The 144,179-nt window shown below is 40.2% G+C and overlaps 10 protein-coding genes across 11 annotated transcripts in view; 5 read left to right on the top strand and 5 right to left on the bottom strand.

The window, feature by feature from the left end:
* LOC119654385 (Golgi pH regulator) overlaps positions 1–10,311 on the bottom strand; it is an 11,905-nt gene extending 1,594 nt beyond the window's left edge. The window contains exons 1-5 of the mRNA XM_038059753.1: positions 10,129–10,311; positions 9,783–10,053; positions 458–582; positions 297–397; positions 41–219 (exon numbers count right to left, since the gene is read on the bottom strand). Of these exons, the coding sequence (XP_037915681.1) occupies positions 41–219; positions 297–397; positions 458–582; positions 9,783–10,053; positions 10,129–10,170 (718 nt within the window). The 5' untranslated portion in view covers positions 10,171–10,311. The remainder of the gene's footprint in view (positions 1–40; positions 220–296; positions 398–457; positions 583–9,782; positions 10,054–10,128) is intronic.
* A 13,781-nt stretch (positions 10,312–24,092) lies between these two features.
* Positions 24,093–25,537, top strand: LOC119654904 (protein OSCP1). The gene is made up of 2 exons (XM_038060532.1): positions 24,093–24,419; positions 24,484–25,537. The coding sequence occupies exons 1-2, from the start codon at positions 24,311–24,313 to the stop codon at positions 25,296–25,298; spliced, it is 924 nt and encodes a 307-aa protein (XP_037916460.1). The 5' UTR covers positions 24,093–24,310; the 3' UTR covers positions 25,299–25,537.
* A 10,749-nt stretch (positions 25,538–36,286) lies between these two features.
* LOC119655664 (enoyl-[acyl-carrier-protein] reductase, mitochondrial) lies at positions 36,287–37,642 on the bottom strand. The gene is made up of 2 exons (XM_038061650.1): positions 37,311–37,642; positions 36,287–37,249 (listed from the first exon to the last, which is right to left on the bottom strand). The coding sequence occupies exons 1-2, from the start codon at positions 37,522–37,524 to the stop codon at positions 36,390–36,392; spliced, it is 1,074 nt and encodes a 357-aa protein (XP_037917578.1). The 5' UTR covers positions 37,525–37,642; the 3' UTR covers positions 36,287–36,389.
* Positions 37,643–38,143: 501 nt separating this feature from the next.
* Positions 38,144–44,909, top strand: LOC119654997 (probable enoyl-CoA hydratase, mitochondrial). The gene is made up of 3 exons (XM_038060664.1): positions 38,144–38,367; positions 43,954–44,675; positions 44,743–44,909. Exons 1-3 carry the CDS (start codon positions 38,283–38,285, stop codon positions 44,806–44,808), a joined length of 873 nt encoding a protein of 290 aa, XP_037916592.1. The 5' UTR covers positions 38,144–38,282; the 3' UTR covers positions 44,809–44,909.
* Positions 44,910–53,012: 8,103 nt separating this feature from the next.
* On the top strand, positions 53,013–81,868 carry LOC119653755 (synaptogyrin). 2 transcript variants are annotated; one of them, XM_038058686.1, is made up of 5 exons: positions 53,013–53,481; positions 63,349–63,580; positions 63,649–63,788; positions 63,846–64,008; positions 76,543–81,868. In XM_038058686.1, the coding sequence occupies exons 1-5, from the start codon at positions 53,380–53,382 to the stop codon at positions 76,572–76,574; spliced, it is 669 nt and encodes a 222-aa protein (XP_037914614.1). In that variant the 5' UTR covers positions 53,013–53,379; the 3' UTR covers positions 76,575–81,868. The 2 variants fall into 2 exon arrangements, with proteins under 2 accessions (XP_037914614.1, XP_037914613.1); XM_038058685.1 differs by lacking the exon at positions 53,013–53,481 and adding an exon at positions 56,405–56,821.
* Positions 81,869–97,044: 15,176 nt separating this feature from the next.
* LOC119653995 (coiled-coil domain-containing protein 63) lies at positions 97,045–107,017 on the top strand. Its single transcript, XM_038059156.1, has 9 exons — positions 97,045–97,168; positions 97,232–97,393; positions 97,551–97,655; positions 97,766–97,956; positions 98,030–98,204; positions 105,998–106,180; positions 106,237–106,387; positions 106,513–106,687; positions 106,804–107,017. Exons 1-9 carry the CDS (start codon positions 97,106–97,108, stop codon positions 107,015–107,017), a joined length of 1,419 nt encoding a protein of 472 aa, XP_037915084.1. The 5' UTR covers positions 97,045–97,105.
* Positions 107,018–114,847: 7,830 nt separating this feature from the next.
* Positions 114,848–115,252, bottom strand: LOC119653994. Its single transcript, XM_038059154.1, has one exon. The coding sequence runs from the start codon at positions 115,250–115,252 to the stop codon at positions 114,848–114,850; it is 405 nt and encodes a 134-aa protein (XP_037915082.1).
* A 610-nt stretch (positions 115,253–115,862) lies between these two features.
* Positions 115,863–116,234, bottom strand: LOC119653993 (collagen alpha-1(II) chain-like). The gene has a single exon (XM_038059153.1). It carries the CDS (start codon positions 116,232–116,234, stop codon positions 115,863–115,865), a length of 372 nt encoding a protein of 123 aa, XP_037915081.1.
* Positions 116,235–120,523: 4,289 nt separating this feature from the next.
* On the top strand, positions 120,524–121,723 carry LOC119653992. Its single transcript, XM_038059152.1, has one exon. The coding sequence runs from the start codon at positions 120,524–120,526 to the stop codon at positions 121,721–121,723; it is 1,200 nt and encodes a 399-aa protein (XP_037915080.1).
* Positions 121,724–131,019: 9,296 nt separating this feature from the next.
* On the bottom strand, positions 131,020–131,658 carry LOC119653990. Its single transcript, XM_038059151.1, has 3 exons — positions 131,418–131,658; positions 131,110–131,353; positions 131,020–131,044 (listed from the first exon to the last, which is right to left on the bottom strand). Exons 1-3 carry the CDS (start codon positions 131,656–131,658, stop codon positions 131,020–131,022), a joined length of 510 nt encoding a protein of 169 aa, XP_037915079.1.
* Positions 131,659–144,179: the final 12,521 nt, after the last annotated feature.

Here is a 144,179-nt window from a genome sequence, read left to right as displayed (position 1 = left end):
TTGTCGGCTGCAAATAGCGTAATTTTAGGCAAATACATACTTTCTGTTCCAATTGTTCTCTGAGTCACTGAATTTAATATGGCCCATAACCCTGCTTTCGACGTACTTGGCTTTGACTTTTTCATTTCTATGGCGATTCGTTTCTTTTTAACAATTATCATATCCATATTAAGCATTAGCCGCCTTTCCAAATTCACAATATCCGCTTGTGAAACAGGTCTGTGCAGAATTGTCGAAAATGTTATATTGGTAAGGATTCGCTTTTCAGGAAGAAAATTTAGAAAATTATAACTTACCGAATGAAATATGACATACTTGTGTAAGGATAATTTACAGCACCAAATCCGGAAAGCAAAGCCATAACAGTAACACCGATAACACCAATTCGGGAGACAGCCTGAAATTTGAGGGAATGGTTCAAATTTCTTTTCTAGTTTTTTTCCAATAAATCTATTGCCTGTTCGATGGTGAAGATCCCATGTTCAACACTAAGAAGTGGAAATGGTTCTCCGATCCTCCACAAACCATATAGATATAAGAACCAAATGAAAGTAGTTAAAGCATTCACCCATTTATCTGGAACTGGTAAAACTATGTGTTAATGTAATGCTGATAACGATGAATTTTAGATTATTCTTAGTGGCATTTTTCTTTATTGCATCTCTTACTCAAAGTAGAGTCTAACAAGAAGTATTTAAATTTTAAAACGAAAAACCAGACATGTTCCTGCCTAATATTTCAGATAAATTCGTTATTTGCATTATTTGATTTACAAAAAAACTCTAGGATTGTGCAGGAAGTTTCTAGCTAAGAGATAAAGGTGAGAATCCAAACTTTGTAACTGTTTATATAAGAACAACTAATATCTAATATACTGGTAGCAAAATGCATGAACAGTGATTTCGAAAATGATTGATAATGGTCACTGAGCAGTTAACATTATTAGGAGCTTTGAAAAAATGAAGTTTACTTCCGAATTAAGAAGCCATTACATCTTACGAAGCACTTCTGTGGCAACAGACCTGCTTTGGTCAAGCAATCGTCGTCTCCATCCTTGCGTAATTTCCATAAGGGATGTTTCAATCTTTAGAAAGGAGGAGATTTTCCAATGCCATAATTTCAGTCATACATCTTCGATAAGGAAGTGATACTTGCTATAGGTTAGATAGACCTGAGTTCCAAAGCATCTCTAGTCTCATTTCGAGAAGTGAATGAGATTATATTTAATTCCCCTATGGCTATTCAAATTCACGTGCTTAAGGTAGGCAACATCTATTCAGTGAATTCTTCTTTTCCACTATCTTTGTTGGCAATGGCAGTAACTTGCCCAGAACTGAGCGATTTAAATATCTCGGGTCAATACTATTAGCCAATGGAGAACTACGTTACGGTCTTCAATAGGGAAACACAAAACCTTTTATACCCGAAGCGTCAAGCTTCCGGTTTCCCGATTTGTTCTATTTTTCTCTGGGAAAGTAATGGTTTCTTGTTTGGAGTACAGTAGAATTCCGATAATTCATATCGTGAAGGAACTGAGGATTTGATACGAAATATCGGGATTGCCAATTATCGGGAGTGTAAAATAAGGGAAATGAATTATCCGGATTCCACTGTATAAGCCCTATATCCTTCTCTGTGAGGAAAATTTCGAACGGTTTGAGGATGAACCAGTTGCCAGTTCGACATCGACTTAGCTTTCGTTCAACTGTGGGATATCTACATATGGGTGAGCATTGGATTGCTATCAAAAATGTTTTTTATCGGGTGCTACACAAGTCGTCGTCTACGTCTCGAGGGAGCGTCATACGATTTAGCTGGCTGCGAAATTCCGAAAAGTTCAGCGTAGTGTACATCGTGGCAGGAGAGAATTTTGTATAACGCTGCTCAGGGAAGGGAAAAACTGAAGAAGTGGAAAGAACACTTCACCGCGGTTCTTAACCGTTCATATCTGGTGAGGTTCCTCCTCCTGTGGATGAAATGACTGGTCACCGTGGCATGCGGATACGGACTGTTCCTCCAAGGAGAAGCAAAGTAATTTCGGCCATCAATGCACTTAGACGGAGTAAAATCGTTGAGTTTGACGGTTTCCCCGTAGAATTATTTATCGTTGTATCTGCCGTTTCTACAGATATGTTACTTTTACTCGTACGGAAATCCTAAGAATCCGAGACCTTTTCCAGGGAGTGGAAGACGGAGATGATCGTTAAGATTCCAAATAAGGAATTCGTTTTGAGTGTGACAATTGGAGGGGTATTTGCCTGTTCCTTGCCGTTGAAAAGATAATGGCTAAAATAGTGCCGGAATGCAATCAATGAAAATCTCAAGGGCTTGGTGAGTAAAGAGCAGGCTGGTTTCCGCTTCGGATCCTCCTGCATTGAAACATTGACCAACCCTACGGATCATTTTGGAACATCGCTCGGAGTTTTGGATTTTCACTGCCTTACCATCTTTATCAATTTTGAGAAAGCTTTCGATGGGGCATTACGAAGAAACTAAAAGCTATTATTATATTATCTGTCGCAAAATGTCACGTGCTGTACCGAAGTAAAATCTCAGAGAATTTTGGAAATGCAGTTATCTCAACACACAAGATCAACGAAAAACTTGGTCGGCGCATAGGCCTGCTACTCGTTCGCGATGTGATCGGTGAACGAAAGTGGCTGTGGATAGGTCACAGATTAAGGAGGGGCGATAATTGCATTGTGGGCTACGCTATGCAGTGGAATCCGTTCTCCCAAGATGGCCGACGAATGAGTCGCCCCAGGGGCACTTCGCGCAAAACTGTAGAGGAGGAGTGCGGGCGCCTCGGGAAGTCGTGGGTGAGATGATGCGGATTTCAGCTGACCTTGAACGATGGCACGTAGGTAGGATGTTAAGACTTGTAAAATTTAGATATTCCTGGGTAACGTTATATGCGATGTTGTGGGGAGTTCTTGGCGGATTCTCCCACAAATCTACCACCTGCCACCACCACCAACGTCCTTTAAGCTTTTAATTAGGTAAGATCATCCAAGCCTAAATGGTTGGCACTTAGGGATAGTATTAGGTAAAATCATGCATCTGCTGAGATTGTGACAACTCGGATATAATAATCGTTGGCGCAATAATCCAATTAGATTATGGCCTTGTGTTTTAGAGTACTTCATTCAAGACCGTAACGGTACACCGCAGGATTATAGTACCCTAAATTTGACAGGATACTATTATTAACTTTTTTTAGCAGATATTAGAACAGGATGTATTTTGAGGCCCAGATTTGATATATATGCGTTACTATGATACTTTCATGTTGAATAGGTTCTGAGAACGAGACTTGTTTCACTTTTTGGGGCACATAATCTGAGCACTCACTCCCCTATGTTTCACTTAATATCCGAAAGAAGATCAGTTTCGGAAAGTACTATCGAGCCCTTTCACACCTCATATGACCATATTTTGTGAAAAAAAATATTACACCCCTTCCGTCTGTATAAGGAGCCCCCCTTCAAACCCAACGGAAAATAGCGCCACTCATCGCAATGTAAAAGGACACACAGACCACATGTTCTCATCAAATTTCATAATAATCGGTTGAGCCATTTCGGAGCAAATCGGGTGTGACAGACAGACGGACAGTCAGACATTGAATCGGTTTTAATAAGGTTTTATTTCACGCGAGGCATAGCAAACTGATGTTTTTTCCAAGAAGTGCAAAATAAGACTTCGAAATATTGATTACAATAATTAAAGAATTTTATGAACAAAGATATTAGCGCGAAATAATTCTCAATGACAATGATTGATTGGCATAGAATATAGAACAATACAGGGGATAATTTTAATATTCTCTACTACTTCTCGGTTTCTGATTCGCTCAATTTAGCAAAACGCCCTCCTCATAGCTGTGAAAATGAGTGAACTGCTGATGATTTCTTTTTCCCTAAATGAATTCCATCGGGTTTGACATAAAGTGAAGCAGAAATTGTGTTAAATTTACGTTTGCCATATTCTCTAATATACTGGAAACGGAGTTAATCTCCACGAAAGTAAAATTAAAACTGATTTTCGAGGCAACGCATGGAGAATAACGATTGTGGTTTTATTGACGATGATGACCTCGATATTATGCTATATAATTTAAGGCAAGCCCTAACTAACGTAGTATTCGAAAGTTGCCCATAATTATGCTCATCATTGTTACATGTGATCCGAAAGCTGACATAATGAGGTAAATTTGTCAAGTTTGCAAGTTTGTGACACAACCATGTAAAGACTGCAGGAACTGCACCGGGAAGGTCCATAGGGAAACGATCAAAGCCAACGGCTGCATTGCAAAAACTATTTAATTTTTGTTTGATTGAGCAGTCCGTATCCCTATACTGTAGTATGTGTCTTGTCTTATTAACCAAAAGAGGTCGAACTTCGCTCGATGTCAAATGATTCCGATTCGTCAAATGTTCTTTCCACCTCTTCGGCTGCTCATTATTGTGGATACGGTTACAACGTTCTAGATTCTACTCAATCAGCTGGTAGAGTACAAACTGCATTATGTAGAAACCAAAGTGATATCATCTAAAAGTATCAAATAAGGTTGAAAACGGTATAAAATACGATTTTGTCACTGGCTTTCTAATAGTGAGAGATGCTAAAAGCACTGTTATTGATTTTAGCGCTATAAATGGGCACGATTACATATAAAACGTTTTCTGCAAGATTTCGGTTCAGGTTAAGGAGGATCAGAATTGTGCAGAGGTATGCACCAACAGAGACTTTCGATAAAGTGAATGGATGATGATCTGTTATGATACTAAGTGATAATAATAATAATAATCGTTGGCGCAACAATGTAATTGGCCCCGGGTCTTGAAGCATGTTAGAGCCCTTCATTCACGACCGTGGTTTGACTCAGATACTCACAGCTGAGTCGACTGGTACGCGACATCCAATCATGATACAAATCCCTCTCCCAACAGTGAGATTTAAACCGTTGCTTTCGCTGCGATAGCTTGCTGAATATATTGATGTTTGGTTATGTATGATGATGATGAAAAAATGATATCGCACTTTAAGGTGATGTCACTTTTTTGATATTACATACTTCATATATTCATCTTTACTTTCTAAATAGGCAGATTCATTAGCCGCAACGCACTGGGGCCCGCTACGGTGGCGATTTCGTGAGTGAAGAGAAGAAATGATCCTACTTTCCATTACAAATGTTGACTAGTTATGAAATCAAACTAAGAACAAAAAAAGCGGCCTCTGCGACCATTGGGTTACTAACTCTGATGAGCGACTCATCAACAATACGATAAAGCGAACACCTGGGGTGATGAGGAAGATCTATATCGACTTCTTAAAAGCCGACACCACCGCAAACATTATATCCAATACTTCTGTTGCGTTAACGACAAGAACTATATTTTGCTTACAGATCGAAGTGCCGCGATGGACAGATGGCGGGAACACCTTGATGAGATTTTAACGGAAGAATTTGTTCATTCTTCAGTTCCAAAAATATGAAATGACCATCTCATCCGGTTGCTGCCTTATACCATGAAGATTTTTGAACGCATTCTTCACAAAAGTATTCGAAACATACGTCATCGCACGCGGTTACTCATGGAGAAATTCCGTTGAAAAGCATCGACCTCTCTACATTGCATTTTTTGATCTAGAGAAGAGGTTTGATCGTTCGACCTGTCGTCCTCTCTGATTCAGAAAGCTTGCTGACTATATAAAGTCTACCGGGAAGTTCGGTTCGTTTTTATTATAAAACAAAATAATAAATTTTTCACACAACTGTAGCCTTGTAGGAAGAACTTCACGATGCGACTCTAGAAGAATGCAATTTGGCAGTGCCGGGAGAGGAGGTAGAAAAATAAATCCTTTTAGAAAGTAAAATTCTTTAGAAGAAAAGGTTGCGCGTTGGTCGACTTCGACGAGGAATCCATCGCACTCGTCGTCGACGTGCGAGTGCTCCTACGTCCGGCTCAAGGACCAGCTCATCAAGTGCCTGTCGGTGAGGGAAATGCATAAGCTGAATCACTTGCTGACAGATTTTACACTTGGCGACCGGATACCCAACCAGCTGCTTCCGGAAAGAAAGCAGTTGGGTGGGGACTGAGATTGTTTTTTCAATATCGGAAGGAAAATGAAAAATCAATGAGGACTAATCATCTCACATAATCATTAATAAATTAATATGTATAAGAATTTTTGCTGAATTATAACGAATTCTTACCAGTGTGGTGGCATTTTATATATTCCATTTTTAAAAAAACGTCTTAACCCTGGAGGCAGAAAAATGGACGAGTTTTTGCCTGACATTCTTTTTATTTTTGAATTGTTTGTCCAGTGAAAAAATTTATAAGGGCAGAAACAATGGTAGAGGCATAGCAGCCCGTAATGTATTGGATCTCGAATACCTAACTATATACACAACATTCTCTTATTCAAGCTCAAGTTAAGTTTAGTGGTGCGCGGGCCTGGCTTTTCGGTCTGACAATACACCGTTTTCGTAGGTGCAAACAGAGATTTGCATGTGATGACCATATCATAAGTTACCAGATATGGGCAATTGTGGTGAATTGAGCTTTTCTACAATCTCGGATATTGTTAGAAATGGATTTTCCTCTAACAGGGTGTTGAAAATATCGTCGCCAATCAGAAAAAGCCACCCAAAGCGTGAAGGTCGAAATTTTCTACTTCAAATTTCCGGAAAGATCTTTTACATGTTGTCACAAAATTTACCTTAACCAAACATTTTCCACTAATTTCTACATGTGTCCGTAGCAGTATGTAGAATCGGCCGCAACGGATAAATGGCGAGAATACTTCGAACAAATTTCAACTGAAGAATTTGTTCATCTTCTACTTCCGCAATAATTGCTGACACTTGGACCAGTTCCACCTGTCAGCGCAATTGGTGCTCAGAGGTGGCGGCGAGGAAGATGGGGCGGCAACCCTATCGGCCAAACCAAAACCAAGTGGTCGAGGAGAACCTCCATGTGGTGGCACCGGGATACGCTGTAATTACTTTGGCTTGCCGGCCGTGATTCAGTAGGCGAATGCTCCAAAGACCTAATTAGGGCGATCAGACCCGAGTCTGCACGGGGACTCATCTGAAGTGATAAATTGGTCACGAAACCTTACCAGAGGTATACTGGTACCATGGGAACCGGGAAAGCCCCTGGACTCACATACTTCGGGTGAACTCCTGTTGTATGTGGGGACAGCTCGGTTATTTGCGGTTGGCCCCCCTAGTGGGAGTTTCATGGTGGTTGTGGTTGTGCTCAAGCGAGAAGAGACCTTCGGGCCTCGACGTGGTGTTGCGTATCAACACGGGTGCCGTACTCCATAGTTCGGTAGAGATTTAGGTAATTCTTGCATCCACCAGTATGAATGCTAAGCCATGCACTTGGTATAGACTGGTACCGTTGTGACTTGTCTCAGCGGGGCTCTGATTGTGGTCACAAAATCAATCCGTGTCTGAAGAGGACCGTAGGATTAAGTCTCACGACAGGTGCCTACGTAAAACACTATGGGCTTCACTGTCAGCGCAATTGAAATCGAAGAGGCAATAAAACGAATGAAATCGGGAAAAGCCACAGGACCTGACGACATCGCATCTGAGCTCTGGAAAGCGAAGAGCTGGGACCCAACACTGTGGCTCAGTGAATTCTTTAATCGGGTTATTCAGGAAGGAAGAACACCATCTGACTGGCAAGAAACTACTACTGTTCCAATATGGAAAAAAAAAAGATAGTCCAGCAGAATGTTCAAATTACCGTCCGATCCGGTTACTTTCACATACCATGGAGATTTTTGAACGCATTCTTGACAACCGTATTGGCGAAATCGTTGAAATAACCGTGAATCAAGCCGGATTTATCAAAAACTGCGGAACTACTGACGCAATACACGCTGCGCGTTTACTCATGGAGAAACACCATCAAAAGCATCGCCCTCTTTACATTGCATTTATGGATCTAGAGAAAGCGCTTGACCGTGTGCCACACGAACTCATCTGGTATGCTTTACGGCAACACTTAATGCCAGACGAACTCGTGCGTTGGGTACAATTGCTCTACCACGATCCGAAAAGTAAAGTTCGAAGTATGGCGGCGATATCTAAAACGCTTAGTGTCTCTGTTGGTGTTCATCAAGGAAGCGCCCTCTCACCACTCCTCTTTCATCTTGTTATGGACACCGTCACACGGGATATCCAACGTCTTGCGCCCTACACACTGCTTTGATGATGTTTTCCTAGCATCTGACAACAAAAATGATCTCGAGCAACTTGTCCGAAAATGGAATGATCGCCTCATGCAACACGGTCTCAGATTGAATTTAAACAAAACTGAATTTTTAACAATGAAACAGGCACGATCACTGTCAGCGGCAGTGATCTGCCCAGAACTGAACGATTTAAATACCTCGGGTCTACGCTAACAGCCAATGGAGAACTGCGTTATGAAATTGCTGCACGCATTAAAGCAACCTGGATGAAGTGGCGTGCCACAAGTGTTCTTTGTGATCGACGTATCAACGAACATCTTAAATCTAAAATTTACTGCAATGTCGTCCGTCCAGTCGCTCTCTATGGTTCTGAGTGCTGGCCAACTATAAGAGACAATGAACGACGTCTTGCGGTAATGGAGACGAAGATGTTACGTTGGACTAGTGGCATGACAAGTTTTTATCACATCCAAAATGAGGATATTCGCGATCGTTATGGGGTTGCACCGATCGTGGAAAAGTTGCGAGAGAGGCGTCTTCGATTGTCTGGTCATGTCATTCGTGCTAACGAGAATTCACTTGCCACGATTGGTCTGAATATCGAAGTGTATGGTAAACGACCAAAAGGCAGGCCGAAACAACGGTGGCTTGATACGCTGGATGGGGATTTAAAAGTCTCAAGATTGCACCCAGATCAGCCATTCGATAGAGCCAAATGGCGAAACCGATTACGACGAGCCGACCCCGCTTGTGAATGGGAAAAAGGCTGAAGAATTCATAGGATTGCCTACCGTGGAAGCTACAAAAATCATGGGATGACAATATCGATGTAGGCAGCAAATCGGTGCCTAATTTTTCAAACTGGAAGACACAGTTCCAAGGTCCAGGTGGATGAAAGTTAGTTAGATAGTAACGCCATCGAGTTAGAACAGATCGTACTAAAGTTTATAATAACTACTGAAATCATTAGCGAAATTGGACAAAATCGATTCTTACACGTAACTCTCAATACTCGTACAAATTGCGTACGGTACTTCCGTGCATCCGTATCATTAGATTGTGTAGCGTACTTATAGAAACCTGTTCAATAAATCAATAACTAGCACGTCAGAAAAAAGAGAAATAAGAAAATAAAAATGTTTGGAAGAAAAAATAATCCGAAAAATCTACGGACGAGGGCGTGAAATATAAGACGTTGGCGTTATTGACGGACTAAGGGTAAATCGACTGAGATAGATTGGTTAGATCGAACACAAAGGAGACAATGATCTCCTAAAGACATTTTAGTAAACTATCGAGGGAAATTAGCTTTCTAGAAGACTTAGGCTGTGTGATTTTCAACGATGATTCAAGAGACCTGAAGAGGTGCAAAAAGTGAATTAGAAGGTGACCGGCTTTCTCGAAAACCATCTTTTAGCGGGCCCTTAATCCGCTCGCACAGTCATACTATATATTTGAAATATTTTACAATACATGGATGACGACATGGTCACTGTTTTGTTGAGTGTTTCTACCTTTATAAAATCTTTTCTTATATGTTCCACTTACTTATACCTACTTACCAAATGTAATAAAACTGACGCACCAATAGGCGATATATATAGGAATGACGACAATGACCATTAGCAACAGTAGGGTCAACTCCAGTCGCCAGTAGAAATATCGCGATTTCGACTCCATTACTCCCATTATTTCGAATATAATAAGCTCAAACATCGTGAGAGATAGAGCAAATGTTGTTGAAAAGATAAGTTGTACGGATACATGGCGAATTTCATAGTTTTTAAAAAGATGCTTCACGAAAAATATAACTCCTCCGGCGAAAAAGCAAACCTGGGAATAATCAAAAATATCCTCAGACGTGGAAGTAACAGAAGAAATTGTCACTTCACTGAATTTGGAACTCACTTGGGAAATGAAAATTATAAACGTGTCAGTCCAAAAACTCATCGTATGTGCTCACTGTTTTTCATCTGGCAAAAGTTCTTAACACATTCGATCCTAATTGTCAAGTGAAAACAAAAATATAAACAAAAACGTTAATGCAAATGCACGAATGCCGGGGTAAGTAACTTTGAATGATGACATGTGTCAAATGGTTATGGTGGCGCGTTTTAGTATTACGAGAAACTTGACCAAGGCATTGAATGTACAAATATTGGAGTTTTTAACGGATTTTTGCTTTCTATTTGGTCGAAACCTGCTGCTGAGAATATTGAGAACCGAATGAAAGAATTAATCATTGGGAATATACAAAAAAGAAATGAATTATATCTAAGTTTAAGTCGACTTGGGCCTGCCCAATTTCTGTCAGAAGGTTAGGGTAGGCTTCATATGTAGCCTGGAAAGGATGACTATTTAAACCAACAGAACTTCAGACAAATTGGCTTCATATTATTTTCGCTGAAATGTGTTGAGAAGCTGATTGAGTCTTGCATTCGCAAGAATGCGTTTTGCATGTATATGCTGAATGAAAATCGACATGCTTACCAATATGAGAAGTCCTGTGACTTTGCTTTCCATTTTTTGCACACAATCCTGAAAGGTGAATACACAATGGTGGTGTTCATGAATATTGGAGAGGCTTAACTGTGTGCCCTTCCAAAAACTTTATGACGATTTCAGAGAGCAAGGCGGTAATGTTACTTTAGCTTAGTAGATCTACGTTTTGTTAACGGTATGGTTCTCTACCCTACGAAAGAAGCAACGAAAAGCTGCCCCAAAGAGGTATGGTATCTCTACTTTTGTAGTGTGTACTGACCGACTTACTGCTGTGTGAACTGCAACAACTAGCATTCACACTCTAGTATATGCTGACTGTGTATCAAAACTTCGGAACAGTGTATGGAAATATTCAACGCGCTGTCGATTTGAATGGCAATCGGTGCCTCAAACACGAGCTGAGTTCCGTTTGGAGTTCACGACACTCGCGAGCCTTGTGAAGCGTACCGTTAAGGTTTGTGACAAACCGCAAATCCTCTGAGTGGGGTGTCCGGTTTACCAATATGAACCGCAAGCAGTACTTGATAGTTCTGCTTACAGCATGTATTGGGAACGGCAAGTTCTAACTGATCACCATATTTCGTACAACAAGCCTGACATACTGTTAGTTGACAAGATGGGTCGCTTCACGTATATTATTGATATTGCTATCCCCCATAATAGCAACCTTAACTGTAAATACGTGGAGAAGAAGGTGAACAATGAGCCACTGGCTCGGGAAAACAAAGAAATTTGGCGTCTCGAGCGGGTGGTTGTAGCTCCTATAATATTGTCTGCTATTGTACCTAAATCCCTCACGGCTTCCCTTGATGTTCTGGGATTGTCATACAGTCTGGTTCAAACCATGCAGAAGTACACCATTCTGCATACTTCTTGAAGTTCACGACGGATTCTCGCATTGACCTACCACCGACCACTACCACCAGTGCCCCTTTACAATTTAAGTAGGTAGGATGGTCCGAGCCTAAATGCTTGGCACTTATTGCTATTATTAAGTAAAATTCGGAATCTGCAGAGATTGTGACTACTCGGAAATAATAATCGTTGGCGTAGCAATCCATTGGATTAGGGCCTTGTGTTAGAGCACTTTATTCAAGACCATGACGGTACACTACAGGATTACAGGACCCTGCAGTGATCTTGTCTTTAGAAATTATATATAAAATTTAAGAAAATCGAAAAAAAAATTATATTTTATTGCTTTGAATTACATGAGGAATCAACTGGCATCCCGTTTATTTTGAAATACTCTTTAAATCATTGATACATATAATTTCTTAGGGTGTAGCAAGAAGGTTACATACCAGAGATACGTGTCCCGACGCATTGCTTGAATTTGTATCGAGAAAGAAAAGCATCGTACATATTTGACGTCCTTCAATCACTTGTGCGTGAAAAGTTCTGCGCACCGTATTAATGGCATTTTTGCCGTGCATGTGATGAGAAAGCATACACAAGAAAACCATCTAGGTGCCATACACACCAATCATATATGCGATGCGCCAGTTAGCTACCTCGTACTTAACCCGTAAATACGTAATCACATTCCGTGCCGTAGAGAACCGCGATTTGCTCCTCCTGTATGCAGTCTTTTTGGGGTGCAGTAAATTCATCGGAAATAGAAAACTTCGACTTACTATAACTTCTTAAATAATAGTAAGATCTTCGAACTACTCAGTAATATATTCTATACGATTATTTACACTATACCAATTTTTGTACTTCTGGGATGAATCCAAGGGTTCCATCCATTATTAACTTTATTTCAAAATTTCTTGATTGAGTTAGTTCTCAGAATGTGTCATTTTCCACAAAACCGGTAAAAAGGAGGAAGCTGAAAGATCCTTGCTTTGCATTGTGGACGGGAAGAGCCCTTGATGTTTCCAAAGAAATGAAATATCCGATAGTTATTTAGGTAAGAAGTTTTTTTATAACAAATCTGTAGAGGTAAAAATGAAGCGCCCTCTCACAACTTTTAACTGAGGCATCATGTGGTAACATACATACGTTGCTATCATTAACTTGATGTATGCATATGCATCCATCAAGTTTGATTTCTACTCTTTTTGGTGGGCTTATCGTAAATTGTTGGCTATATAAATAATGTGGTGAGCTTGGTACGTTCTAGACTTGTGCCTGTCTTTGAAGGACACCCTGAAAGCAGTACAATGTGGAAACGTTTAGGCTCCTGTTAACAAAAAACAGGTAGAGGCAATGGAATAATTATAGACGCAATTCAAGAATAGGGTTAACGGGATCATCCCGTGTGAAGGCCGTTTTTTGCCTTTTTTTGAAAAATTATTTTGGAGGACTGGATATAGGTAGAAACGTGATTTTTTCACCATATGTTTATTGATATCTCTAGTATATGTGATAAATTCAGCTTGATATCGTAGCTAGTTGTCGAAATACGTGTCAATTTATGCAACCATCTCCAAAAAAAGGTGTCTTCCTGCTGCCACGCTGGAGGGCGCTGTGTTCATCTGAGGAAAAAAAATTAAACGGCATTTTAATGTGGACAATATTCCACGGTCCGCAAACTAGGATAATTAGAAAATATTAAAAGGTAAATTTTTGGGGGGTTTTTAAACTTAATTTTTTGGATGGTGTTTTTTTACGGCTTTTTTTATGAATAAAAAAACGACCCGTCCGATTGCAATTATCCTAGTTTGCGGATAGTAGAAATATGTATTAAAGAAGTCGTGAAAATTTCAAAGAATTTGGCTGGATAGATTTTGAGCTATGGTGGCAGCCGATTTTCAAGATGCAGTTTCGAGAAAAACGCATTTGAAAATTTAAATGTGGTTATCAACAGTAAAATTTTAACTTACCATTAATCTGCTATACCTGGTCCATAGAGAGTACGTTCCGTTTCTTCAAAAAAGTCTTGTAAGGCCGATTGTTGCTCTCTGGTTTCAATTCTGACTCTTTTAGCGAGGTCAGCCGATCGTCGTTCGGACCGCCAAATTCGCGCTTCATTACGGCGGTTGGTATAAGCCTGAAATATGTGACCAACTTGACATCCTATTGTCACTAGGATTTTGAGAATGCCATTGAATCCTTCATTGAAAGTAATTACAGCCAGAAAAGTGGCTATTTCTACGACCATCGCCCCAAAATGAAGGTGCTCAGAAGCGAAAGTCCAGATCAATGCATTTAACGACTTATTGTTATCCTGGGTCTCTGCTCCTAAACATCTGTTCAACAGATCATCTCGTGACAAATCTTCGTAGATTGGTTTGATGACTGTTTGAACTTCTTCAGTCAAAGGTGCCTTCTCGTGATGGAAACTATCCAGTTCTCCTTTAGCTTCCGCTTTGCGCCATTTGCACCAACTGTCCTTGCCTGCTGGGCAATTTTGATGCTGAGTATTTTCGTCTGTAGAACATTTATGGAAGAAAGTTGCCCAAATTTCTTGCTTTATTCCTTCTATTGAATTTGCGTGTCGACGAATAGATAGCCCAAAAAATGTAGTGAGGTCGTTAATAATCTTATCAGTAAGTTTTCCAGCCCCTTTTCCACCAATGCCTTTGTGATTCTTCTTTGCATTTCTAAGTCGCGTTCCCATTCTTTTCTCGACATGTCCTAAGCATTCCTTTGCAGAAATACCGGAGAAAACTCTAGCAAAATCCAATATAGAATATACAAAACTTGCCGCAATTGGAACATCCATGTTCATGCTTGCTTAAAGTTTCTTTGCTGATGTTGATGCGAAGTCGTTTTTCTTCTCTGATAAGTATAGATTCCCATGAAATACTAGAGATCTCCCTTTGTACGATCCATTTAAAAAATCATTGAACACACAAACAGCACAATACTTACAACAAAATATAACTCAGTATAGCTTGAAAGCCTTTCAGTGCTCACTCTAGACTGGATTATCCTTTTTATTCCAAACAGCAAATAAGTTTAGACAATTGATTGGTTTTCCATCTTTTTATATTTATACCTGTGTTCGAATTTATAAGGATCAGGTAAAAAACTAACAGGTAAAAAAAAGATTGCAAACTCCTTACTTGTTTAACCCTGTAATATCTGAACGATTCGGAATATCGGAAAATAACTTTGCCCACATATTCTCCACTATATATCCACTATATCACACACACACTCCACTATATATAGATACAACAATTTTTCAAACCCGACACATGGGATGACCCCCTTAAAATAACAACCAATGAAATGCTTAGAGTACAGGCCTACGAAAGGACTGACTTGATCAAGAATGAATATCAAACGAACAAACGAAAATGTGTAAAGCATATTCAGCACCTGTTTACTTCTAACTTAGGGATCATTTCTGAAATCACTCCCGGAAAACGTTAGGTTTAACCTTAGTTTCGACGATCGGGATGACCGGCAGTCACTTGAGGAAGATTGTTTGATTTTCTTTCTTGCGCATTTGATTTGCGAAGAACCGAAGCGCTCTTTTCGATATTTCAATGTTGCAGTGCTCACAACTAACCTGTCCGTTACCGTGCTGAAAAAATAGCTAAAAATTCAAAATATTCCTCCATATATTTCCGAACATTTAGATATATGTTCATATTGAAGATATAAATATGCCCTGCTCATCCTAAACAAACAAACATTGCCTAATACAGCATACTGATGCATACATATATATCTAAATTGATCACACGCACCTGAATATTTCCAGCTGGACCGGACACTACTTTGTTAACATATTCATACTGTGACTGTCTCGAGTAATTGATACTGATATATAAATAACTAAAAAAGACCAAAAAAGGAGAACTAAAATGTTCCCATATGCCACGCCGTTGATATGAGTTCACTTATATGATGATGACGTCATAAACATCTTAGACTGCAATAAATTCACGTCAAATACAAAGTATAGTTTTAATAGATGGATTATCTTGGAAACTTTCCAGGTTTATGTCTGAGGTATTATGCCTCATACTATAGTCTATATTACTACACTTTAGGAGGATAAACTTAAAGGGAGGGGGATTCTAGTCAATTTCCCAAAAACATAGTAGCATACTATTATTAACTTAATTTAAGCAGGAGTATGGAGAGTATTTTGAGCCCTGAACATTTTACAGGGGCAGTTTCGTGATTTTGTTCAGATTTTTCTGTTGGGTAGTTTTTGAGAATGGGTCCATTAAAGAAATTATTACTTTATAGCCCCTCTACCCACTGAAAGTACTGTAGATGTAGATTTTAATAAAGTTTTGTTATACACAAAACCTTGAAAAGGTTAATTAATTTGAAATAAAATACGCATATATAACCGTAGGTTTAGTGCTTCTCAAACACCTCTTAACTTTCTTTCTTGAGTTGTGCAAATTTCCAGAATGGCTTTCCAGAAAATTAACAAATTCCCCTTAAACTCCGATCGAATAATTGATAAGTGAAGAGGCATCTTCGAAGCAATTCCTTCTGTATAAGATGTCGAGAAAATCGTTCATTTGTACAAACCACAGTAAGACTAATATTTCTTCGATTGTTTCGCATACTAGACCTGTCCCTACTAATATCACATGATGAACCTTGAAACAGCTCATATTTAGCCTTTGTCTCGCCAATTATTTCGATATTTCAATCCACTTCTTCAGTAAACACTTCCTGATATGAACTTTCTAGACTTTGTTTTGAATACCGAATTAATATTTTTGGGGTTGGGATTTATGGAAATAATTGCATGATAGCATCATTTTATATACTATTTATTTACACAATATTTTTTTCCACAATAATGTAGGGAAAAGTTTTTCGTGATGTTTATGGTTCCTTTTTATCCTCGCTGGCATCTGCAGCTTCACCCTGTTCACCTGCATCACCTTCATCTTCTCCCTCAACTACTTCTTCAGCGTTTTCGTCTCCTTCGGCTTCTTCCAATTCTCCATCATCATAATATTCTTCTTCACCTTCAGCTGGTGTATCATCTTTTGGTTTTTCTGGTTCCTGTGGCGTTTCCGCTGCAACAACGACGAAGATGAATGCTAACCCGAAGAGAACCAACGCTAATTTCATTTTGGCTGTTGATAATGGTATGCTTCCAAAATATGAATTAAAATTTTCACTGAACCAGGTCACCTTTTATACGCTGTTATACTCGTACAATGAGGGAAATGACTAACTCAGCTAACACTTAGTAGATATCCACCTGTTCAAATATGTACATTCAATTTGGGAATTGGCTTCATTATGTTATAACAAATGTTCAGTCGCGCATTTTTAAGCATAATATTGGCTTTATTTGAAAGTAGAAACGAGGTGAAATTGATATTCGCGTGTCCAACTTCTAGACTTTCGGATGTGCTTATGTTATTCAGCTGGTCGTGCACCACGTATGTGGAAAATTCTATATTTGGATCATGGTTCCATTCTCTTATTTCATTGAAATAGTTTTTAGTTTAGATTTCAATGTTACCGTCGCAAATCATTTGCCAAAATTACTTAACTTCATATAGGAGCGGAGGGATAATAACATCCCTAACTATTTCTCAATCCAATGTCAAACTGAACTTTGAAAGCCATGATTTCTGACACACCTGACCAGTCTGGCCCCAGTAACTGATTGTTCTTTGATAATGTCGATAGGCGTATAAAGGCTTTCCACATTTTTTAGGGTTACAATTCCCCGTTCGTCGCACATCATACAGCTTTTTGTCCCTTTGTACCCTTGTTATATTATTGCGACAAATTGCAGTATGAATTCTCTTTCGAATCTACCTTTCAAGGCATTGCATAGTTCATTGAACAGAACCAATAATTGTTGACATATAAAGAAGCGTGTTTGCATGTGAATCTGAATTTTAAGGTGGAATACCGTGAATATCGTCCACTCCCATATAATTTTATCCTTGGTAATTGATGATCTAAAGACGAAGGGTTCACTTTTTTATCATTGATATATAAGGTTGCCATAAGCCCCTATTTGGGATACAGTGATTTAATCATATCTACGCGCCATCGTGGCAGATTATTCACAATGCTGCTTTAAGGCCATTCATTCGCCGGCCATCCTAGGATAGTCGATTTCATTAAATCGTATAGGCAGTATGAACTTGCCGCTTTTTCTTCCTCTTCTGATCTGCAAGTCCGTATTCCGGCAAAATTCTTCATTTGTTACTCTCACCAGGACAACACCTAGTAACTTTGAGTTAATGAACTGCCATATCACCCATTAAGGGTGAAAATTCACAGAGTACCATCGAGAATTATGATGAAGTGCTCCTTCCGTCTTTCCAGCTATTATTGATCATTGATAAAAAGTCTACCGTTATGATCACTAGCAAGCTCTTTCGTGACGTGATATATGGTGGCGAAATCGTTGCTATTTGCGTCAACTTCAGCGATGGGAGTATTACTGTTGTCCTGCGGTAGGCTATGCCATGTTCATCGATCCGCTTCTACGTTTCCTCAGTTAGCCAGGTCTTGCAATGTCCTTTTCCGAAATGGCCGGAAACTTCACCCCCGGCATCGTTAAAAACAATTTTGATGGTGGCCCATTGCTCATCACTATTCTCGGGAAATGACCGGCGAAGCACTCAAACGAAAGTAAGCGAAAAATAGATGGTCCTTTTTCCGCCAATGTCAATATCCCGTTTGTTACGCATTTTTAGAAGACAACTCCTAAATTTATTGGTGATCGCGATGTTCGAACGGTGTGCCTCCCATGTCAAGACAGTGAAAATTAAATAAATTTGTAAATTTATTTATTTTACCGTTGTTATTATGGTCACCAACACGATCCCTTCCCATCACATACTTGAACAAAGAGTTGTCAGATATCGCATTACGACTACAATGTCATACAATATTTAGGAAACTTCTCCTGAACTGTATGCAGTTGCTTATAAAAAGCATTCTTCTTCTCTATCCCGGATCGTTGGGGAGTGCTGTCCCTACGCACTCGAGGAGAGAGGCAGTTTTATAGTGATTGTGAGCATATCGCGTACAGAGCTCCTGCACAGCTCGGGCCTGGGACCGATTAGTTGCAGCTGAGGTGTTAGATAGGTCTCGCATCCGCTAGTATGAATGTAAGTCAGGGTGGGCTCTAATTGTCGTCAACAAAACAATTCGTGTTTGAAGAGGACAACGCCTTGGATAGGGACTTGACTATCGAAAACGGATTATGATTGGTTTCTGGAATGGGTGTACGTCCCTTGACAATAGTGCCGAAGGTTCCCAGAATGCTCGCTTTCTCTAACTCTGGTGAAACATTGTGGGCCTAAGCGTAGTAAGATGGTGGGACTCTAGAGGGTACTGCTCTCTTTTTAGTCACACTTGCGGTAATGTGTGCGTATTCTGGAAAACCAAGTGCGCCAAATTCGAATCTAGTATCGGATTGTTTCTGATGCCTACAGTGAGGCATGCTTTATTGATCTGGGAACAGATTTCTGGCATGAACATCACATATAGTGGTGAAAGATGTTTTCTACCAGCTATTATCCGCAGTTTGGGGGAGGTGACATTATCATCTTGATGGGTGGTATGAATATCTATATGGTCTCTGACATCTTCTTGCTCGAACATGTGATGGGGAAACCTAGTCTTGGTGACCCTAACGATAATGATGGGAAGTTTGTAGATTTCTGCAGTTTCTACCCCCTCGTCATTGTTAGTACATTGTTCGAGCACAGAGCTTGCCATAAGATCAGTTGGGTTTCAACTGATCGACATCGTACAACCAATCAGATTGACCACTTTGCCATGAACAGTAAATTTGAGAGTTGTTTTCTGGATATGCGTAACGAGAGAGGCATTGACATTGGCCGCGAAAGGGATCACCATCTTATGGTCACTTGTGTGTTGCACGTGCCACTTCTCATAGCGTTGGAGAGCTGCATGCCCCCAGCTCAAGATCAACCGGTTGTATAATCCAGTTGTTGCTCGACAGTGGTAGAGCTATTTTGCCCATCGGACGGCAGATCATCATCATCATTAACGGCGCAACAACCGGCATTCGGTCTAGGCCTGCCTTAATAAGGAACTCCAGACATCCCAGTTTTGCGCCGAAGTCTACCAATTCGATATCCCTAAAAGCTGTCTGGCGTCCTGACCTACGCCATCGCTCCATCTCAGGCAGGGTCTACCTCGTCTTCTTTTTCTACCATAGATATTGCCCTTATAGACTTTCCGGGGTGAATCATCCTCACCCATACGGATTAAGTGACCCACCCACCGTAACCTATTGAGTCGGATTTTATCCACAACCTGACGGTCTTGGAACAGTTTTTGTGAGCTGAAATAGGCTCTGTTGGCTGACAACAACCGTGCGCGGATTTCATCATCGTAGCTGTTATCGGTTGTGATTTTCGACCCTAGATAGGAGTGGTGCAACTGATGTTCATATTCCAACAGTTTTTCCATCCCTTACCGCAGAGAGAAAATCTGATCTGTTGCTGATTTGCTTGAAGGGAAGCCTCTTTGGTATGGGCCAATGATGTTCCGAGCGTATGGGGCTATCCAGCCTAGCAAGATAGCGGAGAATATCTTATAGATGGTACTCAGCAACATGATACCTCTATAAATGCTGCACTTGTGATATCTCCCTTTTTATATATGTGACAGATAATGCCTCTTTGCCAGTCGCCAGGCATTGATTCGCTGCCCCACACCTTGAACGCAAGTTGATGAACCACTTGGTGTAATTGGTCGCTTCCATATTTAACCAATTCGGCTGTAATTCCATCGGCTCCTGGCGACTTATGATTTTTAAGCCGATGAATTGCGCCGACTATTTCTTCTATTCTTGGTGGTGGCAGTATTTGTCCGTCAACCCATCGCTCCAATATGCCCATTCTGTCGGAAATCAGATTTCCCTCTTTATCTCGGCACGATGAACATCGAGGTGTGTAAGGCTTCATCCTACTGACTTGTTGGTAAAACTTGCGCGCCTGGTGCGGTTGCTCCCTGTACTTTTCTAGTTCACAGACTTGTTGGTTCTCCCAAGTTTTCTTTTGTTCCGTCTTTGAAGTCGCTTCTCTGCTCGCCGGAATTCGTGATAAGTCTCCGCGCATGACCGCGTTCCTTGAGAATGCAACATTACTCGGTATGCAGCATTCTTCCGTTCCGTTGCTAGCTTACATTCATTGTCAAACCAGCCGTTCCGACTATTTTTGCGGCTGGAGCTAAGTATGTTTGTGGCCGTATTTATGATAACACTCTTCAGGTGATTGTGAAGATCATTTGTTGATGCTTCATTTCCAGGATCTCTGTTGACTGCGGTTATTGCGGCATCCATTTCCCTCTTATAGGTGTTGCGGAGGGCTGTATTGTGGATGGCTTCATTGTTAACTCTCACATGATTGTCAGAGGGGATTCTGGGTGGTGTTGTTGTTCGAGCTCGGAGCACCATGCCAACGTGATAGTGATCTGAGTCTATATTTACCCCCCTATATGTTCTGTCATTCATCAAGCCTGAGAAGTGGCGGCGTTCAATCAACGCGTAGCCAATTTAGTTGAAAGTGGTCCCGTCTGGAGAGGCCCACATTTGTTTGTGAACTAACGTGACGCCTGAATACCGGCTTTGACCCTATTTGGCTGTTAAATCCCCAAGTATGATTTTGATATCATATTTGGGACAGGCGTCGAGTGTTCGTTCTACTGCCTCGTAGAAGGTATCCTTTTCCGACCCTGCAGTCTCCTCTGTAGGGGGGTGAACGTTAATGGGGCTTATATTTCTAAATTTGCCTCACAAGCGCAGAGTGCATAGCCGTTCGCTTATGTTTTCAAAGCCGATAACAGCAGGTTTCATTTTTAGCTGAATAAGAAACCTACTCCGAGCACATGGTTTACTGGATGGCCGCTATAATATATGGTGTAGCGCCTCTTCTCCAGGAATCCGGTTCCTGTCGAACGCATCTCCTGCAATGCTGTTACATCAGCCCTATATTGGAACAGGGTATCGACTAGCTCCTTGACAGCTCCATTTCTTTACACGGAGCGCACGTTCCACGAGAAAATGCGGAAATCGTTATTCCGTTGTCGTTGCCGGCTCCTTTTGTGGCTCCATAACCACTTGTTTTCCGTGTAGGGTTGTCAGCCCTAAACAACCCTCAAGCTGGAGGACCATTTGGTACTATTTATCCCGTTTTTAGGCGCGGGAGACTCGCCTTCTGTTACATATATATTTATCGGACGGCAGGAACACTGCGTAACACGTCGTCTTACTGACTGCGGAATCGTGAAAGCAGATCGATGAATGGAAGGGATTGAAGACTCTCTTGACCGCTGCGTGTGATGGTGGGTGTGACGTGCTCGAATTCAGATACCGTGCGAACTCCCGGAAAGTTCAACCTAGTGTGCGCCGTAACAAAAGGGAATTTGTTATTGCGCTGGTCAGTGAAACGGAAGATGCTGCAAAACACAATGATTTCCAAAATTATTCTACATCACGAAAGAACTTGCATGTGGTCGCAAATCTTTCAATGGTCCTGTGAAGGACGAGTAACCAAACAGGTGGAAGGAACACTTTCCACAGTTCTTAACCGCAACAAACGGATACAGACCATTTCTCTAAATAGAAGTGCAATTATCTTGGTTATCCATACGTCTAAACGGATTAAAGCCGCTGGACTTTGGCTATTCTCTGCTACTTTTACAATTTCTTCAGAGCTGCCACCTCCACATATATAGAAATATTGAAAATCCGAAATTTTTCCCATGGTGTGAAAGATGGGGACGACCGTCAAGATTCCGAAAAAGGGCTACGGTCTTGGGTGCCACGATTTGGGGTGTGTTTGCGTGCCATTTTGAAACATGGCGCGGAGTTCACATCTCCGCTTGATTTGCTCTTTGTGCTTTTCACACTGATGACATCAGTCCTCATTCAACGAGTCGTGAACCTTTTCCAAATTTCTCTAGATTCGGATAGAGAAGCAAGTAGAACCGGACTAAAGATAAACTCCACTAAAACCAAGCTTCTCAATCTGACGGATCATGCTATTTATCTTATCTGGATTAACGACGATATTACCAAACCTGATGCGCGCTAGATGCGCCTTTGTTCCAGATGCACATATCGCAACATCTACAGCGGGTTGAAATTGTACCTTTACTGTTACTCAAAAGCTCTAAGGACGCAACACTTGTCTACGACGTATCATCCAGGTGGTCTGATGAAATTTAAAACGAAAAACTTCGTTGGCACCCAGGCCAATTACTCGTAGGCATGTTGATGAGAAAGAGGAAGTGGTAAAGAATAGGCCATACATGAAGAAGTGAATCCCCCTAGGAACAAATGGGGCAGAATAGTTGGGGAGGAGTTCAACTTCGCCAAGAAGTCTCGGGAGAGGCTGGAACTCATTTCACACATACACTATGCGGTATTAAGGGCAACCATGTTTATCTTCTAACTATAATTACCTTTTTTTGTTTATACTTGGCTTTACTCTAACAGATTATATATGACTAACTTTACTTAGGCACTTTTTGCCTCTAATTGCAAGCACTCAATTACTGTTCCTGTGTGCCTGCTATCCTCTAATTAATCATGAAGCATATTTCGTTTGTCGACGTCAAATACTGGATATTGGCGCAATATCTTAAAACTTTCCCAAGCATCTAGGGTATTTTTCCTTCTTACACGTAAGTTTGGAAAAGTATGTAAGTTTGGGAAAACATATTACACACAGACGGGAAAGGTGATACCGTCCACTACAGTCGTCGTCTATATGTAAAAGAATCCATTCACGCTTCCTATTCGATATTGGCTCTCTTTATTGTAATGCCGGCTCCACACGTTTGGCATTTGCCGCATACTGCAAACCTCTACATACGTTCGGCGGACGAAATATCACCATCCATATGTTTGTAAGTGCTTTAGTGTTTTCTGGGCAGGCAAGTTAATCCCCTTTGATTTGTCTAAAAAACCGAAACTCGATCGGATTGGCGGCAAACACTTGCAAACTTACATAAACTAAGCGAAACATTCTACATGTTTGAATTTGCGACGGCTTGTCGAGGTTTGGCAAACTTGAGAATCCGACAGGGATAGCATGCAATAAATATGTAACTAGGTAACAGCTGACAATCAGTGATTTGTAAGTAGAACTATTTAATTTTAACTGACTTTTGAATATATATTATATATCTACATACATATGTCCATACATACAAATGTTTGTGCACCCCAACAATTTCGTAGTAAAATTGTAGTTGAATTTATTACTTTCCGCATGTTTATGCTTTCTCAGTCAATCAAAAGACCCATTAACTGTTGTGCATAGACAATACGCCTACTTACCCTTTTTTATTCTACCAATATTTGTTCGTGATAAATTACAATGCTTCCTTTCTGTCTTCGATTAGACAACGTTCCATTGCCCTGTCTCCTCTTGAGGTAATTGCGCTCTAGCAACCCTAGTAATAATACCTGGCAAGCTTTATAGAGTGGAACATATGGTTGGTGCGTGTCTTTCTTTAGCGAGTTCCTCGTTATGTTAATTTATTAATGCGGCACTATGCAAGGAAAATCAATAAAACGAAACAAGTATCCTTTTTTATATCCATGACTGCAATCGATTTCGGTCATACGCTCAGAAAGAGAGTTTCACTTGGTGAATATAATGTGAAAGTGATGAAGTGAACGGGATCGTTTGGCATAATGTCCGATATAAACGTTTTTATAGTAGTTAATTTGGGATGTGAAATGCTGTATGTCATTGACCAGCGGCTTAGAGCTCAAGGGATAACGTTGGATAAGTCGGTTCAAGGTAAATGCACTAGTTTCTCAGGAGAGAATCCGAGTTGAATAAAAGTGTTCATGCTTTGTTTCAGTGCTCCGGGATATTACGGGAATCCTGCTGGATCCCAACTTCATTGAACGGCTCATCATAGGTAGCAAGCAGAAAGCTGTTCTAACGGAAGAGCACTGCAAGTTTATTCTGAATGATTTCGCCTGTTGCTCCCTGATGCGCTTGGATGAATCATCGATGTCAAAACTCTGGGACTTAATCACTATGATATTCAAATGGCAGCTGGAAATGGTGCGAACCCCAGAAAAGCTGTTGGAGATAACATTCAGGCATTTGGATGGTGTCGGCCAATTACACCCTAGTGCGAAGAAAACAATGCTTATTGACTGCACCAAAAATACAATTGGTAATTTCTGGAGCAGCCATGACGCAACGAAGCAAGAAGAGATGTTTGCCTCCATTAAATGTTGGTTTCAACCGCTTAATACAAAGATATCTGTTTTGATTCGCTTAGGGTTCCAAAATATGGATGGAACTCTAACGATCGATACGAGTTCAGACCGGTACGCACAATTCATTAATAATATTGGAGAGAATGTTTACATAAAAAATGAAACTTCTCGCAAAAATGCAAATGATCACTTTAAAGGATTGGCTGAGCAATTACATATTGCACCAAATAATGATAGTAGAATTTCGCCGTTTACAAAGAATTTACTTTTTGGGGATGCTGGCAAAGCCGATCCTGCAGCTGAGGAAAATGTGGGAAGTACGGAATTCGTACAATTAAAAACGGTACATAAAGCGACTAGTTCATGGGAAAGTCTCCTTAATGGAAAAATGGCGCCGACAGAGAAGAAGAACCTGCAGGCTTTACTTAATATGAAACTATCGTAATATTTGATGATATGAAACTATCGTAATATTTTACGTACCATGTCCTATGTGCCTCGAGTGCTCACTTCTAAGATGCAGAAAATGTTAACCAAAATCATCGCTGTAAGGTTTTTAGATTAAGGGGGTCATCCCGTGTGAAGGTCGTTTTTTTTGCCTTTTTTGGAAAAATTATTTTGGAGGACTGGATTTCACCATATGTTTATTGATATCTCTAGTATATGTAATAAATTTTTCAGCCTGATATCGTAGCTAGTTTTTGGAATACGTGTCAATTTATGCACCCATCTCCAAAAAAAGGTGTTTTTCTGCTGCCACGCTGGAGGGCGCTGTGTTTATCTGAGGAACAAAAACTAAACGGCATTTTAATGTGGACAATATTCCACGGTCCGCAAACTAGGATAATTAGAAAATATTAAAAGGTAAATTTTTGGTGGGCTTTTAAACTTAATTTTTTGAATTTTGGTGTTTTTTTACGGCTTTTTTTATGAATAAAAAAAAAACGACCCGTCCGATTGCAATTATCCTAGTTTGCGGACCGTAGAAATATGTATTAAAGAAGTTGTGAAAAATTCAAAGAATTTGGTTGGATAGATTTTGAGCTATGGTGGCAGCCGATTTTCAAGATGCAGTTTCGAGAAAAACGCATTTGAAAATTTAAATGTGATTATCAACAGTAAAATTTTAACTCACCATTAATCTGCTATACCTGGTCCATAGAGGGCACCCTTCGTTTCTTCAAAAAAGTCTTGTAAGGCCGATTGATGCTCTCTGGTTTCAAATCTGGCTCTTTTAGCGAGGTCAGTCGATCGTCGTTCGGACCGCCAAATTCGCGCTTCATTACGGCGGTCGACATAAACCTGACATATGTGACCAACTTGACATCCCATTGTCACTAGGATTTTGAGAATGCCATTGAATTCTTCATTGAAAATAATTACAGCCAGAAAAGTGGCTATTTCTACCACCTTGGCCCCAGAATGAAGGTGTTTAAGAGCGGAAGTCCAGATCAATGCATTTAACAACTCATTGTTATTCTGGGTCTCTCTTCCTAAATATCTGTTCAAGGGATCATCTCGTGGCAAATCTTCGTAGATTGGTTTGATGGCTGTTTGAACTTCTTCAGTCAAAGGTGCCTTCTCGTGGTGGAAACTATCCAGTTCTCCTTTAGTTTCTGCTTTGCGCCATTTGCACCAACTGTCCTCGCCTGCTGGACAATTTCGATGTTGGGGATTTTCGTCTGTAGAACATTTATGGAAGAAAGTTGCCCAAATTTCTTGCTTTATTCCTTCTATCGAATTTGCGTGTCGACGAATAGCTAGCCCAAAAAATGTAATGAGGTCGTTAATAACCTTATCAGTAAGTTTTCCAGCCCCTTTTCCACCAATGCCTTTGTGATTCTTCTTTGCATTTCTAAGCTGCGTTCCCATTCTTTTCTCGACATGTCCTACGCATTCCTTTTTTACTACCACGTATATTTTATTATTTGTAGAAATTTACAGAAATACCGGAGAAAACTCCAGCAAAATCCAACAAACAATATACAAAACTTGTCGCAATTGGAACATCCATGTTCATGCTTGCTTAAAGTTTCTTTGCTGATGTTGATACGAAGTCCTTTTTCTTCTCTGATAAGTATCGATTCCCATGAAATACTCGTTTTTTAGTGCGAGCATGACGTTAAACGTTAAAGCGATCTCCCTCCGTACGATCCATTTAAAAAAATCACTGAACACACAAACAGCACAATACTTACAACAAAATATAACTGAGTATAGTTTGAAAGCCTTTCAGTGCTCACTCTAGACTGGATTATCCTTTTTATTCCAAACAGCAAATAAGTTTAGACAATTGATTGGTTTTCCATCTTTTTATATTTATACCTGGGTTCGAATTTATAAGGCTCAGGTAAAAGACTAACAGGTAAAAAAAAGATTCGATGCTCTTTCTCATCGAGTACTCTAGCCGCGGCTGCAAACTCCTTACCTATTTAACACTGTAATTTCTGAACGACTCGGAATATCGGAAAATCCCTTTTCCCACATATTCTCCACTATATATATAATAGATACAATTCATGCCAAAAAAAAAATCGATTTCTCCAACCCGACACACGGGATGACCCCCTTAACAAATATTGAGTAAAAAGAAAAGTGGAATGAAAGTAGATATTTATGATATATGTGTGTAATAAAAGTGCTCAAACTAATATTGTGAAGAATTTCATTTGAAATATGAAAGTGCATATCACTACAATTGAGTACACGTTTCTGAGAGTACCAATAATATGACTTCCCTTTCCAGGAAAAAGTTTTTTTTTCGGTGCAGTTTGTCCAGAAACTTGAAACGAAATAATCGATCGATATTCAGGTATATAATAACAATAATCATTAATAAGTTAAGCCGCTCTAGAGTAATTTATGGTGCATATGTAGTGCGACCACCACGTCTACGCGCCATTGTTGCTGGTTCGGCGAAATGTTCTTTAGCTCCTCTTTGCAGATCTTCACGAGAAGCCTACAGTCTCTCAGTACCGCTCTTTGCCATATGTTTCTAGGATGACCATTTTGGGATTGCGTGAAATAGCCAGCAATGTAATTGTCGCTCTTTCTTAAAATGTGATCAGTCCACTGCCACTTCCGTCCTCTAATTGGCACATTTACTAGTTACTGGCCCATACACTAATTTAGATTATCGTTCGAGAATTCGTTAGATAAAAGTACACACATGACATGGTCGAAACAGGTGTTGTTGTTAAAGTATCTTTCTTTCCAGATTTTAGAAAAAAATGCGAAGTTAATGCAATGAGTGTCACCGTCGGCAGAAACTACGCTAGTAGATAGACAGTTTTGATGTTTTGCCCGTTAATGTAGACGCAGTGGAATGACCCAACAGACTGAGAACCTTGCCTAATTGCCTCGCTTTCAAAACCCAGAGCCATTTATCCAAGGTCCATGACTTGGCGAGACAGCAAACAGATGTTATTATGCAGTCAATTCATGATTCACTGAAATCCTACACTTTCCCCGAACAAGGCAGGATGGAGAACGTCACTGATATTACGAAGAAATAATATCGGCGACAGAGTTTAATCTCCAACTCCTCTTTTCTGAAATTTTACCTCGATGCAGAATGTAATATTTTGCGTGATTAGATGTCTCCATATGTAGAGCATTCCCTGTCGATCAGGTTGTGGAGATATCCTTTAATGTGTTCCAGAATAATTTTAGCTACAATTTCCGTGTCCAGGTGTTGCTCTCAAAACGGGTACCTTTTTGGAATCTTGACGATTATCCCTTTCTTCCACACAGTGGGAGAGTCCAATGCATGCCACACTTCAGCGCATTGATGGACGAGATGATTTCACTTTTCCTTAGAGAAGTAGCGTGTATCCGCATATCTTGGCAAGAACTACAGACAATAATTTTTTGATGGAAATCAATAATAACAGCATTGCGGGACAGCATACAAAACTTAGATCCCCGCTCTACTTGCTCTCTCCATTGTTTTCGATACCGCGTTAATAAGTAGTAAGTAAGTAGTGGAGTAGTCTTCGAAGGAAAGTGGCGTTATTTTTAATGGTTCTCATATATGTTATACAGGTCATCGTCCTGATCATTTATATATACGTATCCATATATAGCAAAATCCCATGATCTTTCTTTCTGCCCAATCGTACCGAGAGACTTGCGTCACAGTGATGATGTGTTTTAGTGTAACATACATATATATGTATGTAAAGTCAGGCTCTTAAATCAAGGGTCTTTAGTGATTTATGTAAATCACTAAAGACCCCTTTCGTTCTTCAATCCGCTTCCGCAATTCCGCATTCAGCCAGCTCTTATGATGCCTCTTCAGGTTGTTACATCAAGGTTTGGATATTCAAATTTGACCACGGAAGGGAAATTTATCGGCTACCCTGCTCCGATTTGTCGCGTAACATGCCGGAGGAATTTTTTCTTAACAGGGGGAAAAAAGAACGGGAATGAGGAATGGTGTTCGTGGGGTGTGGAATTAACCATTAATTGTTTCAAATTTTCAACCGCTCGAAGATAGTAATGCTGTACTTATAATTGCCCCCAAATGTCATCACATTTCGGTCTGCAGTTTTTTTCACCAAACACCATGATTTTTTTATTTCTAGGAGTTTCTCAAAGCTTCAGATAATTTTGCGAAAGTATGGCAGCGGTTAGATGAAAAAGAGATGCTCATAAGCACTTCAAAGTAACTTAATTTAATCCTCAATCGACAACACAAGGAAAATTTACAAAATAATGCATAAATTCTAGGGAAGACGCATCATTATCGTAAACAATATAATTATTTTCGTCACTTATAAGCAAATTAGAGACAATTTAAAGATTCAGGAGAGAAAGTAACGAAGGAAATTTGCACCAAAAAGAGTAGATTTTATAGACTTATATCTAAACGAAAGAATATTCAAGCGTAATCAATTTGTATACATATAGTTAAAAAGGCCCGCGGACCCTCTTCCCACCCAACCGGACCAAAGAACAACCAACCGGACAAGAACAGGATGGGCTGAAGGCAAAATTCAAAGGCCCGCATCACAGCGATGATGCGTTTCAACGCGAAGTGTGGGCGAAAATGTATTCCTACATCCCGATTGTCGCAAACACTTCAAGCAATGACGCGGTGGTTCTATACTACAGAGACATAGATCTTAAATGGAAGGCAGCACGAATCAAAACTGAAGCCCACTAGGTCAGACTGTTACCGGACAGGACTCTGCGGACATTAGCACAGGTTGCAAAAATAGCACCCGCTTTTGCATCTCCATGTATAGTCCAGCCCTAAGATCGAGCGTTTTCAGTGCTTTATGTAAATTCTGCGGGACTAACCCCTTCGCGGAAATTACCACTGGGGCTAGTTCGATCTTTTGTAGTCTCCAAGTCTGCTTCATATCGTCCGCCAAGGGGCCGTAGTTCCGGATTTTTTCTTGCTGTTTCTCAACAGTGTTCCGGTCCGACGGTACGGCTACATGGATTATGAAGCACGCTCATTCTTCCTTGAGAAGCAGAACTAGATCGAGTCTTTTGTGATTAACATTGTGGTCGGTGGTAATAGTGTGGTCCCACAGTAGTTTGACTCGATCATTTTCCAAGATTCTCTGCGGAGTATACTTGTAGTAAGGATGGTAAGTTACCACTAAGTTATACTTCAACGCAAGGTTTTGATGGAGAATCTTGCAGACGGAGTTATGACGATTGGTGTACTCGGTACTGCTCAACATCCTACACGCAGATGTTATGTGCTGGATGGTCTCCTCTTCACAGTTGCATTACTTACATCTGGAGTTGGGGATTGAGGAGTCGTGGAGAATGTACCGTTTATAATTTTTCGTAGGGAGCGAAGCATACTGAATTGAAGTTAGGAATGCTTCGGTCTCATAAAATAGTACATCGTTAGTCAAACATTTGTTGGAGGCTTCGATGCCTGGCAACAACAAATTTTTTATATGACCTCCGTGAATGGGTTTCTCTTTCCACATCTTCTGTTGGGCTGAAGTAGCATTTTGACATGGGATCCCATTCTCTGCTTCTCAGGTTCAAAGGAGATAACTTATTATCTCTAATGATGAAGAGAATGCACTTGATTGTAGTGCAATGTTTTTAAATCAAGCACCCCTATGCAAGTTGTTGTTTGCAAGACCTACCCTTAGCCGTCTATTGACAGATTCTAGATCCGTATTTCTCCACTGTATCACACCGAAAGTATATGTTGATTGCCATGATTTTATTTTACTCGAACAGCTCAGTTTTAAGGACAAGATCCAGACGCCGTTAAAATTTCCTCAGCAATTTAGATTTCATTATTACCACAGCAGGTATTGTTGCTTGCAATACGCCGAGGTATTTGTAGACGTCGTCCGAATCCATACCCTCAATTTGGGTATTATTGTGGGTGTATCCTTCGTTGTCCGTGTGTTTTCCCCGAACAATTGTTTTCATGCGACACTTCTCTAAACCCAACTACATGCCGACATTCCTACTGAACTGAATGGTGATGTCTAGCAAGGAGCGAAGTTGGTTTTCGTCTTTGGCATACAATTTGATGTCGTCAATATACATTAAATGACTTAATGTACATTTCGACAGTATGCCATGTTTGACTTGGAACCTGTATTTGCTTTCATGCAGAAGAAGGGATAACGGATTCAAAGCTAAACAAAACCACAGCGGGCTTAGAGAGTCGCTTTGGAAGATGCCACGCCTGATTGGTATCTCTCCTGACGTTTGCGATACCGATACCGATAACCGATAACTTCGTCCTCCAATTCTTCATTACTATTCTCAGGAGAAGAATCACATTCGGGTTGATTTTGTACAAGCATAACAATTGTAGTAACCACGAATGTGATATGGAGTCAAAGGCTGATCTATAATCGATGTAGGCTGTCGAGATATTTCGTTTTTGGTGGACAGCCAATTCGTCGACATTATTAAGGGCAAGAGGCACCCTATTTCTTGGGGATGAGGAAAGGTACTCCCTTGGTGAAAAATTTTGGATCGGCAATCATCTGATTAAAATGATTTGTCAGTATCCTGTGAGTGCTCTTGAACCGCTTCAGCCAGAAATTGTGAATCTTGTCAACTCCTGGCGCCTTCCAATTGCCTGCCTTTTCAAGGACTGCTTCTACTTGGATTTCAGTTACGTCAGCCATGGTCATTTCGCTTCTAAATTGTAACGGCTGGATTCGCTCCAAACACTTCTCCAGAAGTCTTCTGCCTGATCCAGATCGAAATTACTTTCCCTACCTGAGTTAGTGAGATTTTTATAGAATTCCCGTTGGTTTTGGAAGAACAAGGTGTTGTCTGTCCTTCGCTGAAAGCTTTTTTGATACCTGCGATTTCCAAGGATGTTCGTATCGCATCTGTGCACTCTCGGTGATGGATTTCCAAGAAGTGCTTGTGTGACACGACCAATCTCCTTTCTCAACTTTTCAACTGATTTGTTGAGTTGAAATACCCAGAATGGTAAAGTCCTCCTGCGCATACCTCTGTTATTCGCTCTAAGATGTCGATTATGAAGGCGAATAACCGTGGCAGCTGCAACGTAGATCAGGCTGTGAACCCCTGCAACAGTAATCTCGCTAGCCAAACGATCAGCCAAAATTCTATCAACGGCAGCAATGATTTTAGTAGTTGTTGAAGTAAACTTTAGTTTTGGGATCTTTGACCTAGCGAGTGGGAGAATCTCAGCATATTCTGTGAATGCGACTTGAAATGCGGTCAAAGCCTCATTATAAATTGGGTTGACATCCCCAGTTACTAAGCTTCTCCTGACTACTGGGTTCATGGAATACTTTACAGATGGAGTACTTGTGTTGCTCGTTTTGACTAGTCCGGTAATTTGATGACTGCAGACCGAGCTCAAGTGAAATCTCTTGAAAAATTTGTTGCCTAGCTGGTAGGGCAACACGGTTGTTATTCAGTATCACCCGATACTGGCTGATGACGTTCTCTTCCGGAACATGACTTAGCTCCGGAAATTGGGTTATGAACCCGTCATATAGTCGGTGTCTGTACCCTGATGGATTCCGTTCCCAATCCATGGTTGACGGCATAACCGCCAAAACATCGAAGGGCGAAGAGCAGCTCTGGTGTTGTTGAGTGACTCTTAACTGTGTTGGGAACTGTCTTCGTGTCCCTGGGGTCCCATTAAAATTGTTAGAAATGTCCCTAATTTTGTTTTCACGAGTATTGGGGAGGCAGTCAATCCTGCAACAGAGCCCTAATATTGCAATGCCCTATGGTTACCTCGAAAAGTAGAGAAGGTATTTGGAGGGGAGCCGCTGAAATACAGTGTAACGGCACTGCAATTCATCCAATAGGCGCATAGATTTCACCCCGGATTACGGATTTGTTAAAGAAGTTTACTCCACCTGAAAGGGAAGAATAAGTAAGGGAGGACGGACACAAATGGAACCGTTTTGCCCGTCCGCGGCTACTTATTTACAAGATTAACTTGCGATATTCGTAGCTGACTCGGCAAACCATGCCATTATCCGCAACCCATGACATGCGCGACCAGCAGCTCTGCGTTTGCTACTCAGGCGAAGAAAAAAAAACTCAGCGCCGAGAATTTAGAAATGCTCCTTATAAAACAACAAAAAAAAATATTGTATTAGACTAAAAATTATTTGTAGGGTTTATTATTATATTGCAAGTAGAGGGAAGAAAATCAAGATATAAGATTCTAAGTTAGAGTAAAAAATGTGAAAGTGAAGTAAATGGGAGAAGCAGAGTAGCACATAATTTTGCAACATTTTTTTTCTCCCCCTTTATTAAGTTTCTCTTCTCTATTAAGTTTTAGTTTGTAATTTTATTGCGTAGAAAATAAGAAGATTGGGTTTTCCAGAAAAAAAAAACTGATATAGTCTCTCTGTACTACTATTTTTAGATTATATTTGTACTATCATGAATGTTTTGTTCTAGACACCTCTTAGCCCCCTCCCCATTAAGTTTGAAGCAGGAGAGGGTGGACGTTTAGGTTGAGGTGGGCTGCCCCAGGGGCACTATCATCTGCGACCGCCCTTAAGTTCACCCTAGAAATTTTGCAACAATGTAGGCTACAGTATGGAGCATGATCCTGCCAAATTTGGTGAAAATCGCACTATTACTAACAAAGTTATACTAGGTCAAAACTGTCGCTCCTCTGCAAATTCAAGACTATGAATGTCAATATCACTCGAAAGTGGCTATTTTCACATAATATATGCATATTTTACGTGCTACATGCTAATGGGACAAATGCACACTCAAATCTCTTTATAAAAGAAATACACAAAACCTTTCATACCTGAAGCGTCTAGCTTCCGGTTTCCCGACTTGTTTACTATTGAGTCACGTGATAAAATCTCTGTGACCTCATTTCGCCGAACTGCTAACATTCGGGTTAGCTCCAGCACGTCCCGTCCGGTTCCACATATATCTCGCGGAGTCGGTGTTCACGACTGGCAAACCTGTTAGGGCAGTTTGGTTGGTTGGCGGCCTTGGTGATAGGGACGTGTCTGATGACCTGTGTAGCACACGAGAAAAGAGCATTTTTTATGACAGCCCAGTGCTCAACGATATTTTCAGACGCATTAGTCAGTATATCTCCGGTCTGGTCAACAAGATAGCTCTTTCATTGTCGAGGGACAGCTGGGTCATACAAGTGGTCGATCTTGAAGTTAGAGGGTCGCAGCTTCCCAACCCTGCGAGAAGTGGCGGATGCAACGCGCAAACGAATGTAAGCGAGCACCAGGTGATGATCCTTTTGGAGGCCGATATCAGCGCCTCTCTTGTTATTCATATCTAGGAGACAGTTCCTAAATCTATTGATGATCGCGAAGCGGGCGATCTGATTGGTCGCACGGTGTCGGTGAATTGAAACCCAATTGACCTTATGGCAAACTCTATGCTCGAGCATTGTGTCACTAAAGACAAGGCAGTGGAAGTTGTAGAAATCCACGAACCTCCTACCATTATCGTTGCGGTCGCCAAGAGAGGTGTTGTAAGATTCCACCTTGGCATTTATCACGATCACAATGCCACCTTTAGAAAGCTTCCCTTGAACCATAGAAAGCATTCTTATTCACTATATCGGAAGTCTTCGTTGGCGCGTAGCATTGTACAATTGTGACGTTCCTTGATCTGGGCCGAAATCTTGCAGTTAGAAATCAGTCAGAAATCTGTCTGTGGCTTTGCGGTACCCGTCAGAAGGAACCCGACACCGGATTAACGTCTGCTACCACCTGGCTTTCTAGAGTACAAAGGGATTGCCATTAGTGTGGCAAGAGGGGAAGAGTACTCTCCATTGGAATTCCCGCTCAAGTGGGTATTCTGTTGACCCTGGCTCTCGTTATCGAGGAGGGTGCTTGATTTAACCCCACGAGTGGTGGAGAACCAGTTAGCACTGCAACAAAGCCTAAAAGTTGCAATATCCCACGATTACCTCCAAAGGTAAGCAAGAAATTTTAAGGAAAGCTGCTGAAATACAGTGTAATGTCACTTCAATTTATCGCATATGCGCGTCGATTCCTTCACCCCGGATTACGGATTTTTTTAGGGAGGTTTGTTCTTCCAGAAAAGAAGAGAAGGTAGAGGAACGCAAACACAAATGAAAAAGTTATGCTTGTCGGTGGCTGATTATTTAAAAAATTAATTAATGTTATTATCCGCAACCTACTTTATATAATTTTTCACAGAAATCAGACTACCGTTGCTAATCTTTGAAGTACCAGAAGTGCGACAGACAAATATAAATAACATGAAAAAGTAGAAAACTCCTCTTCCACTCTAAAGTTTAGATTGAGTATTGTCTTCTTCTTCGACTTATTCCTAGAGGGTCATGCACTTGCCTAGTGCTTGGATTGCACGTTATACTCACAGACCCACAACTCGTTTTCAATATTAATACCTTTGATCAATGTGTAATCGAGTTTAACATTGGAAATCGTGTAGTTGTAGTTCCATTTTCAAAATTGCAAAAAATGAAAAACACACAGTGACAAATGCAATCAAGGCGGTCTTACTGTCCCAACTATTAAACTGTGAAATAAGAACATGAATCTGATCAATGTTAGTGCTGCGTAGAGTTAATTCCATCCACGTTGACGGGAAACGGCCCAAAGATCGGCCAAGCATCTCGACTCCATGCTGATCAGTTACACGACGGAGAAATATGGCTACCGAACGAGACAGAGCTTAAAGAAGTTCGCAGGTGTATGGAGCATTTAGGACAATCGGTGGATTCAAACAATCGCAAGTGAAGCAAATACTGTCTATAATCCTTAAGATCCATTAGGTGAGGTATCAATTCTGCAACCTAATCGTGACTTATCTTTTCAGAGATTTTTTGCGAACATTCATAGAATGAAATCGATGTTGTTAAAAGTTGAAAATAGATTGTATTTTGTAGAGCTTCTTGTTGTAGCTCACTGTGGCTGTCTTTAAAAAAGACTGCAGAAAAAAAACGAATCCCTATTCGCATTGTCAAACATTTATTCACCAAATAACACCAACATAGACTACGAATAACAAGTTCAGGGTAATATCGACAATTGAGAGAAGATCTTGAACCTTATGCTCAAGATTTGCTAAAGTCTAAAATATATTTTTTTCCTGTGAATCCTTTAAAATTTAGAGCGCTATCCAGAGCATCCTTATAATTTTCTATGGGAACTAGTTCGTGGATGGGGGCTTTCAATTTCCCTTCCGAAATCAAGTTGAAAAGATCTTTAAACATGGTTGCACGTTCCTCGGTATTAAAGTTTTCCTTCGTCCACCTTGTCATCCAAAAACCTTTGAACGATATATCCTTGAAAATGAGAGCGGCTGTCGACGCTGTAACGGGTTCACGCGACATACCACCGTAAGTCACAAGGGTGCCCTTCGAATCGATATGCCTGGTAAGCTCTGTGGCACTTTTACCGCCCACACAATTCAAAGCTAGCTTTGGCTTTTTTAGACGATCTTTGAAAATCGTGCTTGTACGTATCTCCTCTTCCGTCAATATAGCAGTCGCTCCAAGGCAACATAGGTGCTTGCGTAAATCTTCGATGTCAGCACGATCGCGGACAATGCCAACGGAGTTGATATTCATTGCCTTACACAATTGGTGAACCGCTTGACCAACAGCGCTGTTTGCTCCGTTTTGAATGACGGTATCGCCTTCTGCCAGTGGAACGAAGTCTTTCAGCATTCGATACGCCGTGCATGGGTTCACCGTAATTGTGGCAGCTTCAACGATCCCCACATTACCCGGGATTTTAAGAATGTTTTCTTCAGTGAATTTTGCATACGAAGCCCATGTTCCTAAACCTGTGGCAACAGGTATAATTATGTCACCTTTTTTCACCTTGGTGACTTTTGGCCCCACACTGATGACTTCGCCAGCTCCTTCATTGCCTCCCACTGCAGGGAATTTGGGTTTGACTGGATACTTTCCTGTGGAGAGTAAATAATTTATGTAAGTCGGTATTATTGGGAGGGCGAAATTGGACAGTACCTTGGATTGTATTTATATCCGCCGGATTTATTGGAGACACTAGTATTTTCACTAAAACTTCATTGTTTACTGGATCCGATACTTCTTCCTTGCACAATTTTACTACATCCACGGGTTCCCCATATTTATCGTATTTTAACTTCGATGCCACTACCGACATGTGTCTAGCTTTATTTGTCAAGTTGCCAATACATTTTATGGATTGGCTTAGCATTGTCCCAGGATTCCTCAACAATAAACTGGAAAGTAAAACTAAATCTGATAAAGCCGTAACGGGCAACAGGCGCTCTCAATAAGAGATGCACTCCGAAACGACAGATAACAGCTGACAAATTTTTTGCCGGCTGCTTGTAGCCGCGTAGCATTAGGCGTTCGCGGAGCCCATGACGAGGTACGCGGTGAACACCGTTCCATGCGCACTTCCAATTGGAATGAGGGCATCGCAAGCGTTTAACCGCCATGGCAATTAATTGCAGCAGGAACTTTGAAATTGGGATTCCTTGAAATTGCAATCGCTTCAGCATAGCCTCGGACAATCAGCATTTATATTCTACTAACAAGGGGTCTGTCAAATTGGCAGTAACAATCACGATAACCCACCAGCGGATACGGGTTGTCGCGAGCTAATTGCGGTCGTAACGCGAAAAGGTACACGGCTCTAGTCACTTAGAGGGAAATTCACGTCCAAATAAATAAGGTGGTTCTTGTCGTTGCTAAGCACGAACCGAAGTATTTTCTCGGATATCTATGATAACATTGCTAGTCTTCTCGAAATGATCGTTCGGAGAGAGGAGAGAGAATTTAATTAATTCTTGATGAGATTGACAATATTAATTTAAACGCGTGTGGCGTGTTAGATGATCGTGTCTGGATTCCGCCGCTCTCAGCAGTAGATTGTGGATACACCTCGCAGTCAGTTCTTAGATTTGTTCCGGTGTCAGCGCCTGCTCGGTGATTCTCTATAACGCAGAAATGGCAAATATTGTTAAAACCATCCTTGGACGTAGCCAAGTTCTACTTCACAACCCACAATTCAGTAGCAGATATTACTGCGCAGGTAAGGAAAAACAATGAAATATTTGATCAGGTGGAAAATGACATTTCTCGAGTTATTTGGAAATGGTTTTTGATTTGAACGCATCTGTTCTAATTGGGAGAAAGGCTGAACTTTGCACACTGCATTGCAATTATAGTGGGAATGGTCAATATTTTCGGGTAGATGTCGAACATTTTATCCTAAAGTAGAGACACTAGAACGCAGACCCGGGGGGTGTGGATTGTATCCAAATTTCAAGGTCAGCACGCGTAGTGGTTGGCTATCGGAGGCCAGATAAGCTTGTACAAGTGAGCGTGTTCCTCTGGCGGGCAGGTCTGAGATGGTTACATAACTTGAAATATTTTGGGCCAAATTGAAAAACAAGCGAATTTCGAGGTTCCTTTATGCGAGGCAGGGAAAACAATAGTCGAGGTTTATAGCCGTGTTATTGTTACATTTTTTGGGCTCACATTGATCTGGCGTTTTAATCGGAAAAAAGGAGGTTAAGGAGCTGGAGAAGAAGTATATTATCATTACATTCTCAACACTCAATGCTGTAACGCAGCACAATTTGCATTCTGTGTAGAAGGCTGATTTGGTCGGGTTGAATACCTTCTCTTAACCAGTATGTACTTTGTCCCGATTACGCAAGTTGAGATATCTGCGTTCCAGAAAAATGTTCATGTGCACATATGTAAATCGCTCTCTTAAATCACAAGACATAAATCTGGCTTGGTAAAGAAGACAAAGTACCAAGTGTGTGAGGCTCTTTCTATTCCTCATTCCAAGTGGACTTCATCCCTCTTCTTATTAGGGAAAATTCACTCCGTTTTCCTATTACGTTATACGTTGCCATTTTGATATTTAAACCAACGATAAGGCATGATTGCTTCTTCGATAAGACTTGAAAAAGTGACGGAGATCAGTTTTGCGTACCACCAAATATATATATAGGAAAATCTTACCACGGAACACTTTCAATTTAATGTTCTTGTGGAGGTAACTGTAGTTTCCCATTTTAGATAAGCGTGATGACCGAGTCGATTGGTCGTTGACGCCTCGAACTTGCGCCTCAGGTTCTTGAATCCTGATCGTGTCATAACTATGCATTTTCGTGTGCCTTGACGCGTTTGCAGTAATCACTGGCATAGCACTAAGTATGATAATCACGGAGGCGAAAAGACGGTCGGGATATCATATCCTTGACAAAGCAATGAACAGATTTTAAGATTTCTCATGCCTCAAGGCGTGTGGAAATTATGCAGTGAATGGCATGATTTTATATGTTCATGTATAAAAGTCAGGTGTAATTTTTCCCCCGAACACAGCTATATAGGAAATCAAATGAAAAATACCAAAAAACTCGCAACTTAATACCGGGTCCGCACGATTGGCACTTGCCGCAAATTCCAAACTGACTTTATTTTGGGGAATCGAACATCATCATCCACATGCTTGCAGGCAGAATGAAAAACGCATCCTTAGATATTACCTCAACCGAAATATCCAAAAAGAATCGCAATGATACCCCGATGTGAAGTTTTATGCCCTTCATTTCATATCGTTTCGGCCATTGGAGACGCATTTCTCGCGAGTTTTCAACGATTGTTGCGACTTCATGTCTATCGCGGATGTCCTTATTTCCGATGGTCGGACGCCACTGGTCCAACACAACATTTTTGTCTTCATCTTCAGCAGGCGACAGGGCGGACGGTTTTATGCAAACTTCAGGTTTGCCTTGTTCGTTTGTAAGTCGATCACAAAGAACGCCAATTGTGGAACACCACTTTATCCAAGTTGCGGTGATATGTGAAACTTCAAAGCGCACTTCACCATTGGCTGATGGTATTGATCCGAAATATTTAAATTGCATAGTTCTTGGCTGGTAGCTGCCACGGACAGTAATGGTATCTTCTTTATTGGGATCGATCTACAAAAATTTTGTATTACTCAAATCCAGTCTTCGACCAAATAAGAACACAGAGGATGGTGAGAGCTGTAGATCCAGAAGTGCAATATAGAGAGGACGATGCTTCTAACGGTGTTTTTTTCATGCGTATTATGTATTGCGTCAACAGTTTCCCTGATCTTGACTTTATATTGTTATATGGACAGCAACCAGATCGGACGGTAATTTCAACATTTTGCTAAATTGCGTTTCTTTTTCCATATGGTCGTGCTTTCCTGCCAGACAGATGGTGTTCTAGTGTCCAGCCCTCCTCAATAACGTGTTGAAGAACCCACTGAGCCATAGTTGATTTGCGATTTACAGTTCCGATACCAAATGCACCAAAATGCCACAATTGTTGAGTAAACCATGTTCTGACAAGGACAAGGTCGTCCGTGTTTGCCAAGTCGCCACACTCATTTTGTACTCCTAAACCTTTTCCCCCATGGCACCTGTTGCCGCCTGCTTTTTAGCCCACATGGCCATTAACATCGCCCACAATATGGCCATCAGTAGGCATGTTATATGGATTTACATCAAGTAGTTGCATTAAGGCGTATTTCTCGGCATTCGATCGACAGTGGTACGTATGCGGTGAAGAAATGAACTGTGCGGTCAACTGATATAATAGTGAGGTTTGTCAGCCGGTCATCAAATCGTTCGACTTCTTTAATGGCATTGCGCCTCTGAGATGGCAATGCTACATCATTGAAGTAAAGTACAAATATCAATCCGCTTCTTCCGAAAAAAATTAATCTTTTCAATGTTGGTGAAACCATATTTTTTTATTCTTCAAAAGGTCCATTTGTCCTCTTTATCAGTCAATCTTAGAATAACTGATTTACTGTCCAGCGTGCCCTACAAATCACCTAATCTTATATGCTAACAAGTTGTTAGCACTGATGAAGGGAACCAGTGGTTCCCGAAATATTGGTATTTACAAAAATAAATAACCACACCAACGAAAAAGAAACAACAAGTTTTTTATTATTTCAGATAATTAATCGTTGGAAACACCGCATAATTTCACTCAGACACCTAATCTTAACTATTTACTACTACCTGTTAATCCAAACAGCTAACTATTGGTATTACTTAAGTTGCCACCTTAGTCTATTTTGTTCGATAACCTGATTTGCTTCTGGTAAGTGCACGTTGAGCTTGGTTGCTATATATCTTCTGGTTTGGCCTATGTATGATTTGTACAAGGTATCTGATAAATTCCGCGTTTTTCATTCTCTTCTTTGAATATGACTTGCTGATAGGTACTTCTTTATTGGTCCTGCTTGCGGGATTGTTTCGCCCCATTTTTTTTTGTGTAAAACAAAACTTTATTAAAATCGGTTGACTGTCTGTCTATCTGTGACACCTTTTATCTTAGAAAAGGTTACTCATATTGGTAGGAAATTTGATAGAAAGGTGGGAACTATAAATCCCACTGCGAGCAGTGGGTTGAGTTTATGGGGAGTCCTCATATATGCCAAAGGGGGTAAATTTTTTTTTCCACCGAGTATAGTTATGTGATTAGTAATGATTAGTATTTTTCGAAGCCGAGATTAGTTTTGCCATTGGTTGCAAAGGGGAAGAGTGTGGGGGTCCGAAAATGATCAGCTACTTGAAGAACCCGTTATCAGAAACTACCCAACCCAAATATCTGAAAAGAAATGTGGTGGTCCATGCACATAGTATCTAGGCTTCCAAATATTCTCCATACCGATACCGGTTTAAATGAAGTTAATAATAGTATGTTACCATATTTATTATATTTTCTAAAAATTGATTGGGGATAGGTTATATGGAGCATGACACTACCAATTTTGGTGGAAATCGTATCATTACTAACAGAGTTATAATAAGTTAAAATTGTCACTTTTGTGCAAATTTTTTACATTCTGGGACTTTGAATATTAGCATCATACTAAAGTGAATGGTCTGACAATACTAAATGCATAAACATTACGTGCTAGGTGTAAATGGGCAAATACCCACTTAAATATGCTTTTATTGAAAATACAGAAAACCTTTCATACTTGAAGCGCTTAGCTTTCCCGATTTAATATCAATTATTTGCAACTTTTGCCTTCCACTGTCTTCTTTCTGAAACCGTGCTTTTCCACAGCTTCAAAAAGGTGGCGTCCTTCGTTGTGCGAACATGGTTTGGATGTGGAAATTGATTTTAGGAATATCGAATTTGACATATATCAGTTTGCAGTTGAAAAGGAGCAGACGGATTAAGGCACTGGCATTCCTCTGAAATTTTGGTGTTGAATCGTTACGGCTAAATAAATAAAATGAAAAGCACGCAACTTATATTTAAACCATATTAGCAACATCTATGCCTTTTGCGGTCTACTATATATCGATAGAATTTTTCCAAAATATTTGGCGAATGCTGAACGCTCGGTACATCACCAGCGACACATCCAGTTTTTACATGTATGTTTCGTAAGAGAGTCGAAGATATCGTTTTCACGCCAGACTCCATTTGCTTGTAATTTGAATGGCATACGTTGAATTGTAGTTAAAGCTGCTATGGCCTGAAGCAAAAGTTGAATGACATCAGTAAGTGCGACTTTGGGATATGCGCTACTCGCTGGGAATTTCATATTCAAAACTGTTAAAATGTTTGCATTTCGATGAAGTTAGTATCTGTTAGAATGATATATGAACAGAATATTCTGGCCTAAGTCAACTTTAGACGAAGAATTATGTAGACACACGAACCAAATATTCCTGGATCAGTTCAATTACATAACGAAAGTGTTATATTAAGAAAGAACTACTCCAATGCTGATTATACTATGCAATGGAAACCACTATCCTAGGAATGTGCATGGGTTGCCGTAGGGTTATATTGAGCAGAGCAGGGGAGACAAAAGTGCAAAGTGATAAGAGTTAATGGTAAGCATGCTATTTATAATTTTTCGTACTTTCTACGGTTCCAGTAAATTGCTGCCGCCTGACAATAGAGTTTTTTTATTGATGGTCCGACGTTGATAGCAGTTTCTAATCAGTTTGAAATTTTTGGAACCACTCTTCGGTAAATTTTAGAATTTTTTAAAAATAAAAAATCACATGGTGTACGCTCATCGGTCTTTTAGATTTCATCAAATATTCCTTGTAAATGTTTTTCTAACATCTTTCTGTTTCTATTTTCAAAAACTGGAATTTCTATTCACTTGTTGTTATTCAAATACTTCGGGATTCACTTTGGCTTTAAACTACTAAAGGAATCAGCTGACAAAACCTTTTCCATATGCCACTATTTTCTCTCTCTGTTTCTGAGCCTTTTGAGCTTCGTACGAAATATTCTGTGACTTTTGATGCAAGTCAATGTAAATCTTTCTTTAAAATAACTTTTGTGTGAGTTTTGATCAAATGATTTTTAAAACACTGCCTAAAACTTGGGGGGCTTCCTCAAATTCCTTATAATTTGCGTATGGATTGCAGAGCAGCTGACTATATCGACATGACCATTGTATCGTATCGCAATATTTTTTCTGAGGTCAAACACAGAAACACTCATTACTTGAAGAACATCAGTATACTCAATGTTTATAGGATTCGAGTGGAACAACTTTCATTAGGTCATCAGAGATTCATATCAAATAGATTACGAACCTAATTTGTAATCAAGAACCTTTCTCCATTTTTTATAGCTAACAAGTCTTACGAATTCATCAAAGCTGAACTTACTGGAGCTAACAAAAAGGTCGCACTTATCACTTTGAACCGTCCTAAGGCCTTGAATGCTCTTTGCAATGGTTTAATGAGTGAATTGAGTAACGCCTTGGATGAAATCGAGGCGAACAAAAATGTAGCTGTTGTTGTCATTACTGGCAGTGAAAAAGCCTTCGCAGCTGGTGCTGATATCAAGGAAATGAAAGACAACACCTTCGCACAGTGCTTTGCCGGAAACTTTTTGAATAACTGGAATCGAGTAGCACGCATGCAAAAGCCAGTAATCGCTGCGGTCAATGGATATGCTCTTGGTGGCGGTTGTGAGTTAGCCATGATGTGTGATATTATTTATGCCGGTGATAAGGCGAAATTCGGTCAACCTGAGGTAACAATTGGAACAACTCCTGGAGCTGGTGGCTCGCAACGCACACCACGTGCATTGGGCAAGTCCAAGGCCATGGAAATGTGCCTTACCGGCAATATGATTGATGCCCAAGAAGCAGAGAAAGCTGGATTAGTTAGTAAAGTTATCCCGGCTGACAAATTGGTTGAAGAAGCGGTTAAACTAGGTGATAAAATTGCTAGCCATTCACAACTGATTGTTCAAATGATTAAGGAACAAGTGAACACCGCTTATGAGACACCATTGAATGAAGGTTTGAAATTTGAGCGAAGAGGATTCCATGCATCATTTGGAACGGTGAGTTATTCGTTATGTTTGAGGGATAATATGTTTTATTAACGTAATTTTTCATTTGTGTTTACAGAAAGATCAAAAGGAGGGTATGAACGCTTTCACCGAAAAACGTGCTCCAAAATTCATTGATGAATAAGTCATTTTATTTTGCGAATGCTGCGTTGAAGTCAGAACCAGATGTTGCATTTATTTTTATATCTCTATAAATATTGCCATTAATACACTTTTATAAATACATTAATGTATTTTTCATTCATATTCGAATTGGATATATTCGGTCCCCTCCTTGAGCACCGATGTTGGATATTGTTGTGGCTTGGGTATAGAATCCAGATACATATGTTTGTGTGACTATGGATAAATTATCCTTTATAAATATTCGCAAATATGTGCACATTTTATTGAGTTGTAAACTGGTCATCCCTACGTTGCGTTAAATATGGGTCTATTCAGCAGCGTTGCGTCATTTGAAGCAAGGGAAACATTGCTTACTTTACTCAATATGTTGCCTGCGGGCGCCGTATATGCCACGGCGCACATACGACCTTTTTTTGTATATGTATGGTGGTACATTGAAAACTTCATTTCGTTGTCGCGAATTCGTAAATTGCATGCAGCCAATGCGATGAAATACACCCCTGGGGAGGTGTTTTCAAATTTGCCTCCGGAGCGGAGTTGGTTGCCGATGAATCGTGTGGTGTATTGGTCCGATCCAATGAACAATGAATCCTTAAGTTTGCAATATGATTCGTAGGTGATTTGTGGTGATTTGAATAGTAGTTTTTTGCATATTGAAAATTTGCAACTGGATGCATGTGATTTCAAATTAAAAGTAGTGTTGAAAAGAAGTTTTGAGTAATTTTCAAATTGAAAGTGGTGAAAGGTTGTCCAATGCCGGTATGAAATATCAAAATGGAAAAAAGTGTTGCGTTCATCATTTTTCCAGTAAATTGTATAATGTTGTGTATTGACTTACCGGCTGTGATTTCAAAACAAATTCTTGTGTGGGCCATGTCTTCTATTTTCTACTGAAAATAACGATAGGCGAACAGTTAGATTGGGCGATGTAAATAATTTTCGTAGAGCTTTTGAACATTGGAGATCGGCATTAGCCAAATTCGGTAATGGCCCAAAAATCGAAAATTGGATTGGTACTTATTATTCATCAAGTATAAAGCATTGTTACATAGTACATATTTATTTAATGCTATGTTTTTGGGTCATAAATAATTTTACTAGAAACCAGTTACCGTACTAAAACTATTTTGTTTATTTGTGAATTTATTTTTCACATGTAAATATACATGGCTTTGATGTGGTAACATGGAGGCCAAAACGCTGCACGTCCTCGTTCGTTGTCCCTAGGTGCACAAAGTAACTAAGCGGTTTGACCTCTCAAAATGATTTTAAAAACTGAGCTCTATAAATTAAAGATATATTGCATTCCTTCATTCTGAACAGACGCCAAGCCACTGGAACCTGAGATGTGAATTACACTCTCAACTAAAAAGGGATTACATTTAGTTTCGTTGTATCCGATTTTTAAATTGTCGGCGCATAATTATTTTATGATATGCTGCAATTTCTGAAGTTTTCTTGCTTGTTTGTTCGAGAATTTACATATTGAAACATTAAAAGAACGTGCCCACTGGGTGCGACACTACACTTTTTTTAAGCCCCCTTTGTAACGACGGATTTTTTTACCCGCATTGTCAACGACAGAGAGGCAGCGATAAAGTATTGCTTGGTTTATTTGCCAGAAATACATATTAATAACACTCTATGTTTCGCTTGACCCAGGCAAATGGCTGTATTTTTGTTGGACAAATGCCACTTTTTCTCAGAGAACAAGCAGCTAAATGCCTTAGGTAGCATATATTTATGCGCATCTTGGTTTGTTGCAAACATATTTTTATAAATGTATACGTACCGTAACTTCGGAAACGCTTGCTGAACCAATACCAGTAGGGCTACTACCAAATCTTCTTAATAAAAAAATGCAGACGGAGAAGGATGAAGGTGAGTCTCCCTTACGTAAAAAGGGACAAATTGTACCAACTGATCCTCCAGTAAAGGCTTGCCGATGGGGGGGAGGGGGGAATTTGACCTCTGCCATACATGATAAAACGTCGGCAAATACGTTATTTTATAGAGACAAGTATTGAATATCGATGGGGTACTGGCTACTGTTGCTTGCAAAAGTGTCAACGACTGCCAGGCTTGGTTCACTTTTTATTGAAAGGCAGCACTTACGGTCAAGTCTTCGGGCCAGACGATAAGCGTTAAGAATCGATTGATGGTGGGCGGGCCCGGGCAAGACACGGCGGGAAGCTGGAAATCGCTTGTACATTGACTGGGTCTTTTTGGATATCTTCAGGGATTACCAGGTGCCCAAGGAATCTTAACTGCAGTCATAACAATTTGCATTTCTCAACATTGAGCACTAGACTGGGCTCAAGGAGACACTCTTAGTCAGACTCAGAGGAGGACGCGACCATAACATCATCCAAATACATATACGAAACAAAAGAGAAGGTTTCGTAGCAGAAAATGGATCGATCTCTGAATGGTTTGCGGCGCATTACGCACTCCGAATATCATCATAGTCACATGAAGAGCACTTATATATACACAAGGCTCGGATTGGTATCGTTTGTGAGTTTAACCGGTTTAATGTCTGATAATTTCATATTAAATTTTCCTGTGACCAAACTATTGATTACAGGTACTCTGACTTTGTCCGACCTTCAAACCCAACTGCGTGCCGATATACTTGCTGAACTCGATGGCAAGGCCCACCAAAGAGTGAAGTTGGTTTTCTTTGGCCTACAATGTCGTCAATATAAATGATTGAATGTAAATTCCGACAATGCGGCATGTTTGACGTGGACTCCGTATTTGCTGTCATACAAAAGACAGGATAACGGATTCGCCGGGTGGGTTAATTTTTTTACTATTTAGTCACGTAACAAAATCTGTGTCCTCATTTTGCGGAACTGCTAACATTTGGGTTAGCTCCAGCACGTGCCGTTCGGTTCCACATATATCTCGCGGAGTCGGTGTTCACGACTGGCAAACCTGTTAGGGCAGTTTGGTTGGTTGACGGCCTTGGTGATCGGGACGTGGCCGACGACCTGTGCAGCCCAGTGCTCAACGATATTTTCATGCGCGTTACTCAGTGTATCTGCGGTCTGGTCAACAAGATAGATCTTTCACTGTCGAGTGACAGCTGGGTCATACAAGTAGTCGATGTTGAACTAGGGGGCCGCATCTCCGCGATTTTGCGGGAAGTGGCCGGCGCAACTTACAAGCGAAATAAGCACCATCAGATGGTGAGGCTGATGTCAGCGCATCTTTTGTTACGCACATCCAGAAAGCAACTGCTTAATCTACTGCTGATCATGAAATGGTCGATCTGATTGCTCATACGGCGTCGGTTAATTGAAACCCAACTGGTCTTACGTCAGGCTCCGTGTTTCAACAATGTGATACCAATGAAGAGGCGGTGGAAGTTGCAGAAATCCACGAACCTCTCATCATTACCGTGTTTCCCCATTACATGTCCGAGCAAGCTGTTGTCAGATTCCAACTTGGCATTCAGACCACCCATCACGATCACAATGTCACTTTTAGGAAGCTTCTCCAGAACCGCGTTTAGTTCTTCGTAGAAAGCATCTTTTTCTCCACTATATAGGAAGTCTCCGTTGGTGCGTAGCATTGTACAATTGTGATGCTCCTTTACTTGGACGGAAATGTGGCAGTTAGAAGCTACGCATTAGGGTGGCAAAACGTAGGGGAGTACTATCCAGAGCCCCATCAACTTACTTCGCTTAGATCTAGAATGCCCAGTTTATATAACTGGAATACCCGCTCAAATTGGAGAAAGCGAGCATCCCCAGGACCACCGCTACCTTTGTCGAGGAGAGTAGGCACAATTCAGATACCAATCATAGTCTATTTTCGATATCAGTCCGTATCCGAGGCGTTGCTGACTTTTCAGTAGCAATAAAGTTTCAAAATTTGCACGTTGCTAGCCCACAAATTTCTTTCCCTTTAGTCGCCTATTACGACAACCAGGGAATGCTTTGAGTGTATTCTTAAGCCCTAACTCACAGGACATCACGGAGTGACATATGATGGTGCAAAATGTCATGTGGTTCACCGAAGTAAAATCTCGGCGACGTTTCTCATGCTGCCTTGTCCGGAGAATGTGGAGGAGTTTAATGGAAAATGGCATTTTTTCTCGAACACCTCGACTATACTGATGACATCTGCTTGCTCTCTCACCGAGTCATAGACCTTGGCAAAATGGCTCTAAATAGAGTTGGACTAAAGGTAAACAACAACAAAACCAAGGTTCTCGACTGCACTCTCCCTATCTGCATTAAGGGCCAAAACTACGAAAGCGTCGACCAATTTTTACATCTAGGGAGCATGGTTTCTGCCGACGGTGACACTGAACTGGATGTTGCTCGACGCATTAACAGTGCTAGATCCGCTTTCGCTGCCCTTGTGGAAATGCAGATCGGGGATACTGAACACGTTCTGTTGAATCTTTGATATGAGGTCCGCTTTCTTCTTGTGGTGGAAAAGGATTGCGATTATTTTGAACAAGAGTCGCGGGCATGTGACTTGGGGTGATTTTTGTCTACGAATCTTGTTCATTACAACCTTGTAAGCAGCGCCCCACGGGTTCATATTTATTTCAAGGCATAACTGTTTGTAGCAATTCCTCTTACTTTCCCGTATAGCCTTCTTAAAGTTACTTCGAAGATTGCGGTATTCTTTCTCCGACTGCTTATTTTCTATTTTCGCTCTGGTCCTTTGGCAAAGCCTCCTCACTCGCAGACACGATGCTCTCAATAACGCGATTTCTCGGTTCTACCAGTAGTTTGGTTTCTTACTGTCATGGAACTTGCGTCTGGCATTGTAGAGTCGCAGGCCTCAGTTATCCGTTGACATAACTGGCTCACTTTTTCCAGCGCCGCTCCCTCCGTGTCGTAACCTCCTTCTAAAGTCGCCAGGAATGTCTCTTCCTCGAAAGCTCCAGTGGGTCACCCAGCTATTTTAGTTTTTTCGCTTTTGGTGCTTACTTGAGTGTCGCCTCCCCCGTTCTTGATGTCGAGAAAGATGGCCTAATGGTCACTGTGGGTATAATGCTCACTCACCCGCCAGTCCATCCGTCTCGCCAACAAGGTGTTGAGGTAGGTTAGATCGACGATTGAGCCTAGTTTTCTGCCTCGGGAGGTGGGCACGCATCCAACGTTGAGGAGACAATGTCAAGCTCCGCGAAGGTTTCAAGCAAGATTTGGTCTCTGATGTTCGTCACTCAACTTCCCCCGTATAAAGCCCACGCGTTGAAATCACCGGCAATGATTTTGGGGCTGTGGTCACTAGCGGCCAGCATCAAGCTGTTTATCATCTCCTCATATTGGGCTAATATTGCACTAGCAGCTGTAGATATGGAAGCCGCTGACTTTCGCCCGTACAAAGCCTGCTCCCGGGAATGCCATTGTTTCTTGAATGGCTCGCCGTCTACACCCACGTAGCATTAACGTAATTTTGGTACGGTTCACATATTACCGCCAACTCCACATTCGACTCTCGTATGGTTTGAGAGAGCAAGTCTTGAGCTGCCTGGCAACGGTTGAGGTTGATTTGCATCAACCTCATTTAGCCTTACGATTCAGCTCCCTCCTATATGCCGGGCACCTGCCACAACCTGCAATGTGCCGGTCCTCTACTTCCGTTCTCCTTTACACAACATGCATCGTGGATCTCCAGTACAAGTTTGGTAAGGTGGCCCTCTTCACCACACTTCCTGCACCTTTTCTACCTATCGTACTCGCTAGTACATGCTGCTGCAAAGTGACCGAAATCGAGGCATCTGAAGTATCTGTTCAGAGATATTTGTTCCCTAAGTCGACACACGACCCAACCTATTCTTACCTTGCCCGCGGTAATCAGTTTAATACCTGATTCCACCGGCAAGCTAATAATAGCGGTCTGTGTACCTCAACATCTTCATCCTTTTGATGGCACTGTCTTCTAGGTTGCTAAGGTTGAATTATTCCCTTAGTGCAGCACAGATATCGTCTGGTGATGTGACCCCGTCTAGGTCTTTGCACTCGATCACTATTTGTTGCTTCTGAGCTTTCACGTCTGCTTTCTCACCTACTACCTTCTTCATCTGGCCGCGAAAGCTTTGGCCATGAGGCTTTTTCTTCTTGGCCGCTTGTTGGACACCAAGGGATTCACTTATTTCGTCCATACCCCGTTTGCCCGCGTTCTCACCTATCTTACGTTGAAGTGCCGTTACCTGCGTCTCATGTGTGACTTTGTCACATGACGCGTGCGGTGCCCCAATAATACAAACGCTGTTGTAGTTCGCTGCCTTCCACGATCTCATTTTACAGCATCGATAGTTATGTCAGTCCGGGGACTCTCCAAATTCCTTTCCGAGTCCGTCTACGAATCTCGACTGCTTAGGGGTAAAGTTGTCTTCAGTGGTGACCTCCCAAGTTTTGAGTTTTTTCGAAAAGGATCCGGTGTAGATCTCATTTTCATTCCACTACGGTAGCTAAGTTTCCCACTACTGAGGCACTGTGTCGTTGGATATCGACGGCCGGGGGCCCGCTTGGCCACTCTGAAAAACCGCCGGTACTGGGTTTCCGAAGCCCTGCTCCTTAAAAAACTACCCTTCTCGTCCTCCATATTTGGTTTGATTTCTGGGTGTGCTTCCTACAGCCAATTTTTATCCACGTTTACTTCCCACCTACCAGCGCATAGGCATTTCCATGCACGCATCTCTCCTGATGCGTGCATATAACGCCTCCACCGAACGTTCACTTATCCGCACGTAGCGACGCGCCTGATGGGAGATTTGGCAACTCCACACACTATTAGTTTATCTGGTATGCCCCTCCTGCATAGAGTACTGCAGGTATGCTTTTCACGCTATCGAAAGCTTTCTCAAAATCGATGAAGAACAGATGCATCGACTTACTCCTCCGACTTACTCTCGTTCTTGGCCATTTCACCGACCCAAATTCAGTGGCAAGGCTACTCGGCTGCGAGCCTACTCAACGCACGAAACCAAAACAATTCGCCGTCAAGTACACGCACTTTGAATTAACCTCAAATTCCAAATTTCTCCCTTCATCAGGTCCGCAGTGTTCCAAAATGATCTGCAGGGTGAGACTATGGTCAGCGCAGGAGGAGCTTGAACGGGAACCAGCTCGCTCTCTGTCGATCAAGTTTTCGAGATGTTGTAGTTCTACCTTGTTTAGTAAAGTAACACACTATTCATATTAATCCTTACACATTTAATAACCACCATTATTCAAGTTAATTCTTTTACATTTAATTAAGAACATTAAAAGTATAATAGCTTAAGTACTGAGGAAGAGAGTAATTAGCTCTCGAAATACGTATTTACTAACTATTAAAATATATTGTAGTAGGAGCAAGCTACCTAGTTTTATTTTTATTTAGAAGAACTACAAGCATCGGAACGATAACTATATTAAAATAGAAAATCTTTAAAATGCTTCTAAAATTAGTCTCATTTCTAAGCTTATCAATATTAATATTTTTAATTCAAAAATTAATTAATCGTCATTCTATTTTTTTCTCCTTGACACCGCAGGCTAATCCCATTTTTTTTTAAACTGACATTTAAAAAGCAATTCATTTTTTTAAAAATTTATCATTTAAATCATGGCCTGCTCCGCCACAGAGAACACCTATGGTGGCAACTGTCGATCGAATTAACAACATTCGAAATAAACTTCGAATGTTGTTAATCCCGCTGCGCCACACTGTTCTTTCACCCGTTCCAGAATTATTTTAGCTATTATTTTTGCAAGGGCAATGAGCACATAGATATCCCTCTAATTGTCACACCCAAAACGGGTTCCTTCTTTGGGATGTTGACGAACATCCCCTTCTTCGATTCTCTGGGAAAGGTGTCGAATTGCTAAGATTTCCATACGAGTGGAACCAACAGATATGCGGTAACTGCAGGTGTAGCGATAAAAGACTCTGCGGGGAGCCCGTCAAGCTCAGCGACTTTCCTCCGTTTAAGCCCATTGATGCCCGAAATAAATTCTCTTCTGCTTGGAAGAACAGTTCGAGCCATTTGGCAAAATTAAATTTATAAATGGGTATATTTTTCATAAACGGAAAATGTGTAGCACAGAGTTAACGGTCAAATAGGCATTCACAGGAAGGCAAATTGCATGAAGCTTTTCCCCACACGTAGATGACATTTGCAATTGACGTTCTGCTTATCGCTGATTGCATGTCATACAGCGCATACAGGAACAAACGGAATCTGGAACAGAATCACCACCGTGCGCGTAGAATCCAATTGGATTCTAGTTGGGTGAAACAATTCTTACTGGTAGTTTGGCGGAGTTGAATTTTCGTATTCGTGGTGCGCGTCGAAAAAGGAGAAAAGGGCCGAGATATCTGCATTTTGCCATTCATAGCGATTGACGTTTAGATAAATTTGAAATTTTTCGCAAACTGACTGGTTTTATTCTTGCCAAGAAAGTAACTAAAAAAAGTTGGGGCCGTGTGTGAATTTAGGTCGGAGTTTGTGATTTTTGTGAGAAGTGCGTTTGTGGGCTTTTCAACATTTCGAACGTGACCCTTAGCTAGCGTTTGATTTTGCAGTGGAAAGTCGCTATCCGAGATATCAGTAATGGAAGCTGGTGGAGCGTACGGGGGTGGTAAAGCTGGTGCCGCTTTTGACCCTATAACATTCGTCCAGAGGCCTCAAGTTATTTTGCGTGCCCTCAGTTGGGTAAGGTTATTTCCAAGGCACAATTTTCATTTTAATAAAATCACAACCACACAGAAAGGTCAGTGAGGAAATCCACAAAACAAAGGACAAAAGTTATTCTCATCGATTTTCATTTCAGCCCATTGTTGTGCTGTTTAGATTCGGCGAAGTACACCCTCTCCATGAGTCGTAGTGAAAGAAAAAAAACATTTACATGGCCGAAATTCCAGATCGTGTCCTTAAAGCGAGTACAATGGGGAGTGTAGAGGGTGGTAGGACAGGGCTACTCTCAACCTGGAGGTGGGCGGGCACAAGGTTACCGAATATTCCCAAGCTTTTCCATCCCCAACTTATCGGGAAAGCTTTTTATGGTAATCTGTTGACAATGAGTGAACACCCTCTGCTTTCCTATCGATTATTTGGGGAAACTGGGATATGTTTATAAATCGGGATGCTATCAAATCAACCTTCACCTCGAGTAATCTGAACATTTTTCTGTAATACATGGATCTATATATGTCTGGCTGAGTATGTAACGTGCACAATTGTTTTTACTTCAAAATACGGAAATCCATGAATATTCCTCTGAGAACTTTCTCATAGGACCGATTTTTCCATTCATTCATTTATGTGTCTGTCATTTCTGCACGTTTTTCCCATTTACCACTTTCTTCTGTAATTAAGCTTCCTCGGGAGGACACCCACTTCATATATCAATAAATCTAGTGACGTAATTTTCTAGTCGCCACTAACATCACTCCATCACAATGGTCCTATGTCGGATGAGTACGCTCTATTTGCTTTCTTTAGATAAAATCAATTGAAATTTAATACGCGGTAAAACTGTCGAGCAACGACACTATGCTAATCGAATCAATCAGACTTGTGCTCTCTAGGTGGTGGCTGGCATTTTCCTGCTTCAATTTGAGATGTTTGAATCGAATAAGCCAATGGCATCTACAATGAGTCTATTTGAATAGTCTTGCTCGTTAATTATACATGATATAACTGTTCGAAAGAGAGTGATGTGTCCAAAAGTCCAGTGCATTATTGATGTTTATGATGGAGAGCTAGCAGCTGCCAAGAACTCAACAGGTGGTCCACTTGTATTCACATTTCTGGGCCAAATTTGCCAAGTGAATATTCTTACATCCGATGGAAAACATACTTATATGTGTTTATCGTCCATTCAAATGCCATCCACTTTAATGACCCCCTTCTATACAAATCACTCCGTTCAAATAATTTTCGTTGATGCGACTGGGTTGGCAATAGGAACTGAATCAGAAATACAGGCAGGGCAAGAAAAATTGGAAAAGTAGTGCTGACTCATTGAAAGAGTGGTTGAACGATTCACCTTTCCATGAATTGAAAAATTCATTAAAATTCATTAGAGAGCAAAGAAGGAAAAATTGAATATTGACTTTTTGTTGCCATCCTTCATTTACAAAGTAGATGAAACCGGGTTAAAATTCCAAGTTTCGATTGCACACGAATCATCGATTTGTTGAAGGGTGGTGAAACCGCTTTGGTGAGTAAGGAACTTGAACCAGCTTCCGCAGCAAATGTGGATCAGGAAGAAGAAAAAGGATATTGCTTTTGTCCTATCGTTTCGATTGTGGAATTTAGGTTTATCATCTCAAATCTTACGTGATTAGCAGATTTTTAGGGAGATTTTTCAAATTTGCCTCATATTTCCCATTTCTATGATCGATTATAAAAGGGGTTTCCACAATAAACTTTATCGCATGGGGGGCTTGATAGTAATACATAAATGGAAGTACTGGATCCAGTTTTTCCGTCCATTCGAGATTTTCAATGATGACAACTGGTTTTGAGGAATTGGTTCCTTCTCGCCTTTTTGTATTGAACCTTGAAATCCTCATTTTGAGCCCCTTGAGCCTATCACATTAAGAGTTGTGGTCGAGAGTTGCGGACGGTTAGAGTTAGATGCATCTCTTAATTACAGAAGCGCAAGTTTCATATAGTTGTGTATTGATGTCGTAACTAGATGATATAACTTGCAAGATAACCCGTTTCTTCTTTTGTAGCCTTGTCCTGTTCCGGAAGTGAGGTCCAGCGTATCAAGCCATTGTTGTTTCTATCGGTCTTTTGATCTTTTCCCATCGACTTCGATGTTCAGACTATTTTTATTAAGTGAGTTCTTGATTTACCTGTTCGCATCATGGATGTCCCCATTTCAGATATAATCATGTGCGTATTTATCTAGCCTTTCACGTATGAACGGGAGTTTATAATTGCTTATAAGCTACCGAACCACTCGCATCGAGTTCTGGACGATGACTAAGTCAATTTGGGCTGATTGTGTAGGGTCTCACATCAGTCCATCAGTTTTTCTTCAGTCAATTTATTGATGGATTGATTGACATCAGACTGATGAAATACTGGTCGTGTAGGGTCGATCACGAATTAGCTATATGTGCATTTTTGCTTCTAAGGAAATATTTACATTTTAGTTTGTGGTCATATTGTACGATTATATGAGTAACTTTTGACTGAATTGAATTTTGTTCGGGCTCGATTTAATATTTCCAGGTTATGAACAAGATGTATTGTATGCTGTAGCGTATCGAATGTCAACGTTTGAGTCTTTAGTGTAGGGTGCTGTTTTTGTGATGAATCCGTGTTTCATGTCATTAAAAAGGTCTACCAGAAATTTCTGTTCTTCGAAAATGGAGTGCGATTTACCGATATTTATTGCAGTAGATGTGACCTTTGGTACCGGCCACCACATGGGTCGAAACGATCGAGTATGAGCCACCTATCCTAGCCAGGAATGCCTTATTGAAGATATAATTGGTGACAAGGTGGTTGATTACTTTGGTAGTTTGCAAGTTCCAGGTCTAGTGTAGAGAATCAGGATTTGATTGGAACTTTATTTTAGTGAGATATTAGTGAAAATCTTTTCAAGTATGAGGTCGTGAGGAGATTTGTTCGTGTGCCAACTAGTGTGTGTTTTTTGGCAGCTTTGTGTGCAATGTCGTTATTTCGGACACCGCTGTGCACTGAATTTCCTCTAGGTTGAAATTGTCAACAATGGAGTGAATTTTCGCAGATAAAAAATGTGTGGATACTTAAGATATGGTGCTTTCGAACAGGCATTTAAAATGAACAATTTCCTGAAGCAGTTAGAAAGCTTGAAGAGTAACTAGTACTCTAATATGAAGAAAAGAAAAGCACCGCTTGTAAAATCACACGAACGGCCTGCATAGTTATGAAGGAAATAGGAGTCCAAATTTCTGAGCTTATCCACCATTCTGATATATTCTACTGCAATCCGAGTCGAGAGGGGTTGGACAGAGTATTGCGTCTCAGTTTAGTTCGGATTTTAGCAGACCTGGTAGGTACTCCATCTGTTTTGATCTGATGAAGCAGTAAGTGTATCCATTGTTTTGTTGAAAGATTTTAATTTAAAGATATAATGCACATGCTATTTCAGCTTCCTCCATACTGAGTTTAAATAAAATTAATAATAGTATACTATCACTAATATAGGTATACTGCACTAATATAGGCTATACTATAGGACATGATACTACCAAGTTTGGTAGAAATCGCACTACTACTAACATAGTTATAATAGGTCATAGTTGTCACTTCTGTGCAGATTTCTTGCATTCCAGGACTTTGAACGCCAGTATCATACTAAAGTGAATGGTCTGACAAACTTAATGCATGAATATTACGAGCTAGGTACAAATGGGACAAACACCCATTCAAATGTGCTTATATAAGCAATACACAAAATCTTTCATACCTGAAGAGTTCATCTTACGATCTCTCGACTTGTTCTTTTTTGCAGAAGAAAAATGGCGTCCATGTTGAAGTCAAGAACATCATAGTAGTTTTGAGAGATGCCTTTGGATTTCACCAATGGCCAAATCTTTATTTTAGCTAGCAGCTATTTTAGTGTCCTTGAAGGAATCATATCACTGTTATTTTTTATAATTTTGTAAAACAAAACCTTATTAAAATCGGTTCAATGTCTGTCTGTCTGTCTGTCTATCTGTCTGTCACAGACACTTTTCTCAGAAACGGCTATACCGATTGACACGAAATTTGGTGAGAAAGTGGGACCTGTGGGCATGCAGTGAGTGATATCCTCTTACGTTGAGATTTAGTCGGGTCCCTCTACGTGTAAAAGGGGGGGGTGTAAAAATTTTTTTCACAAAATATAATCATGTTGGTTATCAAATGAAAGGTCTCGATTAGTACTTTTTGAAGCCAGTCTTAGTTTTGAAATTTATTAAAAAGGCGAGGAGTGGGAGGGGTGCAAAGTGATGATTTCTTTAACGGAGCCATTCTTAAAAACTACCCAACCGAATAATCTGAAAAATCATGAAGCTGCCTCTATATGGTGCCCAGGCCTCAAAATACTCCCCATATCAATATCTGTTCAAGTTAAGTTAATAATAGTATATTACCATATTTTTGGGGAAATTGAGTAAAAGCCCCCTTAAGTTAGAGGGGAGGGGGGGGGGGGGAGAGTTATAAAAGTTGGTAGTAGTATAAAATATACTATGAAGCATATTATCTCCAAGTTTGATCAAAATCATACTATTAGTAACAAAGTTACAGTAGTTCAAAGTTGTCTTTACCGTGTAAATTTACAACCCGAAATACTAAATCGGACATGCTAAATGCATATTCTTAACAGGCTACGTACAAATGGGATAGTTCTACACTCAAACATACTCACACAAGAAGCAAACAAAACCTTTCATACCTGAAGCGCCCAGCTTCCGGTTTCCCGACTTGTTTATTGGCTAAAATGATTCCTTAACTATTAAAAATCATATCCAAAAGTATTTATATGAAGAAAAATTTCTTAAATTATGGAAAAAATCGAATTTGTAAATAAAGTCCTGGGTGTTGAGTAGTAAAACTATCTTTGATATTGCGGCAAACCTTGCGGTAATTTATTTCAATGATGCCTATATAACTTGGCATTACAGTGACATTTCGTTGTCATAATTTTGGCTCAGAACCTGACGCCACGTGAATAGCGTAGTCTAAGCGTCTCTTGACTGAAGAAGCTAGAAGAGACCTTAGAGCATGTTTTTCACCAAGGCTGGATGGGGGACACAAACAAGTTTTTTTTCAAGACCTACAATATTGCCCAAGGATCGTAGATTCCTTCATTGCATTTTCTCAAAATTCTGTTTTTCGAAATGGGTGCAAATATGCCGTCTCCAGTTGGCAACCGATAAAATCCAAATTTCAAATGTAACTTTACAGTAACAGCAATTTTTCGATTGGCTAAAATTTAATTATTTAATTTTAGAACCATTTTTTTCGTAAAAAGCAGCTATTTAGTTCAATTGAATGATTTGAACCATTCGCTACTTGAAATACGATCAGAATACCAAAAGAGGTAATACAAGGTAATTTTCGTTCATGACAATGCTCCATCACATACAACAATCTCGGTTTGTGACACGTTGGACTCAGCTGGAAGCTTTACCTCATGTCGCTAACTGATCAAATTTGGCTCCTTCAGAGTAACACTTGTTGGCAATGATGGGTTACGCACTTTCTGAACAGAGTTTTGGTTTGTCGATAGATGTGAAAAAATGAATGGTTTGCGGCGCAGGGGGAATATTCGTATTGGCACGGCCTGCGGAGCAAGGAGGAAACTTGTAACTAGCTATGGAATATACTTTGAATAAACCTCCTCTTTGCATTCTTCCGAAATGAATATGTTATTTTGTAGGAAAAATTCGTATTTCATAGTTGTACACATAGTATTTGACGCCATTTTATTAAACATCATTATTTTCAATAAATCCCACGCACGGAGTTGGTGAGTAATACTTTGTTGCTAGTCATCAGACATTGAATCACTAACGCAAACCTTGAGAATAAGTTGATGAACTGCTTGGTTCAGTCGGTTGCAACACATTTAACCACTTTGGCTGTAATTCCATCAACTGCAATTGTCCGTCGTCTTCAGTTGGTGGAACCTCCAACTCGCTGATATTCTAGTTGTTGAGCAGTTCTTTAAAATATTAAACTGATCATTCCAATATGCCCATACGGTCGGAAATCAGAGGATGAGCATTGAGGTAAAACTTCAACGCTTCGGTCGGTTGCCCTATATACTTCCCGAGTTAACAGATCTTTTGCTTTACCCAAGCTTCTTTTTTGTCTCTGTTTGTTTCCTTTCGGTTTCGTGATAGGTCTCTATGCGTGCCGGCTTCCTTTGAGATGGTAATACTGCCCGCTATGCAGCATTCTTTCGTTCCGTTGCAGATTTACTTTCCACGTGGAACCAGTTATTCCAACTTTTATAGACGTTATGGATCGCTTCAGTGTTTACTGCTGCCTGGTTGTCAGAGGAGATTTGCATGGTATTCTTATTCGAGGCCTCTGGAGTAGCCCACGTATGTGTGGGCTGCTTTTTATGCAAACCAAGTACTTTCAACCACGGTTTCGTTTGAATAATCCACAGTCCGTTGTTATTCCTATCTTTATATAAGTAAACTATAGAAGCCAAAGTATCGCCTATGTTTTCAAAGACAATAATAGTAAGTTTTTTTTGGCTAATTAGGAAACCTACTCTGAGCATATGGTTTACTGGTTGGCGGGTACAATATATTTTCTCCAGGAAACCGGTCCCTGTCAGACGCATCCCTTGTTACGCTGTAACATCAGTCTTATATTGTGACAGGATATCGGCAGCTCCTTTTCTGTACAAGGAGCACATGTTTCATGAGAAAATGCGTCAATGGTTTGTCCGATGTCGCCGGGTCCTTCATTGTAATTCATCCATCCCGAGGCTTCTTTTCTGGTTTAGTAACAATTGCTTTCTGTGTAGGGTTGCCAACTCCACTCGATCCCCAACCTGAAGGACCAGTTTGTACAGCTTGTCCCGTTTTTATGCGCTGGAGACTCATGTTCATCCCTCTTCGTTCCGTTCTTTAAATAAGAACTTGCAGCGATCATAATGTGGTAGTAAAAGTTTTGGTGTTGATTCAGTAGGTGTTTCCAAAGTTGTATGCTCCATCGTAAGTACGAATCCACATTTTCGCCCTGGGATCTATACCATCTTTTGACTGTAAACGAAATGTGTACAAATGTATTAAGATTTGAAATGAAGCTAGGTTATTGTGAATGAAACTAAATTTTACCTAACTCTGTTTGCGCCCCTATTGCATTAGTATCGTAGTCTACGATAGGGGGCCCCTTAAACTTTCAGTCCAACGATATATTCTATATAAGTATAGTAATTACTCGAAAAAGAATCATAAAAAATGCTAATATTATTTTATGCATAATTATATGGGGAGAAACTACTTTTAGCGAAAATGACACACGAATTTTAGCGAAAATGACACACGATTATGAATTATTAAATATATAAAAACATCCAACAAAAAATTGTTTTCTATTCTCTAAGAGCTTATCTCTGAGGACAAAAAGCTTGTGTCGATACATGCACCAGTTTTACCAAAAATCATATTAATTTGTTTTACTTTTAGAGCTGCCAGATTAAAAAAATTCCTTAGAAGCAAGGGCTCAGAGTTAAATGCGCTCCTAAGATGAAGGAAGTTCCAATGCAGAAGATTTAGGATGTATGCACATCCAGAAGGCCTTAGCAAGAGAGGTGCCGGCATTGCGTTCCGTTCGCTTGCGTGTTGCGCCTGTGCCTTCTCGCAGGGGAGGGCTGCGAACCCTCAAGTTCGACATCGACCGCTTATATGATTTAGTTATCGTTTCGAGAATATTGATTGGTGTTAGCCCCCGAAATAAGAAAATTTTTCTTTCATCAGGCGTTATTCAGGATGTCGGCCACGCCTGGAAGGAGCACCACAAGATGTAGCTGATTGAAGTTATGAATGCGGATCGATGAAATAAATGCAATGAAAGCTCTAACTATCGCTGCAAGTGGTGGCGTGCAAAACGCGCGTTATTGCGGTGGTCAGGAAAGCAGAAGTTTCCGTAAATAGCAATGGTTTCAGATCGCGGATCTGTCGATGGTCCTGTGACCAAGCAACTGAAGACATGAGGGAACACTTCAACAGAGCTCTCAGCCGTATCACATACGGTGAAGTTTTGCCTATTATGTTTGAAATGGCTAGTTTCCGTAACATACGGATATGAACTGTTCCTCTAAATACAAGTGAAATCATCTTGGCTATCAATGAATTCAAATGTAGTAAAGCCGCTGTTCTTCAGAGCCTTCCGTAGAGCTATTCATCGCTGCTCCTGCAGCTTTTGCAGAACTGGTACTTCCATTCATACGGAAATATTGGGAATCCGAGATCTTCCCCAGGGAGTGGAATAAGGGGATGATCAGCAAAAATCCATCTTAAGTGCGACAATTGCCGTTTTAAAGATGGTAGTTAAAATCCCGAAGGCTTGGTCGATGGAGAGCAGGCTGATTTGCGTTCTGGATTATTCTAACCACATAACACCCTGCGAATCATTTTGGAATAGTGTGGGGAGTTCAGATCTGCACTTCATTTGCTCTTTGTGGATTTCGATAGTGTCAATAGACTGTGCATCTGGAGTGCCCTGCGTAAGGGAGGCACTTCAAAGAAATATGTATTTATTATCAGAGTGACATATACAAATGTCCGAACTACGAAACGACTTAGCACATTTCGGCGCAAGAATAGTTCGACGTCTAGGAGCAAGGATTTTTCGCCACTATTTGTTTTATAAGCAATTAACTTTCATTCTGGGGTTTGTGTTAAAGCTCCGAGAAAAGATATTTTTAGTTGGCTTGATATAATGAAACTCAAGGAAAGTGTAAATCAAGTTGAAAAAATTGTTGCATCGAGGCAAAGTCTCAGAGTAATTTGAAGTCGAAAGCGGAGTTGTTTGGTTGCATCTTGTCATCGCTATTATTTTGTCATCAATTAGTAACGTTTTTCATGTTATCTTGCTCGGGCGTGGAGGGCTTCAACGGACCATGACATATTTCCTCATACACCTCTGCTACTCTGATAGCATCGGTTCATATATATTGGTTAAATGGTTCTGGATTTGGAGAAGGGCAGGTAGAATCCGACTGAAGATAAACATCAAAACCTGATTGGTCACCGCTCTCTTCTTATCTGCAATAATGGGCAAAACGTTGAAAGCGCTGATCAATTTGTGTATCTTGAAAGCGTCATTTTTGCCTACGGGACATCGAATTTTAATCTGCTCGCTTTGCTGCTTTATCCGAAATCTGGAAATGCATTTATTTCAGAAAAAAATGGCGCAGAACAGTGGAGAAGGAGTCCCGAGAAGTCCGCTTTGTCCAATTGAGGTGTAAAAGGCAACCATATATAGAATGAATTATTTGTTCAAAGTTCTTTCAAATGAATTGAATTGGTTTGCCGTCGTATTTTGAAATTACTCTTTTTCACGTACTTTCTGATCTAATATTAAGGATTGAGCTCAAATATTTGATGATTTTTTTTTCTCAATCCAAATTCATTGCTCACATTCAAATTTCAGATATATTCCTTGTCTTTGGTTAATCTAGACTTAATATAGAATTTTCTTAATATTCGAATAAAGCCGTGATTGCCTTCTTAAATTGTCTATTTGTTAAGAGAGGTTTGTTGATCATGTCCAAATAATATATTTCACTCCACATGAACATTATGTAGCCTTTATTGCCTTATAAATTATTCTTATGATGAAGCTAGAATCCTACGTAAAATTGATGTAGTTTGAAGAAGGCTCAAGTTTCATTCTGCGACTTTGCATGAAAGATTAAATATGATATTCTATATGAAATTTATGATGATGTATCGAATTCATCGAAATATTGTTTTTATTTAATTGATATCTTTGAAAAAAGAAGAAGAATATGCTACTTAGCCATGTTTTGCTTTTTAAATAATGTACCTTTTGCTTCTTTATTTGCAGCTCTTTGCAATAATTGTTTTTGGATGCATATCATCGCAAGGCTGGCGTATTGAAAACGGCCAAAATTATTGCTTATATAATGGTGATGCTTTCGCATGTAAATATGGAACAACGATAGGTGTTATCGGTTTTCTTGCTGCTATGGTCTTTTTGGTTGGTGAATTTATGTTTGAACGAATGTCATCGGTGAAAAGCAGAAAGCACTTTGTATTAGGCGACTTAGCGTTTTCAGGTGAGTTATATAAATGAAGCTTAAATCTACGATATTCCACTAAACGTTGCTATTTGATATTCGTGCAGCGTTTTGGGCGTTCATGTTTTTCATTACCTTCTGTTATCTGTGGAATCAGTGGAGTAAAGCTGCACCACCTCCAGCCGGCTATGGAGTCAATAATGTACAGGCAGCGATCGCATTTTCGTTTTTCTCAATAATTACTTGGGTAGGTTTCGTTAGAGTGCTTTTAGATGACATTTTAACATTTTGAATATTTTCACAGGGAGGTAGTGCTTATTTCGCTTACAAAAGATACACACTTGGCGCAGAAGCTGCTTTTGCCCCGTCATTTGAATCGGATCCTGCAGCGAATGCATATTCTAGTTATCCAGTAGGTAATGAACCCGATACCTACAACCAAGCTCCGTTTAGTGGTCAGCAGCAACGTAAGTATTAATTTTTTTTACAATTGAGGCAATTCTAATGGGTTTAATACCGAATTGAAGTTGTGAATATATACCCACTGGGGTTTTATATCCATGTTTTATTTTTAGTTTCTTTCTTCTTTTTACTGTTTCGTTTGGATATATTCAGGGATAACTTTCAAGAGAAAAATCAAGGGCATTTGTATGGAGAAAGATTTGCTTTCTCGGCTTTATATACCGCAAACTTGTTTAATTACTACTTTGTTCTTTATACTATTTACCTGGTTTGAAATACCGCAAGGAACATAGCACTTAATATATCCACTGAATTTGTTTTGACTATGTTTCTTATTAAGGAAAGAAGGTGGGGTGGGGGCGACTTTCAGGATTAGTTCTTTCCTCTATTAGTGTGTTCTACTAATTCTCAAATTACTTAGATTTGGTTTCGAATGTCTGTATTCTGTTTTCGTCAATAAAAATCATCAAATTAAAAAGGCAATAGAAATAGTCAAATAACTACCATACTGATTTTGTTGTCAATATAATTATTCACCACCCAAAATTATCCATCATAAAACTAAATCGAAATCATCCTCGCTTTCATCATTTCATCAGGTTTTGAAGCCGTTGCAGGAGGTTTAGATGTCGAAGGCCGATCAGCATAAGCTTATCAGACAAATCAAATGGGTAATAGGTTTTACCATGTCGTTTTATCCCTGACTGTATGTTTATTTTTTTCAAAATTAGAATTTGTTTCACCATTTTTCCTTTTATCTTAATAGAAAATAATATTGCACAATTCAGTGAAGGGATTGATAATAGTTGCATCTACTTACTCTGTCACATCTGTTAAAAATTCCACATCATATTTCTTAAGTGTATTAGGAATTGGGCATTATTTAGATACCGCAGATAGAACAATAGGAGGCTCTCTATGTCTATGTCCCTACTACATTTTGATAGGAAGCTAACTTTCGGCAGCGCGCCAATATTATCAGATGCAGAAACGATGAAAGTTTTCTTTATGGAATTATACTACGTGATCATGATGAAGACTGAACTGAACTTTTTCACTAAAAATAGAGTAACTAAAGTAGAATTTAATGTTGTTTTTATATATTATATATCCTCAGATATATAAAAATATAGTTGATTCTGGTTTTAGGTATAAAGTAGGGGGTGTGGTTGTAGATTATTTGAGAACACGTTTTTTTCGGGGAAATGAACAATGGGTGGAAATGTGCAGGAGGTAATATGTAGGCAACCATAATAGGGACACAATATTTTTTTCAATCTATATTAGTTTTTTGCAAGCTTCAATGGATATTAACAAATAACAACTATTAAAAACTTGACAAATATTTATTTTTTTATATTAAATTTGATGTAAAATTATTTTGAGATGATTGATTATGAATATTGTATTTGGATATGACTTATAAAGAAGTTAGAGTTCAAATTTAAAATCATTCAGATGAAAATTAGCTGGATTGTTCCATAAAAGTTTTGAGAGTACAATTCTGAAATTATCGTGTGATACGTGTACAGATTACCCTCCAATATGCTATATAAGCTCTCCAACAGCAGCCTTGCAAATTACTGTCTGCTGATCTGTTCGAGCGACTCGAACGATAGAAAACATTTGAAATTTTAACAAGTCGGGAAATCGGAAGCTGGACGCTTCAGGTATGAAAAGTTTTGTGTATTTCTTTTATAAAGACATTTGAGTGTGAAATTGTCCCATTAGTACGTAACACGTAATAAACGAATATATTATGTGATATTGACATTTCATAATTTCTAAAGAAGTGACGGCTCTGACCTATTATAACTTTGTTAGTTATAGTGCGATTTCCACTAAACTTGGTAGGATCAAGCTTTATATTAGATATCGGTATGGAGGGTATTTCGGAGCTTCGCCACCATATAAGAAGAATGCCTATAAAAGGTCGAAGAAACAAAAAAGAAGTATACATACACATAAATGCTTTCTTTTCTGCATTCTGCAGTCGTATAATCGGTGAATTATATCAACGTTTGATATTGATTCTAATCTTGCTGGATGTACTGCGAATTTTTACCAGTGCATCTTGTTTTAGGTATTGTATGAAATCAGAGAAGCCCGCCGGATCTATTTTTCCAGTATCTTTTATGTATACTGTAGATATTAAAACTAAGGGTGTTCTGGCTTGTTAGCAAAAAAGTAGTTCAATTAGTTCCTCGATACCGTATGAAAGTATACAGGTTCTTTCAATGGAAGTCTCGTTTGTTAAGTCGGAGGGCTTTCGAATTATCTCTTTGTACGACATCTCTTTCGGCTGCCCGTAAGATTTTCATTTTTGAATTTTGTTCGGAGGGTGGAGGGGGTGGTGGTGTAAAAATTTGTTTCATCAAATTTACCATGTGAGGTATTAAATAAATGATTTCGATTAGTACTTTCCAAAGCTAGTCTCATTTTCAAGGTTTTGTGTAAAACAAAACCTTATTAAAATCAGTTTACTGTCGGTTAGTGTGTCTACCTGTTTGTCACACGCATTTTTCTCCGAAAAGGTTATAGCGATTGACACGAAATTTAGTGGAAAGGTGAGAGCTGTGAACGCTCACGCATACAGTGAGTTATATCATTCTACGTCGAATATCCATATATCCAAAAAGGGGTTGTAAATTTTTTTTTTTACCAAATATAGTCATGAAAGATCTCATTTAGTACTTTCCGAAGTTGGTCTTTGTTTTCAAATTTGTTAGAAAGTGGAGGTGCGGGGGATCGAAATTGATCATTTCTTTCACGGACCCATTCTCGGAAACTACCCAACTCAAAAACCTGAAAAAAAACCAAAAATCTGCTCCTATGTGATGCCTAGGCTCCGAAATATCCTCCATGCTAATATCTTTTCAAATAAAATTAATAGTAGTATATTACTATAATTTTTAGCAATTGATTGTAAAACCCCCATTAAGTTCTTCCTGGAATCCTAGAAGCACGAATTGCAGCAATATAGGCTTTAACATAAAGCACCAAGTTTGGGGAAAATCTACTATTGCCAACAAAGTTATAATAGGTCAAAGTGCAAATTCAAGACTTTGAATGTCAGTATCACGCGAAAGTGGATATTCTCACATAACATATGGATATATTACGTGCTAGGTACTGATGGGACAAATCTCCACTCAAATGCTTTTATAAAAGCGATACACAAAATCTTTCATACCTGCAGCGTCCAGCCTCCAGGTTTCCGACTTGTTGACATTTGATGCAAGAAGGGAAGGCGAGGACTGGAAAATGATAATTGCTTTTACAGAAACATTCTTAGTAATTACTCAACCGAAAAATCTGAAAAAAAGGTGGAACTATATTGCATCTAACCTTCAATACCTTCCATACCGATATCTGTTTAAAGAAAGTTAATAATGGTATATTATTAATTTTAGACAATTGACTGGAAACCCGCCTAGGTTTCTCACAAAGTCATCAAATTTTGCAGTAATATAGAGCATGATCCTGTCAAGTTTACTGGGAATAGCACTATTGGTAACAAATTTATTATAGCTCAAAGTTGTGTCAATTTATTGCAATCTAAGACTGAATGTCAGTGTGACACTAAAGTGAATAGTCTGACTTACTAGACACCTAACCATTACGAGTTAGGTACACACTTTGCTTGCTTTGATATATGGGTGCCATTTAACCCCTACCGCGTGCGCGCCATCGTTCGTGATTTGCTGAAATGCGCTTCAGTACTTTTTAAGGCTTCCTGAGACGCTTGCATTCCTCCACTATTCTGCGCCATGTGCTCCTGGTGCATTTCATTCATCGGCCCTCTTGAGATAGCAGATTCCACTGCATGGAGTAGCCAGCAATGGAGTTGTTGCCGTAATGTATAAGCTACCCACTGCCACTTTCGCATTTTGATCAACTCGTCTACGGGGCACAGGCCCATGTACCGATGAAGTTTTTCTTCTGCAATTATATCAAGCTAACGTATTCAAATCATACATTGCAGACAAGCGTTGATGAAGGTTTGGATTTGTTGAGTAACAGTGGTAGTTATTTCCATTTGCTATATATATATATATAGCAACATAGCAAGAACATTAGCATAGAACAGTCTAAACGATAACTGTACATCCCGATTTTAGACAAGGCAGCGAAGGCAGATAACACTGTTAATGCATCAAGCGACATTGGGTTCGGTGCCAGCGTTTCCGAGATATACAAATTGATCAATGCTTTCAACGTCCTGCCAGTTTGCCTCTACTTGTTCGAAACCCATTTGGTCAAAGTCCATGGCTCTGTGCGGGAGTGCAATCTTAACGATCATGTCATTCTTCCTACTCTCTGGGAAAGATTTCTGTTTCATAGGATTTCCGTATAAGCAGCGATAAATAGCTCTGAGGAGAAGCAATGATGGTCGCGGTGATTTATCTGTTATTTGGAGGGGCAATCCTTATCCGCATGTTAGGTATCTAGCCATTTCACCCACAAGGAGCGGAATTTCACCGCATTTGAAACGGTTAAGAACCGTGGTGAAGCGTTGCTTCCACCTCTTCAGATGTTCGTCATCGTAGAGAGTCCCTTACAGAACTATTGAAAGATTTGCGGTCACATCCTGTTTCTTGATTTAGTGTACGGTGTTAAAGTCTTCTGCTATCTGCGGCAGCTTCTCCTGGCCAGTATAAATAACAAATTCCCTTTGTCATGGCGCACTTCTCGGAATTTCGCACGGTGTCGGAGCTAGAACGCTCGATGGTTGCGGTCTTTTACATCGGTCAATACAATTCCGCTTCGCCAGATTTTATGACTGATGATCTGTTTAGATCCCCAGAAAACATAATTTTTGATGACTCCCTAATGCTCATCAATATTCTCAGGCGCTTCTTCTTACTTACCAAGAGCTTCAAATCTACGTAACCTAATAAAGAGTAGCTCTTTTTCTCAGGCAATTCTTGGTGATAATTCCCTTGACAAAGATAATTTGCAACATGGCCTGGTGTGCATCATTCTTCCGTTCCATTGTTATCATCGTCGAAGCAGTCATTCCGACTCTTTGTGACTGTTATATATAAATATGTTTGCGTCATCCATTTCCCCTTATAGGTGTTACGGATGACTTCATTGTGGATGCCTTCAGTGTTCATTTTCGCTAGATTGTCAGAAGGGATTTGCCCTGGTGTTGTTGCACCAAGCCAATGAGGTAACTGCAGGTTTCACTTTTGGGCTTACTAGGAAACCTACTCCGAATATATGGTTTCCTGGATGACCACTCTAATATATGGGGTAGTGGTTTTTCTCCAGAAAACGGCCCTGTACAGAGAGCGTACGTCCCATGACACAATTCACAAGTCTTTTTTCCGTTTCCGTTTTCAGGTCCGTCATTGTAAGATCCATCCAATCTCCGGTTCCTTTTATGACTTCTTAATAAATTTGTTTCTCTTGCAAGGTACTCGGCCCTACCCAACCTGGAGTACCACTTGGTATAATTTCTCCCGTTTTTAGGTGCCCAAATACTCTTTGCATTACATTACCCTCCAGAATGTCAGTCGATATTACTCTCGTAATAGGAAATGCTATCCAAAACGATAGCAAAGACACAACGCATTCTAAGAGCAATCCTGTAAATGGCAGTCATCTTCTGAATAATGATTTAGTATGAAGCGTAGGTTGAAGAGTCTACAACTGCTACTATGTAAGCTCAAAAAAATGTTTTCTGTTCACTTCCGCGACTTGGATGTTTAATGAGACGATTAACTGTCATTGAAGTTTACTTTCTGATTTCAAAGCGGTTCGTCCTTTGATTAAAGAATCACTTGGAAATCGATTTCGGTTTTAATACTTCAATCAGAGACATGGGTCCCATCTAGTGGGCAATGTCAATAGTTAGGATCTATTGATGAGTTCTTCAGCGGTTTCGAAGGGAGGAGCGGTTATATTTTCGTCCGTGAGATTTGATTTCAATTCCAAGCTTTCATAATAGCATGTTTGCGTCGTGCTATTTGGGCACTTAAGCCTGTGATAATATGATCACAAGGCAAAATTGTTGTTTGGTCAATCCAAAGAATTATTGCCCTGATAAAATTATGAAGGAACAATTTATTATACTCAAAAAAGATTACATGATAAGGTTTCATGCTGTTATTTATGAAGTGCAAAATTGGGTTTTCTTCCTTTTCTGTGACGAACTCCAATTAATACAACTGTATTATATGTAATGTAGTTACATGTTTCTCCATCTACTGCGTGTTTGAATGCCTGCGCATGCCAGTTGGGCTGAAAAGTTCGTAGGAGAACACGCATGATGCTACTAGTATTAAATCCATATGATTTTTAGTTAACTCTAACTTTTAAAAGACGTATACAAATCTGACAGCTGTCGGACTATTAGTTTTTGGGATAGGGCATTTTGAGTGACGCAACTTTTCTTGGTTTGAAAAAAATGGATAAAAAGGAATTTCGTGTGTTAATAAAGCATTGCTTTTTGGCGAAAAAAAATATTGTTGAAGCCAAGGCGTGGTGTGATATACATTATTCGGACTTTGCTCCAAGAAAACCAACCGTTGGGAAGTGGTTTGCTAGGTTTAAAAGAAGCAAAATGAGCACCGAGGACGATGCACGGAGTTTTTTTTTTTGGTGTAGAGGGTGCATTTAGTGTTTGAAGTTCTTCCTCCTTTAAACACCTGTGTTTATACGTCGATATGTGACAAAGGACGAAACGTGGCCCCATTGTTATTTCTTTGGTCGTATATGACATTTTTCCTAAAATTTGTCTTTTTTCAAGGTTTTGTGTAAAACAAAACCTCATTATAATCGATTCAATGTCTGTCTGTCACACGCACTTTCCCTCAACGGCTAAACCGATCCGAATGGTGGACAGATGGGAACTATGAAATCCCATGCATACAGTGAGTGGCATAAATTTAGGTGGAGTTTAAAGGGGGGCTCCCCATTCATGCAAAGGGGGGATTCAAAAATTTTTTTCACCGGATATAGTCGTGTAGGATATCAGGTCTCGATTTGTACTTTCCGAAACTGACATTAGTTTTGGCGTGAACTGCAAAGTGTGTGAGTAAGGAGTCAAAATGTTCGCACTTAAAGTGAGACAGGACTCATTTTCGGAAACTACCCAAAATAAAAATCCGAAAAAAATCAGGGTGGTGCGCTTAGATGAAATCTACGCTTCAAAATATGTCCCATTCCGATATCTGCTCAAATAAACTTACTAATAGTATATTACTAACTTTTAGAAATTTACTGAAAAACCCCCCTTTAAATTTATCCTAGAACTTCCGAATTGTAACAGCATAGAGGACAATATTTCGTATATATGTGCTAAATTTCATGGAAATTTGGCCATTAACGTCAAAGTTATAGCAGTTCAAACTTAGTAATTTCGCGCGAATTAACTTCTTCCAAAGCCATGCAAATAAAATGCTGACGTCATAATTAACGGGAATAATTGACATTCGAGTGAAATATTAGAATTCCATTCCCTTTTTTATATTTGATGTAGGTTAAGCGTATGAGGTTGACCATAATCAATACAGGGCTTTCCACCAAATGATTTATTTAAATCGCTTTCTAAAAAATAGAGGGCAATGGAATTTTTAGCTATGTGACACAGAGTTGTCGTGCACTCGTCACTCCTCACATCTTCTTTTTCTTCAGCCTTTGTCCCGTTCACAAGCGGGGTCGGCTCGTCGTGATCGGTTCCGCCATTTTATTTTATCAAATACCTGATCAGGATGAAATCGCGAGGCTTTTAAATCCCCAACCAGCGTATCAAGCCACCGTTGTTTCGACCGGCTTTTTGGTTGCTCACCATTGACTTCGATGTTCAGACCAATATTAATAAGTGAATTCTCGTTAGCGTGAATTACGTAACCACACCATCGAAAACGTCTGACTCGCAGTTTTCCCACGATCGGTGCAACCCCATATCGATTGCGGATATTCTCATTTCGGATGTGATCAAAACGAGTCACGCCACCAGTGCAATGCAACATCTTCGTCTCTATTACCGCAAAACGCCGTTCATTGTCTTTTATAGTCGCCCAACACTCAGAACTATAGAGAGCGGCAGACGGACGACATTGCGGTAAATTTTCGATTTGAGACGTGCGCTGATACGTCGATCACAAAGAACACCAGTTGTGGAAGGCCACTTCATCCAGGTTGCGTTAATGCGTGAAGCAATTTCATTACGCAGTTCTCCATTCCAGCCAATGGAGAACTGGGTAATGTTCCTCACATAGGGAAACACAAAACCTTTTATACCTGAAGCGTCAAGCTTCCGGTTTCCCGACTTGCTTCATTATGGCCCCATTATTTCACACCAGAATCAAAACGATCATCAATCACCGTGTGAAAACGATGGCAAAATTGCATGAATTGGGTTTCGAATTGCTTCCGCATTCACAGTATTTTTAAGTTTTTGTGTAAAACAAGACCTTATTAAAATCGGTTTGCTGTCTATCTGTTTGTCCGTCGCATGCATTTTTCTTGGAGACCGTTGTAGCGATTGACACAAAATTTGGTGGAAAGGTGGGAACTGTAAACGCTCACGCATACAGTGAGTTACATCCTTTTACGTCGAATTTAAGGGGAGGTCCCCATACCTGCAAAAGGGGGTGTACATTTTTTTCACCAAATATAGTCATTTGGAGTACCAAATGAAAGGTTAGTACTGATCTGATGTTAGTTTTGACATTTGCTGGAAAGGCGAGGAGTTCGGGTGGTCGAAAATGATCCCCGAAAAATCTGAAAAAAAATCAGGAAGCTGCCGCTATATGGTAGGTAGGCTCCGAAATACCTTCGAATAAAGTTAATAATAATATAATATATTACTATAATTTTCAGTAATTGACTGCAGAACCCCTCTTAAGTTCATCCTAGCATCACGAAATTTTGCAACAATGTAGGCTATAATATAGAGAAATCGCACTATTACTAACAAAGTTATAATAGGTCAAAGTTGTCACTTCCTTGGAAATTCAAGATTTTGAATGTCAATATCACATAATATTATATTATGCGTATATTCCGTGTTACGTACTAATGGGACAAATTCACACTCAAATGTCTTTATAAAAGAAATACAAAAAACCTTTCATACCTGAAACGTCCAGCTTCCGGTTTCCCGACTTGTTTCCTGTTCTCAGAGGAAAAGGTAATCGCCGAAAATAGTCCAAATTGCACTATAAAAATTTTATCGAAAAATTGTATGATCGTTATAATCGTTGTATCGCCTTCGAAGGCAACTATATTGTATAATAAAATCAAATTTTATCCAAAAAAAATATTTTTCTATGTTAGCCGTTTCAGCCCACCTGGTCCCACCATATAGAGGATTGTTTGACTTTATTTTCTGCGTCCAATAATAAAAAAGCGTGTTTTTATTAGTAGTTTTGTTGGTGTCTAAACGGGTCGTCCTTAGCGGAAATATCATATTCCTGAATTCGACCTGATGAATATAGTATTTATTTCTTAGTGTTTGTTAGCCTTAACAGGTTCCCTGTCCCCGTACTAATCTGTAGGGTGTCCCTCCGCGCTCAAAATTTTTTCCATGAAAATAAATTTAGAATACGATGCTATAACAAATGTAATATACACAATTTAGAAAATTGTATTCTAAATTCGAAAATTTAAAATTTGAAGTTTTGATCGTATATGATTCATGAGCGTGACATGAAAGTGCATTATATTCACACGCTCAATGAATCGTATATGATTCATATGAAATTTTATCTTATTGGACGCACTGGCATTGCATTTTATGGTGAAATGCAGTGTTGTTAAATGTAGATAGCGTTTATACCGTTATTCTTTTGTTTGAACACGATTACACATAACATTTGTGCATTTGGGAATTTGTGTTGCATCGATCAGTATTTTAGCAGTTGATCGCAAAGGAACGTCAGTACAGAGATAAAAAGGCGAAAGTACGGGTATTTTGAAGAAAAAGTTGGTTGTGAGAGCTTCAAAATGAGTTCAGGAAAAAAGAAATTGACAGATGAAGAAGTTCGAGAAATGATAGAAGATAGTGATGATGAGGACTTCAGTGACGGAAGTGATGAAGAATTCGTACCGAGTGGAGAAGAGCTGGAAGACTCGGAAATGGAAGATGTCATCGAAGACATCGAATATGATAGAAACTATGTTTGCGAAAGCCAACCAAATGAAAACGATAAGAATCGAGCATCGTCTAGTCCTTCCGAATCAACCGACGAGGAAAGCGATCCTGTAAGAGGAAGCCCACGCCAGCTTCCGTTTGAACAACAAGAAAATTTGATATGGTTAAGTGATGTATTAGCCTTAGGAAGAGAAAACTTTTCTGGCAATCCGGGGGTTCGAAATATTGAAGAAATATTAGACGAAGATCGAAAAGTCAATATTATAAAAATATTTGAATACTTTTTGGATGATAGTCTGATTGAAGAAATGGTTACGCACACAAATAATTACGCCCAGACTTACCAAAATGTTCGAAGCGGACTACACAGCAGAATGAAACGATGGAAACCTGTGGACAAAGGCGATTTGAAAAATTTTTTCGGTATAATTATGTTCATGGGTGTAAAAATATTACCGTCAATAGAACATTATTGGAAGTTAGATATTTTGTACTATTGTCCACTTATGCATTCCATTCAGATGTCATACAACAGGTTCGTGACGATTCTTCGATGTTGGCATTTTGCGGATATGCAGGTAGACAACAGCAACATAACTCATAAAATTGATTCTCTCGTACAAAAACTTGTGGGAAAATTCCGAAGTTTATATGTTCCACCGGAAGTTATCGTTGTAGACGAGTCGATAATTAAATTTTACGGAAGATTACGAATAAAAACGTACAATCCTTTTAAAGCCAGCTCTTATGGTATAAAAGTATATAAGCTCTGTACAGTAAACAGCTATACATGGTCTTACGAAATTTATGCGGGTGCCTCTATTCAGTATGAGGGGCTAGATAAACCTGGAACTGTCGTTGCAAAATTATGCGAGCCACTTCTAGATCAAGGACGAGTACTTATTGCTGACAACTACTATACCAGTGTTCCTTTGGCAAAATACTTAAAAGATCGTAAAACTGACTTATGCGGAACCTTACGAAAAAATCGAGTGGGATTGCCATTGAACGTTACCAAATCGAAACTGAAAAAAGGGCAATGTGTCGCTAGACAAAAAGATAACTATATTACCGTGTTGAAGTGGCATGATAAACGTGATGTTCTCATGATATCCACTTGTCATGGAACGAGATGACCAGCGTGCGTACGAGATTGGGTGAAACATTGAAGCCAAATGCCGTCATCGATTACAACGATGCAAAGAAGGGCATAGATGTAGCAGACCAGCTTTCCTCATATCATTCTCCGTTGCACAAAAGTCTGACTTGGTTCAAAAAAGTTGCTGTTGACTTGCTTTTTAGAGTAGCGGTGGTTAATGCGAGATGCATATACAACGAGTATTCCACCGGGGCTCCACTTACCATGCTAGAAGTCCAGGAGCAAATTATTCGACATCTTCTTGGACCTTCTGCAAACGTAACCACACCAGCTAGGCCTCCCTCCCAAGGGCTGTCGACACATAAGCTAACAGAAATTCCTCGACGAAACAACATGCTTGTGCGAAAACGTTGTACAAATTGCTACACAAAATTACGCAAGGAAGGAATGCCGGCTGCCTCGAAAGCCAAGCAAGTGCATACGGAATGTATTCAGTGCCAGAAAGCTTTTTGTTTAGACTGCTTCAATAACGTTCATTGTTGAATATTTCCTTTATACTTTCCTAATAGAAGTTATTTTTACATTTTTTTTTCTTTCTTTTTCCAAAGGAGTTTGTTATTTACTTTAAAAATAATCCTTAAGAATTTGACTATGCTCTACTTTTATTTCGTATTCGTTTTATTTCTTGTTTATGATGTATAACATTTTTTTAAAAAGTCATTGAATAAAAGTTACATACAAATTACCAAATGTTTTTACATTTTTTAAGACACTACGGCTTCATTAATGTAGCCAAGGTAAAACTTCTATTCTACTTTCTCAAATTCGAATTCTATAAAGTTTCAAACTTAAGGTATATTGTGAATCATATTTGATTCATGAGCGTGCCGCGACAGAGGACCATGAATCATATACGCTTCATTGGACAGTGAACCTGTTAAATTTGTCCGTATCGTAACGTGGCTTACGTTGAAAATACTACTACGTTTAGACCGTAACGGTACTCTTGGAGGCAAAGTGGTCAGGTTTTCCGTCACCTGGAATTATTACCCTGGTTTGTTTGAGCTACTTATTTACAGCTGATTGTACTATCCAACCAACTTTATAAATCCCGCCGTCACTCGCGTCACTACGGCTTAGGGCTCTAATCACTAACCCATCCGTAGATTCTGTCAAATATAACTATTAGTCTTTGTTAAATACAACATATTGATTCATATACCGCTTCTTATTGCGAAGATAGTCTTTTCTTTTTAAATTAATCAATAAGCATATTTTTAATCCTAAATGTGATAGATTGTACTTCAATTTCCAATATTTATGTACTTACAGCATCGACGGACTATCAAGCGCCAACATATTAAATTGCCTACCATCGCGTTTATTTCGATTGTGAAAGCAACAATGAAAAGGAACTTAAGGTCAGAGGTAAAGTCAGGATGAAATATAGATGAAATAAAATTGTATTTAAGCGAAGCAAAATCGTTGTGTTGATGGTGAAATGTTTGTTTCCAAACATTTGGTGCTTTATGCCATTTACAATGTTTAAATCGTGTTGCCATCGAATCAGAGCAAAGTATTAAAATCATCTTTTGTATCAGGACATGTAGTCCTACAGAATATGCGTGGAAACAAATATTTAATTTAAATGTCAACCTATCTAGTTCACAACCAGTATTTTATAAGAAATGTCTTGAGTAAATGATACCAAAAAATATTATATACAAATAGATATATATTTATGGAATCTATAATACTACATTATGATATTGCAATTACGTTTTAAGAATTGTTGGATTACCACTGATTTCCTATTAGTCACAATTAGATTTGATTTCGGTAATGATTATTTCACATTTCAGTACTTATTTGCGTGGATATCTTGTCATCATAGTATTCGTTATTATTCATTGTGCGTTGATGATTACCGAACCTAGAACTTTCACGTATTGATCCATAAAAGATTGAAAACAATAAGTAGGAATGCAAATTGTATATAAAATGTAATTTATTCAAAATTTTCTAAAAAAAACTAAAAACCCGCCGAATCTTTATTTGTGATTATATTAATTTACATTTAGTTATGTTTGTCCTAACATATCAATTACTTGATGAAAAACTACAAAGTCAAACGTTTTGGTTCGATATAAAGTTCATGCAATCGTCATAAAAACAAATTTATGGTGATAATTCTTGGTTTGTTTAGTATCTTACATTTGGAGCTTCCCGTTGAATTACATACAATGACTCACGTCCAACCTATCGAAACTAATTGTTTCCCGTCATGCCCGTAAAATTTGAATAAGTGATCAACTGCATACGCTTCAAATTCATGCTTTGAGAATATCATATCAACGATCGGTATTGTGCTAAACTAGATGATAAACTGATAAATCGATTTTATTCATGTTTTGCTTTCTACATTAGCATATTAGATGAAATAAGCGATGAAAAGCGTTTCTGTTTTCGAATGCAATTGGAATACAGTATTTGGAATATCAACACTAAGCTGAATAATAAAATACCTAATAATAATTTTCTAGTACAATAGTTAAAATAACTACATAATACATATGGTAACTGTAGAGAGCAAGGGCGGGTAAATGTGGTTCAATGCTTTGACTTCACATTGATGCAGTGGAGTTCTTGAATGGAGAAGCAAATTTGTTTTTTTCTACTCTTGGTGAACTAACTTCACTGCGTTTTCATGAGGTGGTAACCGAATAATTTGTTACGTTGTTATAAATTTAAACTGGTGTGGTGGTCAAGTCAAGGATACCCATCTAATAAATAGTTCACTGAAACAGAAGTGACGTCATAAGATATTAAAAATGGATTTAGATCTCGTTTGGTTGGAAGTTGTTTTTAAACTCTTGAAAAATGGTTATTCTGTATGATTTCAGAACTTATTTAAAAATCCCTTAGTACATTAATAGTAGAAATATGTAAGGCTCGTACTTGGAACTAGTAACAATGTAAGAACTTTTGATATTCGGTGCATAGGGAATCCCATTAATTTTTTCTTCAAACCTGGATTTTTTTACTATTGCCAGAGTTTATAAGTTTCTTTTATTTTAACCCATTCAACACGGCAGCCATTTTGGTTCAGTGTCTCGAAATGGACTCCATGACGCGTCAGTGCGCTCGCCGTGTGGAATGGGTTAATCACAATTTAAAGAACAAGGAGTGGATAAAACAGCTGTACGTATAATATCTTAAAAAAGTACTCATCTCGAAGACAAAAATAGGTTTTTTTGGAGAAAGTCAACAAATAGAAAGCTTCGCAGTTTTTCTTAATAATGGTTTTTTATGTGGTCAATGTGCCGACTTTAACATTCTGTAGAAAAAGGCAGTAACGTGAAGGTCTGGTTAGATGACAGGATGGAACGTCTTCTATGACTGGATGTATTCTCTGGAACTAGAAGCCGTGCAAGAAATCATGAAGCATAAGAAGTGAATAAAGTATTGCAGGCGGAATTAGGAGAGGTAGACAATACTCGGTAAATATGAGAATGGTAGTTCAATGAAAGATTTGCCTGGCTTCCGTATTGGATCTATCACTTTCAACTACATTGTCCAATGGCAAGAGTAATTGTTCAACTTGAATTTCCTGTTGCTTGATCTCTATTGGTTTGCTTTTTCGGTGATGCCTTTGGTATAATGGTTAATTGGGGGGAAATGTCTTTCATAGCGATTAATAAATTTGAGCTTTGAACAAAGAAGAATACCGATTTGGGTGTAAAATATGACAAGCCCCACTACCGAAAGGGTCCGAATATTCAACTGAATTAATGATTTTGATATTTGATGCCATTTATGTTATTCTGTCATTTGATATTCACATGTTGAGAAATGTGAATTAAGGCATGAAACCAATAGCCTTATTGCAAGGAAATTATCTTCCTAATTCTATTTCGTTCATGAGTCAGACCTCCTTTTATTATTCTCTCGAAATTCCCATATGCCTATTCCTTTGTCTAGAATTTAACCTGCTTTCGTTAGGGGCTATGTCGAAAACTAGTCATTAAATGAATAGGGGTGGCTATTTGACGAATTGGGATATTATCGCAATAGATACATACACTTAAGCTGCACGGCGACTTCGCATTAACAATTTGCATTGATTTTTAACGCAGGCATGTTAATTAGGTGGACTAGTAATTGCCCATTATATTGCCTAAATCGGGCTTGGACTATCTTGTACTTATCAATGAAATCAGTAACATTTGCGTCACTTTGATCGATCAAATTTAGTCCTAGTAGGTATGTATGGTGCGAACACTGAATAATTTATACGCATTACTTCTAGTCTATTCGGCGATAATCAGTAATTCCACCTCGATCATTGGAGGCATTTATTTAAACGATTCAACCAGCTTTTGAAATTATTGCCACGGCTAAGGTTGTTTCCTACGTGTTCGTAAATAATGTGTTGTTACTGTATTCTGTTTATGAAGAATGAGTCGCTGGACTTTTTTATGTATTCTATCGATTCCTTAAATGTGGTAGATTTGAATTTGTTCAATCGATTGACGTTTTCATCGTATCGACGTCGAATTTGACAGACCCTTCCTAGTAGCGTAACAACTTGTTGCGAAAAAGCAGAATAAGCCGAAGATTTATTTTGATCTCCTTAAGCAAATCGATTTGTTTTGCTTGAAATAAATTCAATTTTAAAATAATGGTTCCTCCCTATTGATTGTGCTTCCCTAGGTCGAATCCAGTCGTCCCGCTGATGTTGACCGTGTTTAGCAGTCTGAAAGGGTGGTCCAAAGAAAGAGTTTTAGTTACAACGCGAAACACATACAGAACGATTAAACATTATTTTAATATATTTGCACATTATGGCAGCAGTTTGCACGTATGGAAAAGCCAGCAGTCTATTTCTCGTAAAAAAGAACGTGTCATCATTAAAACAGATTCTATAGATTCTTCATATTAATAGTTTCGAATGTAAATTAGCAGCTCCATTAAAAGTATTTAGTGGCTTTTTTGTCTGAAGAAATACATAGATTTATTCAGCGGAATGAACATATTCAATATTCGCCTTTTGACTTTCATATGAAGACGTGTAAAACTAGAATGGGTATGGCAGTTGTGACATGATTCTGACCATACCAAACTTGCATAATACCGAAATAAAAAAGCCGTAATTTCATAATTTTGCATTAATATCCCATTTCGAGAGATGTTAATGTACTACGTCTTTGTTGCTGTTATGGCTGTTCAAATGCTCCTTGATTTCCTTGTGTGTCCACACTTTACATACTTGTGTCATATATCTGAATTCACATAGTTGTCCGGTTACCTAATACTTTCCAACGACACTCAGAGGAAGTGCTCATTTCGTACGAAAGGCAGGATGATATCACTAGTACTTATTGGATAGAAAATATAAAGCAAGTTGACTTTATGAGTTTTCATACATATTTAAAGGCATTGGATACTTAATGCCTGTGTCAAAAGGATAATACAGTGCTGAATTTGGGTTTTAAACATATATTTTTATTAAATAGATCTCACCGTTATGGTGCTTCGTTTTATTTAATGTACATAAATGGATAATGTGAACTAGTGATAATCGCAAATTTCAACAGTTTACATCCCTATTAACAGTTACTAGTCATTGTTCCTTTTTGTAACCAATACAGTACATCAAAAATGAATGCATATGCATTATATGTACACTTGTTGAAGCTAAAGAAGAATTATTGATCAAAAGGGGAAAATAGTTTTAAATATTTTTATATACACGATTTTGAAAGAGAAAAATTTAAAGACAGATGAAATAATTTTGATGTTATTGACCACTAGTTACACAAGGTATAGCTTCACGTTTTTTTGTAAATATATGTCAAGAACGTCGTTATTGAGTGGAACAGTCCACTTGATGGTACGGCACGGAGCAGTCAAGCAATACTTGAGTGAAAAGACAAACTAATTCCATTAATTTAAATATTGAACAAATGTTGAATAAGGCACTTCTGACTGTTTTAAAGCTAAAAAGGACATAGTTTTTTTAAACGCATACTTGCGCCCGGTAGGAAAATGATTTATTTCAAGACCATCGCATAGTTACTATACTCATACACCTGTGCATTCATCGTTCGTACAAAATAAACCGCCAAATAGAAGAAACTAAATTTGAAATAAACAGTTCAAATATATGGGGTAAACAATAATTGATACCAAATTTATAAAATGAAGAAAGAAGGGAAAAACCGAACTAATTCCAATTGAATATGTAATATGTATCTTGAAGTAAATATAAATATAAAAGATTATATAGATGGAGTTCATATAAAATGTAAGATTGACTCGTTGACAAAAACAGACAAAGAAGAAAAAGATATTAAAATGTAGTGGTAGTAATAGGACAATATGTAAAATAAATTAAATGGAAAATTTGAAAGCATATAGAAGACGATATTCGAAGTATGTGTTCTCTGGTTCTCGTAGAATTCATTAGTTGTTCAGCATAGAATACGACATAATTTATTATTTTTTGCATTTTACAAGTGTTTTGTGATAATTTCGTTTGTCCTTCGTTTGATTGTATAATGGCTATTTGTTATGTAAAACATAAATTATGAGGTGATGTAAAATTAAGTATGGACAGATATTGTAAAGTTCATAAAATAAAAGAATCTGAAAAATATATATTGCTTTTCATTCCTCCCACTTGTGTATTTACAAGAAGTCCACTAAGTTGAAGAACACTTAGTTGGATTACTTGAAATTTAAACTGATTAGCAGAAAATATATCTTATAGCCAATTGTTGGGTACAGATAGTGTTGTTTCAACGACTCTGAAATGAGGAAAATTTGCAATTCACATATGCAGTGCTAAAAGTACTAATTTCATATTACAAAAAAACTACAAATGAAATCCTTAGTTGCTTTTAATTTGGTTCGTCACTTTTCTCGGTCGCAGATTTGGCCTGGGTGGAATCCTAGAGGTTTTCAAATCACCGTTTAGCGTATCAAGGCAGTGCTGCATCGGTCCATCTTTAAATACTTCCCCATTGACTTGAATATTGATGTCAACCTTAGTTAGTTTGTTTGGTAACTTCTTCACGAGGATTTCGTACGTGATTACAAGGGGTTATGCCTCCGATCCAATGTATGCGTTAAAGGGGTCATCCCGTGTGAAGGCCATTTTTTTTGGCTTTTTTTGTAAAATTATTTTGTAGGACTGGATAAAGATAGAAACGTGATTTTTTCACCATATGTTTATTGATATCTCTAGCATATGTGATAAATTTTTCAGCTTGATGTCGTAGCTAGTTTTCGGAGTACGTGTCAATTTATGTATCCATCTCCAAAACAAAGTGTTTTTCCGCTGCCACGCTGGAGGGCGCTGTGTTCATCTGATGAAAAAAAAACTAAACGGCATTTTAATGTGGACAATATTCCACGGTTCGCAAACTAGGATAATTGGAAAATATTAAAAGGTAAATTTTTGGTGGGCTTTTAAACTTAATTTTTTGGATTTTGGTGTTTTTTTTACTGCTTTTTTTATGAATAAAAAAAAACGACCCGTCCGATTGCAATTATCCTAGTTTGCGGACCGTAGAAATATGTTTTAAAGAAGTCGTGAAAATTTCAAAGAATTTGATTGGATAGAGTTTGAGCTATGGTGGCAGCCGATTTTCAAGATGCAGCTTCGAGAAAAACGCATTTGAAAATTTAAATGTGATTATCAACGGTAAAATTTTAGCTCACCATTAATCTGCTGTACCTGGTCCATAGAGAGCACCCTCCGTTTTTTCAAAAAGGTATTGTAAGGCCGATTGTTGCTCTCTGGATTCAATTCTGGCTCTTTTAGCGAGGTCAGTCGATCGTCGTTCCGACCGCCAAATTCGCGCTTCATTACGGCGGTCGACATAAACCTGACATATGTGGCCAACTTGACATCCCATTGTCACTAGGATTTTGAGAATGCCATTGAATCCTTCATTGAAAATAATTACAGCCAGAAAAGTGGCTATTGTGATGTGTCACCTTATGTGGTTGTTGCCAGTCCACTTGGCAATCCCTTACTCTTCTTTCTTTGTAAATTAGTTTATGGTTAGTCGGAGCAGCTAAATGCCAAAACTCCAGACTAACCAGCTATGGGAGCAGCAATTGCCTGAACTCCACAATGATCTAGTCAAGCAGTGTAAATTTTGGGAGCAGCAAATTGCCTGGACTCCACAAAATAAAACACGTTAGGCTTGTGTTCGATAGTTCCAACGAACTATGTATTTTTAATTCATATTTCCTATTTTATACAATTTTTACCTATACTTAGTAGGCCGGTACATATGAATTTACAGTATTTTAGAGAAAATATTACATAGTAGGCAATGAGATAATGTGGATAAGTTTACAGTATTTTACACCTTACCCCTTTTGAAAAAAAATGAATTGTCTTTAGGAACGGTAGACAATTCGTTCTTTCTTTATTGTTTATATTATGTATAGTTAGAAGTTTTTTTTTTTTAACAATAATGAGTAATATTTTTAAAGTCTACTTATTGTAATATATTGTATTGGTATTGATTAATTAGGTGGTATATTTATAATTATAATAGTATTTTCAACAGTATAGGCAATTTCAAAGCAATTTTGTTTATTTTATTTATTTATTTATTCGTCTTAACCTATTTTCGTGAATTTTAGATATTTTATTGTCCTGGTCTTTTATCAGGCAATTTACATTGTCAATTGATATTATGCTATAAGGACCTTCATACAATGGGTCTAGTTTTCGTCTGTTTTCGACGGATAACAAAACTTGATCTCCTATTTTCAATGATAATGGGTTACATTTTGGGTCATTTTGGTTTTTTGTCTTTTTCTTTGCTTTTTCTAGAAGTTTTTTATACATTCTACTCTGTCCAATGTGGCCTGCTGTTGGAGTAGAGTGAGTGTTATACTACTATTACTTCTATTATTTTCGATTTGTCCGTTATTGTAATTAGTGGTTTGTATATTTGGATATCCATATTTTTCAAAGTATGATTCGCTAGCGTTTTAAATGCGGTTGTATTTCATACAGTGAATAATTCACTTTCGGCCGATAATTTCAGAGTCTTGATCTGAAACCTATTATTTAGATATTTTTCCAACTCTGTGAGTTCCTGCACTAATGCCGGTTCAATTGGTTGGTTATTATTTAAATTTATATACCGCTTTATTTGGACTTTATTTTTATGTATAACGTCTATTTCTATATCAGTATTTTTATTTTTATATTGCGCAATTTCAATTCCGGTAAACGCACTACCTCATCAGGTGATAGAACCTCGAAAACGTGCAGTTGATCAGGCTGCATGTTTTTGTTAGTAATGCGGTTTTCTGAAGTATTGTTAATGATAAACATTTTTAAGAATTGGTTTATCGACTGCAATTGCCTTTGCAATTGTGTCGGATAGATTTGTAAGACTGCCGGCACGCAAAATTAATGAGGTTTTGCTGTTCGAAACATTTTCTGCCATTGTAAAGCGTCGTGGTCCCGCAAGCCTGTCACCAACCGCAGCTGTCGGGGTTGATTCTGACGGCTTCCAGCGTGGTGGTTGCTCTCCAACTTTATATAGTGTTATGCCTCCGGTGTTTCGCTCTGGTTTTTTGAGCAATCGCCAGATTTTCTGGTAAAGCTGGTCGAACTTTTCCCCAATGTCGTTCATTTACACGACCTTGATTTTCAAATTTTCACAATAGTAGAAATGATAGTAAGTAGAAACGATAGTAAGCAGAAGTCTTTAGACTGTTACTTATGTACGAAGTCTTTAGACTGTCACGGTCGCCATGTGATGTGTCACTTTATGTGGTTGTTGCCAGTCCACTTGGCAATCCCTTACTCTTCTTTCTTTGTAAATTAGTTTATGGTTAGTCGGAGCAGCTAAATGCCAAAACTCCAGACTAACCAGCTATGGGAGCAGCAATTGCCTGAACTCCACAATGATCTAGTCAAGCAGTGTAAATTTTGGGAGCAGCAAATTGCCTGGACTCCACAAAATAAAACACGTTAGGCTTTTGTTCGATAGTTCCAACGAACTATGTATTTTTAATTCATATTTCCTATTTTATACAATTTTTACCTATACTTAGTAGGCCGGTACATATGAATTTACAGTATTTTAGAGAAAATATTACATAGTAGGCAATGAGATAATGTGGATAAGTTTACAGTATTTTACACTATTTCTACCACCTTGGCCCCAGAATGAAGGTGTTTAGGAGCGAAAGTCCAGATCAATGCATTCAACGACTCATTGTTATTCTGGGTCTCTGCTCCTAAACATCTGTTCAAGAGATCATCTCGTGACAAATCGTCGTAGATTGGTTTGATGACTGTTTGAACTTCTTCAGTCAAAGGTGCCTTCTCGGGGTGGAAACGATCCAGTTCTCCTTTAGCTTCCGCTTTGCGCCATTTGCACCAACTGTCCTCGCCTGCTGGACAATTCTGATGCTGAGGATTTTCGTCTGTAGAACATTTATGGAAGAAAGTTGCCCCAATTTCTTGCTTCATTCCTTCTATCGAATTTACGTGTCGACGAATAGCTAGCCCAAAATATGTAGTGAGGTCGTTAATAATCTTATCAGTAAGTTTTCCAGCCCCTTTTCAACCAATGTCTTTGTGATTCTTCTTTGCATTTCTAAGCCGCGTTCCCATTCTTTTCTCAACATGTCGAACGCACTCCTTTTTTAATACCACGTATATTCTATTATTTGCAGAAATACCGAAGAAAACTCCAGCAAAATCCAATATACAATATACAAAACTTGTCGCAATTGGAACATCCATGTTCATGCTTGCTAAAAGTTTCTTTGCTGATGTTGATGCGAAGTCCTTTTTCTTCTCTGATAAGTATCGATTCCCATGAAATACTCGTTTTCTAGTGCGAGCATGACGTTGAACGTTAAAGCGATTACCCTTCGTACGATCCATTTAAAAAAATCACTGAACACACAAACAGCACAATACTTACAACAAAATATAACTGAGTATAGCTTGAAAGCCTTTCAGTGCTCACTCTAGACTGGATTATCCTTTTTATTCCAAACAGCAAATAAGTTTAGACAATTGATTGGTTTTCCATTTTTTTATATTTATACCTGCGTTCGAATTTATAAGGCTCAGGTAAAAAACTAACAGGTAAAAAAAGATTCGATGCTCTTTCTCATGGAGTACTCTAGCCGCGGCTGCAAACTCCTTACATGTTTAACACTGTGATTTCGGAATATCGGAAAATCCCTTTGCCCACATATTCTCCACTATATATAGATAAAATTCATGCAAAAAAAAATCGATTTCTCCAACCCGACACACGGGATGACCCCCTTAAGCCAGTTCATGGAGTAGTTTATCATTGACTCAAAACACCAAAGCGAGATGCCTAGATTTCATATTTTGAGTAGGCCGCACCCCGGGCGTACCGATTTTATTGAGGTATGTATGTCGTGTGAAACTCAGGTTTCCACAAATTTAGCCGCAGACCGTGCTGCATGACGCGATCAATTCATGTTTTGAGGGGCTGACTAAAGTTAACTTTGTTGTGAGAGATTTTTTTTGGAAGTAGGGTAGATGAATGCGTTTTCGCACAAATTGCGCCCGCTTAGTAGTTGGGTTAGGAAGTAATCAATCTCACCATGCGTTCGGTTCAGCCATGGGTCTAAATTGTCGATAAGCCGCACAGTCCATCTGCCCCTTGGCTGCCCAAGAGAATTGCCACTCGATAAGATTGCGTTGACGTTATTCATGGGAAACCACCTCTCTTAAATTTTCGCCCTTACCGCGGTAGATAGCTTTACGCTCCTTGGCAAGAAGGGCAACGGAAAACACTCCCGCGATCACCATTACCGCCGGTTCTGAGACAGTGTGATAAGCAAACGCCACTTTTAAAGCTCCCCGCCTCTGCACATGAGCAAGGCGCTTACGATGCACCTCCTTGTCAAGGGCATTAGCCCATACCTCCGCGCCATAGAGCAGAACCGACTGCGTTGCTCCCATAAGGAGACACCTCCTAGTAGATATAGGGTCCCCAACATTCGCCATTAGCCGACTCAAGGCCGAGACTCCAGCTGCAGCCCTATCGGCTGCCGCTTTGATTTGCACCAAAAAGCTCATCTGCGAGTCAAGCATTAAACCAAGGTATTTAACTGTTGGTTTTCACTGTATAGTCCACTCGCCGATCGATATTGAACGCAGGGTCGGGACTCTCTTCCTGGTCAAAATGACGGTTTTTTTCAGCGCAAGGCTGAAATTGTGAGCATTCATTCATCCGCTTACCCGTCGCATCATATGCCAAGTCTGCTTTGCGCCTGTTCTTCAGTGCTTCCGGCAACAATTGCCGCAACGTCGTCTGCATAATTGACCAGGCGTGACTCTTCGGACATATCGAGTCGCAGCAAACTATCGTAGGAAGCCTTCCAGAGGTCCTGCCCTAGGATGGATCCTTGTGCTATCCCCGACGTGATTTCCATCCTCCTGTGGCCCCCTATCGTCTCATAGAGCAAGAAGCGGTCTTTCAGATAATCGCTCAATATCCGCAAGAGGTAGCTTGGCACGTAAAATGAATTTTCTAATGTGTCTAGCAGCTCTGTGCAGCTTACGGAATTGAAGGCATTTCTGACATCAAACGTTATGAGGAGCACTATCCGTCGAAATGCGCTCGATAAACCGCATCTACGACCTCCATAATAGCATCCACTGTGAATTTCCCTGTTCTGAACCCGAACTGCCTTGGGGATATCGCTTCAGTGAGTCTACTCCTGATGAGCTTCTCGAGTACTTTCCCGGTCGTGTCAAGCATGCACAGTGGTCGGTATGCAGACGGGAGCTCGGGGTCTCCTTTTCCCTTGTTGATCAGCGCGAGTCTGGTCGGTATTTAGCATGCAAGGCGTCCGCAGAGCTCCGATTTTTCGGGTAACAAACTTATAGACAAGTCGCCACTTGTCCACCGATGACGCCAAGGATTCCAACGCAAAAGTGATGTCAGGCATGCTTCCTTCACAGCCTGGGCGCCGAAACGTTGGTGTGGATTCGATGTCTAAAACTATGAGCCCGGTTCTCGCCGCCATTTCCTAAATCCGCTGAGGCATGCCCCATTCAAGGGCCCTAGCATTCAAATTACCGCCTACCAGGAATCGCACCTCCGTGCCCGAAATGGCGTTTTCCAGAAAATCAAGTCGGTGCCGAAAGCCCGGTATCGTCTCATTTGACGTCAGATGCGCGCTAAAAACCGTTATCTCTAAATACCGAATCCAGGCAAACCCATTTCTTCGGCCTTAGGTAACGACACGAAGTCGAACGTTGTCCCGAATCCAGATAGCGGCGGTGCCCGATAAGTCGAGATACTATGAAGCCGGGTCCCTGTTTCGGTATTGCTTGCTGATTACTAGATTAGCATTTACCCCCGCAGCGAACTCTGCTAGCAACTGGTGAACAGTTGCACTCCGGTGCGTGTTAATTGTAAAATGCGGATCATGCCATTCGCGCCCTAGCCCTTTCCAGTTTCTCGCATATTACTCGGGGACTTCCTCCACGGCGGGTTGTTGTTAGACGTTAGGAAAACATTATATGTTCGTGTAGAGCAATGTGTAGGGTCTTGGAGTTTGGATGTTACGTGTGAAAATGTTCATGACAAGAACAAAGAGGAGTGATGAGAAAACGCTTGGTGAATATCGACGAAGAGCTGCCTAATCAGCCAACGGTTTCCTTTCATACAACGTAGGTATTGTCCCAGTATACATTATGTACGCTTTCGCTAAATCGATAAATGCAATATACATAGAATATTTCTCCCATTGTCTCTATATGAGCAATCCCACTGCTTGCATAGTGTCAGCAGTGCCACAGTTCTTGACAAACTGTGCTTGGCTGACGATAATTTCGGCAATGTGACAAATGCATCTTTACTGAATGCGCCTTTTTAGAATGAGATAATAACCGTTTATGGTGGATGAAAGAATTTTTTCATATCTGGTTTCAAATGATAGGTCTTGCCATTAACACAATCGAAGCATTTAATATGCTTTCTTTTATGAGGGATCCAAAATCTTCAGAAAGACACACGATGGATTGGGTGTTAATACCAGTTTTACTTCCAGAGCATGGAGCACTATTATGCACATACCAAGGAACATTAACTATACATCGGAGTATTTTTTTTGGAAGGTTTATATTTGTTCTAAATTTGATTTGCAGCTAGAATCCCAGATTTGTACACTGTATATCTAAATCGATTTCAGAATCTGTTTATAGATTCAAATTTTATTTGCTTCAATAGGCCCAAGTCTATCTTATATTTAGTTCGTCAATTTTCTTCTTGACGTTTTACTTTCACTTAAGACAATAACTTCAATGGCTACTTGGACGGTTCAAGGTCCATCCTTAGATGCCTGCAGTATTAGCGAAAGTAATATCTAACTGTGTCCGAATAGCTGAGTGGCTAAAGCACAAGGCTGTCGTAGGGAAGGTCGCGGTTCAAATCTCATTGGTGGCAGTCAATAGGTTTTGCAATTTTTCAACGGTAGAATTTGCTCATCCTCTATTCTCACAAGCACATATTTTGAGCAATTCCCCCTCATCGTGATCGTTTGCGCCATTTTGTTCTATCAAAGGCTTGATCTGTATGCAATCGCGAGGATTTCAAATCGCCATCCAGCGTATAAAGCCACCGTTGTTTCGCCCGGCCTTTTGGTCATTTACCATCGACTTTAATGTTCAGACTAATATTGACAAGTGAATTCTCGTTAACATGAATTATGTGACCATGCCATCGAAGGCGCCTCTCTTGCAATTTTTTCACGATCGGTGCAACCCCATATCGATCGCGGATATCTTTATTTCGCCACCAATCTAAAGCAACATCTTCGTCTGCATTACCGCAAGAATCGGACAAAACTCAGGACCATAGCAAGTGACAGGCCGGACGACACTGCGGTAACTTTTAGATTTGAGACGTTCGTTGATACGTCGATCACGAAGACTCCAGGTGTGGAACGCTACTTCATGCAGGTTGCGCATATACTTGAAGCAGTTCTCCTGGCTGATAGCATTGACCCGAGCACAGTAGATCTACTATAGGCAGTACCTTTACAAAAATGACCCCACTTGCAAATGTGCTTTCAGAAGCTTATCTGTACACATCAGAGACGCTAAACAAGGAAAAGACATAATCTTTGTCAAATCGTATTGGTAAGAGAGAGATCGCTGAGCTTTTGCTATTCTGGTACTACGGCGTGCTCATCCATATAGCAAAAAGTTGTTTCACGTATTCACTTATACATAAGCAAAAACTTGCCAATCTCACCAATACATTGGCAAGTCCGGGCGGTATGTCAAACACAGCTGATCGGGTTTTCGGTACATCTCGCTCATGCTCAAGGGCAAAACAATTTGAAATCGTGTGTACTCGCACTGATTTCCCCCCTTGAGGGGCAAGGGGGAGTGAGGTAGCTGTCTAGTATCTAACTGTGGACCCGAGATATTTAAATGGCTCAGTTGTGGGCAATTCACTGCCGTTGACAGTAATTGTGGGGGGATCGGTCGTCAAAAATTTAGTTTTATTCACATTCAATCAGAGGCCGTGTTGCATGAGGCGATCATTCCATTTTTGGACAACTTGCTCGAGATCATTTTTGCTATTAGACGCTAGGAAAACATCATCTGCATAAAACAGTGTATAGGGCACTGGACATTGGATGTCCAAAGAAGGCGATGCTTCTCACGATGTTTTTCCATGAGAAACGGCGCAGCATGAATTGCTTTACTAGGTCTGCAGTTCTTGTGAACTTGATTGATTCACAGCTTAATTCACGGTTATTTGAACTACTACCTTTATATTTTTATATTGGAACTGTGGTGCTTTCTTGCCACTCAGAGGGTTTTCTACTTTTTTAAATAACCCGATTGAAGAATTCGCTAAGCTTCAGTCTGGGGTTCCAGCGCTTCGCATTCTAGAGTTCAGATGTATTGTCTTCAGGTATTGTTGCTTTCCCCGATTTCATTCGTTCTATTACTTCCTCGACTTCAGTGGCGTTGACAGGTGAAATTGGATCAAATGATGGCAATGCTTGTGGAAGTGGAGGATGAACAAATTCTTCCTTTGCAACCTGCTCGAAATTTTTTTGTGATCTATCCATGGTAGCTCGTCGATCGGGAAGCAACATTCAACTCTTGTCATTGAAGAAACAGAAGTGCTCGATATCCTGTATGCGCTGGCGTCGGTTTTTGACAAGTCGATACAAATCTTTCACGCCATCCCAAGTGTCCAGTATATCCTACAGATCTATATAATAGACCGCCCGAGTAGGAACGATCGCTTCCTTTGCTTCCCGGTTGGCATTCTTGTAAATTTGACTGCTGGCCAACGTTCTATAACCGTGATACTTATGGTAGAGCCGTTTCTTTCACGGACCTTTATTTCAACAGTCACTCCAAAGCCAAGTATCTCGGTAGATGAACCTCTTACTTGGCTTGGTGACCCCGAGTGTTGCACTTTGTGGATGATGTCTTTAACTTGGTTCCACGATTTTCCCACATTCGTAACGGTTGGTAATCACGTAATCGCCACCAATCAATGCACAGCGGGTCAGTACGTTCCTAACACTATTTTATCGGTGGCTTGATACACCAAATAAACCACGGTCGATGTTGAGGTGTGATGGTCTCATAGGGAACGGCTGTGCAGTTAGTTATGGTCGCAAAATATCGGCGCCTTTTGATATTCGATTTGCATTTTACTATCCCCACTACAAAATATAGGAAGATGAGACAATCGTTTGATGAACCATGTATTCACAAGTATAAGGATATTTCCGACTCCGTAAAATTGACTATACGCTCGTCACCCTCATTGTGAGCTCCAAGTCCTTTTCCCCTGTGACGCCTGTTGTCGTCTGCCTTTTCACTCACATGTACATTAAGTTTGCCTTCAATGATGATATAGTCATCAGCAGGCATGTTGCAGGTCTTTGCATCGAGAAGTTGCATCGGCATCAGATCGACCTGTCTGTGGTGCGTATGCGGTGAAAAAGTGAATTGTGCGATCAGCTGATATAATGATGATCTTCATAAGCGTTCGTCAAATCATTCGACTTCATTAATGGCATCACGGAAACCCTCCAAGATAGCAATGGTAACACCGTATTGAGTGTGTGGGCCACCAAAATAGAAAAGCTTACAGCCATCTTTACCGCGTTCGTAGCATTTCTCCGAGGCTTAGAATATCTTAGCACGATAATTTTGTTTTTAAAAACATTAGATGCATTTTCTTGATCGGTATGTCGCGGAACTTGTCAACAAGAGAGAGCATACTAGAATAATTCTAATTATAATTATTGTTCTCATTTGACCAATGACATTAGATGATGTTGTTTCTTTGGTGTTTTGTATTGACTACCTGACTGACGCTACCATAGACTTCACCTTGCCCTCATTAATGTCCAGGCCAAGGTCTGGCGCTGCCTGTTCAATTTAGATCGATTGTATAGTTTGGGTTGTTCTTCCCATAAAGCCAATATCGTCAGCATAGGCCAGTAGCTGGGTAAATTTGAAAACGATGGTGCCTCTTGCACTCACATCAGCAACGCGAATCACTTTTCCAAGGCCAGGTTAAAAAAACGCATGATAGGGCATCCCTTTGTCTTGAACCGTTGTTGACGTTGAATGGTCATGAGAGTATTCCAATCAATGGTTGGGATACCGAAGCCGTGTAAAACTTTACTTTGGCTATGATTTCATTGGTGGCCTTAAGGTCGATGAAACGGTGGTGGACATATTCCAACAGTATTTCGTTTATGTTTTCAAAACATTTTCAATTTTTTGGTTGACTAGTAAACCTACTCGCAACACATGATTTACTGGATGCCACTATAATATATGCTGTTGTGGCTTTTCTCCATGAAACGGGTTTCTGTCCAGTATATGCCTGTGTCGCTGTGATATCACCCTTATATTGGGATGAGGTATCGGCTAGTTGCTTAGCACGTTCCATGAGAAAATGCGCTCCTTTCGTGGCATCCTAATTTCGGTTTTCCGTGTAGGATTGTCAGTCCTCCCGAACACCCAACCTGGAGGACCATTTGGTAAAGCCTGTCCAGTTTTTAGACTCGTCTTCATTCTTCTCTGTCTGCATTTTTTCATTAAGAAAGAACTCCCTACCATCATCACGAGGAGGTGGAGATACAGTTTGATATTAGAGCTGTTGGTGTTGGTTCAACAAGCGTTTCCCTGGTCTTGGTGTGTACCGATCCACGTCTCAGCCTGGGACCTACACTACGCTTTGACCGCCTACTGAGAATTAGGATCCCAAAAGTAAAGTTCGAAGTATGGCAGGTATATCAAAACTGTTCCGTGTCTCTGTTGATGTTTATCAAGGGAACGCCCTTTCTCCTTTCATTGTATCATGGTCACTGTTATATGGGACATGCGAAAATCGCCCTCAGATCAGTGCTGTCAGCCAACGATGAACTACGCAATAAAATAACTTCACGCATCAGCGCAGCTTGGGTGAAGTGGGGTTCAAGAACTGGAGATCTCCGTGATCGACGCATTAAAGAACGTCTCAAACCCAAAGTTTATCGCAATGTTGTGCAAATTATCGTCCCCTATTGTTTTGAATGCTGACCTTTATCAAAGACGATGAACGGTGCCTGGCGGCAATGGCAACAAAGATGTTGTGTTGAACCACATCATTGTCACCATGAAAACATCCTAAATGACGACATCTGAGATCGATATGGGGTTACACTGACCGTGAAAAATTGTGAGAGTGGCGTCTTTGATGGTATAGACATTGCAAGTGATTCTACTGGTATGCAATTTGCGCTGTAAGTTTGAGGACTATTGCTGATTTCTCGGGAGAACCGAACGTTACCTAGCCTCACTGAATCTGGCGGTCGCCTTAACTTGTTTGATGCAGATATTTAAAGCGCCGTCTATATATTTGTTAAGCCTTAAGAAAAAGTCTCAAGCCCAAGTGTGTGGACAGGGTGTTTGGCGTGGCTGCTAGCGCTTGTTGGTGATCTGGCGCATCCACACACTTGTGGACAGGGTGTTTTGCTTGGGATGTTCTCTTTCGCTACCACTTGCAGCCAATCCGATGAAGTGTCAGTTTTCTGACAAAAATAGAAGGGTGTGTTCATGTGTGTGTGTGAGATGAATGAGCGGTGTGAAATAAAGTATGCGAACCTTGTCGACTTGGAGCGAACTTCACCAACGTGGAATGTTCATTGTTTATTGTAGTTTAAGGAGTTTCTGGGAGTTTTGATTTTCTCAACAGGAAAAAATATTTGTGCTGATCGGGGTTAAAAAACAATATATTGTTTATTTGCTTTAAAGACACTTACCCAATGAAGTCCATATTTATAGCCCTACACTGTTCTACTTAAAACGTTTATTCATTTCACCGGCCTCGAGTGACTTAGATCAATTATCAATCATGCGCGAAACCAGAAACAAAAGAATAAAAAGACAAGACAAGTTGCGGTTGGACAGTCAGGTTGCGGCAACCGTAATTTGTCTACACACATGGAATCTCGCACCAACTAACAACTTGTTTGACAACTTAATTGCACGTCTGTGGCCAGTGTAATGTAAGCGCTGACGGTGGTTAAAGTGTAGTATAGGCCCCAGGGCGAAACGTGGATTGGTACCCACGATGGAGGATAAAACCTGGGGAATGCCTGCTGAACCAACACCAAACCCTATCTCCATCTCCAGCTCCACGTGGTTACCCCTGACCCGTGGGTGACCCATGTGCTCGGAGTAGGTTTCTTAGTCAACCAAAAAATGAAACCTGCTGTTACCGCAGCCTCATTAACGTTCACGCCCCTACAGAGGAGACTGCAGAGTCGGAGAAGGCTACCTTCTACGAGGCAGTTGAGGGGAGCCTCGAAGCCTGTCCCAGATATGATATCAAAATCATACTTGGGGATTTTAACAGCCAAGTAGGGAAGGAGCCCGTATTCAGGCGATACGTTGGCTCCCATAGCTTACACGAAAATACAAATGATAACGGACTGCGGATTATTCAATTAGCAGTGTCAGAGGAAATGGTTGTTGGAGACAAAGAGGGAAATCTGATTTCCGACAGAATGGCCATATTGGAGCCATGGGCTGAGTACTTTGATGAGCTACTGAACAACCAGAAAATCGGCGAGTTGGAGGTCCCGCCAACTGAAGACGACAGACAAATACTGCCACCACCAAGTATAGGAGAAACAGTCCGTTCAATTCATCGGCTAAAAAATCATAAGTCGCCAGGAGCCGATGAAATTACAGCCGAATTAGTTAAATATGGAGACGACCAGTTACACCAAGTGGTTCATCAACTTGTACTTAAGGTATGGGACAACGAATCAATGCCTGACGATTGGCAACGAGGGATTATCTGTCTCATACATAAAAAGGGAGATATCACACAGTGCAGTAATTATAAAGATATCACGTTGCTGAGGAAAAACTGTTGGAATATGGACATCAGTTGATAGCATAACCAGGGTAAAACTGTACACGGCCATGAGAGAATTCGGTAGGCTGACCCTGACCAATGTGCGAGGCCAGATAACAGCAGCAGGAACACTCTGAAGATCATTCGACATCAACAACGGTCTACGACAAGAGGATGCCCTATCATGCGTCCTGTGTAATCTGGCCCTCGAGAAAGTGATCCGTGATGCTGAGGTAAATGCAAGAGGTACAATCCTCTTTAAGTCCACCCAACTACTGGCCTATGCTGACGATATCGACATCATGGGAAGAACCACCCGAGACGTACAAACTGCTTCCATCCAGATCGAGCAGGCGGCAATCGGCGCGAGATCTTGGGCTGCACATCAATGAATGCAAGACAAAGTATATGGTGGCAACTTCAGCACCGAAAACCAACCAACCAACAACATCAAACCGCACTGGTCAAAGGGGAAGAATAAAGATGGGAGACTACAACTTTGAGACCGTTGATAATCTTTTTCCTATCTAGGGTCGAAAATCACAATCGATAACAGCTACGATGATGAATTCCGCGCACGGTTGTTGTCAGCCAACAGAACCTATTTCAGCTTACAAAAACTGTTCCGCTCGAAACGTCGCACCATAGGGTCAAAGCTCTTACTATACAAGACAATGATCTTGCCAGTCCTCATGTATTCCTCGGAGACTTGGGTTCTTAGCAAGAAGAATTGCGAACTTTTGGCGGCGTTCGAGAGGAGAATCCTCCGAAGAATTTTCGGCCCCCTACATGAGGATGGACAATTCCATAGCCTGCACAATGACGAGATTTATGAGCGATACCATGATCGTCCGGTTGTGGATAAAATCCGGCTCAATAAATTACGGTGGGCGGGTCACCTAATCCGTATGGATGAGGATGATTCCACCCAGAAAGTCTATAAGGGCAATATCTATGGTAGCAAAAGAAGACGAGGCAGACCCTGCCTAAGATGGATCGATGGCGTAGGTCAGGACGGCAGAGAGCTTTTCAGGATATCGAATTGATGGACGTCGGCGCAAAACCGGGATGTCTGGAGTTCCTTATTAAGGCAGGCCTAGACCGGATACCGGTTGTTGCGCCGTTGATGATGATGAAATGAAATCAAGGTAAATACTTGTTGAAGTTTTGGAGTTTGCGACAAATAGCAATAGATTCAAATGTGTGTTTCTATTTTGAATGAACATTGGCTTGGGCAGCAAAAGCAGCAGTTTTTTGTTAGATATAAATAAGTTTTGTTTTAATACATAAAGGCGCTCCCAATTGTATGGTAAGGACACTAGATGGCATTTGAGTAAGAAATTCACCCATGGACGGTGTTTGATCGATACTCATTGTTTAAATTGTCTTCGTTGTTGATTTTGCAAATAACTTTCAGTGAATTCTGCCTACGGTGTTATTTATTATCAATAATGGCTGATTTAGCTCAAATAGATCAACTAGCTGATACTGAATTATCACGTCTGCAGTTGCAGGTATGTGTGTTTTAAAATTCACGTCTACTCCTGATTCCATTTCTGTATTAAATGTCCTTCCAGAACCGTGAACTTAAAACAGACATACGAAATTTGCTTGATGAGAAGCGGTCGCAACTTGTTACGCAAAATAAAATGATAAGTTTACTCAATTCTGAAAGTGAAAAGTTACAACTGGAGTATGACACCCTGAGGCAGGTTTTTGGAGCTAAACATCAGAATGAGGTTAGTGGCGGGTCATGGGAAATACATATGTTTGTATAAATTGATGAGCAACCTGCAATTTGGTTACATATATGTAGTATAGTTCAGTTCAAGAAAGTCACTAATTATGTAGAAATATTTAAAGAAATGAAAGGGGAACGTGGCTGTTCCTTTGCAGGTAAATAAGCTACTGGTGAATGTGTTGGATCAACACACTGAGATACACAACGCCTACAAACAGGAGAAAATCAATCTCTGGGAATTAGAAGGACATATTAAGAAGGTATATACATATGCGGTGTTAATTTATATGAACTCTCCTTTGTGGAGAGATAAAGACAAATGATTCACACTACAAAATGAGTATTTTTAACTATGACTTCTGCATTGCAGGTAGAAAAGCAAATCACCGCTCTCCAAACGAATAAAGTCACTGATAATTGTTACAAGGAGACGATATTGAAAGTACAAAGGGATGTCGTTACTTTGGAAAACCGGTTGGATGTAGTAAGCAAAAAGTGTTGCGCAGTTTTGGCTGAAAATACCAAACTAAGACAGTCGATTGATCATATGTTGCAATATAGGTAAAAGATACTATAATAGAGAGAGTGATAATTAGTTGCGCTAGGGAAGCTAAACTTTTCCCCTATTTATTAGAGCTCAATTTAACGATTTATGGCAAGAGCTAGTGAATCAATTCAACAATGGAAAGAAGACCATCATGGACTTAATTGATCAATCGATTGTCGCCTTTGACCATCGGGAGGAACTTTGCAACAAGCTTCAATTTGTAAGGGATAAAACCGAATCTGATAAATTGGTTCATATTCAGGTAAGATTTTTTTTTTGATAAATAGTATTTTTGATTTTATTCTACGAGGTTGAGGAGTCTGGAACATCATAATAGCGTCTTTCTGAAATGAATCGCATTAGTAAAGACAAATTCCCCTTGTATGCCTAATCATTAAATGACCAGATACTTAAAAGAAATAAAAATCACTTTGTCTACTTTACACTCAATTTATTCAGAGAGATTGTACACATTGAAATGAAATTTTGTGACAACCTTGAAGCTATGAATCGACACACGATTAAGGAGGGTTCCCTGTGTAATAAAAGTCGGTGTGATATTTTTTTCTCAGAATACAGTCATGTGGGCTATCAAATGATTAGTACTTTCCGAAGCATGTCTCAGTTCGTTTTTGTTGGTGAGGGGGTTTGAGGAGTTATCTACAAATTAGAAATGCGCGAAACATCATCTTAGTAGGTAATATGATATCACATCATTTTCTGAAAAAAGTGATATTACAATGTAATATCGCAAACATCACCTTTAATTACAAAAAAAAAACAGATGATATTACCTTTTATTAAAATTTGGCAATAGACAGTCAAGCTTATGCTGATCACGTGGCTGTGCTTGCTGTTGATCGGGATTTTGGAACGTGTGTAGGAATATACAACGAGCCGCTGATTTGATAGACAATTGTTGCCTCAGACATGGTCTTTCAGTTAATCCAAATAAAACCACAATGGTATTATTCACATAAAGGAGAAAAATGGATGCACTTTACCTCCCTGAGATGGGGGTACTACCCTTCAACTCTCCGAAGAAGTGAAATATCTGGGAGTCATTCTAGATAAAAAAAATTTCTTTGGAATAAACAAGTAGATGAAAGATGAAACGAGCTCTCACAGCTTATGGGCTATGCAGACGGACCTTTGCCTCGACATGGGGACTCAAGCCTCATGTGGTAATGTGGATATACGTTGCCATCATTAGACCGATGTTCGTATATGCATCCGTAGTGGGTTAAGGTGAGACACAAAGGCTTTCACCGTAAACTAGTCGGACCATAAAGAACTGTGTGTCTGGGTATCACTGGTGCCATGAGTACGACATCCGGCGCAGCTCTGAATGCACTACTCAATTTGCAGCCCCTGGATATATTTATTCAAAACACTGCAATAAGAGCAGCTCATAGACTAATTCGATTAGATCTATGGGGAAACAACTGATGGGGGGCCTGGCACAGAGCATTGGAAGAGTTACTGGGAGGACTGAATCCAGTTCTTACAATGCCTTCCGATTCTCGTGTCCCCATACATCTGTTTGGTAGAAGATATGAAGTTACCCTGAAGCGTAGAGAGAACTGGGAAGTCCCAGAGGAATGCGTGGCGGGATATACGGAAGTCTTCTACACCGATGGCCCAAAAACAGAAGAGGGTTCTGGAGCCGAAGTCTACCTCTCGAATAAAAACTAGAAGTGGGCCTTTGGTTTGGGACAATATGCAACGGTTTTTCAAGCCGAAGTTTATGCGATCCTAAGGGCAGCAAACTGGGTGATTGACGAGCGGTTGAAGAGCAGGCGCTTTGCCATCTGCAATGATAACCAAGCTACATTGAGGGCGTTGAGTTGTCCTTTGATCCAAAATCGTTTAGGAATGCAGATACCGTTTGAACTCTATCTCTAGATTCAATACGGTGCAACTACTCTGGGTACCTGGTCAATGTGGCGTAGAGGGAAATGAAATCTCGGATGCTTTAGCGAAAGAGGGGTCAATCTCCCCTATGAGATTTAATTCGTTTATAGACTTAACGTCAGTTGTTTCAGCGGTGGATTTTTGTATGTATTACTCCATAATTCCGCAATGTATTATGGCTTTAAATGCAGATACATAATTTTCCCCGCTGATTTCTTCCGTTACTTTAGAAAAAACTTTAAGGTAAAGACAAGCCTCAGGGACCTAGGTCAGTCCTTACTAGGGCAATTGTTGCAATGACAGCATCTTTCATCCTCAGCATTTTCTCCAACAATCATAAGTGTAGTTCCAACGCGTTGTTACGTTCTGCTTCAGTTTTATTTGCTGCAGATTTATTTTTTCTGCATCACCTTCAACTTTTTGTACGCCCCTATGGAAGTATTCTGCTATAATTTTAAGTTTGCCAACAGTTGAAGAGATTCAAGGTATGTGTAAAGCAGTTGATAGAGCGCCACCCTCCTAAATGAACAGCTCCTAGCATATTAGCTGCGTTATCGCTAACTACTGCAGTGATAATATGTGTAATATTCGATTGCAAAAATTGCTTTTTTCAAAATTCTGTCCTTTTCATTCGGTTTTATCGGTTTCACCAAGTACTCTTGAATACCCGGTTGCTGCTGAACAGAGGCTTGATGTAGCACCAATGGATAGCGTAGATGCTAATTCCCTTCCGGTTCCTATTGAAGAAGCCGAAGGCTCCTCTATTTCAACTACTGTGAGTCGCGCTAGTTGCCTTTCTACGTTAATACTGATCATAGGATGCTTCCTCTGCAGATGCTTTTGTAAGCCCCCTATTGTATTTTATATACATGCAGTATATTGAACAACCAAATATAAAGGTATTATATATTGAACCACAAAACCATCCGGTATCTCGAAAAAATAGAATGAAGTCATCCAATTCTAAAACCAACCATTATAGTCGACAAACAAAGAGTGAATAGCGAAACTAAAGTAAAAATTTTTCACTTGCACCCGAAATAATTTTTCTAGCCGAAAGCGAACCGAAAACCAGCCCAAAGCGAGTGCAAAGCCAACACGACGTCAGCCAAAAACAACTCAAGAAAACAAGTAACCATAGCATAATTAGATTCACAAGCGATGTTCGGCGTCGGCATCAGCCAGGCGTCTGCATCAGCTCGGCACTCGACAATTGCCGCCGCGAGTTGTGCTACGAAAAGCGGTGATGCTTTCTGATTTGACATTATATTGCAATACATTACTTTTCAAAGACGTAATATCATCATCATTTTTGTAATACGATGATGATAGGGATTGCAATAATGCAAGATAATGTGATAATGATAGGTGATGCGATAATGCCAGGTAATGCGATAATCCGATGATGCTAGGTGATATTGTAATGTTTGGTGATGTTTTGATCGCGCTCGTTGATAGTAATATGATATTACACTTTAAGGTGATATCACTTTTGTAATATTACATACATCATCTACCCATCTCTACTACAAATACACAGTCTAGTCATAAATACTGGCAGTAGCATCGTCTAACGCCTATTGAGATTAATTACAGTGTTTTGTAGAGTGTTGTCGCTTCACGTATGCATTTCTAACGTTTGCCGATGGAGTGGAATGAGTATCATGTTCGTGTAACTATTGTTGGTTTGGTTGGCGAGGTACGGCATCGCTTAGATACACTCGCTATTACAACCGCTGAAGGTGAACCAAAGTTTGATTTTTGGTGTTATCAAAGAACAGGCGCTGTTTTTGATCGTACGGAAGCGATGCGATCGACAAATAATTGAAAACCTTGTCGTAAGCAGAAAATCATAGCGTTTGATATGAAATTAGCGCCACGAACCGTTTTTCGCATTGTGGGCGAAAAACTGAGACTAAAAGCTTACAAAGGATATACTGGGCACCACTTTACTTCGCGGTTGAAGCATCTGAGAGTCGAAAGATCCTAGAAGCGACTGCGGGTATGGCAAAAGTTTGTTAAAAAAAAATCGTGTTCACAGACGAAAAAATGTTTACTACTTGCTAGAATTTATGGAGAAACTGTTCTCGAACCAGTGGCCAAGCCATTCAATGATACTCTTCGCTGGTGAAAATTATATCTTTCAAGAAGATTCTGTGTCAGCGCATAAATCGAAACGTTGTTAACAATGGCTCACCGAAAATGTTCCAGCATTTATCCCTGCTGAAGACTGGATGTTGGGAAGCTTCGACCCGAACACGCTGAACTAAGTGTTAAGAGGCATTTTGGAGCGAAATCCATGCCGAATATGCCATCCAAATCTTGAGTCGCTTAAAAGAAGTATCGCCACAAAAGCTGCAAAAATACTGTTAAAGACTATGTGTATCTGTATCGCTAATAATCAATGAATCAGACGCTATCATTGTCAATGATAGTGAAATGCCAAGAATTGAGTGATCTAAGTATCCCGGATCAATACTCTTAGTCAATAGTAAACTGCGCTATGAACTCGCTTCACGTGTTAGCGCAATTTGGATGAAGTGGCATTCTAAAGCTGGCGAACTTTGCGTTCGATTCAACAAACGTCTCATATCCAAAAGTTAATGCAGTGCTATTCGCCGTGTCTCTCTCTCAGTAGTACCGAGTGTTGGCCGACTGCCAAAGTGAATGGACGCCGCCTTGTAGTAACGGGGATGAAGATGTTGCGTTAAATCACTGGTGAAACACACTATGATTAAGATTTGCATGCGAAATATGCAATTTCAGTAAATGAATCCATCCGTCGAACGTGGGAATTCGTGTAGCGACCTGTTCCTTTTTGTTACTCGCAACGACACGATCCCGGCAATCATTAGGAAGCGGTTTCGCCTTGAGGTCAAAGTGGAAACTGGTGACTAAGAGATGGGGGCAGAGGTGGTGACATCGACAGCCACACGATGCACTGCGGGCAACGTCGTTAGCCTGCAGCCTCCGTTGGAGTTCAGAAAAAAATCGCTTTCCTGTTATTGGTTTGAGTGACCAAAGAGATTCACCATGGAAAATTCGTTTGAAATATCGGCGTGATTCATTAAGTTAAAACATTTTTAAGCAAATCAGCACTAGCAGCGCCAGCAGACGTTTGAAGAATACAGTGAAGAGAGTTTATGAAAACTATGCCATTCCCAGTGAATCACCAGTAGTTTAAATTGTGTACATACTCAAACAGAAACTTTCTGTCGTATGCAGTTGGTTTGGTGGACAGGGAAAGTTACTCGAAACGTGCAACGTACTTGAGGAACTAGCTGAGCGTGGAGAGCGTGGAGGCAGTGCAGGTTTCGGTAACGGAAGCAAAAGAGTATTGGGATGGACTTTGAGGTTACCCGCCAAGGATGCTGAGCATTCTAAGTGAATTACCGTTAAAGGCCGCATGTCACTATGTCGGGCATGGATTTTGCCGATGCTATCGGAAAACAATAAACAGATCGAAGAGGGGTTCTGGACTGGGTCGGGTGCAGAATCTCTATTACAAGAAGTTCAACAATTTGCATGGTCGGTTGGGACATAATATAAATCAGGTTACCTTCTCCCTAAGAAGGACATGGTGCAAGACCCTGCAGCCACAAGACCGATTACACTCTTGGCAACTATCTACAAGTCTATAACATCCATCATTAGTGGAAGGATCAGTGCACACCTCGAGACCAACAACAATTTGTCTGAGCACCCAAAGAGCAGATGAGTTGGATTGGGGGATTGCAAAAGGTAACATCTTTTGGGAAAAAAAATAACTGCACATTCTCCTTTTGGTACATTCGGAATATTGCCATGAACGACGATCGATTTGGAAGACATTATGTCAAAATTCCGAATCTATCACACAAATTCTTCCGTCCAGCGGAGGAACCTGCCTCGTGAAACTGGAGGCAGAGGTATCGTTGACGCTACCGCAAGGAAAGGCGAGTCTCTAGGCAGCTTGTGGGGTGACTCCAATTAACTTGAAAGATCGATGTTTTAATCCTTTGAGTTTGATACAGTCCGTCCAGGAACGGATCGACAAGTGTAAGTTAGAAGCAATGCATGGAAAGCACATGAATTGTCTCTACCAGCCATTCTCGAACGGATGGCTGTGGGTTGGAAAGCTGCCCAAGGCGGGAATATTTATGTCCGCGATCCATTATAATGAGGGAGCGGGTGGAGAACGACCAATGTGTGGTTCAACGTTAGACCTTTGATGGCATCGGTGTAATACACGGGCAGGTATAATGGTGTATGTAAGGCGATTCGTAGGAACCTTGCATACGAGTATGGGCTAATCACGAAAATATGTCAGGTTTGCCGGTATGAGCCGCAGGCAGTACTCGATAGTTCTGCTTGCGGCATGTATTGCGACCGGCAAATTTTAACTGAATGCTATATTCCCCACAATACAGTCATATTGTTATTTGACAAGATGGATCGCTCCGCGTATGTTGTTAAGATTGCTATCCCTCATAGTAGCAATATTGAGCAGAAATCCGCGAGGCAGAGGGTAACTATATGAGCCATTGGCTCAGAACATCAAAGTAATCTACCCAACATGATGTAGGTTGCTAATCCCCAAAGTCTACGCCAGTATTGTTTTGCTTTCGTTACCGAAAACTGTACTGTCTAGACGCTCTGTTGAAACCCGTTGAGGGATCAATCAAACCAATAATACGAACGCGAATCTTCCCACCGTGCAACCTAAGAGCTGTAGTTGCGATAATATCAGCACAGTAGTTGTTGAAGATGTATAGAGCCTGGGAATATTAGATTTATGCAAAGAATCCATTTGCGAAAGGTCTAGATACCGCTTTTTGTAATTCATTTTGAACCTCAGCGGAGCCTGGCGGTGAGGAAGAATGGCTCGGCGAATACTGACACTGTTTCGTACAGTGTTGCTTTGTTGCTGTTGGCATCGACACTTCTGCCCTTATCGACTGTTGGGTGGCGGGATTGTGACGCTATAAGCAATAAAGCGGTACTGATCACCAATCCGCTGCACAGTCATGTGCACGTATAAGTCATTAACAAGTCGGGAAACCGGAAGCTAGACGCTTCAGGTATGAAAGGTTTTGTGTATTTCTTTTATAAAAAGATTTGAGTATGCATTTGTCCCATTAGCATGTAGCACGTAAAATATGCATATATTATGTGAAAATAGCCACTTTCAAGTGATGTTGATATTCATAGTCTTGAATTTGCGGAAGAGCGACAGTTTTGACCTAGTATAACTTTGTTAGTAATAGTGCGATTTTTACCAAATTTGGCAAGATTATGCTCTATGCTGTAGCCTACATTGCCGCAAAATTTTGTGATTCTAGGGTGAACTTAAGGGGATTTTCCTGTCAATTACTAAAAATTATAGTAATATACTATTATTAACTTTATTTGAACAGGTATCGGTATGGAGGGTATTTCGGAGCCTAGGCACCATATAGTGGCAGCCCTCTGATCTTATTCAGATTTTTCGGTTGCGTAGTTCCTGAGAATGGGTTCGTTAAAAAAATGACCACTTTCAACCCCCCGTACTCCCCACCTTTCTAACAAATGTCAAAACTAAGACTGGCTTCGAAAAGTACTAACCGAGACCTTTAATTTGATACCCCACATGACTATATTTGATGAAAAAAAATTTACACCCCCCTTTTGCATGTATGGCGACCTCCTTTAAATTCATCGTAAAAGGATGTAACTCACTATATGCGTGAGCGTTCACAGTTCCCACCTTTCTGCCAAATTTGGTGTCAATCGTTATAACCGCCTCCGAGAAAAATGCGTGTGACGGACAGACAGACAGACAGTAAACCGATTTTAATAAGGTTTTGTGTTTACACAAAACCTTAAAAATGAGGCAGAAATTATTTTTGAGCCCAGCATAACATAAGCTATATATGTAATTTACAATATTTGAATAACAAATCCTTGCTTCCCCTTTATGTACATATATCCCTGAAACGTTACTCTTGAGGTTCGGTAGCTTACCACCTTGCTTCAAAGATGTACTGGTCACGACTATTTAAAGAAAAACAATAATTTTCATATCAAATAATAATGGTGAATCAAAACCACAATTTATATTATTCCAACCTTGAACCTCGGAGGCTTAACAGTTCGACGAATGATAAAATTCAACCTTTTTAGGAAATGCGTGAGCTTCAGCGAAGTCTCGAACACAATGCGAAATTACAATACTTCTACGATATCAAAGGACAAAAGCGAACAAATGCAGACTTGGAAGAGAGAGAAATCAATAAGAAAATACAACAACGTGAACAACTTGAAAAGGATATAAATGAATACAAGGACATAATTGCTAAAATTCAAGTAGGGCTTTATAAGACATTTTTCAACTTTAGCACTTATCTCGACTTTATTCTCAGGATCTAGTGGGCGAAGTGGAAATTGAAAAATTGGCCGGTAAATATACACACCATGAAGAGGAGAACTTCGCTATCTTTAATTACGTGAACGAACTTAGTAGCGAGGTAGAAACATTGAATGGTGTTGTCCGGAAGTACATTGAAGATATAGGTAATAATATAATAATATTAATGCATATCACGACCTCCCGTGCTTCATGGTTAGAGTAGTTGCACTCGCTGGTTTTGGTATTGTTGAGAAAATATCTAATTGGTGATATTATCTGGCATTTGTAGAGGTTGAAACGGAGCTCAAGAAAGAGTCTGCCTACAGAGGTGAGACAGAATCAGTAGTACACCTTGAAACGGAAAGGGAAATTGCCTATAAAAACAGCATGAATGCCCTCGATGACAAAACTATTATGGATGAGAAACATAAGAAGTTGCTGCGAGGAATTGAGCAGATTTTCTGGTTCGTATTTCAGTTCATTTCAATTCGTTTTATCTATTTTCGGAAATAAAATAAAAATAGATATCACTTAGAAAGTTTTTTTAAAATGCAATTTATTGTATTTTTGCCATTTTTAGCATGACTGAAACGGAGGATGCTCCTATTTTAAGTGTGCTTGGTCAGAAAAATAATATAACTGGTCAGAATATTGGTCTCATTATTGGAATAATAAATAGGCGCGTTGATAATATTGTTGGAAGTCTAACTTTGGACGATTTCAAGATACTAACGAAGAAGGACAGAGTCCCCAAGTTTAATGTAAAAGAACTGATTAATAAAAAAAATAAATAAATGATTTCATGAACGTGAAAAAGTTTTCATTTGTGAGGTAATGCCCAAGTGCTTGTGAGGCCACATTCGTCGTGGATTACCATTTTTCGTTGAATGAGAATTATATTATTGTACACGTATTTGGACAGTTATTGCAGTACACTTTGAAGTCAAATATCTTGAAAAACAATGGCACTATATGTGTTTTCTACCGTTATTATTATTTTATTAATTCTATGTTACGCAGAAATATTAAAAAAAAGTGAATGTTTACCGCACCCAAAACAAACACTTCAAGTTATCATTTTATACCACAACACGTAACGCGATTGTTGCTCAAAAGATCCTCCTGGGTCGCTGCCATATATGACACCGATTAAATATCTATTTCCATTCGAAATTCTCTTAGGAAAATTATATTGACCGTTATTCAAAAGAAAAATGGCTTTGACCTACAAACCACGACTTTTTAGGATCACCCTGGAATTTCGAAGAATCAGCTTTTAAAAATAACTGCTGCCATCCACGTATTTTTCAGCTTCTATAAACCAGAGAATAGACACCCCGCGTTAGAGATTGACTTAATGTTTTTTTAACGTCGAAATAATAGTTTCGCCAACCAAATTACCACATTCGTTAGAAAAAACCAATTCGGAACGCGCATTTGTTGTTTAAAAATTGAATTCTCACAAGGCGGAAAGGAAAACGTGGTAACGTCATCGAGCGAGCAATTTGAATCTTATCTATGTGAAGGCATCCGGTTTACGATTTGTTACTTTTGCGAGTAATCAATCAGTCTTTAAGGGAAAAGTGTGGAAGTGATGCGTGAATGGACAATCCTTCACTTTACGTTGCGGCAGTAATAGTAACAAGCCATATAGGACATTCTGACATTTTTACTTGAATGACGATAAAACGTTTATGAAAGATTCGCAAACCGCAAAAAAAATGAATTTGCACTGTGCAGAATTCGAACTTTGGGCACGTTGAATATTTGGCGGTATCTCTTCTCTTGTGGCTTGATTTGAATTTGAATATGAATAATAGTGATACAAAATTCTAACGCAATCGTATATTATCAATTAAGATTGGAATTAAAGTCTAAAAAATGTTAGCCCACATTGAAATGATCCTCACAATTTAAACCTGACTCCAAAGAGACTGGATTCCATCGGAGGTTGGCGGTCTACTTCCACTTCCGAAAATTTCTTTTTGGAATAGTCAAAAAAGCTTTCCGCGGGATTTTTGTGGAGTTATTTGTGCAGCAAGGCACGAAACAACAGTTCATCGTCCTCTTTGGCATTTCACGCGGGAAATCAATTTTGACAGTTCTATATTTTTATGAGTAACTGCCAGTTGCCGGGCTACTTAAGTTTCTTGGGTCGAGTTGTGTTTCATCCTTATTGTAGGTTTGAATGTTCCGGTGAATTATAACAAAAATCACCACATACAACTGTGTTATAAATGGATTTACTGATTCGTTGTTTGCAGATAGACTTTCGCCAGTAATTTTCATTCTTGGCTGCTCGGGCTCTCTTAAAGATGTTTTCTTGAAAGGCACATATTACACCATAGGCAGTATTTAAAATTTTCTTTCTTCATATTAAAAATATTTTCACGAGCTGGAGACCTGTTTAACCTTTTGTCTAGTCACTTTAAATTGATCCTTCCATTTCAAGGTTTAAAAATGTTTTTCGACTTCTTCGACTTATTATGAAACACATTCCGAACAAAGATTCAAAGACTCAAGTAGTATAAATATGTATGTTCTAATCCACTTTCATATAAAAATCTTGCGGTTTTGAGACGGCATGTATGTTCGAATCCAGTTTCATATGAAAATGTTGTGGTTAGGGGCGGCCGGTTTGGCGCGTGCCGGGGGCGACTTTTAGGGAAGCGTAGTTCGTAGGTCGTCGTCCGCGGGGGTTCGGGGAGCCTCGTTCCGGGCCGGGGCGGGTTTTGTTTAGGTATTGGTCGGTTCGTTGACCGTTGTTTTGAACTCCCTACAGTAGTATAAATATGTATGTTCTAATCCACTTTCATATAAAAATCTTGCGGTTTTGAGACGGCATGTATGTTCGAATCCAGTTTCATATGAAAATGTTGTGGTTAGGGGCGGCCGGTTTGGCGCGTGCCGGGGGCGATTTTTAGGGAAGCGTAGTTCGTAGGTCGTCGTCCGCGGGGGTTCGGGGAGCCTCGTTCCGGGCCGGGGCGGGGCGGGGCGGTGCGGGGCGGCGTGCGTTTTTGTTGTTGTTGGATGTCATGTGCGTATTGCTTGGGTGATGGGGAATTGCTTATCAGGTTGGCATATTTGGGAGCGTGTGAATATTAGACCGCAGGTGAATATGTAGTAAGTTTGAAAATGATGGTTTTTTCTAGATTTTAAATGTACTTGGCTGATTTTGTTGTTGTTGTTGTTGTTGCTGAGGTTGCTGATAAGAGGCGATCGTTTGGGTGCCATGTGCTAATTGTTGTTTGGGTGACGGGAAATCGCTTATCAAGTTGATGTATATTAGGGACTGTGTGAATATTAAACCGCAGGTGAATATATTGTAAGTTTGAAAGTGATGGCTTTGTAGATTAAAATGTACTCGGGCTGATTTTCTTGGGGTTACTGATAAGTGGTAATCGTTGGAGTACCATGTCCGTATTGCTTGGAGTGATGGAAATCGCTTATCAAATAAACTAATATAAATAGTTGAGTTACGTTAATTTCTAACGAATTCGCGCAAGTCAATACGGATGAACGAACTAGAAAAAAAAAACTGATTGTGTGCTGCCGTCGGTATAAATTGGAATTTGCGTGTTAAGTTACGTGAAGTTATAATAATAATAAAGATAAAAGTGATTTTGCGTGTGTGTGTGTCTGGCTGTGTTTGTGTTGCCGCGCGTACAAAGTGTTTGTAGACAATAAAAACAAAAAACTGATTGATTGATTGATTGTTATCGGGGGGTTATAAAACTTTTTTTTCGTAAAATTTATTAACTATTAACTAAATCTATTAACTATGTATTGTGAATTTTGTAAAATTGAGGTAGGGAGTTCGTCGTGGCAGTTTCATCTGCGAACAAATTCGCACAAGCGAAACGCGACCGAGGCAATTGATGCCAACCTGAAAAGAGTGAAAGGTTGTTTTGGTAACCGGATCGAAACCCTGGTATACGAAAACATGGACGAGGCTCTTTTGAATGCTACAGAGTTTTTAAAGAGGATGGAGGCTCCTTTGATGGAATACCTTCGTAATGCGTTAGAGCAGCGCATGGCATTCAAATTTAATATTGAACTTTTCGCGGAGTTTATAAAAATAATGGATGAGGACAGTGAAAGTGTTGTGAGCATCAAGTCTTTCAATACCAAAATGCATGCAATATTAAGTGCTAATGAGATAGAGCCCACGTTTAACAATATGACGGCTCAAATAGTGGAAAAAATGGAAGGGTTTCAGGAGAAGGACAGTGGATGGGCTTTATTGAGGTTAACGCATTGCGAATTAAACCTAAATGAGTTCAAACCACTGCGGGGAACGAATTTTATTCCATCCCCAAAGTATATAGCCCAAAAACGTGCATGTGTGAATGTAAGAAATAAAGATATTTATTGCTTCAAGTGGAGCATCATTTCTGCCCTATACCCCGTGAACACTCACTTGGAAAAAACATCATCATATGAAATCGATGATATCACAGATAGTGTAATAGTGCTAAAAAATGGACGAATTATAAACTTTTGGGGGCTTGATTTCCCCCTTAAAGTGAAAGACATTAGTGTGTTCGAGGAGCTGAATCCCTCAATCAGCATCAATTTATTCGGGTATGATTCAGAAATGAAAAAGATTGTGGGTCCCTATCACCTGTCGAAGGAGGAAAAGGTGCACCACATCAACTTGCTGCTGCTGCAATTTGGAGAAAAAAACCACTACATTTGGATTAAAGATATGTCAAGGTAAGAGAATATAACAGATTAGTCTTTCTTTCAGAGCCTTTCATATATTTTATTTTTTTCTTAGATTAATACGAGAGCAACAAACATCGCACTGCTCAAAAATATTTATATGTAACAAATGTCTTCAGCATTTCTATTCAACTGAAAAGCTGAAGAGTCATGAAAACGATTGCAGCAAAATTGTCCCCGGAGAAATCAACGTTGGAGTATAGACATTTCGAGAGACAAATAGATGTGCCTTTTGTAGTCTATGCAGATTTCGAATGTCTACTTCAAGATATTCAAAGTTGTCAGCCGGATCCAGCATCAGCGTCAACAACAACTCTTCAAGAGCATATACCGTGTGCTTTTGCTTACTATATTAAGTGTTGTTACAATTCTAATTTAGATAGGTTTAGAATATACAAGGGACCAGATTCTCCTAAAAAATTTATTAATTCGTTAGTATCTGATTTAAAATGGCTCTATATAAATCATATTCAGAAACCCAAATCGTCAAATACTTTGACTTTAGATGAGGAAAAAACGCAAAGAGAAGCAACTCTATGTTGCATTTGTAAGAAAACGCTGGATAGTGATAGAGTTCGCGAACATTGCCACTTTACCGGAAAGTATAGAGGTCCGGCTCATAGCTCATGCAATCTTTTGTTTCAGATTCCTAAATTCTTCCCAATTCTATTTCATAACTTTTCAGGGTATGATTGTCATTTGTTTGTCAAGGAGCTGGCAAGCATTGATGGAGATATTTCAATAATACCCATTAATAAGGAACTGTACGTGTCGCTTTCCAAAAAAATACCCCTTAATGATTCTGAAACCATTGAATTAAGATTTTTGGATTCGTTCAGATTCATGCATAGCAGTCTTGATGCACTCGTAAACAATCTGGCTCATAAAGATTTGAAAACTGTTTCAGGGGTATATGGAGATGGCGAAAAATTCAGTCTTCTTACGCGAAAGGGTGTGTTTCCTTATGAATATATAAACTCTTGGGATCGACTTAATGAAACTTCTCTACCATCTCGAGAGAAATTTTTCAATAAGATGTCAAACACTGAGTGCAAAGAAGCAGATTATCAACATGCGCTCAATGTTTGGAAGCAATTCAATTGTGGTGTTATGTGGGACTATTTGGAGTTGTATCTGAAAACAGATGTTTTGCTTCTAACAGATGTTTTTGAAAACTTTCGAAATGTTTGTAAAAATATATATGGACTTGATCCTTGTCAATATTATACGACTCCTGGCTTATCATGGGATGCCATGCTTAAAATTACATCCATAAAACTGGAGCTTCTCACAGATATCGAAATGCATCACTTTGTGAAAAGAGGAATTAGGGGGGGTATTACGCAATGTTCGCATCGCCATTCAACTGCAAATAATAAATATATGAAAAATTATAAAGAAGAGGATCCTTCCAAATATTTAATGTATGTAGATGCTAATAATCTATACGGATGGGCAATGTCACAGCCGCTTCCCTATGCTGAATTCAAGTGGGTTGAAAATATAGTTGATTTTGATGTTTTGAATATTGCAGCAGATTCGGATATTGGATACATATTGGAAGTTGATTTGGAGTATCCAATATCAAAACATGATGAGCACAATGATTTGCCATTATGTCCAGAAAATAAAATCCCGCATAATTCGAAAACTAACAAACTGATTGTGGATTTAACAGACAAGCAAAAATATGTTATCCACTATCGGAATCTGCAGCAATGCATTCAAAATGGTTTGAAACTGACTCGCATCTACAGGATTTTACAGTTTAAACAATCCAGTTGGTTGAAGGAATATATCGATTTAAATACCCATTACAGGAAAATGAGTAAAAATCCTTTCGAGAAAAATTTTTTCAAACTTTTGAATAATGCAGTTTATGGCAAAACCATGGAAAACGTTGACAAAAGAAAGGACGTAAAAATTGTTACCGATTGGGAGAGTCGAGGCAGACATTCAGGCGCTCGAGTGCTTATTTCAAAACCCAATTTTCACAGCGCAGCTGTATTTACACCAAACATGGCAGCTATCCAAATGGATAGAGTATTTACTTGTTACGACAAACCAATTTACTTGGGATTTACTGTGCTTGATCTATCCAAACTGAAAATGTATGATTTTCACTATCATTATATGAAACCTAAGTATAATGATAAGCTCATTCTAAATTACATGGATACGGACAGTTTCATTTACACTATCGAAACGGAAGATGTGTACAAAGATATTTTGTCTGATATTGATACACAATTTGATACATCAGAATATGCTATCGATAATATATATAATATTCCTCAAAAAATGCTAAAGTCTTGGGTTTGATGAAAGATGAAAATAATGGTAAAATAATGACAGAATTTATAGGATTAAGATCTAAAATGTATTCATTTAGCGTAGAAAATGACGGTTTTGTTAAAAAAGCCAAAGGAGTTAAGAAAATAATAATGGATGGTTTAAGTTTAGATGATTATCGTGATTGTCTATTTAGAAAAAAAATATTTAGAGGTAACATGTTTATATTTAGGTCTAAGATGCATAATTTGTATACAGAATGTATTAATAAAATTGCATTAAACTATTTAGATGATAAGCGATTCATAAGAGAGGACGGGGTTAGAACATATGCTTGGGGACATTTTAATATAAGAATGGATGTAAACTAGAATAAAATGATTCATATGATAATAATAAATAAATGTAGACTAAAAAAAAAAGTTTTCTTTCTCTCTCTCTTTTTATGGAATAGGAGCAGCCGAAAGGGTAGGTAATTTCAATCGTTCAGAGCAGTATAAATAGATCTCATGATGGTAAATATACAATTAGTTGGTTTTCGCAAATCGATTGGAATAGAATGAAGTTTTTAGATATACTTCTTGTGTTAGGTTTTGGTGTGCCTTTTCTTTTAGGTAGCCCATTGCCAGTGGTTAATCTTAATACCAACGAAAGTACAAACAATTTAGCGTTTAATCTCGTGCTACCTGATAACAATACAGCGCAAGTGACATTATCTTTTCGACTTATGACTATTAGTACAGTTTCAACAGAAACGAACACATCGTTTCAAAATGATGCCGATGTTGCTATTTCATCATCATCATGGCTGACGTCGACGTCAACAACAACAACAACAACAACAACAACAACAGAACCGTCTAGAAGATATGTTACAGTCGATGAAGCAATAGAAGGATTTCGGCAAGCTTTGATTAAGAAGGAAATGGAAATAGCTGGAATTATCGAGAGCGAAAATATTTTTTACAGGCACTTTAAATTAGAGTTCGATGATGACAAAATTTTAACAGTTCGATGTACATATGATAGCAACTATTCCATGCGCTCACTGAAAATCGCATGTTATGAATACCATGAGTTCGAAACCGAAAGAATACTCAGTAATGGCGAGGTTGAGTATATAAAACAGGCAGATCCAGACTATAGGAGCAATATAGAATTTCTGGACTTGAAGAAAATGAAGCAAACCTATTCTATGAGTATTGCTTGAACCGCGAACCTGTGCACAACGAATTAAAAAAATGGCGACGACGAATAAAAATAACAACGATGTGGACGACGACCTTCAACGTTCTATTGAGGAGTTGAAACAATTTTTTTGTACCAACAGATTGCTAATTCTTACGGAGCACTTTAACCAATTTATAAGCAGCTATACGTTTTTGAAACCATACGCTGAAATGTCGCAGAAAGTCAGCCAATTTGGAAAACATTACGTGAGCTGCCCGTGGGCATATGACGATGCAAAATGCGGACCAGACACTTGTGAATGTTATAGTGTTCGTAGGAGAATAAATGAAATGAAAAACCTTGTTCAGTTTTACAAAAGATTAACTAATAAATAAATTTTATTCTTCAATCAAAATTACAGTGTTTCATTGTGAATCTTAATATATCATATCCTTGGTATTTATCCAGGAATTGTGTTTCGTTGAGAACCCTAGCCACTTCACAAACGCTTGGTTACCTTTCCTTTTCAATATTTTTTCCACAAGATAAATTGATGGATGCTCAGCTTTCAATAGTTCAGGCTCATAAAAACCACCTTCAATTTTATTTCCTTCGTAATCTTCTAATAGATATGTAACGGGATTGGTAATACGAATTTCGCGAATCTTGAAAATTTCCGTGGTCCAATTGGGTGTGTAGCCCTTTTCAAATACATGCTTGTATTTACTGATTCGAACATGATCACCCACATTATATTTAAATGGACCCATCACCTTAATGTTGTTGTATACGGTAGACAGGAGTAATTTTTCATTGGAACTATTCACAGCAGACGGAGCCATTTTAATTGTTCGGTGTTTTTTATTATTGTAGGCGTCAACTATCATATATCATCGACTTGATTGATCCACTTGTAGTTTCCATTCATACTAAACTCTTTCCACATCATATTCTTTAGGGTACGATTGAATCGTTCAACAATTGATGCCTTAAGTGGACTATACGTAGAATAATGGTTTATTTGATATTTTGTCATAACATTTTTAAAATGTTTGTTGTATGATAGAATTCTTTTCCGTTGTCTGTTTGTAGGTTTTTAGGAATGCGTCCTCGTTGGAGAATCTGTTCAATTGCTATAGCAACTTCTTTACCCGTTTTTGTTTTGATGGAAGCCGTCCACGCAAACTTGGAAAACGTGTCGATGATCGTAAGAAGGAAACGGAACCCCGTATTGTCGCTAACATATGCTCCCATTTCAACTAAATCGGCCTGCCACAAATCATCCAACCCTTTAATTATGACTCGTCGTCGGTTAAAATTTTTTCGAGCTGACCTATGTAATTCGTTTACTACTTGCCGTTTGCCCATTTTAGAATGAACTGAATTTCGTAATATGATTGATAATTGTATTTGTTGTTGTTTTCAAGGTATGACTTTGAACTGTCATCATCATTATAGTTTTGTAAGTTCGTCGATTTCAAGTTGAATTTGTCTGTCTATATATTCTTTGAGTTTCTCAATGTTAATATCAACGTAGTTCTTTGTAGAAGCATCAGCATCCTCAACGGGTTCTCCAAGATTCTTGAGTTGTTTGAATTTGATGTTGTAATCACCGCTTTCCGTTTTATTAAATCCCGCACCATGCAAACCTTGTAGACCATCCTTACCAGGTTTTCCTTCCGGACCTCGGGGGCCCGAGGGCCCCTGCTGACCTATAGGACCTTGGGGACCTTGAGGACCCGGGGGTCCTTGAAGTCCTTGCAAACCACGTTTTCCTCCTCCTCCAGTATCGTTTGAAAATCGACCAAATTTATCAACACCCATTTAATAAATGATGTGAGCTGCGTGTTTATTCTATTATTTGTGATTCTTTCAATTCTTCAATGATTGATATAATTTCATTGTTATGATTATTGTGACCGGCATGCTGTGACGCAATGAGTAACCGCAATCGACTTACTAGTTCATTGGGATCATCCCAATATATATAGTCAATTTGTTTGTTAGACGTTTCCATTAAATTAGGGTTTTTGCATTTAATATTAGGGGTTCGTGTTAACCCTTTTCCTTCTTTTCTATTTAACAATTTAGAAATTATTCTTGTATATTTAAAGCTTCGATTTCCATTGATTTGACTGCTACTGTCATAAGAACGCCTGTGAGCATTAGAGTGTAGAAGAATACTTTTATAATTCTCTAAATCATCGTCGGAATATATTGTTTCATCTGGATACTTCATAAAAAGCAGTTCATATAAACCCCGACTTCCAATGTAAGATTTTTCATCTACAATTATATGATTATCATCGATTGCGAAATCTGAATTTCCTATTTTCCACTGATTTCCATTATTGTCATCCCTATATACCCCATAAACACTGTCAATTACAGATGGTTGATTTACATAGATATCTAGATATTGCTTAGCAATATCTGAAAAATGATTTTGCTTCAGGTATTCTCCCAGATATTCTTGTCCTTCCGGAGTGGCAACATATTGGCGAACAGCTTTTGTAGAAGAAGAAGAAGTGTTGGTGAGGTTAAGTTTCCGGTTAAACTTTGACTTAGGGGTTTCAAAAATGTGTTCATTTTCTTCATAGACACGATCTCTCTTTAATTCCTCATCTTTACATTTAATACGAGCTGATGAAGACTCTTCTTTGATCTTTGGTTTTTTTATGTCTTGTTCCTGCAATACTTTAGCTTTTTTAACAAATTCTTTGAGGGGTTCCGTGATGGGCTTAAATGTTTCTTCCAACTGAATCTCTGTTCCGGCTTTGTTAGCTTTCAGCTGTTGATATTTTTTCCTTATTGAATCGGTTGTCTTTACAATATCACTTAGCAACTGTTTGTCAAGCTTTGTTCTTTTCATTGTTTATGCAAACGGATGCAATCGGTCAAATTTCGAAATATATCTAAAATGTTTTGAAATATTCTTTCAATAGGTTCTAGTTTGATTTTGAACTGATTTTTGCAGCACCTAAATCGATTTGTTGTTTCTCTTTTGAATTGTTTGGAACTGTCCTCACTGTTGCTGCACTCAAACTGTATTGAACTGTTATCGAACTGTATTGAACAGCTATTGAGCTGCATCAAACTGGTCCTTTGAACTGAACTGCTTTGAACTGCTTCTGAACTGCTTTGAACTGCTTTGAACTGCTCTGAACTGCTCCTGAACTGCTCCTGAACTGCTTTGAACTGCTCCTGAACTGCTAAGTTGGTAATGATGCTTTTAATAGATGTGGGGTTCTTTCCATACTGTGGATTTGCTTTTATAGTATTATGAATATATCGAATCCCTTTCGATATCGACCCTTCTCTAAAGAACTGTCTTTATCAATTACACAGAATCCATATTTGTCATTCCAACATTCAGCACAAATGGTTCTAAACTGTTCGAAAGTCATGTCGGTGTTTACGTGATCATTGTAAATGTGTCTTAAATTCATATCATCCTGTTTGAATATAATCAAAAAATTTGCGTTATCTCGAATAAGGTGTTTCGGTATTCTTGTATATGTTTGACACAGATAAAAGCTATCAATATTATGATGTCGTCCCATACAGAAATATGATCGAATATTCTCTTGTTTCTCGCTGGCAATATCATCGAAAATGAAAACAGAGTCAGATTTGGCTTCTTCAGGCTAAATCACTTCACTATTATTTGAGAATGTATAGAAGCCCAATCCGGAAATAGCTTTAACAGCCTGCTTCAATTTTGGGTTGATGTAATGATTTCGAGTAGATGTAAATATTTTCAAATTTTATACCATTTGGGTGCTTCAATAGAGAAAGCATAACGTTAGTTTTGCCGCAGTTAGAAGGACCCGTAATAATACCCCGAATATTATTAGGCAATAAATTGCTGTGTTTAGCTATACAGCTTTCATTTGTAATGTCAGTGTTTTCCACCACCAACCTTTGTTGTTGTTGTATAAACCGCATTATCAGTGCAACTAAACAACCAGACTGAAAGTAATTACGTTGTTGCAAAAAGTGTTATAGTCTGCGAGAGTTGTTGAACCGAGCAGGATTATACGCATACATAGACGCAAAGAGAACGGTCACTATAAAATGATTGATCATAAAAATAAATATACTAGTACAACACGAAAAGCGGTGAAAGGAAGAGGTGTGATTAATACCCTAATCAATAAACTTCCAATTGAACTGCATCTACCTGGTTATCAATACTGTGGTCCTGGTACAAAACTAAGCGAGCGGCTTGCTAGAGGTGATCCAGGAATAAACTTATTGGATCAAGCCTGTAAAGAGCATGATATTTGATATTCAAAATTTAAAGAAACGGCTGATCGTCATATATTAGATAAAATATTAGCTGAAAAGGCATGGCAACGAGTCAGATCAGCAGACGCAGGATTGTCAGAACGAGCTAACGCACTACTTGTAACCAACATGATGAAAGCTAAAGTAAAATTAGGAATGGGAATGCAGAATAAACCGAAATTTGGAACAATTGTTTCCAAAGTCCGAAGGATTGTCAAAAGAAAGAAACCCGACACAATGAAAGCGAGTATTAAAGTAGCCTTAGCTGCTGCAAAGAATATAACAAAGGGACGGAAGAAGACTCTCAAGACTCCAAGGATAATACCCATTCCTAAAGTTGGTGGAGTTCTACCTTTTCTAGTTCCTCTTTTCGCAGGATTATCTGCTATTGGTGCTTTATCAGGTGGAGCTGCGGGAATAGCGAAAGCTGTTAATGATGCTACCAATGCCAAAAAGACCTTAGAAGAAAAACAGCGTCATAACCAAAAAATGGAGGAGATAACATTAGGCCGAGGATTGCATTTAAAACCGTACAGAAAAGGATTAGGGTTGTTTTTGAATCCTGCTTCAAAAAACTTTTAAAAACGCTACCCAAGAGAGCATTAAATGAGAATGATTTAAAGAGATTCGCCAGATTCTTGTCAAACTTCAGAGGAGTTTTCATGCGAAATAATTTACCGAGGGGAGCTGCAAAGCAAAACGAATGTGGTATTGTAAATCTGGATAATATGCAGGGTTCTGGTACTCATTGGGTAGCATACAAAAAACAGAATCGATATGTGGAATACTTTGATAGTTTTGGAAATTTACCTCCACCGAAAGAGCTAATAGATTATCTAGGTTCTAATATAAAATACAACTACAATGCATATCAAAGCTACGACTCATATAACTGTGGACATTTATGTTTGAAATTTTTGTACAATCTTTTGTAAATATATATATATATATATAAATACTTTTAAAACTGAAAATCAATCATTGTTTTATATACTGCCATGGCACTTACATTAACTCTAAGTGGAAATTCATCCATTCTTACAACTGAATATTTTCCACCAATCGATTTACAAGGTGGTTACGTATGCGGACTTGTTGATTTTCAAACATATAATTCTATACCTAACGTGGATGAAAAAAATAATTTATTTCACATTGGGAAGCACATTATAGAAATACCCATTGGATCGTACGAAATTGATGATATTGCCAACTATCTGTGTAAAGAATTAGCGAAGATCAATGACAAAATAATTCTTTTAATACAGGCTAATAATAATACACTCAAAAGTGAAATAAAGTCAAATGCTCCAATTTACTTCAATGAAGAAAGATCCATTGGTCAATTGTTGGGATTCGCTAAACGAGAATTGAAAATCAATGAAAAACATACTTCTGATCTACCTGTGAGTATAAGTAAAGTGAACGTAATACGGATTGAGTGTAACATAGTCGGAAATTCTTACATCAACAATATTCCCTCACACACAATCCATGAATTCTCACCTGAAGTAGGACCAGGTTATAAAATAGTGGAGGTTCCTAGTAACGTAATTTATTTACCGGTAAGCCTTAAACGAATAAGCACGCTAACTCTTAAGCTGATTGATCAAAACGGAGATATAATAAACTTCAAAGGGGAAACAATAACGATTAGACTTCATTTGAAGCCTCAGGATGCTGCTATATAACGATGATAAATACCTGCCCGATAATGTAGATAGAACCAGTTCAATCAGAAAAATCGAACGAGCTAGACCGCGATTAACATTGCAAAATAAACAGTATCTAAAGTTATTGGGATTCAAATTGAAACAAAAATAATGAGCGATATCCTGAACGTTACACGTAAAATCAGTTTTGATAATAGTATATCAAAAATCGAATACCATAGCTACTCTCCATTCTTATCATCATACAACTCCAGTGATGAAATCCGAATACCCATACAACAACAGGATTTGTGTATTTTGCCGAGTCAGAGTTTCATTTACATTGAAGGCGCCTTAACTAAAACAGATGGAACAATATCAGCACTAGCTAAATTGACGAATAATAGCGTAGCTTTCCTATTTGATGAGATAAGATATGAACTGAATGGAGTAGAAATCGATCGAAACAAAAATGTGGGAATAACATCGACGTTAAAAAATTATGTATCACTTAATGAAAACGAAAGTAAAATGCTTTATAATGCCGCTTGGTCACCGAACGAATCTATCACACCGTCAAGTGGTTACTTCAACTTTTCTATTCCGCTAAGAAAACTTTTGGGATTTGCCGAGGACTACAAGAAAATTATTGTAAACGCTAAACACGAGCTAATTTTGGTTCGCACAAGAAGCGATGAAAATGCATTTATTTCATCCACTGATAATGTACACATCAAAATTTTTAAACTACAGTGGAAGGTGCCCCATGTTAATCCCGATGGCGCTGAAAAATTGTCAATGTTGAAATATATTGAATCGGGACATCCGATTCAAATAAGCTTTCGAAATTGGGAACTGTACGAATATCCAGTTCTACCCACAACAACAGATCATGTGTGGAATGTGAAAATCACAGGTCAACTCGAAAAACCTCGATATGTTATTTTAGCTTTACAGACAAATCGAAAAAATCTCAAAGACAAAGATGCCAGCAAATTTGATCACTGTGATTTAACAAATATCAAAATACATTTAAACTCCGAATCGTATCCTTATGACGATATGAATATTAAATTTTCCCGTGATCGATTCGCTCTTCTCTATGATATGTACTGCAATTTTCAACAATCTTATTACGGTGTACAACCTCAGCCACTACTTTCACGAAGCGAATATAAGGAATCTGCACCAATTATAGTAATTGATTGTTCACGTCAAAATGAATCCATGAAATCTGGCTCAGTGGACATAAGGTTAGACATGAAAACATCTGTAGATGTGCCTGCCTTAACAACAGCTTACTGCTTGCTCCTACATGATCGTGTGATAGAGTACAACCCACTTACTTCTTCAGTTCAAAAACTTGTATAAAAACTATGGAAACTATAAATGTTAATCCAGTATCACGTTTACATTCTGCACGCAAGCAAACTGCACCATTTCATCACCATGACGACGATTTTCGTTATCGATATGCAAGGATTTAGAGGATGCAACAATACTTTCATCATCAAAGAGTTAGCTGTCGTAAATGTAAACGAAAATTTTCATCGACACTTTATACTGAAACCTCCCTTCAGTTTTTCAACACTATCAAGAGAGCTGCAATCCCAGGCACACTGGGTATACGAAAATCATCATGGATTGAAATGGGAAGGTGGACTAACAACATTTTGGGAAGTGAAAGAATATTTACTTCTAAACATGAAAAATACAACCATCTACGTCAAAGGAACAGAGAAGAAAAAATGGTTGGATGATTTGCTGGGAAATATTGCACTAGTATTCAATGTGGAGGATCACAGCTGTCCGAATCTAAAATCACTGAAACAAAATTATCCCGACATGTTACGCTGTAATGCCCACAGCGGATGTTGCGCGCTACAAAACGCATTCCTTCTGAAAAAATTTATAACTCAAAATAATAATCAAATGTAATAATAATAAAAAAAGAAGTTTCATTGTATATAATAATAATTTTTCTTTATTGCGAATATTAATGTTGTAGTTCCCATAATATTGTCAGCTACAGGTATTGTACCTAAATCCCTCACGGCTTCCCTTGATGTCCTGGGACTTTCGCACAGTCTGGTTCAAACCATGCAGAAGTACACCATTCTGCATACGTGCTCGATGTTGCGGGGAGTACTCGACGGATTCTCCCACTGACCTACCACCGGCCACCACCACCAGTGCCCCTTTAGTTTTTAAGTAGGTAGGATCGTCCGAGCCTAAATGCTTGGCACTTAGTGCTAGTATTAGGTAAAATCCGGCATCTGCCGAGATTGTGATAACTCGGAAAATAATAATGACTTGGTGACTGGGTCGGGCTCTCGTAAGGGACAGCACGGCGTCGAAACCGCTAGTCGTGGGGCGGTTCGACGTCTAGGCGCCACGACGACCAGGAGCACAGCTCCGCCTGCTGCAGCTGTTTCGCCACAACCTGTGGCGACCACTTCAGCAGGTTCGCGTAGGAAGCGGATGAAATGGACTGAAGAAATGAACCTCTTCATCATCCGCTCCTACTACGAAATAACGGCGGGGGCGGGTACAACATCTTACCGCCCCTTGTTGCACCAGAGATTCGTCGAGCGTTTCCCGCAATTCGCGCACGTGACTGTGCAGCGAGTCGCAGACCAGTACCGCTTCATCACTCGCAGTGACACAATCCCGGCCACCATCAGGGAACGTGTTCGACTTGAAGTCATCGGGGAAACTGGTGACCGAGAGTCGATGGGGGCAGAGGCGGCGGCATCAACAACACCACGCCGTACTGCAGGCAACAGGTTCAGTACTCGCCGAAGCACTCTTCTCCACCGTCCAGCTGAGGTTTCCGCTGAAGTTCGGGACGAATTCCAAAGAGCGTGTATAGAATTCTCGGATATGGATCCTTTGCATAGACCAGGTATTCCCAGGCTCTATGCATCTCCAGCAACTCCGGGAATTCTATCTCAAATCAATGATGAGATTGCGTCTCGACTGTGTGCTGATATGTCGCTGCTGCAACTACAATCACTTGTGTATTGTGGTGCAGTTGCGGCTATCAGATTGCACGGTCAGAAGATTCGCTTTCGCGTTATTGGTTTGAGTGACAAAAGAGATCCACCATGGAAAATTCGTCTGGAACATCGGCGGGACTCACTAAGGCAGGACATTGCTAGACTGATTCAGATCAGCACTGGCAATGCCAGCCGACGGGTGAGAAATAAAGTGCAGAGGGTTTACCGGAACTATGCCATCCCCTGTGAGACACCCGTAGTTGAAATTCTGGACACACTAAAACAGAAACTTTCTGTCATATGCAGTCGGTTACGACGGTATGGCGAAAGTTATTCCAGACGTGTCCAGAATGCAACATACGCGAGGAACCAGCGGAGCTTTTTCAGATCTCTCAACGAATCCCAACAGAGCGCCCAGACAATACAGTTCTCGGTGACGGAAGCGAAAGAGTATTGGGGTGGACTTTGGGGGTTACCTGCCCAGCATGCTGAGCATGCTGAGTGGATCACCGCCGAAGGCACCCGCCATGTCAATACACCTGGCATGAATTTACCACCACCTTGTCAGTCCGTACATCTGAGGGTGCTAATACCTCAGAGCCCATCCGTATTCGGAGGGGCATCTTCCAGGGGGATTCATTGAGTCCTCTTTGGTTTTGTATGGCACTGAACCCCCTTTCATGGCTACTGAATGATGCTAGAGGGCATGGTTTTGCAATAAAATATGGCCTACGTGCTAAGTGCGAACTGACACACTTGATGTACCTAGATGACATCAAGCTGTATGCTGGTACTGACAACCATCTTAGAAGTCTGTTGCGAATAATAGACATGTTCAGCCGTGATATTCGGATGGAGTTTGGATTAGACAAATGTCGAATCCAAGCCATTCGCAAAGGTCATCACGAGCCGCATGCCGGACATAGCATTGGTGACCTCCACATCGAAGCTATGACCGAGACAGACTTCTACAAGTACCTAGGAATTCTGCAAGGAACCCATGCTCGAGTTGGTGATCTGAAGGAAGCTCTGCTGTCCGAATTCCTGCGACGTGTAAAGCTGGTGCTGAAATCGCATCTCTCGGGGAAGAATAAAATAAGCGCGTTGAATGTATTCGCTATCCCTTCACTGGCTTATGCATTCGGAATATTGCCGTGGACGAAGACCGACCTGGAAAACGTCCAGCGGCGGATACGGACAACTATGTCCAAATTCCGAATGCATCACCCAAAGTCTGCCGTGGAGCGGATGAACCTGCCTCGTGACATCGGAGGTAGGGGCGTGGTTGACGTGGCGGCACAACATCATCGCCAAGTCGACTCGCGACTGCGCGCTTATTTCTACAGTAAAGAGCAAGCGAGCCCCTTGCATGCGGCTGTCTGTAAGGCAGACTGTGGACTGACTCCACTTAATTTGAAGGATCGATCTTTCAATCCTCTGAGTGGGGTGAAGTCGGACCAGGAGCGGATCGAGGAATGGAAGTCGAAGGCAATGCACGGTAAACACGTGAACTGTCTTTGGCAGCCATATGTCGATTTGCATCTGTCGAACAGGTGGCTGTGTGCTGGGGAGCTCTTTGCTGAGACGGAGGGGTTCATGTGTGCCATTCAGGATGGCGTGGTCGCCACCCGAGCTTATAAAAAGCTCATCATGAAAGAACGGGTGGAGAACGATCAGTGCAGAATGTGTGGTTCGGCGTTAGAGACGTTGGACCATCTCATTTCTGGCTGTACTGTTATGGCACCGGTGCAATACATCACCAGGCATAATGCTGTATGTAAGGTTATCCATCAAAACCTTGCATATAAGCATGGGCTGATCACGGGAACATGTCCGGTTTACCGATATGAGCCGCAAGCGGTACTTGATAGTTCTGCTTACAGCATGTATTGGGACCGGCAAGTTCTGACTGATCGCCATACCGCACACAACAAGCCTGACGTACTGCTAGTTGACAAGACGGGTCGCTCCGCGTATATTATTGATGTTGCAACATTGAACGGAAATACGTGGAAAAGAAGGTGAACTATGAGCCATTGGCTCGTGAAATCAAAGAAATTTGGCGTCTCGAGCGGGTGGTTGTAGTTCCCATAATATTGTCAGCTACAGGTATTGTACCTAAATCCCTGACGGCTTCCCTTGATGTCCTGGGACTTTCGCACAGTCTGGTTCAAACCATGCAGAAGTACACCATTCTGCATACGTGCTCGATGTTGCGGGGGGTACTCGACGGATTCTCCCACTGACCTACCACCGGCCACCACCACCAGTGCCCCTTTAGTTTTTAAGTAGGTAGGATCGTCCGAGCCTAAATGCTTGGCACTTAATGCTAGTATTAGGTAAAATCCGGCATCTGCCGAGATTGTGATAACTCGGAAATAATAAAACTCCGCCGAAGCCGGTCCCAAGCCCGGTTGTGAAAGGAGGAGGGATAGATAGCTTCAGTCTGAATGGCTGTACGCCACCGCAGCGTCTCAGGGGGTAGGTGAGGAAAGTGCAGGAACGTTGCAGTCTTGCAGATTACTCACTAAGGAAGCTATCTACACACCTGGCAGCTAGGGATAAAATGCACCACCAAAAAATGAGAAGAAGGAGAAATTTAAGGTCCGGTACGGATAACCGGCGGGAGTCGTCTGACTTGGTGACTGGGTCGGGCTCTCGTAATGGACAGCACGGCGTCGAAACCGCTAGTCGTGGGGCGGTTCGACGTCTAGGCGCCACGACGACCAGGAGCACAGCTCCGCTTGCTGCAGCTGTTTCGCCACAATCTGTGGCGACCACTTCAGCAGGTTCGCGTAGGAAGCGGATGAAATGGACTGAAGAAATGAACCTCTTCATCATCCGCTCCTACTACGAAATAACGGCGGGGGCGGGTACAACATCTTACCGCCCCTTGTTGCACCAGAGATTCGTCGAGCGTTTCCCGCAATTCGCGCACGTGACTGTGCAGCGAGTCGCAGATCAGTACCGCTTTATTACTCGCAGCGACACAATCCCGGCCACCATCAGGGAACGTGTTCGACTTGAAGTCATCGGGGAAACTGGTGACCGAGAGTCGATGGGGGCAGAGGCGGCGGCATCAACAACATCACGCCGCACTGCAGGCAACAGGTTCAGTACTCGCCGAAGCACTCTTCTCCACCGTCCAGCTGAGGTTTCCGCTGAGGTTCGGGACGAATTCCAAAGAGCGTGTATAGAATTCTCGGATATGGATCCTTTGCATAGACCAGGCATTCCCAGGCTCTATGCATCTCCAGCAACTCCGGGAATTCTATCTCAAATCAATGATGAGATTGCATCTCGACTGTGTGCTGATATGTCGCTGCTGCAACTACAATCACTTGTGTATTGTGGTGCAGTTGCGGCTATCAGATTGCACGGTCAGAAGATTCGCTTTCGTGTTATTGGTTTGAGTGACAAAAGAGATCCACCATGGAAAATTCGTCTGGAGCGTCGGCGGGACTCACTAAGGCAGGACATTGCTAGACTGATTCAGATCAGCACTGGCAATGCCAGCCGACGGGTGAGAAACAAAGTGCAGAGGGTTTACCGGAACTATGCCATCCCCTGTGAGACACCCGTTGTTGAAATTCTGGACACACTAAAACAGAAACTTTCTGTCATATGCAGTCGGTTACGACGGTATGGCGAAAGTTATTCCAGACGTATTCAGAATGCAACATACGCGAGGAACCAGCGGAGCTTTTTCAGATCTCTCAACGAATCCCAACAGAGCGCCCAGACAATACAGTTCTCGGTGACGGAAGCGAAAGAGTATTGGGGTGGACTTTGGGGGTTACCTGCCCAGCATGCTGAGAATGCTGAGTGGATCACCGCCGAAGGCACCCGCCATGTCAATACACCTGGCATGAATTTCGCGGATGTTACCGAAGAGGAAGTTCGAGGAGCCATAAACAGCTCGAAGAACTGGAGGGGCCCAGGTCTGGATCGGGTGCAGAATTTCTGGTATAAGAAATTTACCAGCGTACACAGTCGGTTGGCACGCAGTATAAATGAGGTCATGAGTCGGCCGGAGGAATTTCCACCTTTCCTCACTGCGGGGATTACCTACCTTATCCCTAAGAAGGACACGGTGCAGGACCCCGCAGACACAAGACCGATCACTTGCTTACCAACCCTCTACAAATTCATCACGTCCATTATTAGTGGAAGGATCAATGCGCACCTCGAGACCAACAACATTCTGTCCGAGGAGCAGAAGGGCTGCCGAGTTGGGTCAAGGGGTTGCAAAGAGCAACTCATTATCGACTCGGTAGTTGTAGGACAAGCAACTAGAGGCCAAAGAAACCTCTTCAGTTGCTATATCGATTATGCCAAGGCATTTGATAGCGTTCCGCATACCTGGCTAATCGGCATCCTACATCTGTATCGCATTGATCCGAAACTAATAAAGTTTTTGGCGACAGTCATGGAAGGGTGGCATACCACCTTGTCAGTCCGTACATCTGAGGGTGCTAATACCTCAGAGCCCATCCGTATTCGGAGGGGCATCTTCCAGGGGGATTCATTGAGTCCTCTTTGGTTTTGTATGGCACTGAACCCCCTTTCATGGCTACTGAATGATGCTAGAGGGCATGGTTTTGCAATAAAATATGGCCTACGTGCTAAGTGCGAACTGACACACTTGATGTACCTAGATGACATCAAGCTGTATGCTGGTACTGACAACCATCTTAGAAGTCTGTTGAGAATAATAGACATGTTCAGCCGTGATATTCGGATGGAGTTTGGATTAGACAAATGTCGAATCCAAGCCATCCGCAAAGGTCATCACGAGCCGCATGCCGGACATAGCATTGGTGACCTCCACATCGAAGCTATGACCGAGACAGACTTCTACAAGTACCTAGGAATTCTGCAAGGAACCCATGCTCGAGTTGGTGATCTGAAGGAAGCTCTGCTGTCCGAATTCCTGCGACGTGTAAAGCTGGTGCTGAAATCGCATCTCTCGGGGAAGAATAAAATAAGCGCGTTGAATGTATTCGCTATCCCTTCACTGGCTTATGCATTCGGAATATTGCCGTGGACGAAGACCGACCTGGAAAACGTCCAGCGGCGGATACGGACAACTATGTCCAAATTCCGAATGCATCACCCAAAGTCTGCCGTGGAGCGGATGAACCTGCCTCGTGACATCGGAGGTAGGGGCGTGGTTGACGTGGCGGCACAACATCATCGCCAAGTCGACTCGCTGCGCGCTTATTTTTACAGTAAAGAGCAGGCGAGTCCCTTGCATGCGGCTGTCTGTAAGGCAGACTGTGGACTGACTCCACTTAACTTGAAGGATCGATCTTTCAATCCTCTGAGTGGGGTGAAGTCGGACCAAGAGCGGATCGAGGAATGGAAGTCGAAGGCAATGCACGGTAAACACGTGAATTGTCTTTGGCAGCCATTTGTCGATTTGCATCTGTCGAACAGATGGCTGTGTGCTGGGGAGCTCTTTGCTGAGACGGAGGGGTTCATGTGTGCCATTCAGGATGGCGTGGTCGCCACCCGAGCTTATAAAAAGCTCATCATGAAAGAACGGGTGGAGAACGACCAGTGCAGAATGTGTGGTTCGGCGTTAGAGACGTTGGACCATCTCATTTCTGGCTGTACTGTTATGGCACCGGTGCAGTACATCACCAGGCATAATGCTGTATGTAAGGTTATCCATCAAAACCTTGCATACAAGCATGGGCTTATCACGGGGACATGTCCGGTTTACCGATATGAGCCGCAAGCAGTACTTGATAGTTCTGCTTACAGCATGTATTGGGACCGGCGAGTTCTGACTGATCGCCATACCGCACACAACAAGCCTGACGTACTGTTAGTTGACAAGACAGGTCGCTCCGCGTATATTATTGATGTTGCTATCCCCCATAATAGCAACATTGAACGGAAATACGTGGAGAAGAAGGTGAACTATGAGCCATTGGCTCGGGAAATCAAAGAAATTTGGCGTCTCGAGCGGGTGGTTGTAGTTCCCATAATATTGTCAGCTACAGGTATTGTACCTAAATCCCTCACGGCTTCCCTTGATGTCCTGGGACTTTCGCACAGTCTGGTTCAAACCATGCAGAAGTACACCATTCTGCATACGTGCTCGATGTTGCGGGGAGTACTGGACGGATTCTCCCACTGACCTACCACCGGCCACCACCATCAGTGCCCCTTTAGTTTTTAAGTAGGTAGGATCGTCCGAGCCTAAATGCTTGGCACATAGTGCTAGTATTAGGTAAAATCCGGCATCTGCCGAGATTGTGATAACTCGGAAATAATAAATTGTGACAATCTAAATTTACAAGTTTTATTATTATTATTATTTAAAATATATATATATATATATTTTATTACTATATGTGTAGGTGAAATTCCAAGTTTTTGGAATTGGCCGCACCGCTGCAACTTAAGGACAACTTCCCCGCATTGAAGTCGTCCAACACCTTATCGCTACATTTACTGTAGCGCGATGGTAAAAATAGCCGCATAGTACCCTCCAAATCTACAACGATGGCCTGTCCATATCTATAAAAACAAAAATATATTAATTTTTTTTTTTAGCAGAAGAAGAAAAGTTTAATTTTAAATTCTAACTTACCGTGTTTCCATTCTTTCGCCTCCAGTGATGTGGTAGCGCTTTCCCACTTCCAATTCTGATGATTTGATGTAAATGAGCGGTTTGCAGCCCAATAACTCATTTATCGAATCCATCGTTGGCGACAACTTTTCACTTATAACAAAATCTTTTCATAAAGTCCACTATTTATATTAATTTATTATCACCAGTAGTCCAATATTTCGTTCTCAGGAAAACAGTTTGTGTGGTTGTTTTTTCCTTCGTAAACAACAATTTTATGTGGTTACATATATTTCCTGTCGTCATCGTTATCGTCAAAATTATTATTTCACATTAGTAAATATTAAAGCACGCAAAACCATCAGTTTCAAATTTACAACAACACAATTATCTGCGGTTAAATATTTTCATTCCCATGAACTGCATATATCCGAACATGAATATAGTTTCTGATAAAGAAACATTTTACTAAACCAAACCAAACGAACCTTTTAAAATCAGTCAGTCAGCTGGTAAAATTCGTTAAACATCAATATGTTAGGAAATCAGGAGCAACAGCAGCAGCAGCAGCAAGAACAAAGGGAGTACCAGGTGCCAAAATTGCAGCATCACGCTTTAGCTGCATGGATCGGCAGCAAAAAGTTTCATCATGCCGATGTGTACTTCCTAAAGAATCGGTTGCAGTTAGAGGCCTTCAAGTTCTCATTAAAAAATCCCCCAAAGTGGGATGACGCAACACGAGGACACACATTTGAGGAAATCATTTTGGAGTCTCGATGGTTTTGTTCAAAACCACATTGTCATGTCATCTATAAATATTCTCAAGTGAAAGCCTTTCAAACTTATATAATAAAGAAAAAGAATGAACAACAATAAACAAATATTTACAAAAAAACAATCATCTTTTTTTATTTATTCTGCATATTTATCCCACAACGAAAACAAACGCAAAATTTTACAGGTTGGATATACACACATTTTAAAATTTATCATTGACTATTTAAAATTCTCTTTCAGCTAAATCAACTTCAAGATTTCCCTCATCAACAGCCTCCAGATAACCACTCCTTATGCGAAACGTTTTCTTAGATCTTCCAGTCTCCCCCTCCTCTTTTGCAATAATTTTACTCGATAAAGATTTTTTATTTTGTTTTCTTCGAATCAATCGATCAAACTCCCGCTGAATTCGTATGATATCATCTCCATAATAATCATGAGGACTTCCATTTCGGCGAAGAACCTCTTTAATTCTTTCCTCTTCCCCTTTTTCAAATTCATTTATTCCATATTTTTGCACCCATTCAACATCATCACCACCATCTATGTCGTTGAACGGACAACCCTTCAGATATCGGCCTTTCGTCTTACATCTAGTCAAACCTGGCAACACTTTTCCCATTATAGTAATTTCACCATTACCTGAAACAACAACACCAAAGTTGCAATAAAAATACACTATTCCCTTCATCACCATCCCACTCACCAAATACTTCAATCTTAACATGCTGCCAGATTTGAAATGTAAATGTCGTATCGAAATTTCCAGGTTTGCAATCCTCTCCATTCCTTAAGCTTAGTACAAGCCCCCTTGAACCATCCTCAGGTGTCATATAAACCTCCAGATAACCCGAATCAATCTTCACGTTGATAATTTTAAAACTCTTCCATACTTGTTCACATATACAATATTTATCTCTATGCGATAACCGCTCAATCCAAAACATGGCTTATCGCCTAACACTTCTAATCTTCCTTCACAACTGACAAACATCACTTTCAAACTTACAATATATTCACCTGCGGTTTAAGAGAAACACATTTTTTGAGAAACACATTTTTTTATTAAAAATCAAAATCTTGTACAACGCATTCTTAAACCTAAACATGTGAACCTTAACAGTTAGCTACTTAATCTAAGGTCTATACTAAATGTTGATATGCTGAAATTATGTTGCTTGATGATGTTTAGTCGACTCTGAAAGAAACTGGAGGAAAACCTGGAAAGAAAACCTCCTAACTGTGGTAGTAGAAGATGGGGACAGGGAGAGGGGAGAGAAAGTAGAGAAAGGTAAAGGGGAGATAGTAAGAAAAGGTGATAGAAAGAAGGTGAAGGTGAGAAAAGGGGGAGGGGGAGGGGATTGTTATCTGAGGTTCATGGTTGGTTAGGGCTTCACGTATTGTGAAGGGGAATAGGGGCCTGTGTACAGGGTGACTCTTCCTTCTTCGTCGAACACGTCGCCGCGCTCCAGAAGTTCAAGGATGAGTTGAGGGAACTTACTGTGGGTTAAGAAATTTTCCTCGGGGCAAATGATGTCCATCGAAGATTTGACTAAGGGGTTAGTGTGATCTCTGCACTTGCGGAGGAAATTGATCGCATGTTTGACGAGAAAAGCGTCAATGCGGGGAATTTCGCACTCGTTATATAGAGTGGAATTCGAAATGTATTTAGATCGATCATCATTACGGTAGATTTGGCTGGCATGCCGGAGAAATCGTCTTTCCTTGAGGCGCAGTCGCTCCATCTGCGCTGGGGAAGAGTCACACCAGAAAATGAAGCCGTAAGAAATGATAGACCTTATGAGCTGTTTGTAGCACATAAGTTTTATTTTGGTTGGGGTTGGGCTCCTGTACAATAAAATTGGGCGCAGAGCGTAGAACGCCGAATTTACTTTGGCCAGGACCTTTGAGATGTGGGGAACGTTTGACAGCCTTGAGTTTATGACAACACCAAGGTATGTCACGTTATCAGTGTTTGGAATAGTGGAGCCGTTAACCCGGAGTGATAGGTTTTTAAGCCTATGGAGGATGGGTTTGGTTAGTCGGAGGTGGCCTCGAAATACAATTGCCTGACACTTTTGGGGATTCAGCATGAGTTTCCATCTATTAAAATAGTGGAACAACTCGTCTCAGTATGAGTTGAGGCGTGATTCTCCCAGGGGGATGTTTTTGGTTGAGGAATAAATGATAAGGTCGTCTGCATACTGTAGGATACGGATTGGTTGTGGGTGTGCTGGTGGTTTTGGGAGATCCGCAGTGAAGAGCGAAAAAAGGGTGGCTGATAGGACCGACCCTTGTGGGATGCCTGCCGGGCATGAGAATGCCGAAGATGTGGCTTCAGGTATTGCTACTTTAGCCGAGCGATTTTCTAAGAACCTCAGTATGAGCTTGCAAAGATGAGGGTGAAAAGAGAGAGAGTGGTGAAGCTTATGGACTAGTCCGTGCTGCCAGACTGAGTCGAAAGCCTTCTTTAGGTCGAGAAGGCAAGCAATTGTGGGAGTCTTGTTATTAAGTCCCGTAAGGATATCCGTTTTCAGGATAAGGAGGGAGTGCTCAGTTGAATGAGCAGTACGATTAGCGAACTGAAAGTCAGGTATCGCATCAGAAGTGTCAATTTGTATGTCGATGAACGATTTGATGGTCCGTTCAAAGACTTTTGCTAGGGCCGGAAGGACCGAAATTGGCCGGTAGCTATTCGGTTGTAGCGGATTCTCCTGCTTCTTTAAGATGGGGACTATGCGGGCGCATTTCCAGCTCGTTGGGAAGTGTGCATTCAGGATGCAGTGGTTAATAATGTTGGCAAGGAAAGGGCTGATGGACTTTGAGCATTTCTTCAAGAGAATTGCCGGGATACGGTCGAAGCCGGTTGAGCGTTTATTTTTGCTCTTCTCTATGATGCCTCTGATCATATGCGGCTTCGCAAACGTTAAGTTTGGAATGAGGTCGTGCTTGCTTGGATTGCATAGAGGGTTAGTGAAGATATTGGCGAAGTGCCGAGACTGTACGAAGGTGGGTGAGGAGTTGAGCCGGGCGATAGTGTCCGCGACTTCAGACTCGGTTTGGGTATTTTGTACACCAGAGGTGATTTGATGCGCCTCGTGGAAGTGTTTAGCCAGGACCTCGGCTTTTTCAGGGGGGGAGATGTTTTGGGGTAGAATTTGGGCTGGGGCGGAAGACTTTCCGAGCCCAGGGCAGGATTTCCTTAATTCGTGGAAAGTTTCCGAATTTAGGATAGTGTTCGCAAGGCGAGAATTGACGTTTTCGAGGTACAGAGAGCGAATTCTGTTTCGAATTGATAGGTCGAGGTTGTATAACTCGGCCTTCATGGTGTCAAAGTTTGGCGAGAATCTGTTTCTGAAGAGTCTGCGCCGAAGAGTTCTCTTATATTTGATATCTGCCAGTATATCATTGGGAAGAGAAATTAGGTTTCTATAACCCAGGGAGCGTTGCGGAATAAGCTCATCGCATGAGTTTTGCATGAGCTGGGTGAGATGATCGACAGCTTGGTCGATTGCGGAGTTAGAGATTTGGTGGGAGGTTGGGAGCTCAATGTTGCTGAGTTCTCTCCAAATGTGTTGGTTAATATGGCTTCAGTTCGCTCTACTGAAGTCAGGCACTGAGCGAGGAGGGGGTTTTTTGACCCTTCCTGGCAGTTTGCAGTCAAGGATGATTGCGTCATGGTCACTGAGTCCAGAGGCGGTCTCTAGGAAAGGAAAGGTGTTTGGATTTGGGACGATGGTGATATTGGATGTAGTAAGGAAGTGGTCATGGTAGGATTGATAATTGGAACGGAAGAAGGTTGGTAGTGCGGGACTAAGATGAGAGATATTACGAGAGGATGATGGCGTAGTGAGCCACCTGTGGAGTTCGTGACCATTGAAATTAGGGTTTTGGTCTAGCCATGACGGGTGTTTTGCGTTGAAGTCTCCGCCTATGACAAGCGCCCAGGCTTTGGCGACTTCGCGTGGTTGGCTGGAGCAATAAGATAGCAGATTGGATAGATCTGCTGAATCAAGGAATTGGTGTGGACAGTAGATTGCTGCGATATATACCGTGGTAGATTCGGTACTTATCGAGATCAGGGTGACTTCAATTGATTTGAAGTAGTCCACCGGGGGGAAGTGCTGCGTGGCTCGAAATTTATTCGAGATGAGTATAGCGGTTCCGCCTGCGATCGAGTTGCCGGGCTGGAGCTGCTGGAAGCGATCTGTTCTGAACAGATTGAAGTTGGGGAAAGATGGTTTGTGGCGGTAATTGAGCTTAGTTTCGCAGAGTAGTACAACCTGTGGTTTGTGCTCTTTGAGAAATAGCTCAAATTCGTGTCGGCGTGCTCTGCCGACGATTGAGTTGATGTTCAGCTCTATGAATCTAACGTCCATTGTTGGAGGCTAGAGAGCTGACCATCATTGTAAACATGTCAAATAACTGCTTCATGTTCACATTGGCAGGTATAGCGTTAGAGGATCTGGTGTGTGTCGAGGAGGTCGACTGGGCGCGTGCGGCGTCTGCATACGACACAGATGGACGCACGAAGGAGGGAGTATTTATTGGACGAGGTGTCTGTCTGGGTGGTGGTTGGGGAGTGCGGGTACGCCTCTGTGCGTTGCGCCTAGACGTGACCAGCGTAAAGGTGGGGCAATTTCTGTAGTTTGCCGGGTGCTCGTTTGAGCCGCAGTTAACGCATTTCGGCTTTTCTTCAGCCGTTTTGGGACAGGCCGCTGGTGGATGGACTTGGTCGCATTTCACGCAACGGTAGTCGAGTTTACAGTTTGGCGCGGCATGGCCAATCCTCTGGCAGTTCTTGCACTGCAGTAATTGCCTGTTTCGAATTTCTTCGAAGCGGACAATGGTTCGTTGGATGGCTCTGACCTTTTTTAGCTGCTCTTCGACGAAGGTGGCGTCGAAGGTAATGAGCCACAGATCGAGTGTGCGGTTTTCAGTTTTGGCACGTGTTGTCTGGTAAGGTTTCACCGACATGATGTTATGGACGCCTTGGTCGCGCAGGTCGTCCATGATTTCTTGGGGGGAAAAGGTGCGATCCAGGCCTCTGATGATGAGGCTGGTTGTTTTTTCGCTAGGGAGAGTGTAGGTATAAAACTTGGTCTTGCTGTCGACCAGAAGTTTCTTGGTACTGTCAAATTCCTCTTTCGTTTTAACGAGGATTTGATGTGACTCGGGACCAGATTTTTTTATGAGGAACTCGTGAGGCAAGGATTTCTGGAGCGTTCTCTTTGTGGAAGAGAAGTCGCTCGGGGGGCCTACTACCACTAGGGGGGGGGATTTTACTTACTCTGCTGGTTGAGGTGGTGTTGCGACTAGTTGATGTCGGCTGCCTGGTTTGGCTTCCTGATGTGGCGGTGTTGTTGCTCGATGGCCTCGGGTGGGTTGCTTGAGGTGCCGGGATGCTAGGCCTCGGAATGGCCGTTGTCCTTGGTGCCGTGGTTGACGCTGCGGTCCGGTTGCCGGGAATCGCTAATTTCAGCGCGTTAACCTGCTGCTGCAGGTCGCGGATGATCGCGTGGAGTGATTCCACCTCCATTTCTTTGGCGCGTAGCTTGGTAGCTAGGGCGCGCTTCTCTTTTTTCACCCGTACGAAATCCTGGATTTCGACGGCCGGGGCGCTGGCGCGTGACGAGGTACTGCTATCGGAGTCCGTCGCGTATTCTGAATCGTCTTCGGATGGCACGGAGGACTCCAACTCCATGTCACCCTTCGGGACTTCGTTGTTTGGGGCGTCATCGGTGGCGCCTCCGCTGGTTTTCCGGCGTTTGGAGCCGGTGGGTAGCTCACTCATCCTGTAAAACTTTTAGCACTTCAGCTAAAAGTTCAGATCTGAAAAGATATAAGGAGATAAATTAATTTCTTACCGTCGCCAATCGTGGAACTTCTAGCGCGCTTTTAGTGCGGGATTTCCTTTAACACTGTTCTAGAGGACTGAAGTTTCGTCGTGACCGACTAGCTCCAGTGACCGTCTTGAACTGAACTGTGACCTGCGGTTTAATATTCACACAGTCCCTAATATACATCAACTTGATAAGCGATTTCCCGTCACCCAAACAACAATTAGCACATGGCACCCAAACGATCGCCTCTTATCAGCAACCTCAGCAACAACAACAACAACAACAAAATCAGCCAAGTACATTTAAAATCTAGAAAAACCATCATTTTCAAACTTACTACATATTCACCTGCGGTCTAATATTCACACGCTCCCAAATATGCCAACCTGATAAGCAATTCCCCATCACCCAAGCAATACGCACATGACATCCAACAACAACAAAAACGCACGCCGCCCCGCCCCGCCCCGGCCCGGAACGAGGCTCCCCGAACCCCCGCGGACGACGACCTACGAACTACGCTTCCCTAAAAGTCGCCCCCGGCACGCGCCAAACCGGCCGCCCCTAACCACAACATTTTCATATGAAACTGGATTCGAACATACATGCCGTCTCAAAACCGCAAGATTTTTATATGAAAGTGGATTAGAACATACATATTTATACTACTGACTCAATTCGGATGAAGTTAAGTAATAAAGCGTACTGTTCCGCTCGAAACGTCTCACCATAGGGTCAAAGCTCTTACTGTACAAAATCTTGCCAGTCCTTATGTATTCCTCGGAGACCAAGGTTTTTAGCAAGAAAAATTGCGAACTCTTGGGCACAGATAGATACTAGACAGCCACCACACTTCCCCTTGCCCCCCAAAAAATGAAATTAGAACGGATATGCACGATTTCAAATTGTTTTGCCCTGGAGTATGAGCAAGATATAATGAAAATCCGGTCAGCTGTGTTTGATATACCACCCGGACTTGCCAATGAATTGGTAAGATCGGCAAGTTTTTGCCTATGTATAATTGAATACGTGAAACTATATTTTGCTATATGGGTGAGTGCGGCAGTAGCACCAGAATAGCAAAAGCTCACGGATCTCTCTCTTACTAATACGATTTGACAAAGATTATGCCTTGTCCTTGTTTAGCGTTTCTGATGTGTATAGATAAGCTTCTGCAACACTTTGGCAAGCCAGGGTATTTTAGTGTGGGTACTGCCTATTAGATATACTGTGCTTTTGGGGGCGCTCTAGAGAAAAACTTCCGAAGAATTTGAGGATGGAAAATTCCGTAGCCTATATAACGGTGAAATTTATGAGCGATACCACGACCGTCTGGTTGTAGATTAAAATCCGGCAATAGATTGCGGTGGATGGGTCATTTAATCCGTATGGATGAGGATGATCTATGGCAATATCTATGGTAGAAAAGGGGACATGGAAGATCCTGTTCCAGATAGAGTGATTAAGTAGTCTAGGGCACCGGGTAGCTTTTAGGGATATCGAATCGATGAATCTCGGCGTTAGTAAATAACAATCGAATTGCGCTACCAATTAGCTACAAATTTTCCACGAAGATTCACTTCTAGATTTTTCAATAAACCAGACTAACAAAAGGAGCAACTCGAATACTCTACCTGCAAGGCACTCGATGAACCCGGGAGAAGTTAAGTAACTGGGAGTGCCAGCCCTATTCATAATGAGGCTTTAACCGCAGAATATGCTGAGAATCTCCCAGACGCTAGGTCAAAGATCTCAAGTTTACTTCGGCAACAGCCAATACGTTTGGCGAGCTTACTGCCACACAGGCTCATAGCCTAATCTATGTTGCGGGTGCCACGGTTATTTGCCCCCACAAACATTTTAGAGCGAATAACAGAGGCTTGTCCAGGAGGACTTTAATGTTCTGGCTGTTTGGGCTTAACAGGACAGTCGACAAATTGAGAAAGGAGACGCAAGCGCTTCTTGGACATCCATAAAGAGTGTACATATGTGAACATATCTACGTTATGAATTACCATCTCTCCATCGATTTGCTCGGGGAATTTGAACAGCTTCTGGATCTTACCCTGGCTGTGTTGTTCAGGAAAAAAGGCGATCAGTAAATTCGTCATTCCCTTTTTTTCTTTTCCTCCCTTCTATGACTATATTTTCAGTGTGATAAAGTGGAGTGGAGTGGTGGATTTACTTCACTATCTCACGTCACGAGGGAAGGAGCGGGGTGCTTGATTTGGAAAAGTTACACTAAAATCAAATCCATTCTCTTTGTCCATTTTTCTATGAGAAATAATCCTGACATGGCAGACAATAAATTGTCTCCTTGGAACTAGACATGCTAAAAGAAACATCCACTTAATTTGTTATCAGGCATTTACATCGAATACTACAACAAATGACTGTTAAAAAACAACAAGGAAAAACGTGGAACTACGACCCCTTTGTGGACGATATGCGGGTGCACAAAGCGATCAACTTTGCAACCTGTGTTATAATTCGAAGAGTCCTGTCCGGTAACAGTCTGGCGTAGTTTATTTACCATCTATATGTTTCTGCAGTTAAAAACTACTGAGTCTCTGCTTGAAATGTTTAAGACGATCGGGGAATTAGCAACACAATTTCACATGGTCACACACTCTTTAAATGGTTTTAAAGTTTCTCCCACTGTATGGAAATGTACCGAGTGAACTATATTGAACTTTATTCGACTTTCGCTCAATCTTTAGCTCTCGGCTCCTATGGTAGAATCTTAATAAAAGTGTTAATTTGAAATTCTGAATTGTGCTGCCACCGGGTGGAATTTAGAGTAATCTTGCCATGTTGGTAGAAATAGCAGGTAAAGTGGAGAAACTCCTATAAAAAAACGGAGATCGCTTAGCGTCCGCCAATTAAATAATGATTGGAACACTAATGGTTATTTTAAAGTGACATTTCTATAAATTAAAGATTGTGCCTGTTGATTTTTAAGAACTGTAGAAATGTTTTATATTAGTACTTCAGATCTGGAGGAAAATTTGGAAGCTAAAAGGTATTGTACCTCTGTGGTAGTGTTCAATTATGCGAAGCTACTCAAAACTACGCTTGGTGAATGTCCGATTTCGAGCAAAAAATACTTGATGAAACGTCTCGGATAATGGAAAAAAATTCCAGCCGAATATGTCCAACGTTTGGTCGAATCCATATTACACTGCCAGGGAAGAATGTATATGATATGCTAAAAGTCTCCATACGAATTATTAAGTAATGTTTTTGCGACCAAATGAGACAGCGTTGATCCAAACTATGGGCCAAATTGTTGTCCGTATAACGAAAACTATCGCAATGCTTTGAAATCGACAATTGTTACGGAAGAGAATATTGGGATAGGAGAAGCGTTTAGGCTTGGGACTTTTGCAAAATAAATTTTAAGATAATTCAAGCGTTCCAGCCGACGAGCGATGAGAAGTAGAGCACACATGGAAGCTGCGGTGAATTGGTTCTACATTATCGATCGAAAAGAAACTGAATTATTTTTCTTATATAGCTTTTTATTTTCGCCATGTTAGGAGGAACACAGGCTTAAAAATTGGAACCGTCGAACTTGAAAAAGCAAAAGCTGACACTAGCAATATGAATGACTGCTATATATTTTCGAATGAAACACATAATGGCATCTCAGCCTGGCTCTTCGAAATCTACTACAGAAAACTGTAACTTTCTAATCTAGAAAACCTGTTTTCCAAACAAAGCTAATATCCTTCCTTGTTATAATGGAAGAATATAAGGCATATGTATATCTCCTTATTTTTCTGTTCTGCTTTATAAAAAAATCAAAGCTCCAAATCTTCAGACATGGTCTGCTTCCCTAAAACCTTACAAGCCATTTCGAATTCTGAAAATCCAAACAAACAGAAACAACTAAAAGTGTCGATTTCTGCGGGGTCATTAAGGAAATTTGAGTGAATCAAGCAATTTTTTTGATCAGCTACAACTTTATTGGTATAATTCTTCATATATACAAAAATTTGCAGAACAATTTTGGACGGTTCTTAGAGTTCATTATAGTAACGTTTAAATGGGCAATTTTCACACTGATTTGTATCCAGGCCGAAATAATTCGCGGGGCACATGGGACTAATGCATTCACAACATCCATCGTGGAACCACCGAAAACTGCCGGACCCAATACTTTTGCAAGCCACTTTACATTTGTTCAACGATAAACACTCGTTGACGAATACCACTCTACACGCTTTGGTTATCGACACAACTTCATTCGTTTGAATATTCATCGAGGAATACAGATTGACGAAGGCCTGAACCACTTTCCATTTTTCATCAAACGGTTCATCTGTTAGAGCATCAAAAGTTGGGGCTACCCCTTTAAATTTGGCAGTATACGATGGACTGCTAGGATTAGCTGTTTCCTTAGGACATAAGTTGACGCAATCGCAACACTTGGTGAAAGATTGACCTAAGCACTTGAAGCAGTCCTTATAACAGGTACAGTTTTTAATATCGCATTTGCATTTGCTTTCCGCTAAACACCGGTTCACAATTGTTGAACAGTAAGACTGGTCACAGGCTATAGCTATCATCGGGATCACGGCAGTAAGGAATAAAAAGATAGTACTGAAACTACGCCCAGAAAACCATTTCATCTTGATGATGCACCTCACACTTCACCTATAAGCTTTAGTTGGAGGGAGGCGGTCCCTTTTATAGTCGCTCGCTTCTGTAACATTCCTCGTCGATTAACCCTTCCTGGAATAATTTGGAGCATAAAAGGGATTTTCATACCAGCATAAAAGTTTTATTTGTAGTTGCCAGCTTTTAATTACTTTATTATCTTTCAATTCTTGCAAAACAATATAAATTCTCCCTCAGCAGGTAGAAGGCCTAATGTCCATAAATCCAGTGAAGTACTTGATGTAACTCTTATTTACGTTTTTCTTAAAACCTGAATCTATTTTTTTTTTTCAAGCCAGATCAACCTTTTTTGAAACCTATTGTTCATCAAAATGTATATATACAATGCACCTCACCGAAAATCATACTTTTAAATAAAAAAATATTGAATTGGGGATAGCATAAGTAATGACCTATATAGCGTGTCCCGTTGATGGTGGTACAAATTGTAATGGTAGATAGCAGTGTTGGGCATATTTTATTCGTAAATACGAACACAAATAAATTCGTACGATGATTTTCTATGGATACGAATACGAATATATTCGTATTTGAAAAAGTGACTATTTTCGTATTTTCACAAGGTATTCTCATGTCCGAAAGTAAAGCATCGCAATTCGCCTTTTCGGTTTGCAACCAACTCGCTTTGTTTATAAATTACAAACAACCCACCAAATCATCTATCTATGTACATATCATGAGGGCTATTTTGCAACTCATATACATATACACTAGGTGACATAATTCATCGTGCGACGTTTTAAATCGTTATGAACTGCATTTATTTGAATTAACTCAGAATAAACAGTTCAAAAAGAGAAATATAACAAATAGATAATTCAAAACTTTATATTCATTTACATTTCCTTACAGTTTTTGCAAAAAGTAATAAAAATAATAATAATTCTAAGCAAGAAAAGTGATCGTACGACTATTGTAATTCTGAGATATTTGTCTATTGGTTAAATATAAATACTAGGTTTGATTTCCGTTGGCTTCCAGGACTGCTTGCATCCGCGTTGGCAAATATGACAAAGTTTCTGGGTAATACTTTGAGGTATACTATTACATTCATCTTGTAGGGTCTTCTTTAGAGAACTCTTTGAAGAATGTGGTGTACCACAGTTTCAATATGGAAAAAGAAAGGTAGTCCAGCAGAATGGTCAAATTACCGTCCGCTCCGGCTACTTTCCCATACCATTAAGATTTTTTAACACATTCTTGACAACCGTATTCCTGAAATCGTTCGAATAACCGTGAATCAAGCCGGATTTGTCAAGAGCTGGGGAAATATTGACGCAATACACGCTGTGCGGTTATTCATGGAGAAAAACTGCGAGAAGCATCGCCCTCTTTACATTGTATTTCTGGATCTGAAGAAAGCGTTTGACAGCGTGCCACACGAACTCATCTGGTATGTTCTACAAGAATACTTAGTGCCAGAAGAACTCGGGCGCTGGATTCAATTGCTCTACCACGATCCGAAAGGTACAGTTCGAAGTGTGGCGGGTGTATCAAAACCGCTTTGTACCTCTGTTGTTGTTCATCAAGGAAGCGCTCTCCCACCACTCCTCTTTAAGAGGTTAGATATTGTCTTCTATTTGTAGTTAAGTCTAAAAATGATAGACCAGTAGCTTACTCTAAAACTACAATTTTATTTTATAGTGTATATATATATATTTCAGGAGCAACTTACCCCCTTCATCAGTACAAAGCTTGATAATTTCTCCTATCTAGGGTCGAAAATCATAACCGATCACAGCTACGATGAGGAAATCCGCATATGGTTGTTGTCAGCCAACAGAGCCTATTTCAGCTTACAAAAACTGTTCCGCTCGAAATGTCTCACCATAGGGTCAAAGACAATGATCTTGCCAGTCCTCATATATTCCTCGGAAACTTGTGTTCTTAGCAAGAAGAATTGCGAACTCTTGGCTGCGTTGGAGAGAAGAATCCTTCGGAGAATTATTGGCCGCCTACATGAGGATGGACTATTCCGTAGCCTACATAACGACGAAACCTATGAGCGATACCATACAATTGGTTACGGTGGGTAGGTCACTTAATCCGTATGGATGAGGATGATCCCACCCGGAAAGTCTATAAGGGCAATATCTATGGTAGAAAAAGAAGACGAGGCAGACCCTGCCTAAGATGGAGCGATGGCGTAGGTCAGGACGCCAGGGATATCGAATTGGTGGACCTCGGCGCAAAACCGGGATGTCTGGAGTTCCTCATTAAGGCAGGCCTAGACCGGATGCCGGTTGTTGCTTCGTTGATGAATTTGACAGAATACAGCCTCAAGAATCATTCCTCTAAGTTTCAAATCGAACTTAGCGGTATTTTTTTTTATTTCAAGTCATTAACTGATATGAAGACACGCTTCGGGTATAAAGGTTTTGTGTTCATCTTAGGTAACGAACTTTGTATACACGTTTTTCCAAACTTTTAGATATATATATATAGGGTCTACAAATAAGTTCTGTCGGTTTTAACAATAGATGGCGTAGCTTGTTTTTTATTCCATTGAACCACATTTCCAAACATTCATCGGAAAGCTACTGCCAATAGGCACAAACGTCAGTGTAAATTATTTAATTGAAGTGTAAACAACAATACTTTTCTCATCAACGAAAATGGCCAATTTTGTACCAAATAGTGTGTTTTTGCGGGGAGTTCTACTTCATGAAGAAAAAAGCAACCGAAAGTCATCGCATTTTGGTGGAAGTTTATGGTGACCATGCTCTATCTGAGCGAACATGTCAGAGGTGGTTTGGATGGTTTAAAAGTGGCGATTTTGACTTGGAAGACGAAGAGCGCGCCGGACGGCCAACAATTTTTGAAGATGAAGAATTAGAGGCATTGCTCGACCAAGATCCATCGCAAACGCAAGAAGAACTTGGAAAAACACTTGGAGTCACTCAGCAAGCCATTTCCCACCGTTTAAAAGCAATGGGAATGAT

Source organism: Hermetia illucens, chromosome 4 (genome assembly GCF_905115235.1).
Source record: "Hermetia illucens chromosome 4, iHerIll2.2.curated.20191125, whole genome shotgun sequence".
NCBI lineage: Eukaryota > Metazoa > Arthropoda > Insecta > Diptera > Stratiomyidae > Hermetia > Hermetia illucens.
This window is presented reverse-complemented; position numbering and strand designations above follow the sequence as displayed.

What these genes read in the sequence shown, in the direction of transcription:
- LOC119654904 (XM_038060532.1), top strand. Translation starts at nt 24,311, where the DNA reads ATGTCCGATATAAACGTTTTTATAGTAGTTAATTTGGGATGTGAAATG. An exon ending in GTTGGATAAGTCGGTTCAAG is followed by an intron (nt 24,420 to 24,483) that starts GTAAATGCACTA and finishes GCTTTGTTTCAG; the next exon opens with TGCTCCGGGATATTACGGGA.
- LOC119655664 (XM_038061650.1), bottom strand. Translation starts at nt 37,524, where the DNA reads ATGCTAAGCCAATCCATAAAATGTATTGGCAACTTGACAAATAAAGCT. An exon ending in GGATATAAATACAATCCAAG is followed by an intron (nt 37,250 to 37,310) that starts GTACTGTCCAAT and finishes TACTCTCCACAG; the next exon opens with GAAAGTATCCAGTCAAACCC.
- LOC119654997 (XM_038060664.1), top strand. Translation starts at nt 38,283, where the DNA reads ATGGCAAATATTGTTAAAACCATCCTTGGACGTAGCCAAGTTCTACTT. An exon ending in TAGCAGATATTACTGCGCAG is followed by an intron (nt 38,368 to 43,953) that starts GTAAGGAAAAAC and finishes CATTTTTTATAG; the next exon opens with CTAACAAGTCTTACGAATTC. An exon ending in TCCATGCATCATTTGGAACG is followed by an intron (nt 44,676 to 44,742) that starts GTGAGTTATTCG and finishes TTGTGTTTACAG; the next exon opens with AAAGATCAAAAGGAGGGTAT.
- LOC119653755 (XM_038058685.1), top strand. Translation starts at nt 56,696, where the DNA reads ATGAAGGAAATAGGAGTCCAAATTTCTGAGCTTATCCACCATTCTGAT. An exon ending in AGGCGACTTAGCGTTTTCAG is followed by an intron (nt 63,581 to 63,648) that starts GTGAGTTATATA and finishes ATATTCGTGCAG; the next exon opens with CGTTTTGGGCGTTCATGTTT. An exon ending in GTTTAGTGGTCAGCAGCAAC is followed by an intron (nt 64,009 to 76,542) that starts GTAAGTATTAAT and finishes ATGTACTTACAG; the next exon opens with CATCGACGGACTATCAAGCG.
- LOC119653995 (XM_038059156.1), top strand. Translation starts at nt 97,106, where the DNA reads ATGGCTGATTTAGCTCAAATAGATCAACTAGCTGATACTGAATTATCA. An exon ending in TATCACGTCTGCAGTTGCAG is followed by an intron (nt 97,169 to 97,231) that starts GTATGTGTGTTT and finishes ATGTCCTTCCAG; the next exon opens with AACCGTGAACTTAAAACAGA. An exon ending in GAAGTACATTGAAGATATAG is followed by an intron (nt 106,388 to 106,512) that starts GTAATAATATAA and finishes TGGCATTTGTAG; the next exon opens with AGGTTGAAACGGAGCTCAAG.
- LOC119653994 (XM_038059154.1), bottom strand. Translation starts at nt 115,252, where the DNA reads ATGGCTCCGTCTGCTGTGAATAGTTCCAATGAAAAATTACTCCTGTCT.
- LOC119653993 (XM_038059153.1), bottom strand. Translation starts at nt 116,234, where the DNA reads ATGGGTGTTGATAAATTTGGTCGATTTTCAAACGATACTGGAGGAGGA.
- LOC119653992 (XM_038059152.1), top strand. Translation starts at nt 120,524, where the DNA reads ATGAGCGATATCCTGAACGTTACACGTAAAATCAGTTTTGATAATAGT.
- LOC119653990 (XM_038059151.1), bottom strand. Translation starts at nt 131,658, where the DNA reads ATGTTTTGGATTGAGCGGTTATCGCATAGAGATAAATATTGTATATGT. An exon ending in TGTTAAGATTGAAGTATTTG is followed by an intron (nt 131,354 to 131,417) that starts GTGAGTGGGATG and finishes TTGTTGTTTCAG; the next exon opens with GTAATGGTGAAATTACTATA. An exon ending in ATCATACGAATTCAGCGGGA is followed by an intron (nt 131,045 to 131,109) that starts GTTTGATCGATT and finishes TTATTGCAAAAG; the next exon opens with AGGAGGGGGAGACTGGAAGA.